Raw genomic sequence first — 141743 nt, forward strand, 5'->3', positions numbered from 1 at the left:
ATTTGACTTTTTCCCTTTCTTTTGCTTTCCCTCTCCTTACCCAGGGCAGGATTTCTCTCTGCCCCTTCCCAGCTGTCGCTGCAGATGTTGAAACCCCACTCTGTCGCAATCTGCTCTCCTCTGTGTCTCTATAGCACTGCCCATTCATAAGAATTGACCTTTCAGTCGAATATATGCCTCAAAATCTCCCTCCTCTGCTGCTCCAGAAGAATTTCAGGATGAAGTTCAGCAGCAGAATAACGAGGATGCTTCTCACTGCATTTGCACAGCCCACGAGATTCCTCTTTCTTCAGGACAGGAAGGAAAGTCCCGTGGTTGAGGGACAGGAAAGGGAACCATGAGTTCAGCCTCTGTTTTTGTCCTTGGCTTTCTTCTTCTGAACTCAGCCTGCCTCAACATCTGTGCCACGGTTGCCGGCGGCTCTCGGTGCAGCTCCTGCAGGCATTACGAGGCGAGGCAGGGATTCAGAAAGCAGCCCCGACATATGTAGAAGCAAGGTGGCTAATTGCCCCCGGCACACTCCGGCCACCCCGTTTAAATCCCAGCTCTGCAAACAATTTCTGCAGGATTCAGAACATTTGCGCCTCGGATTCAGGCTGGCTCGCTCTAAGGTGCCAGCAGAGCTCAGATGTGAAATCCCAGCCCTAACCCAGCTGGTCTTTCCTAACCCCACATGCAGAAAAGGATCAGCCTCAGCCCCACAGAGTTGAGTCCCGTTTCCAGTGCGGGATGCTGAGCTGCTCCTTTGCAAACCCGGCTTAGCTCTTGGACCTAGAGCAGAGCTGGGGTAACCAGCAGAGCCTGGGCAGACACGGGCTTGCTAACGCGGCCTCTTCCAGGCTGGAAGCCCCGATTTATTAATCTGTGGACACTTATAATCTCAGACACATGACATTTTACAGTCTCTTTGCACGCGATAAGTGCAGCTATCGTTTGCTGCAAACTGCTTTTATTTGTTCCAAGAAACAGTCCTTCCGCCGCGTCCTCTGGAGGCTCTAACGGCGCTGAACTGGCTGTAATGACAACAGTATAATTTCTTTTTATTAAAGCACTTCGTGTAGCCCATTCAGGTTTTAGTCTCTGGGACTTCCTTGGTGCTCAGTTTTCAATCGGAATTACTCTTTTCGTTTCCACGGGATGCACTCAGGGTCTGTGTGTCCAAATATTTGAAGGTCAAAGGCTTGCAGTGACCTAAAAGCTGAAAGAGCTGCAGGAAAGCTCTTGGTCAGAGAGTGGCAGCAGCAGGCAGGAGACGGCTCCGAGCTGCGAGCCACGGGGCTAGCGCACCAGGAGGAACATTCTCCTTCCAGCGAGTTCACAGGCTTTTTCTCCTGCATCCCTTTCCCGCGTGATGCAATCCCAGTTCATATCGCTAATTCTCGTATAGCCAGGGAATGACTAGCTCGTGGAATTCCTGCAGCCCAAGGGGATGGTGGCTGTTGTACGCCCCTTGCCCAGGAGAGCGGCATGCACCCGCTGTCCCGCGGCATCCCTTAGCTTAGAGCCAAGTCCCCCTCCAGCTCTCATGCTTTGCAGAAAGCTCTTTGCATCCTGCAAGGGAAGAGACGGGCGAGCAGCCTTTGGGGCTGCAGGAGGAGCCCGGCTGACCATGGCGATGCAACCGGTGCCACGGACCAGCGAGACGAGGGTGTTTTGCTGCGAGGAGGCAACGCTCCTGTGCCCTTTGAGGGTGCCCTGGCAGACATCCAGGCCCTGGGATGGAGCAGCAGCCGCCTGTGCGCCTGCAAAACTGGCGCCAGCTCACAGCAGCTAGAGATGAGGTGCTGAGGAAGAGGAGTCAATAGATGGTGCTCTTCTTTCGTGCGATATCGCAGCGTGATATCGCTGCTGAAAGTGGTGTCCACCTTTCCCTGCCCCTCTCTAGGCATGGGGGGTGAGGGTCCCCTCGTCCAGCCCATTTTGGGTGTCTGCCTCTTGCTCCTTTGCAGCTGGAGGGTCTCCTCTTCCCACCGGGTTATTCCCTCCTGTCAAGGAGCTCTGACATCCCACCCCCAAATGAACCGTGTTTGGTGGGTCCTGGGGGGCTGCCTGCGCACGCTGCCCGGCCGCCCTGGAAAGAAAGGAGTTATGCAGCTGTAAAATATTAGTAATACTTTTTTTTTAGGTCTAATAATGCCTCCCTGAGATATCGCAGAGCCTACGAGAGCTGATAAAGTTTGTTTTCTCTGCAGTGCATTATCTGCCTGATGCAGCCCTGCTTGGGAGGACAGCTCAGGGTCGTTTGGGTGAAGAGGATTTTTGAGCGCACTGATTTGGCTGTCTCCTACTTAGCAAAATGTATCTCTGCTGTAGAGCTAATAAAGTGGTTGTTTAGTTATTATTTAATGAGATAATCTTCCCTTGGGAACCATCAAGTCCCTCTGCCCAGCGTGCCCCGTTTCCCGTGGCTGGTCTGTCCCGTCCGTCAGACCCCAACAAGAAACGCCAGAAGGAAAAGGTGGCTGTGCCTTTCTCGGCTGCTGCTGCACCCCAACCCTGAGCTGGAAAATAGCCCATTCGGAGTCTCCATCTGGGAGCTTCTTGTGGCTTTTGGGATGAAAAGAGAAAGGGGAACCCACCAAAGGTCTCTCGGTCTCCCCTGGTACGTTTTATTCTCCTTGGATGCGGCTTTGCAGCTGCCTGCGTCTCCAGGCTGCAGCGTCATGCCATCCGAGCGTGAATTTGCCCTGGCGAACGTCACCTGGGCTTGTGCACCCGTCTGCACCCAGCATTTTGACCAAGTGACAGCACCAGGTGAAGGGATGAATTCACCTTCCACAGCTTTCGAAATCCAGGCATTTGAAGAGGTTCAAAACAACCTGTTTGGATTTTTTTTTATATATAAAAAGATGCGCACAAATGGCTTTTATGGAGACTTTAAGGTGAACCTGCAAAATCGTTGGCAGGATTAGGGTGCGTGAGCTACTGAGAGAGCAGCAGGTCATGGAGTCTCGTGGCATTTGGTCCTGAAAATGTTACCTCCAGAGGCTGTGGGTTATCCAGGGGAGCAGTAAAACACCTTCAGCATTAATCGTCCAGACCTTGTATCTCACGCCAGCCTTGCTGTGCCCTCTTTGTCCCATCGAAAGCTCAAGGGAGGCAACGATGGCTGCAGCAGTCCTGGAGCACTACCAAACCTGGGCTCCCCTGCACCGAGGGCACGGCTGAGCCTCGGAGGATCCATAACTGGGCTTGTTTTAACAAAACTTTCCCCTCCTTGACCTTTTTGCAAGCTCCCAGGTCCCTGAGCAGCCCCTGGGCTTCCCACCACGATGCCACAGTGGCAGGAGGAGGGTTGGACGGGGCCTGTCTTCCCAATTCCATCTAAAGGCTTTATAAATCGGGCTCCATGTCTGAGCTGGTCCGCCTGCAGACGGCTGCAGAGACGTTCCCGGATTTTCTGAGCAAGGAAATTCATAAGCAGCATTACAGAGAGCCAGGTTTCCCAGTAAACCTAGGGAATGCTGATTTTTGAAGCTGCAAAAGGCCAGAGGGGCTGGAGGTCGGGGCGATGGACATCCATGGACCTGTTTTGAGACAGGCAGTTTATGCCGCTCTCTGGAGCACCTGCAACATCTCCAGCAGTGGCTGGTGATGTTTCCATCACCTCCTTCTGCAGAGGTGACCAAGAAGGGCCCCCAGGGTGGGCCAAGCTCCTAAAGTGGCTAAGATGTGCGTCCTCCCTTGGGGTGCTGGGACTTATTTCCAAGCCTACGGGTTAAACAGAGCCAGCTCCCGGTGGGGACCACAGCCTCACGCTACAACCCCCCGCCTCGACCCAGAGGTTGTGGGTGTCTCCTCGCTGGCGATGCTCGGCGGCAGGTCCCGACTGCGCGCCCCCCGCCGTGCTCCTGCTCACGCAAAAGGGACCACCGAGTTTTTCTTTGCCGATGCATTTGCAGAACAAATTGGTAGCTCTGTCGGCTTCCCCCATCCCCCCCCGTCTCTGTTCATGGAGTCTGAGCGCAGGCAGCAGCTCGCCTCCCTCGGAGGTGCCCGGGGCCGGCTCCATGCGGGCACCCACGGGTCACCGTCCCCAGCTAAGCCGGCAGCAGATGGAGCAAACCCAGCAACCAGGGGCGAGGAGGAGGAGGAGCACCCAGCGAAGGCTGGTGGGGCTGGGATGGAGCCGTGCCAGCAGCCAGGCAGAGCACCCACCTGGCTTCAGGCAAGGAGAGAAGAACCCTGATGCCTGACGCAGCCGTCCCGTGCCTGCACCCCAAACACAGCAAGGCACCAGAAGAACCCCAAAGGGAGAAATCCCAGCTTCCCTTTCACAGATTTAACTGGGTTTGCCTGTTGTGTAACTCCTCCATGTCTTATCTGGAAATGCCTTAGCAATAAGTGCAAAAAAGCAACGGCGAGAGTTACTGAAAAATAAATAACCCCGGGGTTATATAAACAAGCACTCCCAGTCACAAATCCCAGGCTAACGCCACAGCTTTGAAAGTTAAAGAAATAAATGCAGATAAAGTGACTGGAATAAGAAAATGAACGGAAGGGAAAAGCCCGGGAGGGATGGGACCCTGGCGCGGAGGGGCGAGGGGACGGGAGCTGGGAGACGGCGCAAAAGCAAAGACGGGTTCGGACTGGGACAGCGTGAGCGGTTTGCAAAGCCCTGTATCAGCAAACCACACGGGCAGCTCTGTCATTTTTGGGCTGCAACTTCAGAAGGGGGAAAAAAAAATAAATACAAAAAGAGAGTAGTCCTATTGAGAGATTGCAAAAGTTTTGGTTAAAATGTACTCTGGCTTTTGAAATTACAGCCTAAGCCCCACCTCCACACACCCATCCCCACCTCCAGGCTGGGAAGTAAAAGTAGTGGATGGCCCCAGCAGTCGCTGGCAGAGGAAAACTTTTGCTCCCGGCGCAGCGGGACTGGGATCAGGAGAGTCCTGGAACTGTGAGTATGGCAGCACGTGCCCGCTGCGAGGAGATGCTGCGGGTGGCTTCGGGGCTGAGCCCGCTCGGGCTCCGCCGGCGAGCTGCAGGGGCGGGTTTGGGGTTCGCTAGATGGGAAGTTTCTCACGCCGCTTTTCCCCGCGTTGTTTTGCAAGACTCCTTGGAGCCGTTTGGCTCAGGAGCTGGATTTTTCCCAGCAGCTTAAAAACTAAAGCGGGAGGGGAGAAAAAAAAATGAGCAATTACAAATGTTCTGCACGCCTGTTCCGTGGCGGCTTTCTGCACATGTGTTTTGTCGCTTCCTCTCTGTTTGCACTTATTTATTTGTCATTTTTTTTTATCCAAGAAGGCAGCTCCCCTCATGTCTCCCTTTGCAGGGAGTTTTCCCAACCCCTGAGGCTGCAATGGTTGGTTTCTCTTGTAGTTTTTCTTCTTCTTTTATGCCAACGCCTCTTCTCACCCTAGGTCTTGGCAGGCAAGACCTCCCCATGGGGAGGAGGGGAGTGTGGAGCTGCCCTGTGCCTGGGTGGGCGCAGTGTCGGTGCCACGTGGGGACCCTGGGCAGACCCAAGCTTCTCCGGGAGTGCGTTGCTTGGGAGAGGAACCGGTTCAAGGGCAGGATCGTCGTGTTGGTTAGAAAAAGGTGATGTGACCTCTGAGAAAATTGGTGGCAGGGAGCAGGAAAGGGTTAACACCGGGGGGGACACACGACTTCTCTGCAGCTCTGCAGGCTGTGGGTGAAGACGCAAACAGCCCAGCTACGGGATGCATCCCTCTTGTTACGTGCATTTGCTGCTCCGGAGAGGTGCCGGCTTAGCCTGGGGATGAGCCCTGCGGCGGGGGCTGAGCTGCTGCTCCCGCCAGCCTCCTGCTGAGTTTTCCTTAGCGGGACCTGTCTCGGGTGAAGCAGGCTTCTTGATTTCTTGTGGAGCTGGTGTGTCCCTTAAACCGGCCAGTGCTTAAAGCCTTGGAGGTGGGCATAGCCTCCTGGGAGTCAGCTGTGGGACCAGCCTGTCCTCCCTGAAACCCCCGATTACGACACTCAGAGGCGAGGTTAGAGGCTGGAAGAAGGCGCTGTGCTTCGCACAGCCCGGCTGATCGCTCCTGGGCCACGCTTGCCACTCTTGTTGGGTTCCAGCTGTAGTTTCCATGGTGGGTGTAGGGACAAGAAGGGCTGGCTGTGCGGGGATGGGGACGGGGGGAGACGTCCCACCCTGCGTGGGGGCTGTTGCACCCCTCTGCTTCCAGCCCCTGCAGATCTGGTTAGCCAGGGCCAAGGCTGCCCCATCCCAGGCAGTACATCCAGGGTGTAGGGAGAGGGAGCAGAGATTTACCTGGGGAGACCTCAGAGTTGCTCAGGGGTGCTTTCTGCTCATCATTACGTTCATCATGTTAGGGTCTGGAGAGCAAGTTTGCTGGGGGGCGGCTGGGGGAGCTGGGGGGGTTTAGCCTGGAGAAGGGGAGGCTGAGGGGAGCCCTTCTCGCTCTCTGCAGCTGCCTGAGAGGGGCTGGAGTGAGGGGGGGGCTGGTCTCTGCTCCCAAGTCACCAGTGACAGGGCGAGAGGGAACGGCCTCAAGCTGCGTCAGGGGAGGTTTAGGTTGGATGTGAGGGAAAATGCCTTCCCTGCCAGAGCGGTCAGGCCCTGGCACAGGCTGCCCAGAGAGGTGGGGGAGTCACCGTCCCTGGGGGGGGTTCAACCACCGTGTAGCCGTGGGACTTGGGGCCATGGTTTAGGAGGCCTGGGGGTGTTGGGTTGGGGGCTGGACTTGATGATCCGAGAGGTCTTTTCCAACCTTCATGATTCTGTGAGTCTATGATCTACAGAGGCTGTAAGACCTGCTACTGCTCCAATTACTGAGCAGGTTTCTCTTCGCTTAAAAGGCACGTTATGCCCAAGGCTCTCTGCAAGGTGCGTGTACAGCCGCACCCCACATCTCTTATACCTCTGGTGGTTTTGGGTAGTTGCTGTGTCAGAAGGGCACATCCACCCCTCACTCCTGTCTCACCTGGGTACGTGTCCGAGGCACCTTTTCGCAGCATGCGCGGGTTTGCAGCCTTGGCACGGGCTTTCTCCACCTGCAACCGCTGCGGTGCGCTGGGAAAAGGGTGGGATCTCTGGAGCACGATGCTGTCAGGTCCTGCTGCCCCGTGTCCAACCCGAGCAGGTCTGAGCTCTTCACTGCTGCTTTCAGTGCTCCAGGACCGTGGCAAAAAAGAAAATGCTGGTCAAGACATTGGAGTAAAAGAAAAAGGGCAAATGAGGCAAAAAAGAGAGACACCTAGGTCTGGTTATGAGCAGAACCAAGCACACCCAGCCATACAAAGAGGCCAGAGCTGAGCTGCTTCAGGAGCTCATAAGAATTCACGTCTATATTTCACCCTACCAGCTGTATATGATAACCCTGTATAGCCGCCGCTATACACCAGGCAGTGCAGTGCAGCTCGCCCCCGGTTGCTGGTACCACTCCAGCGGGCAATGGAGCATCCTTCATCCAAGCTCCCATCAGGATCTGATTTCTCACCAGTGGTCCAAGCCATATCGATCTGTTCCAAAGGGCCTTTTATCAGTTATTTGCAGAAAATTTCATGAGTGCTTTTTATTTCTCCCCCCACTCCCTGCCCTGCACCCGTCTCGTGCCTTGTGCTCGGGCAGACGGTGCCCGAAAGGTGAAAAGCATTAGCAAGGAGCATCGCCTCCCTGCTGTGGCATCCATCGTGGCGTCCATCTGCTTTGCCATCCACTAAGAATCAGCAGCCGTCGAAAAGCTGTGCAGCCCGAGCGAGGGTTTGCCCCCTCCTTGTTTGCACGGGCACGTACACAGCTGTGCTCTGCTGTGGGCAGTTTGCTCATAACGCTTCTGAAGGGCTGGTGGGGGAACGACTGACGTCAAGCCGGCTGTGAGAGCCCTCCTGACTCCCAGTCCTCCTGGTTGTTATTTATTATTTTGTTGTTTTGCACCTTGCTCTTCATTTCTCTTCGTTTTCCCTCCTACACTTCCAGCTTTCTTGCGGCTGCTGCTGGGTGTGGGTGGCGTTTCCAGGCTCTTCAATGCTTCGCCCTGGCTCACCTGAGCGCTCCTAACCCGGCCGTTCAGCCTTGCCGGGCTGCTCGGTCTGCTGCCTCCCCTGCAGCCGCTCGGGGGTCTCCAGGGATCCTGCTCTGGTCAAAAATAGATCCCAACCCCACTTTCTCGGGGGTTCCTGGCTCCCAGTTTGGTCCCGGTGCCTCCCTGGGGGTGCTGGTCTGCACAGCGCTGCACTCGCTGGCAACAGAGCCCGGATTTATCCTGAACCTGCTGCACGTGCTCTGCCTTGATCCGTCCCGTGGATTAAATGCTTGGTGTCTTGAGCCGTTACCTTGCTAATTGTGGACTTGAGGGATGGCTTGGGAGCCTCATTACTGGGACCTGTCGTTAGCCTCCAGGCTTTGAAAATGTTAATTTTCAAAAGAAATGGAGACAACAGGGTTAAGATGCTGCAGAGGGGAATTTCTGCTTTGGAACGTGATTCAAACACTGCAGGGCTCTGAAATATCCTCCGGGAGAGATCGGCAGTGGGTGGTGGGCTGGAGAAACCCCGGCACAAGATTGCCCCAGGGATGCAGGAGAGGGCTTGCCCCCGAGCCGGGGGGCCGGGCTGCAGACAGGCAGCTCAGCCGGGGCCAGATGTGGCTCCAGCTGCCGGTCTGGGGACTTCTAGAAAATAATCTGCTTTTTCACTGGGCTTCCTTGAGCCGTCTGAGTGTGCCAGCCTGTACCTGCTCTTGGGGTGAGCAGGAGATGCTTCTTCCAAAGGGTATAAAAAAACCTGGCAGCAAAAGGAAAAGCAGCAACATCCCTGCATAAGAAAGATGACTTTCTGCAGTCCATTAATATTAAATAATGGAAGAATGACATTTAATTGTGGCATGAATTCACAACGTTTCCCTAATAATTCCCTCTGCTGCCCAAAATATCAGTGCTTCTTCCCTTTCCCGTGCCAGCTCCAGCCTCCGGCGGCTGCACTAGGCTGAGACTTGTGCCAGCTCTTGCTCCTTGTCCCAGGGTTGCCCTGTAATGTCACCAACGCCCTTCTACCCTCAGTGTTTCCTCCTGGGTGTTTATAACCAGCTCCCCTCCGCCTCTCTTTTGCTGGCTAAGGAAGTTTTTCACTTCTCCTAAGCTCTACTCTCAGTTCCCTGTTCATCGTAGCAGCATTTCTCTGCACCAGACCGGCATCGTTCACAGCTCCTGGTGAAGCAAAGCTTACTGGTGTCTCCCCAAAAATTTGGGGATGCTTTTAATGCTAGTCTATGGATTAGTCTGTAGGGAGGAAGGAGCTACCCTTGAATGTCTGGTGGAAATAAATGGGTCAGAAGCAAGGGAATTGGTGTGTAGGTGCTCCTCACGCAGTACTCGGCATCACCTTGGGGGGTCAGGTCCAGGGTCCTGGGCAGAGCATGGGTGCAGATGGAAAATCCTGGGGTTTGGTGTTTTTTTTTCAGAAGATATAGATAATATATAGCAAACAACATCTGGATTGCTCCAGGAACGCTCCACTGCAGGGAGCTATTGGGACTTTCATTCAGGCTGTGTGTACAAGGCACGAGGCTTTTCCAGCGTCTCCTTTTCGTTTTGCAATATCTTCCCCTTCGAAAAGCTAGTTTTTTCTCATCGGAGCGTGTTTGCGTCCGTCAGGCGCTGGAGCTGCGCTGGCTGCTGCCTTGTTCTGGCTTCCATACGTTTCCTCCAGCTGCACCTTGCAAACGGCACTGCAAAGCCTTACGGCTCTAGAAATGCTCAGCAAAAAAGCCTGTCTTTTTTCTCAGCCTTCGGTCCTGCCAAAGCACCAGTAAACTACAGAGGAAAAAAATTATCAGGGAGATATTTATGGCGTATAAACCCCCCAGATTAGAAAAGCTCTGATTTGGGATCACCTTCCTTCAGCCTTCTGTTGGCAGATGTTTCTCCATGGGCTCGAGCACCGTGTCTGCAGCCTACGGAAAGACAGGTCCCCGCTGGGGAAAGGGCTTTTCATACTTAAGTCATCATTTTAACTCCCATCTGAGGTTTCTAGCTGCTTGAAGCAGGGAGTATTTCCCTGCCAAACACACAGGAGTTGGTGCTAGAATAGAAAATCCCCACCGAGGATGTGAGACATCACTTTTCTGTAGTACAAACCGCATCTGTTCGCCCCCCCCCGTACGAGAGTGCGCTCAGCACCTGGCATGGTCCAAGGGAGAGGGCTAACCTTTTATTCAACACACCGCCTGGCATCGTACGGAGAAGGAGTAAAACTTGGGGAGCCGTGAGCCTCGTCTCCGGCAGACGCCTTGCGCGCCCTTGAGCTGAGCCGCATTCCCCCGCAGCACAGCCGCCCGCGCAGAAACACCCGTGGCTGACGCGGGGAGAAGCGGGGGCAGGAGCTGCGCCGAGGTTTAGCACCGGGCGGGATGCGACCCGCCAGAGCTTGGGAAGCCGCGGGAGCGAGCGGGGGGTCGGGTGGCGGAGCCGGACCCCGAGCGCCCTGGGCAGCCTTTGGAAATGAAACCGGGCGAATGATTCCTGCCATTACGCAATTGCCAGCCTTGCTGCTAACGTAACTGGCCGAGATTGGGGATCTCAGCCGCAGCACCTCCCTCGCCCACCACCTCTGGCGATTCCTTCCCTCTGCGCCTCCAGCCGCTTGCGCTCCCGCGCGCTTCCCCCCCTCGCAGCCGAGGCCACCTCAACCCTTGCGACGGGCGCTCTCTTCTTCCCGAGGACGCGTGATGTGCGAGCCCTCATCACAAAAATGGGGAGGAGGGCTTCATCCTTCCCCAGCCAGAGCGGGTCAGGGCTGGCAGGGACCTCCGGAGGGCACCCGGTCCTGCCCGGCGCCGGAGCAGGGCTGCTGCCTCTCCCTCGTTGCCCGTGATAGCGTTTCATGGGGTTTCAACACCCATGTTACTCTTTCTTCTGATCTTTTAACTTCTCAGTAACAGTTTTCCTTTTGTTTAGCGTCTTGTGGGTTTTCTGGGATGTGCCATCCCTGACACATTTCTCGTTATAAAAAGTCACCGAGCTGGGCCGATCTCAGTTTCACTTTGTTTTTGCCACTTGGTGCAAGATGGGAGCAGCTTCTGGGCACATCTACGCATCTATTTTATCCCTCAGTCTTTTTCCGGGGTGGGGGGGGGGGGGGGGGGGGTGGAAATGATGTGGGTACATTGGATTATACAGCATCTTTGCACTCGCGTTTTCCGAGCCAGCTTCCCGTTTAACACAGGCACGCTCGCAAATACGCACACTGACGCAATTCCAGTTTTACCACCGGTGAATGTAAATTTTCCAGAAATTCAGCAGAAGGAAGACAGATTGCGGGATATTTGCTGGCATTTCATCTCCCCTGCTGGGATTTAATTTGCTGTGTTACATTCGCCGTTATTTACTCAAGCTCTGCTGAGCCCAGCGCGTGCTTGTTCAGCTAACAGGCGCTGTGCTGCTATTAATAAAGGTGTTGGGATAGATTTGTGTCCTCGGGAATGGAGCAGGACTCTGGTGACACCGAGCCCGGTCCCCTGCTATCGTAGTCAGGACCGTTGTGCAAATCCCAGAGAAACTGGGAGGTTTTGGGGCTACTTCTGCTGCCCTGGTGTCAAAGAAAGGGCAGCTTGGGGACAAGTGGAGCATCTTCGTCTGTGCTGCGAAGTTTTAGGGGATTATCTGGCCAAGCTCTCTACATATGGGGGTCATATGCTTTACAGGTCACTAGCTCCTGGGAGTGGTGATGTCAGGCAAGCAAGGCTGTAATTAACGGCAATATTTTATCGTAGCCTGATGGCATCGGGTGGCATGGGAGTGGCCTGCTGGCAAAGTCCAAGCTCGGCTCTTTGTACCTAGGGCTTGTCATGCCAGGCACTGCCTTCCCGAGGGATGCTGTGACGCAGGCCAAAAATGTGGGGAAAACAGGCTTCTGAGGACAAATCCTTCATCTGTAGCCGAAGGAATAATATCAGCTGATGGCTCTGCAGCATCAGGCAACTTTGCTCTCTGAACAACCATCCATCCATCACCTTCCTTAGAGTATATGAGTGAATCCTGTGGGTGCTTGGAGCTGCTGGCTGGGGTCCTGCTGCGTGAGCCACTCCGCTGAGCCCCTGCACCGAGAGCGTCGTCTCCCAGAGGTCACCCTCGGTGACACCTGGCCAACCGTGCACCTAGCTCTACTCCCAAACACCGCTGCTGAGCGCAGAAAAAATCCCTCTGAGTTTTATGGCAGAAGCAATTTTGCCCGAGAGTTTACTTGCAGGCGTATAAAGAAGCAATTTTCTGCTTCATCAGGGTGCAGCGCTGGCTTCAAAGGGCTTTGTGCCAAGGGTCAGCGACACCGCCTGCAGTCACGGGTCCTGCCACCCTACGTCCCACCCAACACCAGCCTCCCGGTGGCCGTGGCTCCCTAGCAAATGAATTTCAAGCTCCTGTGACGTGCAGGGAGAAAAAGTGAAATGCACCATTGAGAGCTCCAACAGAGCAGCGTTTGGCATCATAATTACGTCGCTGGGCTGAGATAACACCTCTGCCCTCTGATGACGCGTGTAAATGAACGCGGCTGTGTCGGAGCTGATGGGGACAGCTGTACTCGGGAGAGCAGCGCAGAAATGCCAGGGCTGGCTGCAGCAGCTGCTGCACCGTGGGGCTTCACTCCTCGTGGCCGAGGAGGGGAAAGGAGGACAAATAGCGAAGTGTTTGGGTGAAGATGCTCGGAGAGGTTTCTCAGCAGAACTGCAGCTGCCCTGTGAGCTGGTGAGGTGCAAAGAGGTGATGGGGAGCAGACGCTGGCCGTGTCATCTCTGCTTGCTCTCCATGGGGAAGACCATCCCAAGAGGAGGAGATCCCTGCCGCTAAGGCACCTCTGTCGGGAGGTGTTCAGGGAGAGCAGAATGGCCTTTGCCATCACTCCTTGCCCCACCACTGTATTCCTTGGACACCCCTTCCCATCCATATATGTGGCAAGCACATCCCCTTTGGTCAGCAAGAGGCCATCAGCTCACCGAGCAGGCTTCCAGCGGCCGCGTTGTCCTGATTAGTGCCTCACCACGAGCAGAGGACTGAAGTCAAGTGGTGGCATCTACTCCAGCTTCGCAAGAACATCCCATCGCCAGCACCAATGGACCAACATGCAGAAACCGTGGCTCTGGGGCTGGCTGGAGGGGGCACGGGAAGGAAAGGGGATGCTGCTGGGCTGCCCTGGGGTCTGAAAGCAGCTCAGGGCCACCTCTGCCCTCACTCCTGCAGACAGGGGTCTGCCCGTGGCCACAGCCCGGTTCTTCCACCACCCCAACCCTCTCACAGCATTCCCCAGCTGGCAACCAGCAGCCTCTGACATTCATTAAGCACGTTGTATAATCGTGGTATGTTGTGCAAACACAGCCTAATTGCTCTCGGGTAGCTAATTAAGATAGGTGGGATGGTCATTTCGGGCTTGTGTTTGTAAATGGTGCTGGGTGCTGCATTCACAGCATCTGCAAGAGCCTGGTCTCGCAGAGCCGGGGTTAGGTCCTTCCTGGCGATGCTGCAGATGCAGTATCACTGCTTGCAAAAAGGCCTTGCAAAACACTTTCCTGGGAAGGCGCTTACTCACCTCCTGGAGCTGGGAGAGGCACCGAAGCTGCCCCCATCACGGCACCCTGAAGACCAAACACAGCGTTTTGTTGCTTGGCTTAAAAGCCCCGCCGTTTTGTGGGTTAACCTTGGCCTGACACCCTCCTCGTGCGGTTTTGAGCTGGAGGAGGAGGTTTGGCATGGAGCAGATGCTCTGCTGCAGGGAGGCTGAGGAGGTCGTTAGGAAGTCCAAGCTCTTGTAGTAGCATCTCAGCTTGTGATTTATTGTTGAGGACAAAGTTCCTTTGAGGGCACAGCTGGTTGCAGCCTGCAGAAGTTGCAGGGAGGAGCAAGCAGGGCTCTTTGCAGCACCCTTTCCTCCCCGGTGCGGCCGGCGAGCGGTGCCTGCCCCCACTAAGTCAGCCCCCACTGTCGCAACCCACAGCCTTTGCCTGTCCCAGTGTATCCACCGCTCCCCAAACACTTTATAGGGGCAGCTGGTGTCTATTTCCTCGCTTGTTCCCGGGGAAACTGAGGCACGGAGATGGGGAGCAGCTTGCTCCGGAGCTGAGGCTGGGAGCTGGGGGCTGTCAGTCCTGGTCCTGCAGGGCTGGGCCGGGAGCGGGTTTGGGTCAGGCTCTCCGAAATCAAGGGGTGGCACTCCGGGACTGACTTTCTCACCTTCTCCTGTTGCGCTGGTGTGAGCTCCACGAGTGCCACGGTGAGCGCGGAGGGGTGCTTGGAGCAAGGCAGGAGTAGCAGTTCCCATCGTGCATCCTCTATCCTGGGGTGCTGGCGGGGGTTTGGGCCGTCGGGGAGCTGAGGGCTGCAGACCTGAGCCAGGAACAGTCCGCCCACACCAATCTCATTGGGTTTTGGTGGTTTTGTGGGTATATCTTCTGGTATTTGCTATCTCAACCTTCCTGCCTGCCTCCTTCCCCTGCTCTACCCAGCCTGCAGCACTAATCCCGCAGCACCAGATCTGCCTCCTTCCTGCAGAGGAGCAAATCCAGTGAGACCTCTTGACCTTACCTAGGAGAAATTGCATTCATCAAAAACAATCTTTCTTTCCATCCGGAGGTGTCCATCCACTAGGAGAAAAATGTGGCTCTTGCCAAGCAAACGCCGTCCCCAGAGGAGACACGACGCATTACGGGAGAGCTGGGCTGAGCAAAATGGCTTGATCCAGTCAAAGGAAACAAGAACCAGCTGACCTTAGCCTCCTGCTATCTTCATGCAATTTTATTTTTTATCAATTAAGTCTTATCTGCCTTCTTCTTTGGTCTGCTCGTTGTCCTTTGTGCGGGATCAAAGTGCATTTCTGTTTCATTTTCTTCTTAAAGAAGCGTTGTGGATGAACAGTGTCTAAATGTGATAGGTTATTCTCATTTTTAACTGCTGGCGATGTTTGCAGCGCTTCAGATCTCTGCTGAGTGGTTCCCCTCGGGTCTCTTGGTGGCTCACCCACCCTCCCTCTTTCATAGGCAGCACATGCTCTCAGGTAACACCGAAATGGAAGCAGGAAACCTTGCTGAGGGTGAGATGAAGGTGTGCATGGCGGGACAGAGTCAGACTTGGCTGTGCATCCTTGGCCACCAGCTGCTGACAGATGATGCGGGTTGTCCTTGACGTAAGGGACTCCCCTGGAGAAAGAAGAACTGGGCTCATCCGTGGCAGTGGGGGAAATCTGGGGTGATTGTGGTGCACGGCAAAGGGTGAGGGGCTTTTACACTTTGTTTGGGCAGGGATTAGTGAAAACATTTCTACCGGTGCTTCCTACCATTTTCTCCTACCAACAAGACTATTAGGGAAGAGGTTGGACTATTTCCAGGTGTAGCAGCTTCCTGGATGCCCCGAAGGGTTAACGGATGCACGTATTTGAAGAAGGGCCTGGAAGGAATGGGCAAGGGGACAAAATACTCCTACAGACCACAGGATTTATTGTTTGCAGGTCTGCCTGAGTGCATCTTTGTGGAGGAGGGCTAGCAAAGACATTAATATAGTTAACCAGGGAAAAAAGGGCATTAAGCCTACTGTGGTTGCCAGCTCCATGAACATGCCCATGCCTGGAAATCCGGGCTCAGACTCCTTTTGGTTTTCTTCCTTGCTACCCTGGCACCCTTTTCCCTTCCTCTGTGTTGCTCCTGAGCTTTCAAGAGGCTCCAGCAGCAAAATCGGTAGCTGTAAATAATTAATCACAGCGCTGCTCCCAGAGACAGGCGATATTGGATGCCGTGGTCCGGAGACAGGCAGGTGCTTTTGCTCCTGCACTGCTTAACCCTCCAGAGGTTCAGGGGAGCTTTTCATGGAGGCTTTAATTTACGAACGAATTTACTTTATTGATCCCATCCTGTATTTTGTCGGAGCAATATCTTGTCTCTTGAAATGGAGCTGAGGGCAGCGATTGCTTTTTGCAGAGGACACCACGGAGCTTATAACTCAGCGGTACGCAGGCCCCCCTCTTGAATTTAGCTCTCCTGTGCAGTGCACTTAAGGGTTGTATAAACGCCACGGTTAAGACAGTCTCCTCTTGCTAGGATTTACATCAACCGGTACATCTGTTAATTTGTCTGAGGCTACGGTACTTGCTCCTTTGCCTCTCATCGTGGGGGGAAATAGAGTTACACGAAATAATAATGTAAAGCCTTTCACCCCATTTGCTGTAGAGCTTGAAGATGCCGCTGAGATGGAAACATCTATTAGAGTGTGCTGAACAACAAGCTAAAGCCTAATGGGTTTAACGTGCCTCCAAACAACACAGCTTCCTGAGCAGGAAGTCTGGGCACTAAAACCGAACAAAGACATCATCCTCCCATACATCATTCACTGCATGGATGTAGGCAGTGAGCAGGGAGGAGGGAGCGCGGGTCCGAAGGGAAGGAGGTCAGCGGTGCAGGGAAGGGGACGGTGGCTTCCCCTGGATCTGCATTTCTTTGCGTGGGTTAACTTAGGTGGTGGTTGGGAGCCAGAAAGCAAAGGCGGAAGGATTCTTCCAGGGGAGATGCGAAAACATCGTGGATGGGAATGAGAGGCAGGAAAGGAGAGCTTTAGTCCATCAGAGACCCAGTGTAGGGAGGGATGGAGGAGGGCCTGCTGAACCCCACTCCTGCAGGCAGGAGCTGTCTGTGCCTCCTGCCTCCGAGCCCACAGGGGGGTCCCCCAAACCCACCCTCATTTAGGCAGAGCAATGGTTGTCTATAGCCTGCTCTTGGGAAGGCAATTTGGCCAGCTGGCGTCTCCAAAGCTGCTTGTTCTCATGCACACACTTCTGCACGCCTTGCCCTGATCCATCCATCCGCCCCGTGTGATGGGGAACTGAAACCAGTTACATCCCATGAGGGCATTTAGCAGCAAATGTGACCTCAGCTGCAGCTGGTGAGCTTGGCCTCGCCGTGCTGGGATGGTCACGTCTGGGCAGCCCCCTCACGCTCGGCCCAAGGCTGCTCCAGCACTGGCCAAGAGCTGAGCTATCGCCCAGCTGGGTTTTTCCTCTCAAGCCCTTCTCCCGTCTCTTCAATGCTGTGGGTAATTTTCCCACTCCATAGCATCGACCTTAAATTGTAGCGGCACTGTGCAACGTGTATTGCAAACGTACCTAGAAAGCTAAGAGAGCTTGATATTGTGCAATATATAGCGCAGAGGCTGGATCCTGGTCTCAGGATCTTGTATCTCTCTTGTAGAGAGATTAGATAGAAGAGAGATCTTGTATCTCTCTTGATACAAGGAGGAGCTGCTCTGGGATTTGTGGAGCTGCACTACCATGGAAGGAGAATAAGGCTCAGGAGATTCACACGGTGGAGACTAGAGCCTGCCCCAGGCACCGTATGCAGACCCTAGGATGCTCCTTGTGGCTGGGCCTCATGGTGGGATTAGGGGAGGTCTAGAGATCCAATAAGAAGCCAAGACGTCCTGTGTGGTTCAAGGATGTTGCCCAACAAATTTGATTTCCTTCTATGACAAGGTCACCCACTCAGCTGGCCAAGGGAAGCCAGTCAATGTGACCTTTTTGGATTTCAGTAAAGCTTTCGATACTGTCTCTCACAGTCTCCTCCTGGACAAAATGTCCAGCCCACAGCTGGATAAGCACGTAACGCAGCAGGTGAGCAATTGGCTGATGGGTCGGGCTCAAAGGGTCATAGTAAATGGGGGTTACATTGGGCTGGCAGCCAGTCACTAGTGGGGTTCCACAGGGATCCATCTTGGGGCCAGCACTCTTTAATCTGTTTGTAAATGACTTGGACACGGGACTGGAAGAAATATTAATTAACTTTGCGGATGGCACAAAACTGGGAGGAGCTGTTGGTGCTCCCGAGGGCAGGGAGGCCCTGCAGAGGGATCTGGGCAGGCTGGAGAGCTGGGCAACCACCAACCGTATGGAGTTTAACAAGGGCAAGCGCCGGGTTTTGCCCCTGGGGCGCGGCAGCCCTGGGGATACAGACAGACAGGGGCGCGAGGGGCTGGGGAGCAGCTCCCCAGAGGGACCTGGGGGGCTCTGGCCAACGGCAAGTTGAACACGAGCCCCCAGCGTGCCCTGGCAGCCCAGGGGGCCAGCCGTGCCCTGGGGGGCACCGAGCCCTGCATCGCAGCCGGGCGAGGGGGGGGATTGTCCCGCTCTGCCCCGCGCTGGGGCGGCCTCACCCCGAGTGCTGTGGGCAGCGCTGGGCGCCGCAGGACATTGAGGGTATAAAGCTGCTGGAGAGTGTCCCGAGGAGGCCACGGAGCTGGGGAAGGGTTTAGAGGGGAAACCATACGAGGAGCGGCTGGAGTCCCTGGGTTTGTTCAGCCGGAGCAGAGGAGGCCGAGGGCAGCCCCATGGCGCTCTGCAGCTCCCTCCCGAGGGCAGGAGGAGGGGCAGGGCTGGTCTCTTCTCTCCGGTGACCAACGCCAGGCCCCGAGGGAACGGCAGGGAGATGTGCCAGGGGAGGGTTAGGCTGGGCATTAGGAGAAGGCTCTTCCCCCCGAGGGTGGTGGAGCCCTGGCACAGGCTCCCCAGGGAGGCATCAGGGCACCAGCCTGGCGATATTCCAGAAGCACTTGGCCAAGGCCCTCAGAGACCTGGTGTGAATTTGGGGTGTCCTGTGCAGGGACAGGAGCTGGGCTCGGTGGTCCTTGTGGGTCCCTCCCAGCTCAGGGCATTCTGTGATTCTATGAACCTATGACTCGAAGGGGTCAATCAGAGCAATCAGAGTCCCATAGTTCGGGGCAGTAAAGGCTGCCCTCCTTCCTTCCAGGGGTATTGAAATGATGATTACAGGACCACAGAATGGCTGAGGTTGGAAGGGAACTCTGGAGGTCACATCAACACTCCTCCTAATGCCACCCAGTTGGCTTTCCTTGCCATGAGGGAGCATTGCTAGCTCATGTTCAACCGAAGGTCCTTCTCTGCAGAGCTGGCTGGACCTCAGGCTGTGCTGGTGACTGGGGTTGTTCCTCCCCAGCAGCAGGACTTTGCACTTCTCCTGATTGAACTTCATGATGTTCTCCAGCCCGTTGAGGTCCCTCTGGGTAGCAGTCGCTCCTCCCAGTCTTGCACCTCCTGCCAGCTAGCTGAGGGTGCACCCATCGCCCAGGTCATTGATGAGGCTGTTAAACAGTAGCAGCAGTTTAAACAATATTGGCCTTGATTACGTCGAACAGCATTGACCCCAGTCATGCTCTGGTATGGCTGGGATTTGGGAATACCAAGGTCCTGGCCTAGCGCCGCTTTGTTGCTTTGAACTGAAATGATCGATTTTTTTTTTTAACCTCCCATGTGCCCTGGTGATTAGCACGTTGGTGTTTTGCGTGCTGCTTGTTTGCTTTACAGAAGCGAAGCGCTAAAAGAAAATGAAAAACCAGGAATAATTAACAATTGCTTACGACGACCCTGCGCCTGCTGTGTGGGTGTTTGCAAAGCACGACAGGATTTTGCTGCGCTGAGCAAGGCGGATTCAGGCAGAGCAACTTAGCATTGTGCTGAATGATTTATTTTGGCAGGCGGATAAAGCAGACCTGACAGAATGACAAGTACCGCTACAAAGAGCAGCTACCCGGATCAGCCCCGGAAAACACTCTTCAGGAGCCCATTTCTCAGTATCAAGGTAAATACCTCCCGCTTTGTGTAACTTCCCCCACCTCCTCCTTGGATTACTTGCCAGTTAAAGAGGAGTTTAGCCTTCTGCAGAAGACATTGACAGGATTTCTCTTTACAAAATGTATTTGGGAAATGGTCTGGGCGCTCTCTACAGCAGAAGTGCCATTATATGTGCGGCTGGATCCATCCAAAACCAAGCCACGAGCCTGCGATGTTGCAATGCAAGTTTAACTTTCAGCTTCTGCAATGTTTAACTTCTGTCAGTGAAGCGCCCAGAGCCCAAAGCAAACCTTCAAGAGAAACAAATCCCGGTTCTTAAAGCAGCTATGAGCCTCGGTCTCCATGGAAATAATTTTTTTAATGATATCCATGATAAATGCATGCACATAACGGGGACAGCAGAGGCGGAAAGGGGGATTGGTGCTTGCTCTTGGAGCTCAGCACACGGCAGCCTGCAAAGCTTTGGGTATTAGCCCCCATTTAGGCAAGGAATGGCATCGAGTTGGCTTAAACCCTGCCCTTGCTTGAATTTATTCACTGAAAACATATGTCCTAAGCTGTGACTCAGGCCACCCACCTTGCAATGCTGCCTGACCCTGGTGTAAGTTTTGCTGTTGGGTGTATGGGGGCGTGCAGGGAGACAGCTCCTCCATGCCTCCACCCAAGAGCTCTGCCAGGGCCCGTGCAGGCAACCAGATGACTGGATTTCATTAAGCCCTTTGGAGAAGCCCCAAAAGTTGGTTGTGGTGGGGACGGCAGGGGGTGATGGTCACTTCTGCACAGCAGTTTGATGGTCAGAGGGCTCCCCAGGGAAGGCAGAGGACTGGCTTGACTCGCCAACATGGATGTGAAGGCATGTTTCCGCTGTCCTGGAGCACCCAAACTTCTGAGCTGCGGGAAATCCTGGGTGAAGGTCCCTTTTTCTCTGTCCCGCAGCACCCAAACCTCTGATCCATGGGAAACCCTGGATGTAGGTCTCTTTTTCTCCCCTTCTCAAAGCTGGGAAGAGGTGTGAGGCTGGGTGCAGTAGAACCTGGGATCTTCTGGTGGTGGGGACAGTGCTGCCTGTGTGGGATTGGCACACTGATCCTGAGCTTGCCTGCGGACGTTCATGGCCCTTCGCTTCCTACCCATGGCCGTGTCGGCACCAGAGCGGCTCCTCAGCTCATCTTTCCAACGGTGTTCGAACGCACAGTTGTTTGTGGAGGAGGGCCCGTGATGCTCAGCTCAGGGAGGTGGTGGGGAATCCTTTTCTCTTTGTGCTAATGGCATTTTTAAAAAATCCTGTGTAATGATGATGATCACACCATTGGTGCAAGTGGTGGCCTGCTGCAAGATACGATTGGAGAAGCGTAGCAACACTCGAAAGAGAAAAGGTGTGACCATTCACACCTGCAGGTGCAGGCAAGGATCTGCAAAGCAGAACTAATAATCAGCATTGACCACGGTGTTGCTGGAAAAAGCGAGTTCTCAGCTTGCTTCAGAATCAAGCTCATATTTCCATCTTCTTTATGACTCAAAGACCATTTTGGGAACCTTGTGCTCTTACACATCACAAAGAAGCAGGAAACTAAAACTCAGCCGACTGCTGGTCTAGCTGGGTGGCAGTCGCTGCTGTCAATGGAGCATGTCGTTCGGCTTGAGAACACCAACCTTCAAGACGCTCATGTTCAAACAACCGGAGATGACAGGTAGGGAGAGTTTTGCAGCAGGAATAGACAACTGCGACGTGGGAGCTTGAGACACAGAGGCCTGGGGGAGCCAAAGGTGGTATAATGAGGGAGCGGATCAAGAACTGCTGGGTGAGTAAATGGAGAGCAAGATGGAAAATGCTTTTTCTGCTATTATGTAGCCACAGGTTTGGGGATTTTCTTTGTGCACAGGCAGTATGCACGTAAGCGATTTAACACGAGCTTTTCTTAGCATGTCACTGCAAGCGTGTGCGGGAAACAATGGTTTCATTTACTTAGGAGAGTTGGTAGTGACTTGGGAAGTTGGGAGATCAGATTCCTCATTCTGTTGTCTGTTCATTTAATTTTAATGTAAGCCAGAGCCAGTCGTATAAATCTTGCTTCTTCAAAGACTCACGGCAATACAATGCTGTAAGTGTCCATCTGGACTCAGTGCAACCTCAGGTCGTCTCCAGCTGAGTGTTTGAGGAGCTCTTGGCAGAACCACGGGCTGGTTCATTCTCCTTTGGTTGAATAATTTGCACCTTTTCAATAGTGGGAGAGTTATTACCGATTTAATGATACATTCAGAGTAGCTGGAAGCCAATTACTTGACTCATTAGAGAGTCTCCCTAGGTTGTAGAGCAAAAGATGACAGCCAGTGTTAAAGGCTTAAGATTTCTCTGTCACTTTTGTGGGGAAGGTGTTGGGGTTTGGTTTTTTTTTTTTTACAAATGCGGGTAATTTAATCACCCTCATCCCTCGCAGCAGAGGGGAATTGAGCTCAGAAGAAGTCACTGAGGCAGAGAGTTCCCAGAGGCTGGAGGCACAGGAGAGGGTAGAGCTCGGTGCCGTATAGTCCTGAGGCTTCTCCCTGATCCTCTTTTCAGTCCATTCAGTGCTGATATTTTTTTTATATCCCTGCAAGGTTATCTTGAGAATAAAATCCCATTGATTTTTTCCTTGCAGAGGAATTTTAAAGGGGTTTGAAACTTCAAAGATTAAAGCCACTGAGGTGCAAAGTCAGCCTGGGGCTGTGAGCAGAATCAACACCTATTTTGCTGAGCCAAGATGTCTGTGAAGGTAGAGGAAACTCTTCATGGAGAATATTGCAGGCCAGACCTGGGCAGGGCAATGGGCAGCTCTGAAACTGCCCATGATTGCTGGAGTTTGTTGCTTGCTGAAGGGTCCCTGGAGCCTCCCCCAAGAAGGGAGGAAAGTGAGGGGCTTTGGTGGAGACCATTTCTGCTCCTGCTGGACACCCTCCTGCTGAATTTCTGCTTGGGAAACTCAGCAGAGAAACCCTGACGGATCCCTCCCGGTCCAGGCAGCATTGCAGGAGGCTGCAGGGATGACTGAATGGCAGCAGGTTGGGACCAGCCTCGCTGAAGCCATTGCCACGCGTTATCCTGGCATTGCCAGGTGTTATCCTGCCTGCAGCCCACAGCCAAGGAGACCAGATCCTCTTTTCCAATTCCATGTTTCACATTAAACTGCCGAAGGACTTGTTTTTACCCCAAAGGCAGGGATGACCTGACCATGTATGTCACCAAGCACACAATTACACTCAGCACAGGATGTTTTCCCCAGATGTCCTTTTTGTTCTTTTTTTTATTTTTTCTTCTTTCAAGAAGTTAGGTCACCCTGTCCGGTTTCTAAATGACTTCCCCAGAAAGCATAACTTCAAGTCCAGGGTTTGAATAGTTCTTGCAGGAACACAAACCCATTGCGCAATGTGGTTTGTGCGTTTGAAGTGGCTGGAGGACCAAAAATCACAGCACTGCAATTTTTTGATATATATATGTATATCTGCAGAGAGAAAGAGTGTGTCATGAAAACTAATTGCCGTGTGTCAAAAAGCAACAGAGAAACATAACTCAAACCTGTCCTTCTGGGGAATGCTCCCAGGGCTGATGGTCCCTGAGCCTTTAAGATACCTGGCGTGAATTTCAAGGTCAGGTTGGACCTGATCTAGTTAAAGATGTCCCTTTCCATGGCAGGGGGTTGGGCTAGGCGACCTCTAAATGTCTCTTCCAACACAAACCATTCTACAATTCTGTGAATTCCTGCAGTCCATCAGAGCAGATTAAATCAGCTGCTTCTTCCAGTGAAGTGCAACATCTTGTCTTGGCTTCAGGGAGTGTTTTGCATCCCATGCCGGCCACACGAGTTTGGGAAGAGCAGTTCTGCTGAAGAGCCACTTATGCAAAGACACGGAGAAGTAGTCTGGGATCCTGTGATGGAGAGTGTTACAGAAGGAGAAACTTTTGGAAAGACTATGTGTGTGTTACAGCAACGGCTCACCTGTAGATGAAGAGGAAGCAGACCGAGAGTGATGACTTGATCCACCGTAGTCAATATAAGAGGCTTTGGCTGATAAAACTGGGATACCTGGAAGACCTGAAAGGCCACTTGGACATTTGAAGGCTGTGGTTGCTAGTGCAGTGACTGCTGGGTTCTCTGACGTGCACATTTTCAGGCACTGTGCCAGCAGCAAGGTGGGTGAAACCCTTCCTGGCAGGGACACGTGTGGGAAGGTGGGTGGCCCCGGGGGGATGCCATGGTCCCACCACCACGTGTTTCTCCTCCCTGCCAGACCCTGCCTGTTGCCGTCCTGCGCCTTGAGGCCATGCACAGCGACCTTCATGCCCCAGAGGTGTCTTCCACGTTCATTTGCAGACGCAGCCATGGATCCAACACCCCTCCTCAAGGGACGGGTGCATGTGCCCACTTCCTAAAGCTATGGAGGGGCTGGCTGAGGACATTCACCCTCTGCATGAGCTTCAGCCCTTGATGTTTTCTGCTCTGTGCTTTAGTTCAAGAACAAACTAGAGCTGTCCCTGCCCCAAGGCTTTATTACAAGTGGTTCTGCACAGTGGTAGGGGCTTGTGCCCAATTACACACCACTGGCTTTGTTTCAACTGGAGCAAGCTGCTTCCTCTTAAACCTGTTTTCTCCTCTCTGTAAACACAGCCCAGTGCACGGGATTTTATCATGTGTTAAGGCACAAACCCCTTTCTTAAAATAGCAGCAAAAGTCTCCCAAACACATGGAAACAGTGAGCTAGGGACTTCCCTGTGACAACTGGGGCAAGACTGCGGTGCAGCTTTCAGAGCCCTTACATGGAGGATTTGTTTCCAAACTGCACGATCAACACTAGACACGCAACGGAAGCTTTGTAAGAAGTTTTTCCCAGACTACTGAGAGAAGAGATACTGGCGTTTAATCCCCAGTCCTGCAATTTATTGGCTGCTTAGAATTGAGCACGTTCCTCTCGTCTTTACGCGTGCAGAGTGGGAGCAGCAATACCTCGCCGACGCCATGCAAGGCTTAGTAGAGCAAAGCCTGCAAAAATATATACAAAAATATAGAGAAAAGCAGGAAAGCAGCAAGTTCCTCTGAGAGTGCACAATTGCAGGGAAGCTCCTTGTTCAACACGTGGGAGAGCGGGGATGCGCTCATCCCGGTGCTGGTTGTGGAGGGTGTAGACATTGGGTTGGGATGTCGATGCCTGTGGGTGAGGGCACCTCACCAAAGACCCGGCAGGGATGCTGCTCTTCCCTCTGGGGCACTGGGGAGATGTCTCAGGGACTCTCCATGCCTCGCTGGTGGTGGGCAGTGGCGGTGGCACATCTCCGGAGGAGGAAGGTTGCTCTGCACCCTGGCACTGCAAGGGGGTTGTTTTTGGCAGGGGTACATCAGTACCAAGCACCCTCTGTTGCTGCTCTAGTGTGGTGTTTGGTGTTATCCCAACATAAAGCCTGAGCAGGCTCTTATAGTAATGCTTCACAGATCTTTGTATATAAAAAAAGCCATTAAAAAAATCTTTCCCTTCCTTCCCCCTCAGCCTACACAAATGCTTGTTTGGATTCTCCGAGTTGTTTTAATTCTACTGACATAGAGGGGAAGGGATGTGAGCATGGCTTGGCCCATAATGGGAAAGAGGTGCCGGACAGCTAGGCTTGGGTTGCTTCTGGGAGCCCCCAGCTCTGGGGCTGCTCCTGTCTTGCCATGACTGTGACCTGCTGTTGGGGCCTGGGTCTTGGGAGAAGGCTGGCGTCTGCAGACCCAGGTCACCTTCCAATCCTCTCGTGCTGCTGGGGAGCCCATCAGACCCAGTCCAGGTGTAGAGAGACCCCAGCCTCAAATCCTTGGGAGAAGTACCTGGATATCGCACAGAAAGATGGTGCAGAGGATCTGCTTGCCCTGCGGCATGGGCTGTCTCCCAGATCTAGCTGAGAAAGGGCCAGGGTGGCATCTGCGGCTGCACGTGGTCGTCCCTGCACCAAGTATCATGGGAGGTCCCAGAGGAGCACTGTGATAGCCACACTGCTGGGGCTTGACCACCCACCATGATCATCACAGCTGCAATGGGCAAACTGCAAATCAGACACTAGTAATTACCAGCTCCCTGTTTCTCACTTATTAAAATATTCCCCAGCCTAAACATGCTCCGTGGTTAGGGTGGTTGCCCACAGTGATCCCCTGAGAAGCAAGAAGAAAACTTGGCCTTGCAGAGCTTTAATTGCAGGATCTCCCACTTCGCTGCCTTAGGAAAGTAAATAACTGTCATGGAATCACAGAATTATGAAGGTTGGAAAAGACCTCTTGGATCATCAAGTCCAACCCCCAGCCCAACACCCCCAGGCCTCCTAAACCATGCACTGAAATGCCATGCCTACATGTTTTTTGAATACCTCCAGGCAGGTGTCCTCCATGGAGAAATGGGAAACACAGAAAGTCTGGCAGATCCTGCAAAAAGCCGAGTTTTTCTGTGACATTTTCCCAAAACTAGTTGACTTCAAATCGCTGGAGGTGTTGGAGAAAATGCAACCAATGGTCTTCACATTCCTGTTCGCTTCTTGCTTCTCAACGATTTCCATCTTGATTTTGATGTTCTAAATGTTTCCCAGCTCGCTCTGGGTTTCTGACTTGTGTCTAAAAGCTTTTGTGCAGCAACTAGTGCAGTTACCCTCTGGGTACCCAGGTTTTTATAAATCTCTTGGTTTTTTCTCTTTCAAAACACAAACTGCAGAAGTGTTAGAAGTTGGTCCCTCTAATGTGTTTGGCTGTTAGCGCTTTTAAAAAAGGCACGCATTGAAGAAAAGAGATTGAAATGTTTAAAAACTGCTATCGATGGCTTGATCTGAGGAAGCTCTGCCAGGCAGCCCATGGGGAATTCCTTCCCTTCGTTGCATCCTGCTGTTTGCACTGTGGTCAGATGCCTTTGTAGCTCTTCACCACCCCCACCCCCTCGGTGGGACACAGTGCATATCTGAGGGCTCTTTCTGGGCTGTCGTTAACCACCCCAACACCTCCTGGTGTTACCCAGACCACTGTCCTCCTCCTCCAGTTTCCTTAAACTGCTGCAATCCCCTTGGGGTGCCCTGCCACCAATGATGCCCTCATACCCTTGCATTACAGAATCCCAGACTGGTGGGGGTTGGAAGGGCCCTCGGGAGCCCATCCCATCCCACCCCTGCTGGAGCAGGCACCCCCAGAGCAGGGGCACAGGGCCGCGTCCAGGCGGGGGGTGAATGTCTCCAGGGAAGGGACCCCACAGCCTCTCTGGGCAGCCTGTGCCCCTGCTCTGGCACCCGCACAGCAAAGGGGTTTCTCCTCATGTTCAGCTGGAACTTCCCGTGTTCCAGCTTGTGCCCGTGGCCCCTTGGCCTGGCGTTGGGCACCACTGAAAAGAGCCCGGCCCCATCCCCCTGACACCCACCCTTCAGGTATTTATAAGCACTGATGAGACCCCCCTCAGGCTTCTCTTCTCCAGGCTGAACAAGCCCAGGTCTCTCAGCCTTTCCTCACAAGGGAGATGCTCCAGCCCCTGATCCCCTTGGCAGCTCTGCGCTGGCCTTGCTCCAGCAGTTCCCTGCCCTTCTTGAACTGGGGGGCCCAGAACTGGACACGGTACCTCAACCAAGGGGAAATCCTCCTTTCTCCGGAGTTTCTCTCTCACCTCTGGGGGCTGGGATGCCTGAGGGCCAGCCTCAGCAGTAAAGACCAAAGCAAAGAAGGCATTCAGTAACTTGCCTTCTCTGCGTCCTGCCTCACCTCGGCCAGCAGCAGGCCCACAGTTTCCTCAGTCTTTCTTTTACTACTGAGGTAGTTGAAGAAGCCCTTCTTGTTGTCCTGGACATCCCTCACCAGATTTAATTCCAAGTGGGCCTTGGCCTTCCTCGTCACATCTCTGCATACCCTGACAACGTTCCTATATCCCTCCCAAGTGGCCAGTCCCCTTTCCCACATCCTGTAAGCCTCCTTTGTCCATTTGAGCTTCTCTGGAAGCTCTTTGCTCATCCCTGCGGGTCTCCTGGCTCCTTTGCTTGACTTCTTCCTCCCAGGGATGCACCGATCTTGAGCTTGGAGGAAGTGGTCCTTGAATACTGTCCATCTCTCTTGGACCCCCCTGCCTTCTAGAGCCCCAACCCATGGGGTTCCCCCAAGCAGGTCTTTGAGGAGGCCAAACTTGGCTCTCCTGAAGTCCAAGGTTGCAACCCGACCTGTTGCCCTGCTTCTACCATGCAGTATCCTGAGCTAGACCATCTCGTGGTCACTGCAGCCAAGGCTACCCCCAGCTCTCACATCCTCAACCAGCCCTTCCTTGTTCTGGTTGACCCAGGCTTTAGCTCTTCTCTCTGTGTGATGCTTTTCTCTTCCAGAAAAGGGAAAGATAAGCCTATAAAAACACACTGCAGATCTCAGTGAAGGGGGTCTCTGCACTCCAAGTCCGGATGCTCATCCCCTGAAGTCCTGCCCTCTAGGCTATGGCGTGGAGGGCATCCCCCAAACCCAAGCAGACTTGGGCGGGGGCGGTAGGGAGGGAATGCAGGTGGTGGTTTCTCTGTGGGCTGCAGAAAATGCAGGATTATTCTTCCAGTGTAGGGTTTTGGTCTGGACAATGGAAGCTGAAAACAGCAGCTCGCTGGGAGAAAACCAAAACCCTCTTCTGGTGAGCATCGTGGTCTGGGCTGCGTTGCTGGGCACATCCCAAAGGCAGGACCGAGCCTGCCCTGCACCCTCCCCCTAGCACAGGTTAGGGGACCGTGGCTAGGCATGTTGATGCCGGTCCCCAGATCAGCTCCTGCAGCGATGGAGGGGGCATTTTGCATACTGAGGCCCCGAGCAGACCTCAGCATTACAGCTCATCTGGCTGTACTTCTGAATTATCACCTACTCCATGTCTCGGCCCTGGGTCAGCTACTGGTTTCCCAAAAAACTGGGAAGCTGAGGACTGGGGACCATTGCCAGCAAGCTTTTTGGGTGAAACTGCCCTATTTTGAACGATCAGTGGGTTTGGTAGGATGGATGCAGGCTATTCTGTTCCCACTGGCCTTGGCATCAGGGAATGGTCCTCAGCCTGTTTCATTCACAAGTGTAGACTTAACCTTTGGGTCTCAACCAAAACTAGGCTTGCAGCCACGCATGTGAATGGAGGAGACCTGAATCATAGCTCTTGGTGTCACACCCCCCTTTGAAGCCCACGTTAGGCTTGTGATGGGGACAGGATTCACAGCCTGTGATTTGAGGGGGTGGAAAGAGATGCTCTAGGTTGGGAGGTTTGTTTCCTGGGAGCTGATAAGCAGGCATTATTTGATTTTAGTGTGTTGCCTTCATTCTTAAGAACACTGCTGTCTGCTGTTTCTCCCTCTCTTTGCTGGGAGTATGAAGAAGCAGACTCTGCTGGCATGGAAGGATTTAGATGAATGCAGGCTTTGTAGGGTTAGCCTTGCTGAGATCTCCTGGGAGAGGAGAAGCACATGTTGGCGTGCATGTCCATATGACCTCTGACAGCCTGGGGATACTGTGGGCATTTATTTCCTGTGGCTCTCAAGGAAAGCTGAGCTTATGCTCTACAGCAGGTGGTCCTCAAGGAATTGTCTCCCTCTGTTTACGAGGGTCACGCTGGTGTCATAATGGCCTCCTCTTCCACGTGCAACGAGCATCCTTCTGGACCATACAAGTTGGAGAGCCGGATGTCTTGGTTGGATATAAAAATGTAAACAAGTGGTTTCTGCTGCCAGACAGAATGCAGCATCGTGCGTGCAGCCAAGGAGGGATGTGTATCTCTCCAGCAGACCTAAAGTCCATGAGTCTGCTCCTTCTTTCCTTGGCAGCTCACCAGCCGTGCTGTGATCTGATGGCTGACAGCAAATGGCCCTGGAGCCAGAAGAACTGGGGTCCTTGCCCGGTGCTGACACCAAGCCACTGCGAGTCCTTTGCAGGGCCGTCTCTCTTTTCTGTATTTTAGTCTGCCCAGATAGGGGAGAATAAAACAGCAGGTTCCCAGCCCAATTTGATCTCCTGTGCTGAAGAGGAGGTGGGGCAGTGGTGGGTGGCTGCTGAGCTGATGTAAACCAGCATGCCATGAAGGATTTCCATACCCATTAAGCTGCGAGTTATGGATGCCTGGAAAAAATTAAACTACCCTCCACATTTCCATCTGGACATGTGTATGCAGGAAACAGTCAGCCTGTCTTGCAGGAGCGTAGCCGTTTGAGCAAAGCTGACTCTGGGAAAGCTTTCCTTTGGCTGGGTGACATTTTCCTGGTCCAAACACATTGCACCCCTCAGCGGTGACACGAGCGTGGAAGGGGGAAGGCCCTGGTTTGCATCCTGCTTTGCACGATGCCAACGCATCACTTTTGGTGGTGGTACCCATCCCCCGGTGCTCCAGCTCTCGGGGAGCTGAGGGGGTTTGACCATCCACTATTTCCCTTTTTGTGCTGTAAACAGCCCCTCTGCTTGCGGAGCAGCCCAGTTAGGCGGTGACCTCACTTCAGCCCTGGATCAGAACGAGACGTAGCAGAAATCCAGGCCAGGCTGAGCAGCTCCTCTGGGCGAGACTCCTGCCTGGCAGGAGCTGGCTGCAAAACAGGCAGAGCTGGAGCAATGCTCTGCTCTGGGCCGTCACTGGGAAAACACCTGCCAAAAGCTGCACCCTGTGGCTTCGGGCAGCATCCAAGGCTGAGGGCAGCAGATCTGCAGGGACCCAGGGATATTCAGCCGGTCCTGCAGCGGGATGAGTGGTCCGTCTCCTTAGGGCATGTGACCGCTGGGGTTGGTCAGCTTGTTTTATCTCATTTGGGGACTGGAAGGATGCTTGTGGAGAGCCACGTGGCAGCAGGGAAGGAGATGGCTTGCCAGCTTCTTTCCTTTGCCCGAGTACTTTGCAAAGCTGTGGATGAAGGGGAAGTGGTCTCCATCCATCCCAGGACAGTTTGTGTGGCACTTGCAAAATGCTTCTGTGTGAGGAGCTGGAAAATGGATGCTGCTCTCAGTACTGGCGGGGCACTTCGAGCCACGTGTTCGCCTGGGCAGCCGAGCACCTGCACGTCCCAAACTCTGGAGGAGACGAGGTCAGATGATTTTCTGGAAGTTGATGGTCTTTGGCAAGGTTTCCTTCTGGAAGTGGAGAGGAATCGTCACATTTTCCAAAAGGAGATATGCCCTTTACATCCAGAAGGAAAGGAAAACTGAAAGCCTGAACTATTGTCCCTGACCTCCTGCCTTTAGTCTCTAAAGAAGCTGTTTATGGCTGTGTTTGGAAGGGCTCGTTCCTGTCCCAGAAGAGCTCCTGCCAGCACTGGGGATGGGAGTGCCAGCACTGCCTCAGGCTGGGTGGGAGTGGGAAGGCTGCACAACTTTCCACTTCTGCTGCTGGATCTTGGGGTCAAGGCCAACACAAACAAGCAGTATCCCAAGTGAAGTGATCTCTTTGTCCAAAGCCACTTTCAGCTGAAGAAACTACGCTCTCCTTGCAAACGCTAACCCTATTGTCATTTCTGGCAGAGGACTATTTAATGGCCCTGACCTAATTTCAGAAGACCGCTGATGACAGGAATGAAAGTATATATTTCAAAGGCTCATGGTCAAAGGTTGATGTTCAATAATCACACCTATGCGTAGGAGATGCAGTTTTTTATGTTGCAGCTTGCACTAATCATGCTGGGTTCTCTTTTTTGTGTTGGCAGTTCTTCGTTTTCTGCCACGGGCTCCTGCAGCTCTCCCAGCTCCTGGTCTCCGGCTATCTGAAGAGCTCCATCTCAACCATCGAGAGACGATATGGCCTCTCCAGCCAGACGTCAGGGCTGCTCGCTTCCTTCAATGAGGTGAAAACCAGCTTGTTTCTCCTAGTCCACCTGGTGAAAGCTCTCCCCATGTTCCTCTCGTTCCCTTGTGAGACCTCTTGGTCTGTGTGTCCTGCTGCAGGTTGGAAACACCTTGCTGATCGTCTTCATAAGTTACTTCGGGAGCCGAGTGCACAGACCCCGTTTCATCGGCTGCGGTGCCATCCTCGTCTCCTTGGCCGGGTTCCTCATGTCTCTCCCCCACTTCATAACTGGACCCTACGAGTATGACCAGTCCGTTGCCAGTAGGTACTCTAGGAACTTACTTTGTGCCTTTTGGGGCAGATAAAGGAAATGACCTTCCCTTAAGGGGTCGGGAGCTTCCAGCTGTGGTTTGTCCTCAAGGAATTTTAATTTTATGAGAACAAAATAATCTCAGTCCTGAGAGGCAACAGCTGATGGTGGGAAGCAGAGCCAGGGGACAGCTGGAACCATGGGAAAAGGCATGAAAACCATCAAAATGTAGGCTGTGCCTCTGATTCCCCTTGTCTTCTGCACACCCATGCAGCAGAGAGCACCTGGTAGGAGAAAGGACTTCCCCAGCCATCGGTGCTTTCATCTTCCGCACTTTGAGCCAAGTTGTCCTCATGCACATGAACTGCTCCCTTACTTTCATACTGCAGATAAGATAAGGTCTCATGAACTCTGAAGCCCTTTATGGGAAGGAAACAAGAGGTGCGGGAAGGAGCCAAGAGGTGCGGGAAGGAGCTTGACTCAACCCAACGGGGAAGCTTTGGGGGTGAAATGCTGTTGCCTGAGATGGGGAAGCGTTAGTTTCACACCTAACTTCTGCTTTTGGGGTACCTCACCTGTCTTCCCATGCCTAGCTGAGCTGTCTTTGAGGGAATGCTCTGAGGTTTTAGACCCCGCTAGAAAATCAAGCTCCTGTGAGAGACATGCAGGTGTAAATCGCTCATGGAGGAGCAGGTCAGGGTGGATTTGGGGATTTTTCTCCCCGAAAGAAGGTGAAGGGATGAGAAGAGAAAGGAGAAAACCACTCTTTCGTTACCTTCCTAAATCCTGCCGTGAATCTGCAAATCTTTTAGAAACCTCCACCAAGCAGCTTCTCTCTGGCTCATCAGAGAGAGCGCAGCTGGTTCACACAGCTGCAGCCACCAAAGGAGGACTTAATAAGTGAATAATTCATGGCTGGGAACAGGGGTCAGGTGCTAATGACAGTTTGGAAACAATTAGCCATGCGTTTCAGGAGTGCTGGTGCAGGTGGCCGTGCGCCAAGCACTCAAAGTTGCATATGATTTGGGGCATAACCATGGAAATCCTGCTATAAACAGCACCGGCCCCTCCCCCAGTATTTTAAGGAAGATAAGGGTGCTGGAATCAGCACTTTCACTGAGGCAGCTTTGTAATCCATTTCTGCGTAAAATGAATCCTCGTCTCCTGAGTAGCTATTCATGAAATGCGCAGTTCGCTCACTTGCCTTTATTGCAAGGTCTGTCGAAGGTCCTGAAGGTGATCTCAACTCTGCTTTTTCCATGGAGGTGGCTTTTCGTGGCACGTGCATCCATCTAGCTGTGGACATCTGCACAGTCATATTTGCACTTTCTTTGCATTTTCTGTCACTGATGTTTCCCACCTGCAATCTACCGAGCACCTATCTACGTGCACGCTGCTCGGGGAAGCTCCTTCTCCAGACCGAGCCCCTTAGACCTGCTCCCCTTGTCATCGCAGGCATGTTCAGCAACACCACAGACCTGTGCCAGCCTGGGGTGCTGGGGTCCCGGGGGAACCTCAGCGATGCCGGCTGCACCCCCCACACTGCCAAGGAGAACCACGAGGTTCTCCTCGTCATGTTCATCGCCCAGGTGCTGCTGGGCATCGGTGGCGTCCCCATCCAGCCCTTTGGGATCTCCTACATCGACGACTTTGCCAGTGAGAGGAACTCCCCCCTCTACCTGGGTAAGGCTGGGGCTGCTCTGGGGGGAGGGGAAACCAGAATTAGCCCTGTATAATACAGCCAGACGTACTAATTTGCATTAATGACAGCAGAGCTTGCTATAGCCCTTCTGCTCTACCCGGTGCTAGGAAGGTTTCTGCAGAAATAGTTTATCTGCTACAAGCTTGGACAAATGGCAGACATACCTGGAGTGCTGGAAAACATGATTTAGGGGAGATGCTGGGGTTTTTGGACCGAGAAAGACAAGCCGGAGAGGGACGCAATAACCGTGTCCTCCTCCAAAAAGGCTTCAACAAGGAGAAGAGGGGTAATGTGATCTCCGTGGTCACAGGAGGCAGCTATGGGCTTAAGATGCAGCAATGAAGACTTTGTTTACATATAGGGAAAACTACAGGAAGCTAAAAAAGCAGGATGAACCACCTGGGAGGTGTGCAAGTGTCCTTCAGCCGAGGTGGTGCTGGAGAACAGCTTGGGCACACAGCTGCAAGGGATGTCCCAGGGTGGTGGGATGGACAAGATGGTCCTTGTAGGTCCTTCTAGCCCTTTTCCAGCTTTATCTGCCTTTTGAACTGAATGGGACAGCAAAGGTGGCTCAAAAAGAGGTCATTACTGTGAAGAAATTGCAAGTACCACCATCAAAGTTTGCCTGGTAGATGCTCCAAACCTCTGAACCACATTTGAAAGGATGACCTAAAAGATAGGAGTTGAATCTTACATGTGCTTAGTTTTTTAATCCATAATTCACATAGGAGAGTTTGCTGATAACTTTTGTCTCCTTAACCTTGTAAAAAAACCTTTGCGTTTCCTGGATTTCTTATGACAAGGGCCACATCTCGTTCCTGGGTGTATTTCAGTCTTTCTAGAAGGGTAAAGAAAAGTGGCAGGGAAGAGTTGAGCTTTGCAAAACCTTTCCTGCAAAGGGAGCCTGGAAAGCATGGGGTTGTTATCCTTCAAAAGGTGTGAGATAAGAAAGCTGCCAGGGAAATAGCCCGTGCTGGAGGCAGATGCAGTAGACCCTGGTCCAGTGTGGTCCTGCCTCAAGGCACCTCCTGTCCCCCCTGGTCCCTTCATGCAGGGCTGAGCCCCTCTCTGCTCTTGCCCCTCTGCAGGGATCTTGTTCTCCGTGACCGTCATCGGGCCGGGGGTGGCCTTCATGCTGGGCTCTGCCATGCTGCGTTTTTATGTCGACATTGACAAAGTCACTGGAGGTGAGTGAATGTGCCCTTGGAGAGCGGCCGGCACCCTTTGTCCATTCACTGAGCCAGCAGTGGTCCAGCCCCTCTCTGGGCATCCCGACCCCCAAGGGATGGGGGTGCAACCTGTGGGCCAGGGGCTGGCTCCCTTCGCCTGCTATCTCCTCTGTTAAACCACTTCCATCACCTGGGGATGCTCTGGGACCCGTCCCACCAGTGCTGGGGTGGATGGCCCAAATAAGTGGTCCTTCCCACCCGACTCGGTGTCACACATCTGCAGGGTTAAACCTGGCCCAGTGGCTGCTGGAATCCCATATTTCAATCAGTGCTTCCTCCTCCCTCAGACCTGGGGGTCCCTCACTCCTGGGCTGCTGCCAGGTCTGGTCAGCGGGATGCCCATCCACATTGTGCTTTTAGAGCAGCCCCGATTTTCATTCTTCTACGAATTTTCTGCCACAGACCAGCAACAGCAGCGGGAGCATTTTGCCGCCAGCCAGCACCAGGGAAGAGTGGGGATGTGGAGGATAAGCAAAACCCAGAGAGAAATGTGAAGGAGAAAGATGGAGGGGAGAAGTAAGAGAGAGGGAATGGAGAATGGATACCAGGACCCTGAGGTGTGAAGAAGCAGAGGGAAGGGTAGGATGGGAGGAAGGCGAAAACAAGTAGAAGAGAAACGCTGGGTAGAGCAAAGGAGGAGCATGAAAGGGATTTCCTTTAAAAGCTTTTCCTGAGCTGTCCTATCACAGCATTTGTGGTAATCTCCTTTTTGGCTGCTCTGGAAACGCAGCCAGGAAAACAAGAAGCGCTTTCCTGGTAATTAACAGAGCAGACCCACGTTGTACAGCTCAGCATATCCTCACGATGGACAGGCTCCTTTGGGCGGTGACCAGAGAGCATCAGGGCTGGAGCTGGACGAGCAGCGGCTGTGGACACTACAGGTGCATCAGCTCTGGATCCTTCTCAGTGCCTCCAGCTCATTCCTGCTCAGACTTCACCAGACGCGTTTTTCACCTGGACTTTGTCAGTCTCTACGTTTGCGATATTTGCAGCACAGGAACACACTCCAGTCTCAACATTTCCTCCTATCAGGCGACCGCCAAGCTCATGGCTGCAGCTGTCCGTCCTCCTCAGTGGGGGAACCTTGGCGAGGTGTCTGGAGTCTTGGTTTATCTGCCTCTGAAGGATGAAGAAAGGGGATTAGGGTCTGCGGGCTGCCTGCACACCCTGATGCTCAGTTCTTCTGCAGAAGGCCACTGAATGCGAAATGTGCCTGAGTAGCCAGAACTGGAGAACACCCGGTTTTAGAGCTGTCTTTAGCTTAAAGATGTCTCCAGCCTACTGGGGAAAGCATTGAGCCGTGGCTGCTCAATGCTAAATCTAATTTAACCTCACGTTTTTCTAGAAAAAAAACCCACCACAACTTGCTGGTGTTTGTTCAGGAAGGGATTTAAAATTCCGATTTGCTAAATGGGCCGTGCAGGGAGCAGATTATCAATTTTCTTTGACCTATCACTCATTACTTCCTGAGATGGGAGATCAGATGTGGCAGTACCCACCGTACCGAAATGCAGCAAACTGATGGCAGCTGTCATTGCACCCCCGCCAGCGAGAACAGCTCGCTGGTGTTAAACCTGACAGTTAAGGAAGGGGTTTCCAGGAGGACGCATTTCCTGGGCTTGCTCATGAATGCTGTCTTTTTACAGGTATCCCCTTTTCTGCAGAAATATTTCTCAGTTCGGACTGAATTTGCATATCCCGTTTTATTTACGCCAAGTGCCCTCCCCACAGAAAATGTTGTCTTTGGCAGAGCGCCCTGAGGACGACAGGAGAGGCCGAACTGAAGGCGGACAGACAGGGAAAAGGGATATAAAACTTATTAAAGCATTTTTAAAGATTGGCTTCTGTTGGTTGAGCTGCAAACCAGGCTCTGGCAGATGGCCCGGACTGGTGGGCAGAGCTCCAGGGTCCAAGTGTGAACTGGGGGTCCTTGTGCGTGTAGCCAGGCTGTAAAAATGTAAACCGGTGCTCTCGGATGCTGCAAGTTAATTGGAGTTAACTCCATTTTAACCTTAAGAAAGGATTTTTCCTTCTGTATGGCCACACACCATGGATAATCCCCTTGAGTGAGTATTTCCAGGCTTTTTCACAACATGGATATCCCTTCTCTGAAAAAGCTGTGATGGGGATGCTTCCCTTTGCCTTTCCAGCTCTAGCACATCCCTGTCCCCGTTGCCTGAGTGGGTCTTTAGACACCCTGGTGATAATGAAGAATGAAATGTGATTTAGCACCATGGGGCAAGTCAGGTGCTAATGCTGCTCAGACCCCAAAACCGGTGGTCCTCACCTTGGGAGCCACCACCTTGGAGCACGCTGGCATCTGGGGTGACTGGGGCCACCCACCACCATCCCTTTGGCGCACTGGGGTCCCTCCGTTCACCTTTGATTTAATTCCCATTTCTCCATTTGTGTTGCAGACAGAGTCCAGCTCACGAACAAAGACCCGCGGTGGGTCGGCGCCTGGTGGCTTGGTTTCCTGGTCGCAGCCAGTCTCGTGGCCGTGTCTGCAGTGCCTTATTTCTTCTTCCCGCGGGAAATGCCAAAAGAGGTAGGAGAGGGGCTACGGGCTGCCCTTTTGGCATTGCACACAAATACCTCATACCTTTCTAAGCCCACTCCTCCCTTGCCACCAGCGCTGGCTTCTGCATCCGTGAGAAAAACATCCATGGAAGCGGCCGTGCAGTTTCTAGCTGCATCCCACAGTCGGATGTGAGCTGTGGCTTGCTCTCACCTCCCGTGCCAGAGGCTCTCGTATGCTAAGCAGATCCGTAGTGAAACCCAGCATGGTGCAAGCGGCTTAATGGATGTTATCATTTTCTCGGTGGGGCACTGAAATAGCACCTGTGTGTTGATCCCTCTGCGTAGGCAAGCCCTGTGCGGGTGGGGGTCCTTCGCACAGGCACCCTCCTGGCTGACGTGGAGGTGGGGCTCCTTGCTTTCCCTAGGGAAGCAGTGGTCCTGCTCCTCCTGCTGAATCTCTTTTGGGAGCTGGTGGGAGATGCTGCGCCGAAGGCCCTTGTTTCCCTTCAGCACGAGCCACGAGTGCCTGATGAGGAAATCGTTGCCAGTTCATAGGAAATATGATTAATGCATCAGGAACCTTTCTTTAGAAGTAGGTTGTACCCTGGGGGTGTTTGAGATACTGAGGCTGGAGGATGGTTTGTCTTGTTTCCGCCACAAAAAAACCCCTCTTTTCACCCCTCACTGTCCGTGGGGCCCAGGGTTAGCTGCTGCTCCGGCATCCAGCTTCACCCACCCCCTCTTCTCACTGCGAACAATTTGCTGGTCAAAGGGATTTTAGACACTTTTCAGCCCCTAAACACCCTTGCTCCGTCCTCAGCGATAACTGGCAGGGAAAAGCCTTTAGCTGCCTCCACCTGTTATCGCCTGCCTGCAGTTTGCTCGGGGCACGCGTGTCCCTGGCAGTACTTTGCTCTGTGTTTACTAGCAGGGTTTTTACATCTCCGGAGCCCTCCTGAGTGCTTCGGTGCTCGCGCCAAGATGTGGAACAGCCTGCGAGCTTCCCAAGCTCTTTGCTGGCTGCGGGTCCCGGTTTTCTGGCAATCGGCGCGTCGGGAGGGATGATACAAAACAAGCTGCTCTTTCGCAGGACGCATCATGCTATGGTTTTGAATGTTACTGAAGTTGCTGGGACACCTTAGTAGGTGAAACTGCGCTCGTCTCGATGTCTTGGCCGTGCTCTAGCCTGTGTAATTGTCTTTCATGTGTATTTTACCTTGGGGCAGCGTCGAAACTGTCTTGTCTGAACAAGTCCATGCACTGGCTGGTGCGGGATAATTCTTCAGTTCTCCTGCCACTGCCTGTATTTCCGCAGGAGTGAGTGATTCTTAGGGAGATTTGGGTTTCACCTGCCTGGGAAAACGTGACCTGTTGTACCAGCTACACTTCCTGGGATAGAATGATCTACTCCTGGGTTATATATCCTGTGAGGGTTGCAAAGGTGCTGTGGTCCTGCGAGGTAATGGGGCAGAGGCCGCTCGGCCTGTTGCAGGATGAGGGCGATACTGAACGCAATGTGCCTGATTTAGCCTTGTGAGGCTTGGCTCACTTTAAAGTCATTATGGATGATCTATATTAGCAGAGCCTGCTCGGTGTGCAGGGGTGGCACGCTACGTCTTAGGAGAAAGGTTCTTTATTAGGGCTGATGGGAATATTAATTTAATGAATGGCTCTTGAGAGAAAATAATGTACTTTAAACCAAAACAACTGTATTTTTTTGCAAGTGCTGCACTCTGATCGGTCCGGTCAGATTTGAATAGTTTAAGGAAGGATTGGTTGGATATTGATTTAAGAAATAAGCAGGAAGATGTCACCTGCTTTATTGGCTGATATCTGTAGGGAACGCTTCCACGTGGCTGAGCACCCATTTATCCCTTTGCAGCTTCCTGAATTTCTCTCCATTTTACCTTTTCCCCCAGAAAGCTTTTGGAAAATGTTTACAGTAAAAAATAATAATAAGAAAATAATCCAAGGGATGGCAAAATTCTGCCCCCCCCCCCCCCGCCTTGCAGACTGGGAGATGCAAGGGCCAACTGAGCCAGCTGGTGCCCGTCCCATGGGGGTATCAGCACCACCAGCAGCAGCAAGGGGCCCTGCTTAAAAAAAAAAAGCCTCATCAGAAACTTTTCCAGATGCTGTTCTGGGTAAAACATCTGTCTGCTGCGGGAGCACTCGGAGCTGGGTAGGAAATCTGTGCTATCATGGGCGATTTTCTGTAGGTATAGCAGAAAAAAAGATATAAATCACTTTCTCTTGTTTGCCCTTGGAGTAACTCAGTGTTTGGCTAAGGGTGTAAGCATGACTGCCCTTCCATCGCCTTTCCCCTCCAGCGAGCTGGAGGCAGCGGCCTCTCCAGGGCCACCGAATTAACTGCACCTGAGCTTTAGCGACGCGGTTCCCCTCCAGAAGAGCATCAGCTGGGGATATATTGCAAAACCCTGTAGAGGGATGGGTACAGTTGGCAAGCCATGTGATGCAGGAAGGAAATGTGTGTTTCCAGGCACAAAGCTCAGTTCTGGTAAAGCACCGACACCAGTTTTCCCTTCCTCTACCCCAGCCAGAGCAGCCCTGTTTGCGGTAGGTCCCCAGAACCGCGATGGCTCATGCTGTGGCTTTAGGGTTGCTTCCAGGTTTCCTCCCATGGCACAGAGCAAAGCTGTTGTTTCTTCTTGTGCTTGGCTCTGGGTTGGGATGGAGATGCGGCAGTGCAGCGAGGAAAGGTGGGATCCCTGTGGTAGCTCCCTGTCCAGGCTCTGCAGCACGAAGCCCCGTCCCCAACGTGCCGCAGAGGGGACGGGAGGGATGGGGTGAGCATGGGGTTTTACAGACCAGCAGATCAGCGAGAACAGACATTGTGATAACCTTTGGGTCAACGCTGCCTGAATACAGCTGCGGCTTCAAAGACGATCGGCATTTCCTTGGCTGCCTTCAGTTTCAGGGTTTCTGCCTGTCCAAAGCAGGGAAAAAAAATCTCCCAGCAGAGCAACCACAAGCTGCAAATACTTGAAGCATCAAATGTGCTTTTCCACCATGCTTGTAAAGCCTCAGCACAATATCTTACCCACAGCAAATACCTCCGTAACAACACATGGGAAAAGCACAGATCTGCTCTGTCTGCAGAAGCAGCTGAGACGTTTCTGCACCATCAGCTGTGGGCTTCACTTCTGGAGGTCAAAAAGGAATTTCAGGTGCCTCAGACCAGGCTGTCCTTGCGCCATTTGCTGTCTGAAGACCCCTGGGACCACGCATGTCTCAGTAGATGGAGCGGCTGCCTGGGAATAACATGTCCACACCAAGCTCTGGGTACGTCTCCCCGCTGCAGAGTCCACCAAATGAAATCAGAGCAGCAAAGCCTGGCCCTGGCTCAGTCCTCCTTGCTGCCCAAAGCGCTATTTCTCCTCTCTGATTCTCATCCTAACTTCGTTTTCTTTTCTTTCTCCTGCCTCACTCTGTACAACTCATCTGAGCCCTTGGTGGTTTCTCCAGACCAAGGACCATCCTCCTCAACGGTCATCATCCAGCAAACCCTGAATAACAGCACAGCCTTCTGTCTGTCTGGAGATTTATTTGCCCCCTCCCATCAGCAGAGACAGATCTAGATTATTTATTCTACAACCACATTCCAGCTTTAACTTTATTTTCTAGCTTCTTTCTCTGAAGTTCCTGGAATGACTCATGCACTTCATTTTAACATAATGATGAGAGTTCACTCTTTCGGTCTTTTTTCATAAATCAATCACCCCAGACTCAGAACATTTTTATTCCTCATCTTTGAAACTTGTTGGCAAGTTTCTACCACCAAAATGTCCTGAATAATCCTATTATTTGAAGGACAATCACAGCAAAACTGTGAAGTTGTCAGGATCTCGGGCAGGGGATGAGAGGATGAGGCTGTTACTGGATGAACTGTTTCCAGTCAAGACCAGTTTTTTTCTCCCAATAATTCCAGTTTAATCCTGCCTCCGTGACCCTGAACTGTCTCTCGGGGTTGTGTCGTGGACTGTGGGGTGCTACAGCACGTGAGCATTTTCCAGTTGCTGAGTAGCCAAAGTTTAGGGCATGCTTTACCATCTGTCGCTGGCGATGCCAGGCAGTGGTACTCCGCCAGCTAAAGGCTTTCCCCGTGGTTTTGCTCGGGCACAGTGTCTGTCTGTCTCGCAGGCTTACCGTCTGTCACACTGCAGCTGGTAAAGCACCTCCCCAGTCCCTGCAACTCCGCAGGCCATGTGAAAAGGGCTGTGAAAAAGGGAAAGGTGCTCTTGGGAGCGCCTTAAACAAAAGCAGAAGCATTGCCCTTGCTCAGCATTTCTCGCGTGCAAGATCTGTCTTGTGCACCCAGTTATCTCCCGGTTCAGATTTCGTTCTGTGACGCTCTGGAGTTGTGTAGAACCAAACATCTCCCAAACGCCGACAAAGCGGGGGGAGTGATGCTTCCTTCTTGCCCCGACAAAGCCTCCCCTGTAAAGTCACCTGCAAACAGATGCCTCGTGAGAAAGCTCAGATGGATTTTATGGGAAGCAGGTCTACATGTCCTGGTCGTGTCCGAGGCCTGTCGGCTCCGGTTCTCTCTCACGCAATCCCCTCTGGATATCAGTCCATCTCATCAGTGCTTTTCTCCCAAGCCTCACCATTAGGCCATTTCAGAAGCTTATTTCCCTGGATGTTGCAAAGCTTTGTCTAACCTCCAGTCTGTAGTCTAGCCTTTTAGTTTGCTGGTCTGCCCCTCATCCTGACTAAATATTTTCTCCTAGTCGTTGCCCTGTTGGCATGGTTATAGAAAGCCTCCCTTTTGAGGGGGAGGGAGGGCAGCTAGTCCTCCGCTGCCAAAGAGCTTCTCCAACCCAACAGCTCTGGTCTTCACCCATCCCAGCCACAAGCTGGTTTTCCTGGTGCTGCACCAGTCTGGATCTGGTCTCTGGTGCTGGTGCAGCAGGTTCTGCCCTCCCCAGCTCTCCTGGAAACACCATCCTCGGTTCTCCCTCACTTAACTCCTTCCGTGGCTGCACCATATGCTTATGCATGGGTAGACCTGATGCTATTTGTCATTCTCTCATTTCCAACATTTCCAGCTGTGCAGCAGAACTTATTTTTAAACCCTAAGTTTAAAGTGCCCTTTGCACTCAGTTTGGTTCGGTTTCTGTTATTTCAGACCTCTAGTTGCCTTGTTTTTCCTATATGGTGTCCCAGCCCACTCTGTATGGACAATTCCCACCTTCCTTCTCCTCTGTGGATTAAGCAGTACACGTCTTCTTGCTGTGCCAAGGGGGTTACTGAAAAATATGTGCTGTGGCTTCTCTGCCAAACCACCAAGGAAGCCACCAGCACCTCCCAGCAGCTCCGTACCTCCCTCTGGGATGCTCCCCTCTCTTTCTCCTATTCAGACATGTTGTGTTTACTCTCCTAATTTCCATGTTCTCCACTTTAGCTAATGGTTTCCCGTTTGGTGCTGCGTATTCTGCTTTTCCCAAGCCTGTAGAGATTCGACGTACTGCATTCCCTTTCTTTATTTGACCACGAGTTAAATAAATCCATCCATATGACCCATCATCCCCTAACCCAAGGTACCCACTCATCTGGGGGACATGTGGGTGCCAAGCAGAAGACATAAGCAGGGTGATGCCTCTTTTGTGTTGGGTCCTTCATATCAAAGCTTCACGTGCGGCGCTTCAACTGGGCGAAGTGCAGAAACGGGGTGGGAAGGAACCACGCTCCTTCCTTGGCGTTGCTGACGGGGGAGGTGGAAGGGGCAAGGACATCTCCCGTGAGATGGGATGGAGAGGCTGGGAGAGGTTAGGAGATGAAATCCATTGCAGAATGGAGGAGTTGGACTTCTGGGGGCACTTCGTGGTGGGGCTGGAGGGACGTGAACTGTGGGAGTGCTCAGGGCGTGCAGGAGCGCGATGGCTCTGTGGTGGCCTAGCAAAGTGCGTCTGATGCGATTTTCTGCTGGGTTGGTGGGGGAACGTGTCCTCTGTCATCTGTGCGATATCTCCAGGCTTTGTTTTCAATTGCTCTGCTGGAGAGTTGGAGCAGACGCTTGGGGAAAGAGGGGAACACCAAGCTGGACATGCAGCTCCATCCTGGAGGAGATGTACACGGCAGAGCAGAGGGTTAAGAAGTCACCTCCCATTTCCCAGGGCAAACCCCATCTGTCTGGGCAGAACCTCAAGCTGTGGAGTGGGGAGCTGGCAAATTTAGGACCACAGCATGCAGACAGGATCAACTTGTTTTATCCCCCAAAGCACGTGGTGCACAGTGGCAGGAGGGGGCTGCAAGCAAGCAGAAACCTTGAAAGAGATGTGTTTGTGTCCTGGCCACACACATCCACCACAGGTGTTTGGACACTGCCGTTCCTGCTGGAGGTGGCATTGCTTGGCAAGGTCCAGGCAACGCCTGTCCCTCCAGTCCCGAAGCAGAAGGTGTGGAATGAGGAGAAGCTCCTGCAGTCAAAATGCAGCCGGGACCCCCTCCTGCCCTGTCCTGAGGATGCCCCGAGGATGCTGGTGCTGCTCTTGGCTACATCACGGGATTGCACAGCATGCCTGAGCCTGCAAGGAGCTTCCCGCCCTTCACTGGGATCGCTGGGGACTTCCCAACCTGCGGAGGGTGTTTGCAGGGTGCAAACAGCTCACAGCTCAGTCTGGGATTGTCCCCAGGGGTCCTAGCAGACATCCCAGGTCCGGCATGGTGGGACGGTGCTGGGGCAGCGGCTCGACCCTTCTGCGCAGAGATGTTGTGCAACGGCGCTGGGGAAGTGAAAAATAACTTCTCCAGTTTCCGTCTTGGGAGAGATTGCCTGCATTTATACAAAACCTCCCACGTTTATTCAGCAGTGGCTCGGTGTGCTTCCAGTGCACGCGAAAAGCTGAAATGAAAATAACCGATGGGGAACTCTCTTAAATGCCTGCTTCAGTTTGGGTTATCAGTTAATGGGGAAAGGTTAAAGAGTGGAGACAGGGAAATCTAAGTCTTCGCCTGGAAACCTTTGCTTGTGGGGCTGTGATGTGCCGAGGCTGCCTCATTAAAGCTCCTAAAGCACCGGCAAAGGCAGACTGGGAATACAGGGCATTATCTGAGGAGCAACTGGGGGCCAAGTGGCAGGGCGTGGTGGTGCCGCTGGCACGTTACAGGAATGGGCTGATGTCTCTGTCCAGATTTGCCCCAGGGAGCTTTAAAGACAGGCGCAAACAGTGGCTGAAAATAAGCATCCCATTTCCCGTGAGTAATTTACTTGTCAGCTGGTTATTTTAACACTTGAGGAAATAGGGTCCCTGGTGGGACCCACACTTACTGGCAGAGGCATAATGAAGTGTTTGTAGGGAGCATGGCCTTTTCAGGAGGAAAATAATTCTTGTTCAAGCTATGAGGTTTTACATTTTGTTTGTTTAATATGAAAATAGCTTCTCTGACCTTGTTTTTCACTGAGCCGGGAGTGCCAGGTTCTGCACAGCCAGAGGGAAACTCTGCAGAAACCTCAAATTAAGCAAGAAAAATCCCTCTGTCACAGAGCAGGTCATTTATCCCTTTTTCCAGTGGTGTATTTGAATAAAACGAGACTGCCAGCACCTCTGGCTGCCCTTCTCGCAGGTGCAACAGCAGGCAGGTGAAAGCAGGAGCCCAGCTCGCAGGCAAGCTGCCTGCATTTGCCTTTCCTGCAGACAAAGTCAGGTCTTAGCCCTGATTTATTCATGTCTGTGCAGGGAAACGGGGGCTTCCTCCAGGTTAAGGTCAGGTTAGGGATGTTCTTCCTAATGCAAAGCGTGCGGGAGTTTCATCCTCCTTCCTCAAAAACCTGCCTGCCTCATCCATCCCCCCATGAGGCTGGAAGTGACGGCGACAGACAAAATCCCGTTGCAAAAACATGAGGTGCAACAAGAGCCCGTCCGCTGGTGGACGTGCACCAGGAAACAAAGTCCTTTAAGGAATCATCCTGAAAAATCCAAGTGTGGGGGCATTTTGCAAGATGTTTCCGACATCTGTTTGTTTTCCCTTGGCACGATGCTGGGGCAGACGGCCCGGGGTGGTGCTGAGCAACCAGCCCGTGTTATTGCACCTACCGATGCCAGCTCGCCAAACCACCCGCTCTGAGTAATGCTGAAATCCCCTATGGCAGGAGCACAGCATCGCTGGCAGGGCTCGAGCATCTCTGACGGTCGAGCCAGTACCGTCCGCCTCCCTTCCCGCAGCAAGCGGGATTTGTGCTGGTCCCTCCGCAGCTTGATTCCCGGCATGTGAATGCGCCTGCTTCATCCCAGAGGAATGCATTTCCTGATCGTTTCAGGCAGCAAAAAAAAAAAAAAAAAAGAAAATATACTTTGGGGCCAAGGCAGCGCCGGGAGAGGAGTTTTTCTCCTCCTCCAGGGCTTTGCTCCGTGTGCAGACAGCAGCTGCTCCGTGGGTGCGTGCTAAGTCAGCAGATGTGCACAGAAACGTCCCGCTCGCAAGGGTCACGCTCATGCAGAGCCATCCCAGACTGAGGAATTTGGGTCTGTTTTGGGGTTTTTTTGGATGTGCAGACAGTCCCCAGCAGGCTGTTACCACTCCGAAGTATAAACAACTGGAAGCTGAGAAAGCCACAGTGAATAACTGCTTGAATGTATTTTCTAAAAAACGCTGCAGTTTTAGAGCAGAGGCCCTGTAACCTAATTGAAAAGTGAAAGGAAGCTGGATTTTATTTTTCCATTTGAAAAATGTGTTAATCTCAAAACTCTACTAATAAAAACCATGAAAGGAGTTTTATTGCTTTTGCCTTTTTAAAAAAGGCATTTGCAGCACGGGACATTTTGACCTCTCTTATGTTTAATAATCGGTCTTGGTTTCAAAGGAAAAAAAGATTATTTTGGCCAAAGAGCTGTCCAGTTCTTTCTGTGATTTAAGAACATCTAATTTCTGTTGAATGAACTAATCTGTCTGACTCATATTAAACTTGTGTCGAGAGTTGCAACAGCACCGTTGCTGAGCTGATATGGGGTGCCAGAGACGGGGCTACTGGCTCTCTCCTTCTGGCTAAAAATATGCTGTGGTTTTCTGTGAAAACCACACTCCGCTGAACACTTTCTGCTATTACACATGTGTAGTAGCATATCTAATCTAATTAATGCCCTCCATCTAGTAATACCCCTAAAAGCCTGCAGAGCAAGGGATCCAATGCACATCCAAGAAATCCTCCCCTCCCTGGGACTCCTGCTTGCTCGGACATGCAGTCACAGAATCACAGAATCATTAAGGTTGGAAAAGACCTCTCGGATCATCAAGGCCAACCCCCAACCCAGCACCCCCAGGCCTCCTAAACCATGGCCCCAAGTCCCACGGCTACACGGTGGTTGAACCCCCCCAGGGACGGTGACTCCCCCACCTCTCTGGGCAGCCTGTGCCAGGGCCTGACCACTCTGGCAGGGAAGGCATTTTCCCTCACACCCAACCTAAACCTGCCCTGACGCAGCTTGAGGCCGTTCCCTCTCGCCCTGGCACTGGTGACTTGGGAGCAGAGACCAGCCCCCCCCTCACTCCAGCCCCTCTCAGGCAGCTGCAGAGAGCGAGAAGGGCTCCCCTCAGCCCCCCCTTCTCCAGGCTAAACCCCCCCAGCCGCCCCCCAGCACACTTGTGCTCCAGACCCTGCCCCAGCCCCGCTGCCCTTCTCTGGACACGCTCCAGCCCCTCCAGGGCCTTCTTGTCCCGAGGGGCCCAAACCTGAGCCCAGCATTCGAGGTGGGGCCTCCCCAGGGCCGAGCACAGGGGCCCCATCCCTGCCCGGCTCCTGCTGGCCACACCAGAGCTGACACAAACCCGGGGGCTGGTGGCCTCCTTGGCCATCCTCTAATGAGTCCGGGATGGACCTTAGATGATCCAAGCCCTTTATCTCCCACCTCTCCTTTTCTGCCAGCACCTCCTTGCTTGTGAGCGGTGACAGCGTGATGCCCAGGGTGCAAATCCTGTTAGCACCTGGATTAATGCCCTCAGAGCTGTAAGCACCAGTGGAGGCTAAATTAAGCAGAGACACCTGGACCCATCTGACCTCCAGCTGCAAAGCGTTGTTCCCCTGAATAGAGAGGGGGGAGAGCTGTAAGATCATCCCTTTTAATGGACCAGGGTGGGAGAGGACATCCCTTCCATACTGCTGCTGTTCAGTGGGAAAGATATGGTTAAAAAAAATTTAAAAGCATTCAAGAGAGTAGGAGTTGCTAAAATTCAGGTGGCATTTCTGGGAGCAGAAGAGTGGAAAGGGTACGGCCCTGCGTTGGGTGGCTCTGGGTCAGCCCCTCTCGGCTTAGGAGGGGAAAAATATTTTGCCTCCGTCGCAAACCCCCTCCTTGCCTGGATCTTTTTCTCCTCCAGTTGCTGTCCGCTCTCCTTGCTGGTCGCAGGGGCGAAGGCACCTGCACAGCAGCTTGTTACACACAGAGACACATGGGAAAGGCTCGTCCTCCATCCAAAACCGGCGTCCAGACCTGGTTTTGGTGGAGGTCTGGGTGCATCGCTGCATGGGTTCCTGTGCCTGCTTCCCCCGTGCACAGGGGCAAAACAGACCCTCTCGGGAAGAACAGCCTCTCCCTAAGGGTATCCGTCTTTCCCGATGCAAAGACTTAAACCTGAATTTCCATATTAACGGCCCGGCTCGATGTTTACAAAGTGCAGTTCATTACTGTTGGGGAAAGGGGGGGGAAGTTGGCTCTTACCCCTATAACAGAGTCATCTGCACGGATGCTTTCAGCCCCATCAGAGGCCTGGCAGCGTGGGCACAGAACAGCAGCCGCGGGTGGGAGGCACTGGCCAAGCCCAGAAACATTGCAAACTTGGTCTGCAAGAAGCACGGGCTGCTGTCTGTCACGATTTGGGAAGGAGATTTTCCCTTTCTTTCAGCAGCACAGCTGTAAAAAAAGCGAGTTTGGTGGAAACTTGGGCACGGTCGGTGCGGTGACAGCCTCTCGTCTGTCCCCAGGTGGTGAGCGGGAAGGAGAGTAGCAGCAAGAAGAGCGAGGATGTGCTCAGCCAGCTCAGGTCGAGATCCGAACAGATGCAAAACCTCTCTCTAACCAAGTTCATCAAACGTAAGTGTGTGCGTCCCCCGCCTCCCGCTCGGGTGGCGTTTCTCTGCTTGCACATACATCCTGGCAATGGGTAGGTTGCAATGCTGATAAGAAAAAGAGACGTTCCTCCCTGTGCTCAGCCAAACTCCTAGGAAAGCCCTTGAGATACTGTTGGCTTTAATTACGTCTGCAGATTCTTCCTGGTGTGCTTGCAGCAGATGCTTACCATCATGTCCAGACGACCCCGCTCCACCTCGTGCTGATCAAAGCCTCTGGGCTTGGTAGCTCTCAACATTCGGTGGCTTTATGGCTCATCTGGGGAATGGGAGGCCAAAACCTCACTGGAGCCCAAAGCCAGGCATGAAAGAGGAGTGCAAGCTGTGAGCCTGGAGCAGAGCCGTGGGAAGGGAAAGACATCCCCCCCATCCCCCCAAAAAAGAGGGGTTTTGCAGCTTGGGTGCATCCAGCTGCTATTGCTCAGCACTCAGGTCACAGCAGGCACCAGACCCCCAGCAGCACTGGCAGCTTGTGATCCCCAAAAGCCTCCTGAGACCCCCTCTTTCAAGGCTGGTGAGAACATGAGAGCCAGGCTGCCTCCCGCTCAGGGTGGCCGGCGCTGCCTGGAGCCAGGGTGTGCGCAATTAAAATCAGATGCGTGTTTGCACAGGGTGATCTTAAGCCAGTGCAATTAGGTTGTTTAGAAATGAGTAGGCTCTTTGTGCTGAAGGGAATCAGCTGGGCTTCACTCTGTGGAGGTTACTGCTGGGGGTTGTGGGTTTTTTTGAAGGAAATGCGCTACACTTTGGCAATTATTTAAGAAAAGTGACCCTCTGAAGTCAATCCATATCAGCTTTCTCCATATTTCCTGAATATTATCCCTTTAATTTATTGGAAACTCTCTGTTTTATTAAGGTCAGTGCTGGGCAGGCACAGCCAGACAAGCGTGGGCAGGTTTTCATTCTGCTAGTTGCACCATTTTCTCACTAGCCTAATGCTAAATGAGAGGAGCGAGTCAGGGGTTTATTCCCCTGCTGACCTTGTTGCACTGTCATTTAGAAAACCCGTGTGATGGAAATGATTGCGTGGGAACAGATTTATAGTGCTCAGATGGGATTTTCACACTGACACTCCGCTCTTTGCCTCTGAAAAATGAATAGAAATGAGCTCCCTCCTCCTGGGTGAAGAGGGAAGGAAACATCTTACCTCCGCGCGAGCTGCAGGTTTGGCTCAGGGCTTGCATCAGGATTCCTGTTGTCGGGGCTGCAGGAGCTGTGCTAACGAATTCATTATTTCTGAGAATTTATCCCCTAAAGCCCAGTCCTGAAAAAAATTTAAGTGTCTGTGTTTTTTATCAGGAGAGCAATCTTGCTGAAATCACCAGGATTTCTGACATAAAACTCTTTTTAGAGCCAAAACCTGGATGGGAGCTAGTGTGTGATGGTTGGATGGGGACAATTTGGTTGAAGTCTAAAAGCTTCAGTGCTAGCTCATCTATAGGTCACTAGAAAGACAGTTTTACCTCCCATTTGGTGATTGTCCTGCTTATTTTGTTGCATTTTTCTGTTGCCAAGCTTCCTTTCCTCTATTTTTACTATTCTTTTCTACACAATAGTTTATGAAAATAGCGTTTGGAGGTTTTCCAGCCTGAATCACCTTGGTATTTTATACCCTTTTTGTTTAAAAGGAGAGACAGAACAAAACAGATGTGATGGAGAAATGCTGTAGGACAGTCTGGCCCCTGTTCCGCCCTCACCACGAGCCCTTTTCACACCACATCCCAGTACAAAAGGAAGACCCGGCTCCTGAAGGAGGGGGTTCTCGCTTTGCGGGTCTCAGAGGGCTGGAACTGATGGGGTTGTGCTGTGAAATCTTTGAGTCGTACCTCCTTGGTTTTTCTGATGTCAGTGTCCTGTTCCTCCCGCATCCTTCGTAAGACAGAGTCCTCCCTCTGATTGAGGGGTTTGAATGCAGCGGCACTTCAGGGCACGGTTTAGGAGACGTGGAAGTGTTATGTTGATGGTTGGACTTGATGATCTTAGAGGTCTTTTCCAACCTTAACGATTCTGTGATTCTGAGTAGGTTGAAAAATGGGCCTGGAGATTAGGGCTGTGCTTTTTTATTTGGCTCATCTGCAGATCTTCATCCCCTTTCGGTTGGAAGGTACTTTGCACCATCGGTGTGGCCCAAACAAAGCGCTTGGGGTTGGAGTCAATTGGGTCAACACTCGGCTCATCACTGGTGTTAAAGCATTTTGCAAACTGGCCTCCTACTTTCACACGGGCCACCCATGCGCGATGGCTGCAAACTCAGCCCGGGACCAGGAACGCCGGGGAGGAAGGCAACGTCTCCTGTTGGGAAGCGTCCCTTTGCCTGTCAGCTGGAGGGAACAGGGGCGGCTTTGCCTCGGCGCTGATGGCGGGGGGAAAACCCAGCTCCCGCTCCAAACCTGGCTGAAGGCTGGGGGGAAAGTCCAGGTGAGAAAGTCACTGCCTGGTTAGGCTGTGATTCAGCAGAGCGCTCAGGGATGCTCCTTGAGCAGAATAGGACTGGAGAGTGCCTTTAAGGGTTCATAATTTTCTTAAGGACTTGGCAGAGGCAAGCCTTAAATTGCTTTTTATAATTTAGAGGAATTGATGGAGGAGGAGGAATGGAATAGAGGAGGAAGATGTTCCGAAGTGGTGTTTAGTCACTTATTTCAGCTTAAATGATGCAAAGTGAAGCATGATTATGGAGAAGGAAATGCATTTTGTCATTTCTTCTGTTGCTTCAATGCACATGGAGATAACAGAGCAAAATAACGCTTGCGGGAATTTTTGCCTTTTACTTTATTGGAAAAAAAATGAGGATGGGTTGGAGCCCATCCCACGAAATGCCTCACATTCTCCATTTCTCTGGAAGCCGCTGGGCTTTAAAACCCTCTGGGGCAAGGTGTGACGAGCAGAAAGCAGTTTGCAAAGCCCTCAGAACTCTCCCTCAAGGACAGGAAGAGCTTTTCCCTCCACAATCAGCAATAACAGGATGAAGCTGTGTACAGGATAAATACTCAGGCAAAACACTGGGGACGTTTGCAAACAATGAGGTCAATTACCCAAGAAGGGAGCAGGCTCCACTCGCTGGAGTTATTCAGAAGGAGGAAAGTCAAAGCGCTGTGGGGAGTGGTCTTGGCTCTTGCACAGACGCGCTGGATGACATTGGGTTGCACCCTGCTCCTTGTACTCACAACGTGCTCCTTTTGCAGACATTGGACCTGCTCACAGTAATCAAGAAAGTAGGATTTAGCTAGCCTGAAGTCATTTTCATTGCTAATTTCTAGGCTTCTGTTGAAAACACCTGGGAGGATATTCAGCTTCTGTTGCACATACTGGGAATTAATCTATTAAAGGTGACCTTCAAAGCAATTAAAACACTGGGCTTGTGACTTGGTTGTTTCTCTATGGTGCCTAAAGATAGTTTCAAGGAGGTTTATTATTATTATTATTATTATTATTATTTTAAAGTTTCCACTTGCTTTTAGCATCTGCCCAGCTTCCTCTCTGGAGCTGCAAGGAAGATCAGCTTAGTAATGAGACGGTGACTGCAGAGGACGGCAGTCCTGCTGCCTCCCACCATGAAGTGGGAGACCTGCTCAGTGTCGTGGCTTTAGAGCTCTGATGTGGGGTGGCAGAGCGGGCACGGTTCAATTGAAAAGACCAAGGAACTCTAGGGAAAAGAAATTTTTTTGGTGGAATATTGCCACTAACTCCCACAAAAGGCTGGATGAGCTCTCGGGAGACCTGTCAGCAAGCGAGTTGAGGTTTCATATTTGCAGTGTGTCTGAGATATTGCAGTATGTAAGCTCCAAAAAGCAAGACCTCTATTGATACTTAAGAGCAAAACCACCTCCCTTCTTTGGGGTGCACCTTGGTCTAGTGCAGAGATGTCATCACAGCTCGTCCCCTCTCCAGATGACCGCTAGCCCCCCGGCTCTCCAGCACATCAGTGTTGCAGGGTCCCTGAACTTGCCTTTCATGCTTGGACCCTCTCTAGTGCCCCGAGTTTGCGGCTCCCCAACATCTTCAGCTGCTTGCCTAACCCTGAGGGTGGGGTGCTGGGCTGGAAGAGGAGATACTCCCATGAACGAGAGCCTTGCCTTTGCGTATGGGGGATGCCCTCGCATCCGTGCAGGGACCTTTGCTCTTCACAGAACTTTTTAGAGCAGATAAAGCAAATACACAGCTTGGGGCAACTCCAAGACAAGCACCAGACAGTTGTCCCTCTGCAGTCCCCCAGTGCCTCTGCGCCGGAGCAGATATAAACACTGTCCCGAATGTTTGTGAGCTGCGAAGAATTAACACCATTAATTTATGGCAGGCCCTTGCATTAATCCTCGCTGTTAATTCCTTATCTCTGCTTCAGCATATTGACTTTCTGAGCCCTCATCTGGGAAACTCATCGTCTGTTTGTGTGGAAGTTGCCCTTATGCGCGCCCTTTGCTCGCGTGCTGCGAAGCCGGACGAAGAGCCCGGGGAAAGGCGATGGTTCAGGGGGACAAAAGCATGAGCAGGGAGTGAGTTCGGGATGTGCACGAAGGAGAAATTCCTCCAGGCTGGAGAACTGCAGCCTCCCAGCTGGCGGGTGTCAGCGTCGCCATCCCAATTCCTGCGGCACCGGGAGCAGGGCAGCTGTCTTTGCTGAAGATATCTTTTTTCTCAAGCAGTAAGGGTTCAGCCTCAGGGGAATCCGCTGGAGTGTTTCTTGCCTGTAATCAAAAAATACATTTTTATAATTGAAACAAAAAGGACATTGAAATTGCAACCACAGCAAACAAATAAATTAACTTTTAATGGCATCCCAGCTACTTTCGTATTTGTTTTAGCAGAAGCCCTGCCAGAAAGCTTTAGGGAAAGGGACCGAGGCCGTGTTTACGTGGGCCGTGCGTGTTTGTAACAAGCCCTGCAATCACTCGGCGCTGCAGCCCTCAGCCCGCGGCTGGTGGGGGAAAGAGGCAGGTTTTGACCTTGCTCTCAGCCATCCCGGTGCAGTCCACCCGTTGAAGGCAGGAGGCAGAGGCAGTATTTGCTGTTCAGCTGAGTATTTAGGTTCAGCTGAGGCTGAAAAACTATCGCAGAGCCACCTGCATTCCTCCTAAGGCATGGTAAGACCCCGGCAGCTCCGAGCTCGGCAGGAGGTATCGCTGCAGGAGGCGGCACATTTGTCCTCTGCATTAGCAGATGTTCAGAATCACTTGAGCATATCGCCCAAGCGCTGGCGTGAGATATCAGTTTTCTTGGGTCAAGATGCTTTGTTTAGAGTTTACTTAGGAAGCATTTTTTTACTGAGAGGGTGATGAAACACTGAAACGTGCTTCCTAGAGAGGTGGTCAATGACCCAAGCTTGTCAGTGTTTTTAAGAGGCTTGTAGTCATCCCTGAAGTGGTCAGGCAGTTGGAGTAGATGATAGTTGTAGGTCCCTTCCAACTGAAAATATTCTATTCTATTCTATTCTATTCTATTCTATTCTATTCTATTCTATTCTATTCTATTCTATTCCGCTGATGCTGATGCCTCCAACAGTTTCCCACTGCGCTGGCACAGACCCTTCGTACGCTGCCTGCGTGCACGCCTGTTTAGAGCAGTTCTCGGTCTCAACTGCGTGGGCTTCAGCAGAAATTAAGCGTAACTGACCTTAGCAGCAAGTCACAAGGATTAACAGATATGGAGGTGAGCCCTGCAGGGATGGGACATGTCCAGAGAGGAGTCGCCCTCTTCTGACGTTCACTTTAAGACTGGTTGTGCTTTGCACTGAAAACCCTACTTTTTTTTACTTCATCTTTTGCAACAACTAACTTCTGCCGTTGCTCCACCCATCCCATGGCTGGTTCCTGAGGCAGGTGGGGTGAGGGACTGTTGGTTTCCCTCTCTCACCCTGTTTTGCAGTTTTCAGGTGTTTAATTTTTGCAATGTCCTGATGCTTCATCCTGACTTTTTAGTATCCAAATGGTCGCACAATCAAGCCCTGAAATGATAAACCCTGAAAGCAGACACTCTGCCCTTCTGTAAATGAATCGTTCAGAAGGGCTCACCTCTCCTATAGAGTTAATTCTGCACAAAAAAAAAAAAAAAAAAGGTAGGAAAAATCAAGGTTTGGCCACTTTTCATGGATTAATTTGCTGAACACCTCTTTCATACACAAGTTTCCCCTTTTCCTTTCAGATTTTCCTCTGGTCCTGTTGAGGAACCTGCGCCATCCCGTCTACCTGCTGGTGGTGTTGGCTCAGGTCAACCTCTCTGCCATGGTTGCTGGTTTAGCAACTTTCATGGCAAAGTTCCTGGAGAGACAGTTCTCCCTTACAGCGTCCTTGGCCAACATGATCATCGGTAAGTGTTGCTATTGAGGCTTGCCAGCTTTTGAGCACCTCTTAAAAATTAAGATTGCTAAGCAGCACCTTTCCCTCTGGAGCTGCCAGTCTCCTTCCATTACCTACAGGCAGACGTGGCACCAGATCCTTGCCCGTACGATTTCTCAGCTAGATCTACCTTCCTTCCTTTACATTGCAGCCTGAGCTTGCTAAATAAAACCTTTTAAGACCTGGAGAAATATTTGTTATCTAAGGCTGTTCACTGTAAGCAAGGAGGGGAGACCGACTCATCGCATCAAGGGAGCAAAGAAACATCAGATATGAATTATGCACTTTTCTGTAGCAGGTGTTACTTTACATCGATCATTGGGTTAAGGGTCTTTAAAAATGTCGATAGTAAATAAAATTAGAAACCGCAGTAATGTGTGCATGCATTTTGAAGACACTTTGCAGCAAGAGACCACTCAGCTGGTGCCATAATCGTGTCTAAACTCTTCCAAATGTTTGCTATAGTTAGACTAATTGCTTGTAACGGTTGAGCTAATTGCTTGCTGTTGGTATTGTTAAGAAGGAAAGGAATAAGTGTTAAGCAGGATATGTGCTCATGAGATTAGACTGCTTTTGCTTGTACCGTAATATCCAGAATGCCCCGTTCGGGGCTGACATCTCCCTGTGCGAGCTTCTCATGGTAATAAAAATACAAAGAATAAAGCCCTACTCTTACAATCAGTTGGAGAGTTCGGAGATCTAGACACAGAAGTATTTAAAATATATTTTTGAACAAGCAGCGTGCATCCTCAGAGAAAGAGTCTTCTGAAGCCTGCAACAAATAAATCAGAAGAAAGCGAGCAGGGCAGACTGGCAAAGCCCGGCAGCCCAGGCAGAATACAGGCAGGAAGGTTAAATGCTGAAGCTGGGTGTCCTCCACTGATGGGCCCTGCTGAGTTCTTCCCAGGCTTGATTCACCTCCTCTGTTAAAGACGCGCACCATATTTCTTGTTTAAATTCATCTAGTTTTTGTTCCCAGCTACTGAATCTTGCTTTGCCTTTTTCTCTTAGACCAAAAATTTTTCTGTAGTTGGAAATTCCTTCCTTGTGTGGGTTATTTATGGGCTGAAAGCAACCTCCCTGTTGATTCTTTGTTGAATTAAATAGATTGCACTTCGGTGTCCCATTATAAAGGAGGATTTTGCAAAATTCCCGGTCTGTCATGGAAACCTTCACAGTTTCATAATGATGACAACAGAAGCGGCCACGTTACCACATTATGCAGAAATTAAATATCCTTTCCAGGTTTCATTGATATTTTCACAGAATCCCAGAATGCCAGGCTGGAAGGGACCTCAGGGATCATCTAGTCCAACCTTTCTAGCAAGAGCCCCGTCTAGACAAGACGGCCCAGCACCCTGTCCGGACGGCTCTTGAAGGTGTCCAACGTATTTTCTCCCGTCTCCGCTGCAAAAATCACATTTACTGGTTTAAGCATAGTTTTTCACTGGTCCCTCCATCTTCCCTACACGGATACATAAGAGAGCCAGTTTGCTGTGGTGTCCCGCTCTTTTTGCAAAATTGCTCATTCTTAGCGTTATCCCACCAGTCCCCACAAGACCCGTGGTCCCTTCCAGATCACCCGTGCTGAAAAGTAGGAATCCAACAACAAATCCTCTGAGCCTTCGTTATAATGAAGGGACTCACACGGCTCAGAGGGTGCAAAACAAGGGCCTGCCTTTCCCCAGGTGCTGTGAACATCCCCGGGGCGATGGTCGGCATCGTGGTGGGTGGTGCCATCCTGAAGCGGTTCCAGATGTCCCTCAGGCGATGCAGCGCCATGTGTGTCCTCGGCATGTTCCTCTGCCTGCTCGTGGCTTTCCCCCTCCTCTTCCTCGGCTGCCCCACGCAGAAGGTTGCGGGCATTACCTACAGCAAGAGGTACCGACAGCTCCAGCTAGGCTGGGCATGGGTGGGTCGTTCCCAGGGCTGTGGGTACCCCCTGACCCAGCTGCACTCCTTGGAAGGGAGGTAGAATTTAAGCAGAATACCCAGAAATGGGTTTATTCCCTCTTGAGAAAGAGATAATGGTGATAAAATATGGCTAGAAATTAATGCTTTTGTGAATAAACGCTGGATCTGCTGCGTCCTTACTTCTAACTTCACTGACTGGTGGTGAAACCCAAAGTGAGCACGTTTTTGGCACAAACAGCACAAGATTAAAATTCTGACTTGGAAAGCACAGCGCGTTACTCACAAGCAAATAATTTGGGCAGGGGCCAGCCTTGGGATCACACCTTCAACGCTGTGGCCGCCTCCCTACGCAGCTAAATGTGGGGCAGGACCTTCTTGTCTTCCCTCAAGGCTTGATCCAAGTTGCTGTGAATTCACATGTTCGGCACCCTGTGGTCTCGGGGAAAGCTGGCCAGAGCCCTCGGCGGGAAGGTCACCACCTCCCACAGCGCAGTGTTGCGAATACCCCAGGACCCCTCATTTGGGGCCAAACATGAAGGAAGTGGGTGACTCCCTTGACCATTCGTGGTCAGGATGCTTTGCTCAGGCAGAGCAAAGGCGTGGGGGGTTAGAGTGGAATTTCTGTGGGTCCTCACTTATATATGGGGAAGGTTTTTTAAGCAATCGAGTGTTTCTTTACTGATCTCAATATACACGTGGCATGTTTTCTAGATAAGATGCATATTACTGATGCTCAATACTATGCATTACTATTTTCTTCCTGCTGTAGCCCTGAATTTTCTCACCACGCCTTGGAGTGTAGCCTCCAGTGTAGCTGCCCTGAGAATGCCTATAACCCCATCTGTGGCTCTAACGCTATTGAATACGTCTCACCCTGTTCCGCCGGCTGCAGAGTCGTAAATATCAATGAGGACAACAACTCAGTCCTGGTGAGTCATTCCCACTGCGCTAGTGTCCTGGCTTGGGATGGCTAATGAGGGATGACCAATGCAGTGCTCAAGTCTGGCAATTAGGTTTTCTGAAGTTCATTACTGCTGGATGAGCTCTACGTGACTCTGTGGGAAGCTTGAGAACTTGGTGTTTCTTAGGGCTCTCCAGTATAACACAGCCCTTGCCAGTACAGGTCTTTGGCCAAGGCAGAAACCTTTTAGGTATCCAACCTTTTAGGATGTCAAGGTGTCCTCCCCCACCCACTGCTCCCCGCCCAGGTCAGGATTTGCTCCACAAACACTAGCTTCAATATCACAGAATCACAGAATGGTTTGGGTGGGAAGGGACCTTCAGATCTCCTGTAATCCCACGCCCTGCCATGGGCAGGGACATCTCCAACTCCATCAGGTCGCTCAGAGCCCCATCCAGCCTCACCTGGGATGTGCCCAGGGATGGGGCATCGACCACCTCTCGGGGCAACCTGGGCCAGTGTCTCACCACCCGCAGCGTAAAACATTTCTCCCTTAGATCCAGTCTGAATCTCCCCTCCTTTAGTTTCAAACCATCCCCCCATGGCCTGTCACAACAGGCCTTGCTAAAGAGGTCACCCCCACCCTTCCTACAGCCCCCCTTTAAGCCCTGGGAGGCCGCAATAAGGTCTCCCCGCAGCCTTCTCTTCCCCGGGCTGAACAACCCCAGCTCTCCCAGCCCGGCCTCGCAGCAGGGGGGCTCCAGCCCCCGGAGCATTTCTGTGCCCCCTCTGGCCCCGCTCCAACAGCCCCGTGTCTGTCCCGTGCTGAGGAGCCCCGAGCTGGAGGCGGCGCTGCAGGGGGGTCTCCCAGAGCGGGGCAGGGGGGCAGCACCCCCTCCCTCGCCCTGCTGCCCGCGCTGCTGGGGATGCAGCCCAGGGTATGGGCTTCAATATCTCCCTTGCTGCCCAGCAGCTTGTGTGGGCGTTTTGCATGGAAGATGAAAGACCTTCTGCTTTCCCTTCACCCCTAAATGGTCACCGACAAGGTCACCTTTCTTAGCTGTGTTTCCTGTGGTGGGACAGGAGGATGTGCAGGGAAGGGCTAATCACAGCCCCTAGCATGACCCCAAGTCCGTGGATGCCTCTTGCACTCAAGGGCTGCTTTCTTCACGGGGTGAGTCAGCCCACCTCCAGGCTCCCGCTGTGAATTGTCCCATCTGTGTTCCTTGAATAGGGACCTGCCAAAACCAGGCTCCCAATTTAGGCATCACATGCCTGAAGTTCTCTGAAACTGGGCAGAGTCCGAGTGTTTTCATTTTTCCAGGCTTGTGAAGGCAGAATATCCATGCAGGTGGCACACATTTTCACATACATCGATGTCTTGCAGCAGGTATCACCCAGACTGCTCGCCCAATAGTATTTCCTTTACCTAAAACACTGCTCAAAAGCCTAGAATGAACTTTTTTTTTTAAAAAAATGAAGCAAAATGCAAAACTGCGCGTGGTCTGAACTGCCCTCCTGCGGAGTGGGGGGAAACACCAGCTGAAAACACTCAGCTACTCACAGTTGCAGAGGCAGCCTGGGTTTTTCCATCATAGAACTTGTTGTAGCTACGCTACATCTATAGGTGAGGAGAGAGGAGGTAAATCTTGCTTTTTGGGGACTCAGGGAGCAGCTCTGGGCAAGCCAGGCCTGGAGGGACCATTGCCCCAGTACACATAGCGCTGATGTTTAGCAGACCTTCGCTGCATGCTCTGGGAGGGCCTCCTTAGGGCAATGTTATTCCACCTTTCAGCCTGCAGATTTGCAGGTTAAAAAGTCACTAGTTGCCGTGTGCCTCCTCTCCGTAAGTACCGGCTGTCAAGCCAGGTCTCTGCGTGAGAGGATAATTTAGCGGGACAGTCCCGATGCGGGGGCTAGAGAAATGGGGTCTCCCTTTGTTTGCAGACCTGGCCGGGTTATTTTGCTGCCACATGCTTCTCTTTCCTCTGCTGCTCCCTGCCTGTCACCAAAACCCCAACAGGGGCTGAGTTTTCGCAGTGCCAATAGTCTGTTGGGTCTCCAGGCAATACAGTTCAACAAATAAATAGTAAGGAAATATTGGCCAGTACAAATACCTGCCTGAAAAATGTCAGCAATCCATACAGGGTGAGTAGTTTTCCTCTGTGTTCTTGGCACAGGGTATAATGACAGCACGGGACTGTCTAGGCACTTTTTAGCAGCATTTTGTTAATTAACAACACTTAATTTTAATAACAATTACGTTTTCTGCCAGAGCTTAGTCCCAAATGTGCTTTTCTGCATCCCTGTGCCTGCCTTTGGTACAGCAGATCCCTTCCAACTGCTTCTTCCTCCTCGGAGATGCCTCCAGCTCTTTGACATCCTGTGATCCTGGACGTGGCCCCCTCCTGCATTCATTATACGCGTTATTAAGTGTAGCCACACACTACAACAAAAGCAGGGCTCCTTTGCTGATGCCACGCAAACGCTGCTTAGTAAAGCCAGCATTAGCTCTTCCTTTAGCGCTGAGATAATTTGCTTAATCTCCTTTCCACCTCTTGATGCATCTTGACCCAATTTAAGTTGCGTGAGAGCTTTTTCCACCCCGGGACTGCATCTCAAGGTGTCGTTACAAGTGCGAAGCCACGAGCCAGCACGCGGTACCTGGAGCACACTGTGTCTCGCTGGGGTGGCGGGTTCATGGCACACAGTCCTGTGGCTACAGGTGCTGAGCTCCGCTCCTTTATCGTGCTGGACTAGAAGCTGAGCTCGGGTGTCCGCAGAGCAACCTCGGTCCCTCTCCAGTTTTGGGTATTATTGCATTTGTCGTGGCTCAGCCCCCGCTGGCAGCTCGGCACCCTGCAGCCGCTCACTCGCCGCCCCCAGCCCTGTGGGACGGGGGAGAGAATCGGATGAGAAAAAGCAAAAGGAAAAAACACTTGTGGGTTGAGATAAGAGCAGTTTAATAATTAAAATAAGATAATAATGATAATAATGATGATTATTATAGTAATAACAATAATGATAATATAATGAGAAGGAAAAGGGAAAAAGGGGAAAACCAGGAACACAAGCGACACAGCCGCTCACCACCCGCCGACCGACGCTGCCGGTCCCCGAGCCGCGATCGCTGCCTCCCAGCCCCGGCCAGCCCCTCCCAGTAACACACTGGGCATGACGTTACATGGTATGGAACATCCCTTTGGCCAGTTTGATCAGCTCTCTTGGCTGTGCCCCCTCCCCTCCCGGCTGCTCGTGCCCCCGGCAGAGCCCGGGGAGCTGGAAAAGCCCTTGGCTAGTACAAGCCCTGCCCAGCAACAGCCAAACATCGGTGTGTTATCAGCAGTTTTCATCCTCAGCCCAAAGCACAGCACTGGGCCAGCTGCAGGGAATTAAATTAACTCTATCCCAGCTAAAACCATGGCAGTATTTTATGGCATTCCCCCAGCTCCTGCTTTCCCTGCTTTATTACACTTTTCTTACCATTTTCAGCAGCTCTTTGCCAGTGCAGGGACCTGCGGCACTTGTTGCCTGCTGCTTTCATTGCCGCAAATGCCTGGGTTCCTAGAAATGCACCAGCGCGCAGGAAAACCTGCAGTTTTGTGCCCAGCTCTGCTGCAGCCCTTCCAGAGGAGGCTGGCACAATGCAAGCTTGGCTTTAACACGCTTTGAAAGCTCTTGTCCACTGAAAGCGATTTGCTCTTTGCATCGCCTGATGCCCCCGGATTTCATGGGCAACAGCAGGAGCCGGCAAACTTTGCCCAAAAGCAGGACCTTGCAGTGACGATATTTTAGAGCTTTGCTATTTGTTCAGGTCCAGCATGAGCTGTTGAAGAGAGGTGAAGGGTCCCGCTTCCCTGGGACTGTGGGAACCTTTGTGCCGTGGGGCTTCTGGGTTTCCGAGCCCCCCTCTGCTCTCGTCATGCATGGGCCATGCATGGGAGCGGGGACACCCCTCTGCTGCCAGCGGGGTCGGGTCTGAGCTGGTCAGCACACACCCGAAAATCTAGGGTACTGGAAGGTCCCAGTTGGGGAAAAAAAGGAAGAAATAAGACAGCATCAGGCAGAGTTTGAGGTGAGCAGCTTTTTCTCTTGAGAAAACAAATGTTTCTACTAGGGATGTTTGACACACAGCCCTGAAAAACCTGGGGCTGGCCACGTGCCATCCAGCTGCCCGTCCCTGCCTGGAAACCACAGTTGCGGTTTCGGGGCTGCTCTCGGTTGTTCTCCTCCCCCCCCTTCGGCGGGTGGCTTCTCCCAGCCCTGGTGCTGTGTCAGCATTGCGGCACCGCTGCCCCGACAGTGCATCTCACGGGGACGGGCCACCGGTGGCTTTGTGGCTTGTCCCTGCTGCTCGGAGGTTTTTGGGGCCGGGGTCATGCTCTCTGCTCTAAAAATACTCCAAGGTTTCAAAGGAAAGGGGCAGAGCATGGTCTTGTGCCTCCGTCGTGTGCATCTCCAGCCCTTTGTCTCCATTTGGCTTTGTGAGAGTCCCCAAAATATCCCCTAAATATCCCCTAAATATCAAATTCTCTGCAAAAAGTTGCAGTTGCACAGATCAAATGAGTTTTAATTTCTCTAATTGCATTTTTGTTAATTGCTTTGGCCCAAATTCATCTCAGCTATCATAGGCACTTATCTATGGTGGGTCCTCTGGAGACCCACCTCTCCCTCCGTGACTGCAGAAGAAGCCCAGATGATGAGTTTGGTTTAGTTCGTTTCAGATGGCTGGAGAAGATAAATCCCAGTCTTAATTTAAAATACTAAATCCTCTTTCCTAGAGGTGGGAGGGAGGGACTGTGTCCCCTTTCATCCCAAATCTTCCCCCCCCCGTGCTCTCAGTTGGGAACAGTTCCTTGTGTGTCTCTCTTATGGGCATCGGCCAGGCCTCTTCCCCCAGCAGCGATGTGGGAACGGGGATTTGGGAGACCCTGGGCTGCCTCTGCCTCCAGGAGCACCCTTCTCCAAGCTGCCACCCTGCTGTGAGTCTGCCCCCCTCCAGCAACAATAAGATCATGCTCATTTTATTTAAAGGTCTCTTCCAAAATAATGAGGTTTCTTTAAAAAAAAATTGTGACTAAAATTTGGAGAAAAATAAAAAATCCATATCCCTTGCCTCAGGGCATCCTTCCTTGGCTAATGCTGAGCCGGTTATTTGTGACCCTCTCTCAAAGGTGAGGTTTTACATTTTCCCCTAGCAAGTCTTTTCTGATTTAATACTCCCCTGAGCTTGGGCTCTGGCGTTGATTGCCAGCTCTGCTCACCACGTAGCCCTGGGTGCAGGGTCTCACAGCAGAGGACAAGCTGGGTTCAGGTGATGGAGCCCGTGCTGCTCCCCTGGAGATTTCCTCCAAAATATACAACGCAGGCCAGTAAGCTCACATCAGGCTTGAATGTTTTATCAGCTGCGGGTGAGATGTTTTTCCATGCCAAGAGTCCAGATTTGTGCAGGACGCCAAAGTGTTCAGCTGGCAAAGGATGACATTGAAATAAAGCCGTGCGTAAGCACCTTCAGTGCACAACAGGCGTGAAGCACAGGACTGGAGGCACGACCATTGCTCTCAGGGGTACAGAGGCATTTCTGGGGCTCACATGAATGAGGCAAGGATGCTGTCTGGGTTGGGGGCACATCCAGGGGCCTCTGGAAGCACAAGGAGATGAACCACGGTGCTGCTGTGGTCCCCCATCAGCTGTGCGTGCTCACCCGTGTGACATCCTGGTGGTGCCCGTGGGGCCTGTGGGACTGGGACCTCCTTTCGGAGGTGGCAGCATGTTGGAGGCTGCGAGTGGGGATGGGAAAATGGGTTTCCTCATCGGCTCGGTCTGTTATCCCCAGATATGGGTTTCTTGTTCTTTTTCTTCCCCCTGCTCCCTGAAGTGTTGAGAGCTAATTACTGCTAATTATTTACAGACAAAACCTGAACACCCTCCCTCCCTCTGACAGCTGGCAGCTCTCCCTGGTATATGCATGGCCCTGAGCAGGTGAGCAGCCTCTGGGTTTTCTCTCCTCTTTGCAGAACTACACCAACTGCAGGTGCATCTCTGAAAACGGGCTCGCGGGGTTTGCCAAGCCGGGGACCTGCGGCACCGGCTGCTCCCACCTCTTCCTGCCCTTCGTGGTCCTGTCCTGCCTGGCAGGGATCCTCGCCAGCACGTCCCACACGCCGTCCTTCATGCTCATCCTCAGGTAAGCCACGGTCTAGGCGCAGCCTCTCCTTTAAGCACGGCAGAAAAGTCATCCAGAGGTTGCTTTCGGAAAGCCAAGGGGTTCTTGAATTGCGGAGGAAGGTTTTCTCCAGCTGAGGGACTGGACGCTTAAATCTGCCCTGTATTGCACCTCGTGCCCGGTTCCTCGCGTTGCTTTTACATGGTTTTTGCGTGTGTTGGTGCAGGGAGTGGGGAACGGCGCTCCCCTGCTCCTGTCACCTGGCAGTGCATGTGGTTGTCCCTCTTCCAGGCTACGTCTGTCTCAGGAGCAGGCTGGGCTTTGCTAGCAATGACCTGGCATGTCTGGGCAGGACAGAAACATAGAGCATCTCCAGTCTCGAATGTCGAAGCAGGAGAGACCTTCAGGACTTGCTCTTGAAGACCCTGCACTAGCAGAGCTCCTGCTGCCCTAAGACTACAAAGGCTCTTCCGAGGCCTCTTTGGCTGTTGGAGATCCACTTCAGCAAGTGGAGGTTTCAGGCTGCTGGAGGCTTTATCATGGAGCCACCAGTGCTGCACGGCCAGTTGCTCTTGCAGGGAACGTGGGGTTCGCCAGCAGGCTCAGGCAAGGAGCAGCCGGTGGATGAGTGGGTGTCGTGCCATGCCAGGGCCCCCCAGCCCCTCCACCCACCGATGGAGCCGTGGGGCTCGCAGGAACCCCACGTTGCCCTCCGCACCCCCCATTCCTGGTCTCAGCACAACCTTCAGATCCAGCAGCCATCCTGCTCCTTCTCCCCACCCCCGGCTGATACCTCAGTAACGAGATGCACCATTAACTCAGCATTAATTTAGCACGACAGTACTCTGGCACTTTTTAATGCAGCTCCGTGTTAAGGAGTTTAATTACCTACCTTCCTTCTGATGGGTCTCGCTTGAACACAGCCTCCCTTCCGAGTGCAGAGAAGCAAGTGGGACTCCGGTTTCCTGCACCCCTGGAAAGGTGCCTGCGGGGCTGGCAGCGGCAGCCTGGAGCCAGCCTCGGCACGAGCCCCGGGCTGGTGGGGCTGGAGCGTGGGGCAGGCACGGGAGGCTGAGCCTGGGGCTGTGCTGGGCGAGAGGGGAAAGCCAGCGGGGAATCTCTGTGTTAGTCTATAAATGATATTTCCAAGCACATTTCTGTGGTCGAAGCACTCCAACCGGTTGCTTTTTAGGGAAAAGCTGTGGTTAGAACCTGTTTCTGCCTCCACCACCAGGCATTACTAAATCACCTTTTATGCCATGAGTGAGCTCTGCGTGCACTTGGCATTCAGAGAGCAAAGGGAATCTGAGTCGTCTGAGGTGGGGTGACCCTGGGGTCTCCTCCACCATCCAGTCCTCTTCCTTATGTGACCCCAGCAGGAAACACAGTATTTATTTCAGAAAACTGGGGTGCCACCAGAATATCCACTGGGGCATCCCACCTCAAAAAAAGCCACTTCCCCACTGGGTAAATGACTTTTCTCTTTCAGTTACTAAAAGCATCCCTTGTATTGCTTGCGTTTGGCAGAGCCAGTGGCTAGATTGGTTTCTGTTTGTGTGTTACTCATACGGATTCATTAAATTAAAAGCAAAAATACTTTGCTGAGCTCCTCCCTGTCTCCTACGGCGTTTGGTAGGTTTTTCAGGCCCAGAAAAGGCTGTGGGAATCTTCTAGCCCCAATGAATGAAACATAATTTTTTGCTGATGTAAATGCGAACTGCCTGGGGTCCTTTGTGGTTGGGTTGAAGGATGTCTTTTTGGGTCAGGTGTCATGCGATGCCAGGGAGGAAAACATCCATCTTTGTGCAAATGCCAGAGGGGACACTTTCCAGTTTGTTTTTTTTCAGGAGCATCCAGCCCGAAGACAAATCGTTTGCAGTTGGGATACAGTTCATGCTGCTGAGAGTTTTAGGTAAATTAAAACGTGTTGAAATGCTGTCCTGGAATTTAGCTTTTGGAGGTTTGTGAGGATTTCATCCCTGAGCAGCCCCAAGGCTGCAGAATTGCTGTTTATTCAGAGTTTCAGACTGACTAAAGTCTGTCCTAAGCCAGGGAAAGATTCTGCCTTGCAGGGTCAGGGGGGCTGCGCGTGGTGGGGAGGGGAAGAGGCATCTCCATGGGGCTACACCTACACAGGTAAAGAAAAGAGGGCAGGGCATAAGTTTGGGTCCAGGAGGACAACCCTTGGCTGTGTGCTGATGCTGCCATGTTTGCCTCCAGCATATCAGGGTGACTGCAAACCATGTCCTGTGATCTCACTAGTTATTTTCCTTATGGTGGAAATTAATTTTAACCTGCCGCTGCAGTCATGGGAAGGAGTGCAGTGCGTGGAGGAGGTGAGCATCATTCCTGGGATGACCGATGGCCCCTCATCAAAGAGCAATGAGAAAGAAGGACCTTCCTGCATCTTGGTGGGGTGCAAACACACAACCAGCCCTAGGTGTGCTGTGCAGGACCAGTGGCCTCATGGGTCACAGCAAAGTCAACCATGCCCAGCCACTTTCCAACCTAAGACATGGGAAAGTAACCAGGATTGGGTCTGTCCTGGGGCTGAGGTGCCTCCATAACATGACAAAGCCACCTCTGACCCTCTGCTTCCAGCATGGATGCCAGGGCCCGTTCTGTACGGCAGTGCCATCGACACGACCTGCATCCTCTGGGAGAAGAAGTGCGACAGGAAGGCAGCCTGCAGATACTACGACAATAATCTCTTCAGGCAAAGGTAGGGATGGGCGGTCGGGACAAGGTCTCGGAGTACAGAGGGAAACCCAGGGGGAACATGTCATCAGGCCACCTTCAACGTGGATTAAGTTGTTGTATATGCCATACACAAGGCAAAGAGGGACACTCGCATCCCCCAGCCGGTGCTAACTCCCAGCAGTGCACAGGAGTGGTTTGGAGGGAAGTCATTGGCACAAGCCAAAACCATGCCAAGGACCATGCTGACGTGATGCTATAGGCCTCTGAGCTCCACTTCCAGAAGCACTCCCTGCATTGTAGTGAGAACAATCGTTCACTGGAACAACCTCCCCAGGGATGTGGTGGAGATTTTCACTCCTCCCCATCACTGGAGCTTTTATAGATGCAGTTAGACAGGGTGCTAGATAATCTCATCTAGGCCCGCTTTCTCATGAAACATTGGACCAGACGGTCTTTCGATGTCCCTTCCAGCCTGGGCTATTCTATCTCTACAACTACCCGAAAGGAGGCTGTAGTGAGGTGGGGGTTGGTCTCTGCTCCCATGTAGCAAGTGATAGAATGAGAGGAAACGGCCTCAAGCTGTGTCAGGGGAGGTTTAGGTTGGATGTGAGGGAAAATGCCTTCCCTGCCAGAGCGGTCAGGCCCTGGCACAGGCTGCCCAGAGAGGTGGGGGAGTCACCGTCCCTGGGGGGGTTCAACCACCGTGTAGCCGTGGGACTTGGGGCCATGGTTTAGGAGGCCTGGGGGGCCTGGTGTTGGGGGTTGGCCTTGATGATCCGAGAGGTCTTTTCCAACATTTGTGATTCTGTGATTCTATAATTCTATGATTCTATGATGCTAAGATTACTTAATTCACCAGCATACACACAAGCAGCCTGTCCTGACGCCGTCTCCGTGCAGGTAATGCAGCTGCAGGGGAGACCCCAGCCTCAAAGCTGCCTGTGAGGTGGTGCAGGGTCCATGAAGGGTCCTTTGCACCCTGGGGTTACTCTTCCAGCAGAACAACCCAGCTTGACATGCAGAGGACACCAAATCCAGCCTGTGCACTGTGGGGAGGCTGGAAGGGAGCTGCAGATGGTCTTCCACCCCAGTTGCCCATTCGTTGTGAAGTGACTCCCTGCCCAGTGGCTGCAGCAAGCCCTAGTCACCCTCAGCCCCCAGACATGTTTTTATATGCCTCCTTTTTACCAGGAGGTATGATCTGTTGATGAAACACCAAAGAAAAGTAGCTATCTCTAGCTCTTTCTAGCTCTTCTTCCTCTTCCTACCAGCCTTCTCAGGAGCCAGGCTTGCAGCTGCTGCTTGCTCGCTGCCGAATGTGCTCAAGAAGCCCATCCCCGTGCTCGGTATCTGCTGGGTGCCTGGGGACATTGGGTGTTGGTCCTTGGCGCACACAGGAACACCCTTGCTACCCTGATTTATTGTGTTTCCGCACCACAGGTTCCTTGGTCTCCAGTTTTTCTTTGAGGTTGGCGCTTTCCTGTGCTTCGTGACTGTGTATGTGATTCTCAGACGGCAGGAGAGGGAAGCCAGCAAAGCGGCAGAGACAAAGGCAGACCCAGACAAGGAGAAACTGGCAGGAAACTCCATAAAGAGCCCAGAATCCAAAGTGTGATGCCAAAGATGTGAATTGTGATCCATGTCCGGGCAGGCGAAGCCATGTGAATCACCCCACACTTGAACTGTGAAGGATGGATGCTTGGAGCGATGGGTGATGGGGCTATTTCCTAATCTTCTGGGTGGGATGTACTACTTCTGTAGTGCTGTGGGAATCTGTCCATATGCTGTTCTACACCTGCCTCCTCCACCTCAGTGGCGCAGCTTGCTCCTTCATGTGGATTAGTCGACACACATCACCTTTGAAAACCGCAGACTTCTGGATTTATGTCCTCCAAAGCCTTTGCTCCTACTGAGAGTTTTGGTGATGCCAGCACTGAGCATTAACCACGTCGCTGAAGGGGTTTGTAGGGATTTTTAATAAATCATTTTTAGGAAATGGTTTTGTACTGAACCCATATATCTCAATGAATGATGGTCTGGCCTTGCTCCCAAAATGTCGGCTGTGTTTGTTCCTTTTGCTCTCGTTGGTGTTAGATGGCTTTTCTTCCTTGAAGGCTTCATCCAGCTCCAGCTGACATTGATGGGATTTTTGTCCCAGGCTGTGGGTCCTTGCAAGGACCAACTCATGCTTCACCCAGCTGCTGCGTAGATGCTGCTTTGGCGGCGAGGGGCACGGATGAGGGCGCTGGGGAGGGGAGGCAGGGTGGGTGGACACCAAAAGAAGCCACAGGTCCAGCTCACTAAGAAACTCCAATAGCCACAGACTTGTCGCACTTTGGCAGCACGGCCACATTTTGCAGCAATAAGAATAATAATTCTTATTTTTGCCTTATCAGTACTTGTCACGGGAGCTTACTGGAGCATGTGAATGTTAAGGCTCCATCCCGTTTTGCAGTTTGAGAAAGGCAGGACTTTTCCCAGGGATGCAGGACTGGAAAGGGAGGCTGAACCCAGGCCTCCTGCAGGCTGGGCAGAGCTCATGGCTAAGCCGTTTGACCACAGAGCCAGCCTTGCTGTGCTCCTTGAAGGGGCTACTGTCAGAGGCAGCTGTAATTATGGGGTGAAAGTCGAGTCTGGTGTTATTTTCTGCATTCTTTCCATCTCGGGGCTCCTTTCCACCCAAGCACAAATCGTGTTGCTGGTCTCATACCATCAGCGTGCAACCACAGACTGTTGGGTAACCTGTAATTTTTGGTTCCAGAATGGAATTCAGTAGAGAAACCAAAACTTCTAAGTTCAGCCCAAATATGCAGAAGAGGAAGGAAACACACAGTAGAGAAAACTCATTAACTCCTCACACCCTGGCAAGTATTCCTATGGTGAGGTCTGGGGTCTGCAGAGGTACGGTGGTGGAGGGTGGAAAGGCCAGTGGCTGGTTTAGATATTTCACCAGACTGTTTGCCCAGCCATTTTGAGAGACCCAATTAACATCCCTCAGAGTAACAGGCTAATTATTATTCTTTTTCTTCAGGGTTTTCTGCATATTTTTGTGCAGTGCCTTTTTGTTCACTGAGGAGAAGGTTAAGAGAGGCTACGGCTCTGTTCACAGGTACCTACACACAGAAGTGACCTCTGGCTTAAAAGAAGGTGTTCGAACACAGACATGAACGTGGATGCTTGTAGAGTTGTAGGTGTAGCCATTCAAGGAAGGACCAGTAGCATATGCTAACCATGAGCATCAGAAAGCCAAACCTGGGGGAGTTGTGCCCTATTCTCGGTTTTTAAGACATGACCAGGGAGCATCTGTTTCTAAAACAGGCTAGGAATAGGAATGATGTTCATTGCACAAGAGTAGGGACGAGATGGGCCGTGATGTTCGCAGTGGTGCCTCCAGCTCTTGGCAGCCCATGGATTTGTGGCATCCTCGCTGTATCCGGTGGAGAAGAAGGTTCTTTCCTGGCTAAGCACAAGCCCTCGGCTCACAGACTTGTTTCCTGCCTCGTTCAGCACAACCTCAAGTCACTCTCGGGTACTTTCCAAACCACAACAAACTAACAACAACACGATTTGTTTCGTATGGTGTGAAAAGTCAAGCGCTGCAGTGTGCTTTGCCAGGAATACCCCTGCATTGGGCTGCAGAATGACTTTATATAAAGTCGGAAAGGCTGCACCTCCCTACCACTAGGACAGCTGACTTCAGATGGTGACCAGACCATGCTTGAGCAGCGGAGTAGCACAGCCTGGCTAGTGGCCACGGCACAGGTCCAAGGAGTCTTGGGCTCTGCGTTTTGGTCTGCCAGTGCAATCCTTCTGCAAAATTGCTGCCAATCCTTTGCGTGTCCTGTGCTGTGTGGGTTTGCCATGCTAGACTGTTGAGCAGCAGTGGGGACAGGTTCAGGGGGGTAGCTGTGCTCTTGCAAAGGCCTCCTGTTATAAATCAGAGGGAGACCGTCAGATGGATGACAGTGCAGCCTTTCTGAAAGCCCCCCACATTGCAGCAACTCTTCCTTTATCAGTGATCTGGGCGAGGGGATCAGCTGCACCCTCAGTCAGTTTGCAGGTGACACCAAGTTGGGTGGGAGTGTTGATCTGCTGGAGGGCAGGAAGGCTCTGCAGAGGGACCTGGACAGGCTGGATCCATGGGCCGAGGCCAGTTGTGTGAGGTTTAACAAGGCCAAGTGCCGGGTCCTGCCCTTGGGTCACACCAACCCCAGGCATCGCCCCAGGCCTGGGGCAGAGGGGCTGGGAAGTGCCCGGCGGAGAAGGCCCTGGGGGTGCTGGCTGACAGCCGGCTGGGCATGAGCCAGCAGTGCCCAGGTGGCCAAGGAGGCCACCAGCCCCCGGGCTTGTGTCAGCACTGCTGTGGCCAGCAGGAGCCGGGCAGGGATGGGGCCCCTGTGCTCGGCCCTGGGGAGGCCCCACCTTGAATGCTGGGCTCAGGTTTGGGCCCCTCGGGACAAGAAGGGCCTGGAGGGGCTGGAGCGTGTCCAGAGAAGGGCAGCGGGGCTGGGGCAGGGTCTGGAGCACAAGTGTGCTGGGGGGCGGCTGGGGGAGCTGGGGGGGTTTAGCCTGGAGAAGGGGGGGCTGAGGGGAGCCCTTCTCGCTCTCTGCAGCTGCCTGAGAGGGGCTGGAGTGAGGGGGGGGTTGGTCTCTGCTCCCAAGTCACCAGTGACAGGGCGAGAGGGAACGGCCTCAAGCTGCGTCAGGGGAGGTTTAGGTTGGGTGTGAGGGAAAATGCCTTCCCTGCCAGAGCGGTCAGGCCCTGGCACAGGCTGCCCAGAGAGGTGGGGGAGTCACCGTCCCTGGGGGGGTTCAACCACCGTGTAGCCGTGGGACTTGGGGCCATGGTTTAGGAGGCCTGGGGGTGTTGGGTTGGGGGTTGGCCTTGATGATCCAAGAGGTCTTTTCCAACCTTAATGATTCTATGATTTCCAAAGCAGTGGTGCTGCTCATAGAAAGGGGGAGAAGAAAAGGGGACACCCCCTGCAGCAATTTGACTTGTAAATTTGTTCATAAACAACATCAGCAAAAATAAACAGAGAGTTGAACTCCCCCTCTTGGATTCACTGTGCTATCTCGGGCGGCAGGCAGGCTGCACCATCCCTCGGCTGTCCAGCTGAAATGATGGCCATCTCTGCTGGGCTCGCGGTGGGTGCAGAAGCAACCTCCAGGATGTCCTGCCCAGCTCTTTCCCAGCATGGACTGTTCCCACTGCTGGGCTTGGGACTCTGCACCCATTTTCTACTTGGAAAATGCCTATCACATTATATAGAGATTTTTCTCAAGGAATGCACAAGCTGGTACAGCCTGAATTCTTCCTTTCCTCGTTACCACTCCAGCAGAGGAGAGTTTCCTGTTGGTAAGCATCCAAGGCAATTGCAAGCAGCATGTCTTAGCTTTATGGTCAACTATAGGCCTGTTATTATGCTTTTGCTGTGGTAATTTCCATTAATTTCAGCTGGAGTTTCTATAAAGAGAAATAAAATCACTTTTCCCCTTCCTCTCCTCTGTGCTTTTTAAGAACAGTGTTGAAAGGGACTGACTTGCAAAAGAAGATTAAAAAGAGGCAGTTTGGAAAGGCTAGCTCCCGCTGTCAGCAGGGAGGGAGATAAAAACCAGGAAATATGAAAAGGTTGTCAGCACCAAGGTGGGAGGAGGAGCGTTTGATGGAGAGCAAAGGGCAGGCAGGTAGGAGGACTGCAAAAAATAAAAAAAAAAGACGCAGAGGAAGGTGTAGCGTCAGCAAAATCCACCCTGTGCTGTTACACTTTGCCAGGCTTTCTCCAGAGGAGATATTCCCCTGGAGATAGTCTAAAAGAGATTTTTCAAAGCACTTAAGGATATACCTCAGGCAACAGCCGTAAATTGCATAGGGGATGTTGAGTCAATCCAGCTGTGCCATAAGTCCACTGGTTTTCTTCAGCCTTGCTCCTTTGTGCTGCAGGAAGGCTAAAGGAGAGAACCTACATCAAGGCAGGTATAGCAAAGATTGCCAGACCAGGAGCTGAATGCACCGGATGCTTCTGGGCAGCACTTTGTAGTGCCAGGGGTCACAGAAGTGAAGGTAAAACAGTGCCTTTAGGGCTGGTGACAATTGCACAAGATGAAGAGAATGAATTAAAACAGCAGGGAAGGCTATTTTCCCCAACTACATGAAGGCTTTGCAGGGTGTCAGTAAAGTTGGGTGGGTGGCAGCGGTTCCAGCAAAGGCAGCAAGCTGGTTAGCGGAGACAGATAGCTCTGCAGGAAACTATTTCCAAGGCTGGGAGCTGATTTTGCTCAGAGTTATCACTTTCAAATCACTCTGTTCACGTCAGTCCTTTGCAAATTCATCTGGGGTCTACAGCATCTTTTCATCATATGCTGACAGTCTTCATACATATGTTTTCAATGTAGTCGTGGTGGCTGGTCTGCAGTACAATGCAGCTTCTAGTTTAAGCAGTCACTCAGTATAGCTTTGTAGGAGCCCCTCAAGAGCTCAGCCATCCTGCCTTGAGGGTTAGGAATCACGAAAAGGTTCTGAGAGATGTCTGGAGATCATCTAGTGGCAAGACCATCACCAACACTCTCAGGTTGCCCCAAGAGGTGGTCGAAGCCCCATCCCTGGACACATCGCAGGTGAGGCTGGACAGGGCTCTGAGTGACCTGATCGAGTTGGGGATGTCCCTGCCCATGGCAGGGGGTGGGACTGGGTGAGCTTGGAAGGTCTCTTCCATCCCAAACCCTTCTGTGATTCCATGATTCACAGAAGGCAGCCGCAACTTCGACCTGACCTAGAAAAACCTCCAAGGATGGAGATGCCACAGCTGTGCTGGTGACCTGTGCCAGGGCTGCCCCACATTTCTGGCGAAAAATGCTTTTCCTAGTGTCCAGCCTGAAGCTCCCAAACTCCACGTTGTGGCTGTTGCCCCTTGTCATGCTGGCTGCTGTGCCTGAGAAGAGTTTGACTCCATCTCTCTGCCCTTCAGGTAGCTCTATGATAACTGTTAGATTGCCTTTAGCATCCTTTTGGCTAGACTGAACAAACCCAGTTCCCTCAACCTCTTCACATGGACCATGTGTCCCAGGTCCTCCCCAGGTCCTCTCCAGTTTTTCCCCATTTCTCCTGAACTGGGGAGCCCAAAACTTCACATATATTCCAGGTGTGGGCTCATCAGGACTGAGTATAGGGGAAAAAACCATCCCTCAAGATCCTTCTGATGCTGGCCAGCATGTGATTTGCCTTTGTCATGATGAGAGAGGCACGTTGGCCTAAATTCAACTTGGCATGCTCCGTAATCATTTTCGGTGGGTCCCTACTCACCCAGGCAGTTCCCCGCCTGTAACCATGAGTGGGTTTATTTTGACTCAGGTGCAAAGTACCTCACACCTCTTAATGAACTTTCCAGAGGTTTCTGTTGACCCAACCATCACGTTTCTCAAGATTCCTTTGGGTTGAAGCTGTCCCATTCATCATGTCACCCCTTCTAATGTAGTAACTCCTTCAGACTTGCTGAGATGCATTCTGCCTTATCGTAAACATGGTGGATAAAGATATTGGACAATATCAGCCCCAGTATTGATTCCTGAAGATCAATAATTCCCCTTGCTACCAGCCGTTAGCTGGATGTAGATCCACCAATCACTACTGTCGGAGCCTGGCAGTCCCACCAGTTTTCAGCCTGTCTAACATCCCTTTGTCCACAAGCCCACACCTTCGCAGCCTCTTCTGGTTGCCTGGGACTCAGATCATCACAATTTTTCATAGACGATAGTGACTTAGCAAACCTGTTGGCCGGCTTCTTCATCACCCTCTGGTGAAACCCACCTGACTCTGTGGATGTAAATGTTCCAGCGTCTCTGAGCAGTCCTGCCACTCCCCTGGGCTCTCCGTTTACTTCCCCAACCATGCTGGGGCACACAAAGGTCTAGGAGATGGCTTCCTCTGTAAAGACAGAGGCTAAAAGGGTGCGTTGAGAGTCTCAGTCATTTCCATAGCATCTGATACCAGCTGTTTTCCCCATCCATCAATGAAGCCACATTTTCACTGATCTTTTCTTGACAGGTAGAATATCCATAGGACCCGTTCTTGTTACCACATTGTCCCTCATTGGCCTTGTCTCCAGCTGGATTGTGTCCCTAAGAGCCCAGGCAATGCGTTTGCACTCCTCCTCTGTTGCCTGTTCTCACTCCTGTGGTCTGTTCTCTTCTTGTGTTTTACCTCATTGATAAGCCCCTTATCAATGGCCTTCCCCTGAAATTATTGTTCTCCCCACCCAAGGTCATGGCTTGTTCTGGGTTCTAAAAAGTTTTATTTTCAAACTGCCTCACTCTCCTGGGAACCCCAGTCCTCCATGAAGGATTCTGCCTAGGAAGTGTCCAAACAAGCAAAAATCTGCTTTCCTGAAGCCCTGAACGGCTGTTCCCTTTCCTTGAACCAACCAAGGGAAGCCAGAGATTTGGATGAGCCTTAGCAATTGTTCTGTAACATCATGGATCTGGGCTCCAGACAAGCAGCAAACCTCCCTAAACAACAGGTCTGGCCAGCAGGTAGGTGCTTCTGTCCTGCAGAGGAGCCTTCAACCACCAGCACTGCTGCTGCAGTGACCTGAGGTCTCTAACAGCCTGAGGTTTCCAGCCAGGAACCTTCCCCTGATGGACCCAGTTCCTCCTCCTCTATAACCAGCCCTGAGTCCATCTTTTTTTGGCAGATCTAACCCAGACCCATGCATTTTTCATCCAGCCCCAACAAGCTTTCTGTGCCAACAGTTGCACAGCATCCTTCAGTAGCAGGATAGCACGATGCTGGTAGAGCGACGGTACCCAGGGCAGTGAGACCCCATCCCAAAGTACCTCAGCAAGTTATTGTCTGGCACCTGCAAACCAGATGGAGTTGAGACACTAAAACAAAGCTGGACCAACCCTCTCAGAGCTGGCCTTCCCCTTTTGCCCACCCTGCCCGGCCCAGTGGTTGGAGCAGCCAGCTCAAATCTTCTCCTTTGCAAAATAAACACACTTCCTCTTGTCTTTCCTTGGGAGACACAGGGGAAAACCTGATCGTTATCCTTTTGACAGCAACCTGCTATTTTTTTTTTACTTTTTCATTACCCTTTGGCCTTCCCTTTTCTGGAGTAAACAAACACAACAGATTCAACCTCTCCCTCGTAGATCGTGATCTCTAAACCCATAATAAATCCATTGCTATCTCCTCTGGTCTCTGGTTCCTTCTTACATCTCTGAAAGTGCAGAGCTCAGTTAGGCATTGCCGGGTCTTCCTTAGGGCTGGCCAGAGCAGGAAAGTGATGGTGCTCGGTGCTAACACCCGTGGAGGGCAGTTTCCCTCCTCAAACCCCCGTCAACTGGGAGAATGCCCAGGTCTGGAGCGTGGCTGTGTCCAGGACAAGGTCTGTGTGTCCAAGGCACTGCTCAGCTGTATAGGAGCTGGGGAAATGGCAGAAATGGGATGAGAGAGGGGGTGGGGATCAACACAGCACTTGGCAGAGATGCATACTTGGAAAAAAAAAAGGATAGGGAGGAATTTGAAAAGTTTCCCAGGATCGTCTGATTTCCTCAAAGCATGGCCAAGGCCACCTCCTCCAGCCTTGATGAGCGATAACCCAGCCCTTCCCAGCCCTCTTGCCAGAGGCCAGCGATTACTCGGGTAGAAGATGTGACACCAGCGTTCCAGCCAGGAACGATGCCTACCTCGTTACTGAGGAGTGACAAATGGCAGTGCAAATGGTGAGAGCAGCAAATTCAGTAATTGCTCTTGCCAACTGTATTAAATTGAGACAGCTAAATGCAGCAGTTCTTTGAGTGTCCCTAGGCAACACCCAGACTCCATCCATCCATCAGCGGAGGGGGAGCTGGGTGCCTCGCAGTCCCACCAAGCGTAAATGAAAGCTCAAAAAGGGGCACGGCCGCGTTTTTCAGCACTTGACACAACAGGGACCTGCTCATGGCTGGGACAACCTTCCCTACAGTGTCTTACACAAGGCAAGGATGGAGACCAGCACCTCCAACTGGAGAAGTCAAGGTGCAGTACTGGGAGCTGCTTGAACCCAGGAGAGATAAACACCAGGGAAGTGGGGGGGAGATCCCTGCCTAGAAAGCCACTGCACCTCTCTTTTTTCATCCAGTTGCCCTGTGATTAGAACCCTTGCTTGGGGCAGAGGAACCCAGATTCCAAACCTGCTGCTCCATGAGGGTTTTCAGCACATCGCGTCTTGAAGACAACTGTGCTGGTGCCGGTCCTGGCATTTTAACACCAACCCCCCGCAGTGAACGGCATATCTGCTGGGCCGTAGTCTTCAGCCCGTGAATATTCACTGCTGGTGCAAATCTCTGCAGGCTGGGGAACAAAAACATCAGCAGAGTTTGCCAAAGATTCAGCGAACCTGGTTTGTTGCTGTCTGTCTGAGTGGGGAAGGATCCAAGGCATTTATGGAGCTGAGAGCTACTTTATAGCTAAGCACAAAGCTCATTCTTCTGGAAAAGAGCAAAGCTAAAGCTTGTAAATAACCTAGCATCCCCTTGGTCTATTTATCTCAGCTAGATCTCTCCCTGGTGTGCTCTTGGCCACCTCTCTGCTGCAATTAAAGCCCAAAGGGTTTCTCTTGGTCATCATCTGTTATTAAAGGAGCAGGTTTTTTAGCAGGGGGGATAGGGATGGTCTCATGCGGATTTGGCGACTGTTTGCAGGATGCCAACAAAAGATGTGTGTCAAAACCCACTGAATGTTTCTATTAAAATTCACTCAAACTGCCTCCAGCAATCTGAAATCTGTTCCCAGAAAATGCTTATTGAAGAGACCCGGTTTGTAGCAAAACCACAGAGAATCTGTGTTCCTGGCTGTAGCCTAGGACTGAGGCAGAGCTGCGAGAGAAAAACTCAGCCTCCCAGCTGGGGAAGAGGAAGTCAAATAATTCATATATGTATATATGAAAGGTAGAAATACTCAGTTTAGGGAAGTCTGGGAAGTTCCCACTAGGCTACTGAAAAGACCAGCCAAGGAATCACTGAACTGCTGTCGATTAACCCCATAATTCACAGAGGTTGGGGGTTTCTGGAGGATCTTAGAAAGGGAAAATGGAGAAATCAGGCAATCCAGACCCAGCTCAGCCCTGAGCACCAGAAAGATGCTGAAGCAGTTGCTAATCCATGTACAATCTCTGGGTAATAATGTCATGGGTTGTCACAGACCGTATCAAACATTTAATTTCTCCTTTGGGCAGGTAACTGGCCCATCTGGGGAGGCTGTGCTACCTCTTGGCTTAAGTAAGTGTTTTGACCCTATCCCACCATATTCTCATAAACTAGTTATCATCAGCCATATGAAATTATTGTGCAGAGAGGAGAAGAAAGAAGGGGAAAGAGCATGCTTAATTGGAAGCTTCACTTCCAGGGGTTATGGGTAGTTTACTGCCTACCCAAAAGAATTTATCTAGCAGAATCTCACCAGGGTCTGTCCTGTCTCTGGCACTAATCAATATTTTAATTAATGACTCGGATGATGTGAGAAAGAGGAGCTAATAAAATTTCTGCCTGCGGTTGCGAGTGCTGCGGATGGCAGGATTAGAATTCAAATCGTTCATGGAAGACTGGAGAAATGGCTTGAAATCGATAATGCTGGAATTCAATGCCGAGAGCAAAATGGACGTGCCAAGGGAGGAGGGCTCAGGTGCACAATCTGGCCTGTGAGAACGGGGATGTGGTAGCCACCTCTTATACAGAATAGCTGTAAGGAGGTGGGAAAAATAGGTTGTTTCTGGGAGAAAAATGTGTCATTTAGGTAAAAGATGTAGGTGGAGGAGCAGGGAAAAAATCTTCAGCTGCAGTGAGGTGCCCAAGCAGACTATAAAGCCCTGGGCCCACCAGCAGAAGGGTTTAGGAATGGGAAATGCAAATATCCATCTGTCTAATCCAAAGCACAAGGAGACTGCAATAAAGGCAAAGGCTTTTCTTAGATATGAAGCTCTTGAGCCTCTTCCAAGCTGCCCTTTCCAGTCCCTACTGAAGTGACGAGGAGCAGCAAAACGGGGGGGATGTCTTGGGACCCCGCGGGGAAGCTGTGCAAGCTGGCACTGCTCAGGAGCTGGCAGCACTGCCAGGATCACCGCCATGCCGGTGCTGCCAGCTGCGTGATGGTGAGTGAAGCTGGCAGGCAACACGTTCAGTACGAAATATTATCCCGAAGAACAACTTTTTTCACCCACGCATCTCGCTGGCGGGCGGAAGAGCTAAAGCCAAGGCTTTATTTGGGTGTTAAAAGGATGTAAAATTCATATAGATCTTGATAATGCCCAGAATTACATCAGGCATGGCTGCAAATGCAAAAGGGAAGAAAGTCTTATGCTTCAAAGCAGATGGAGATCAGGAGAACTTGCTTTTGGGGTTTCTGCTGTGGTCCAGTGTCTGAGACAGGTTATAGAGCAATGCAAAGCACTGCTGTGATTTGATCTGGCAGTACCCATGTCCAACAACACGTGTCTTGGTCTTGCGCCTTGTTCCCCAGCTGCTGACATGAAAGAAAGCAGACCCTGACATGGAAATGAGTAAGAAAAATTCACGCTTCTTGTTGGAGATCACTGGACTGTGCAGGCAAGCATGAAATTAGCCTCTGGCACAGCCACCAGTTGATTCACTGCCTTGCTATGTGGGTTTTGACCACACATCTGGGTCTGGGGATAGGAACAGAGCCACCAGTCTTGGGGGCTCTGCAAGCCCGCGGACCACAGGGTTTCAGCCAAGCTTCCCACCCCAGCACAGGGAGCGGGAGCAGATTCTGAGACCTGCCACCCAAGCAGCACAGGCCCTGCAGAGTCATAGAATCATTTAGGTTGGAAAAGACTTTTAAGGTCACTGAGTCCAACCGTTAAATTGACAGAGACTACCCATGAACAAGGCAATATGAGGCTCACAGACCCTGTAATGCTGTAGCAGACAGAGAATCACTGAATCACACCAACGTGGCATCATCTGATGCTGCTTTCCAGATGGTCTCACACTGAAGCAGCTGCACCCCAACAGAATTATTGCAAAGAAAGGGCCACCTGCCTCTTCCATCATGCCAAATGAAAGGAAGAACAGGAGTGCCAAGGGATTCATGGCTTCAGGAGGAATCTGAATTGCTTCTCTGTGCTGCGGCCATATCTTGTTGCACCCACTTAAAGAAGAGGCACAGATGCTTCTCCACTGCAGAACAGTTATCACCCAGAAATTTTACTTTCTACAGAGTCTCTAAATTTAGAGTTTCAGCCTTCCAAGCAAACTGCAGATTTACCAACAGCTGGAGCCACACACTGACTCTGGGAGAGCTCACAAGTAGGGCCAGGGGCTGCACCGCTATTTGGACAGGAGATTGTCAGGAAAAGACTATGCCCTGCAGGAAACATTGCTCTCATTTAAGGGTTGGCTTTGCTCTTGGGTTTGATCATCGACCCACCACCATTTGGGGTCTGCCTGATGCATGGCAGGGAGAGGTAGGAGACAGCTCTGCTTTCCAAAATAGTGGTTTTTTTCAGACCACAGGAGGCAAGAAAGAAATATCTCACGTCCCGTGAAATGCTACTGCTTGCTTGGGTGGGCCTTACTTGTAGCAGTAATTGTACCTTCAGACCAAAACCAAGAAGATCATCCCTGTTAGGTATTTATCCAATGACTCCCTGTGATTCTGTGATTCTTCGCTTCCTGCTCTGAAGTGCTGCGTGGCATTTGACTGTCCTTTTCAAGAGGTTCATAGATTGCAGTCCTAGTTACTTGGGCCAAAATTTCCTTACAGATCTGTGACACTGAGGGTCACAGAGGACCTGCCATTTACAAACCTTTCTTCATTCAGCTGGATCTCAAAATACATTCAGAAGAAAAATGAATTAATGAGTTGTGTATCGAAGAACAACCATCCCATCCATGGGATGCAGCCTGCTCTGGGGTGGACTGTGGTGACCATGTGGGGAACCGGGGTGACCACAGGCCCCGATGGGATGCACCCGTGAGTGCTGAGGGAGCTGGCGGATGTTCTTGCTGAGCCACTCTCCATCACCTTTGAAAGGTCATGAAGGACAGGAGAGGTGCCCGAGGACTGGAGTAAACCATATGTCACTCCAATCTTCAAAAAGGGCAAGAAGGAGGAGGTGGGGAACTCTAGGCCAGTCAGCCTCACCTCCATCCCTGGAAAGGTGATGGAGCAGTTCATCCTGGAGGTCATCTCCAGTCATGTGGAGGCAAAGAAGGTTATCAGAAACAGTCAACATGGATTCACCAAGGGAAGATCATGCTTGACCAACCTGACAGCCTTCTACGATGGTGTGACAGGCTGGGTCGATGAAGGGAGAGCAGTGGATGTTGTCTGTCTTGGCTTCAGTAAGGCATTCGACACTGTCTCCCATAGCATCCTCACAGGCAAGCTAAGGCAGTGTGGGTGGGATGAGAGGACAGTGAGGTGGACACAGAACTGGCTCAACAACAGAACTCGGAGGGTCACGATCAACAGGGCAGAGCCTGGCTGGAGGCCTGTCACTGGTGGTGCTCCCCAGGGGTCTGTGCTGGGTCCTGTCCTGTTCAACACATTCATCAGTGACCTGGATGATGGGACAGAGCGTAACCTCAGCAAGTTCGCTGATGACACCAAGCTGGGAGGAGCGGCTGATGCACCCGAAGGCTGTGCTGGCATCCAGCGAGTCCTGGCCAGGCTGGAGAGCTGGGCCCAGGGGAACCTCGGGGAATTCAGCAAGAGCCAGCGCAGGGTCCTGCCCCTGGGGAGGAACAACCCCCCGCACCAGCACAGGCTGGGGGGGACCTGCTGGAGAGCGGCTCTGCTGAGAGGCCCTGGGGGTGCTGGGGGGCAGCGAGGTGACCCTGAGCCAGCACCGGGCCCTTGGGGCCAAGGGGGCCAGCGGTGCCCTGGGGGGCATGGAAAGGCGTGTGGCCAGCAGGGCGAGGGAGGTTCTCCTCCCCCTCTGCTCTGCCCCAGTGAGGCCACACCTGCAGGGCTGCGGCCAGTTCTGGGCCCCCCAGTCCAAGAAGGGCAGGGAACTGCTGGAGCAAGACCAGCGCAGAGCTGCCAAGGGGATCAGGGGCTGGAGCATCTCCCTGGTGAGGAAAGGCTGAGAGACCTGGGCTTGTTCAGCCTGGAGAAGAGAAGCCTGAGGGGGGTCTCATCAGTGCTTATCAATACCTGAAGGGTGGGTGTCAGGAGGATGGGGCCGGGCTCTTTCCAGCGGTGCCCAACACCAGGCCAAGGGGCCACGGGCACAAGCTGGAACACGGGAAGTTCCACCTGAACATGAGGAGAAACCCCTTTGCTGTGCGGGTGCCAGAGCAGGGGCACAGGCTGCCCAGAGAGGCTGTGGGGTCCCTTCCCTGGAGACATTCACCCCCCGCCTGGACGCGGCCCTGTGCCCCTGCTCTGGGGGTGCCTGCTCCAGCAGGGGATGGGACGGGGTGAGCTCCAGAGGGCCCTTCCAACCCCCACCAGCCTGGAAGTCTGGGATTCTGTGACCTCTCTGTCCCTTGGCCAAGGGCATGGCAGGATGTGGGGGACATGGCAACTGCCTGGTTGCACAAGAATAAATATAAAGGCAGAATTTTCTGGGATTTGGCCAAGACTCTGGGCCTTCATTATAAGAGATTTAAACTCATAACATCCCTTTAAATTAAATTGGCATTCACCAGCATTCACTTGCTGTCCTTTGTGGAGAAGGTACGATCCCTTGCACTTTGAGACATAAAATTATCTCCCCATGTTGCTAAAATGAACGCATTTTCCCACTGATTTCCAAGTCCCCTCCCCCCTGCTCTTCCAGTTGTGCTTACTTGAAGGTCCAAGACAAACAGAGCAGAATAAATCAGGAAGTCTCTTCTGTGTTTAGAGAGGTGGTTGAGTAATGATTACTCATGAAATATGAAATTCATCTTGGGGCTTAATGTACTTATAATGAAGTTGTGTGGGAGCTCATTGTAGAAGGCTCTGAAATTATTGTAGTGAGGGAACAACATCCTTTATCCTCTGGATCTGATAAGAGCCGACACTGCATCATTGAGCATATTCCCAGCTTCATCCTAATCTGTTGCTTTCAGGGCACTGAAGGACAGAAGTGCTTTCAGACGGTGCTGATAAAGACTGCCATAACATTATAATCCCTCTCACCTCGCTTTTCTAGTTAAAAAGTCATTTGCTAAAGAGACCAGAACCTGAGATGGTTCCAAGCTATGCACACCATTTCAAATTTCTGAGCAAACTTCTGTGAAAAAACACATTCCGCAGCTAAGCTTGCTATTGCAACCTTCTTGCTGTTGTATGTGCTATTAAAGACAGGTTTCCCTTTCCACCCTCCTTGCCTCCTGCTTCTCCCAGTGCCGTGATCTCACTATACTTTGGTGACTGGATGTAGCCAAATTGCACTCATGTAGTTTTGGGGACTTTGCACCCATCTTTTCCAACCTTAATGATTCTGTGATTCTAGGATCTCTAGTGATGGGCTGATAGAAGCCTGTTTCCCCCCCCAGCTTCTGGTTTCTTACACCTGCAGGATTGCTCTGGAGCAGAGCACGAATACAGAGATATTCAGAAATCTTTGCAAGCAGGAGGACAGGCAACCACACAGGGAGGACATGGCTGTCCAGGCTGAGACACGGTGGATTTGCACATCACCTGCTCCTTTAGTCTCAGCTCTGTTTGTAGGTAGCTCTCAAGGGAGACCTTCAAGGTGGGATGTGAGGGAGGAAAGAGACATGCAGGTAGATATCTGAAAATATTTCCAGATAGATTTTTCCATCAGGTAACCCTGGAGAAAACACAGAGACATGGGTAAAGTAGTGACCTGGGGGCTGAGAGGCTGGCATGGTGGACAAGAACGCAACATGAAAGACCTTGATAGCATAGAGATGGTATCTACACCTCCAGGGGTGGAGTAGACAGAGGCATAGAGAGAAAGATAAGCATGTCAGAGCATATGGAAACCCCACAGAGATGGAGGGGAGAAGAAGTGATGGAGAGGAATGGGTTATGAGAGCCAAGGACAACCCTTCTTATCAGCTGTTGTGTCTATTTGCTTTCTGAAAGTCTCTAGAGAAGCAAGGCATGGGGAAAGATCTTCTCTCTTCATCCCCTAAGAGTTTCCAGTGTGGGAACAGGAGACAGAAGCTGGCTTCATGCCCTCAGGTGCATCCCACCGTGGGCCTCCCAGGGGTCTGTGGCAGAGGTGCTGAGGTTGGTCTGGGTGGAGGCAGATGGGAAACGCCTGTGTGTGAACGCACCTGTAGCAACACTAAAGCCAGGTGGGTATGGATGAGACACTGACAAATGGGGACACCACTGACAGCAAACAAACTGGGAACACTGGGGAAAGCCCTATTCCCACCCTGCCTGATGGACACACTCCTGCACACTCCTACACAACCACCCTTTGGTGCAGACCAAAGCTGGCAAAGGAGGTGACAGCTGATGCCCCATGGGCTGCCCTCATCCTGCTGTCCCATGGGGACACAGGCTGGAACCATGCCTAGCCCCTGAGCAAGGAGATGCAGCAGCTTTGCTTAAGATTCACAGATGCCAAAATAAGCAAGATTTTGAGGCAAAAGATACTCCTTACAGATGCCTTTCCAAAAAATGTTTGTCATCGTCAATGAAGAGGAATCCAAGAAAGACAGGGAGGACCAGACATTTTGAAGCCTTGATCTTCCTCATTGCATGTAGATGGTCCTGAGCAGACTGAGGCACGCACGCCTTGGCGCTGGCAGACATGTCGGTAGCAGAGGGTGAGAGAGTGAAATCTAGGAGCAAGCGACTGAAACCCATCTGGATTAAAACAAGTATTGCTGTCCCTTCCAGAAGGTCTCACATGGATTCTTGTTGGATTTCCTACATCCAGAGCGGAAAGGGGCACAGCTCTTGTGACTGTCCCCTCTAGCAGAGATGTGACACAGCCAGGTGTCCCAGGTTCATCCCGGACTGAAGATGTTTAGGCACACAGGGCAAAGCATTGCTCTTGGACCTTGGTGATAATGACAGGCGAGCCCAGAGGAAATTACAGCTTTACTGTGTCCAGAAAACTGGAGAAAAGCTGTGATTAACAGCCTGGTGTGCCAATGTCATTCCTTGAAATCCCAGCTGCAAAGTCTCCTGGATTCCTCATACCTCAAGGGAGCAACTGCAGATATTCTGGGTATGGAATAATCGCTGGAGGTGACTTAGAAATTAAACTTGTTTTTAGGAAAGGTACAGCATTGAAGAAGCTGTCAGGGTGGGGTGCAGCTGACATGTGAGGAATCCATTCCATGGAAATTCCCTTGTAACCACAGATGTCGGCAACGCCAGGAGACCTTGGCGCACTGACTCTAAGAGGAGTTGTCCGGAGGGTGGAGCGGTGCGGAGGCATCACGGCCAGGCTCTGGGATAAATGGGAACTCGTGGTACCATGGAGCTGGTGCGCTGCATATTTGCCACCCTGGGCCAGCAGCCCGTCATACTTTTGACAAAAGGCTGTCCTTTTGGTGAACTTTGCTCATTATATTATAATACCAAAGCACACCTCCATCCCAAAAGTTACCTGCCTCTAAGGTGCGACCACCCCTCACTGGGCACGAGCTTTGAATTTCTTCCAGTCTATGCTTTTAAAAGTAAAGCGAGGAAATTTTACACCAATCGTAATAAAGGTATGTGTGACTAGAGTCACTCAAGCTCCACCTGAAAGGTAAAAAATAGTATAAAATGTGTGAAGAGAAAGAGGGTGTTGGCGAAGACACCATCGCGTACCACTCTGACTTCTGGGACCAGTTGATGGGCTGAGCCTCCTTCCCCCGCACCGAGACGCCTTTGGGTAAGATCAAAACTTCTGGGTATTCCACAGTTTCCCTGGGAAGGCTTAGGAACCTCTCTATAGCTTCACTTTAAATCTCCAGTGCTTCATATTTGCTTAATGTATTTGTAGCCTAGCAGTGTTACTCATCGTCTTAGTATTTGTGTGCGTCTTGTAACCAGCAATCCTATCACCGGTAATCCAAAGAGCCTGTGTGTCTGTTGCTTTAATAAATTGCACTATTCATTAATCTAGCCGTGATCGTTCTCATTGAACGCAACCGGCCGGGACATCTGGCAAATTGGTTAATAACAACAAATACTCTGATGAGTGGTCACTTCTACAACCCTTAGAAAATAAACCGTTGACCAAGTCTGAGACTAAGACTGGACTTAGCCGCACCTAGACTCCTCTTTGAGAAGGTGTTCAGAAAGCAAGGGGGTCCTGTCTGAACCTCATGACTCAACGGTAGGGTCTCTCCCCAGCCACTCCTCAGACTCCTACCATTAACGCAACACTGGGAACAGTGGATGCAGGAGTGAGGGGTATCTAAAAAAAGCCAGGAATCTATAGAATCATAAAGTCATTAGGGTTGGAAGAGACGTCTAGGATCATCAAGTCCAACCATCAACCCAACAATACCATGTCTCCTAAACCATGCCCTGAAAATGGCAGCTCAGGCAAGGTATTGGCTGCAGGGAGCATCCTCCAAAGCAATAACATCTCCCAGCAGTGCAATGCCTGATCTCCTGTGTGGTCTCCATCACCCCACTCCCACCCTCTGGGCCTGTCCCGAGGGTACTGCTCTCACACACCCGGTTTTCTGGGGCTGGGAGACATTGAAAGTGCAAGATCTGCACAGGGCAGAGAAATGAGCCAGTGAGTGATGAGGCCTATGAAGATTTTCAAGCCACAAGCACCTTTCCTCACCCCCCTGTACAGATGCTGGGATGCAACTCATCTTGCACATTAAACCCCCTAAATGCAGCCATCCACATGCCTCCCTGTGCACTGAGTATTTCAGCTCCCATTACAGCCTAGGTTCGGCGACACAAACACAGCTGTGTAGTGTTATTTAAGACACTGGAGTCCTCAAGGTTTAAAATATGTTCCTGCATACCCCATTGAGCAAGAGCATCCCACAGGCTGGCACATCATGGTGGACACACAGGACCTGGCACTGCTGCAGGGCCACCAAGGAGAGGCTCCAGAGAGGTTGTGATGGACCAGGTCTGGTAGCACTACGATGGTTTCTGTATATGAAGCCTCTCTGGGAGAGGACAATGGGAAGAGGATGCACAAGGGTTAATGTGGGGCTTGCCCTGCCTCCTTCCACTGAGAAATTTTGTATTTATTTTTCTCCAGAAATGTAAAATAATAAATATTTTCTGGGTTCCTGGAGGGAATCAGCTCCTTCTGCTTGTTTCTGGACTGGGAAGTAAGAAGGCTGTGCAGGTGCTGGGAAACGCATGGGAAGGGGACGTTCCTCAGCATGTCGCTGTGGGACCAGGAGCACATCCCGCTGCGGGATCCCCAGCCCACCCCCCCATTCCACACAGCCCCCTCCCGCACTCCCTTTTCCACTGAGTCAGGCAGGATGTAAACTACTCAGAGGAGCAAAATATCCCTGCAGGCTGCAGGATTAAAACCTTCCAAAGACAACAGCCCAGCTGTAAATGTTAAGGTTTAGTTTGACACATACCAACCAAATGGCCAAGACTTAAAGGATATGGTTCTGTAAAACATGGCAGATCCTGAACACCCTCAGACCCCATTGTGTTGGGGATGCTGGAAAGCACAACACGGGGGGGGGGCCTGGAAGGAGACAGAGGCTTTCAAACATATCTCTAATTTCTTCTGGGCCACATAGAGCTGTGGCTTTAATTTAAAAGCATCTTTTGAGCTGGAGGACCCTGCTTGTAGTCTGGCTATAGTTAAATAATAGAAAACAAGGGAGAAAATTAGGCAGCAAATGTATATATTAATAATAAATAGGGAAGGAGAAAGAATTGAACAAAAGCAAAGGCAAGAGTGAAACAAACAGATGAAACGTGAAGTGGAAAGGAACCCAAGACACCACAGACAGCTGTGGAGGAGAAGGCTCGAGGCCCTCCTTTGCTTCATCTACTGGGGCTCCGTCAGGAACTGGAGAGTTGCAGGTGCGATTTGATGTCAGGTGCAGCAAGCACCATGCATGTTATACCATGGGGACTCCTTGCACTAGACAGAATAGGAGCTGGGAAAACCTCATCTGGCTTTTAAATCCCATGTCCCTCCACAGCTGCAGGATGAGTGCCACGTTTTCCACTTTGTACAAGTGGTTTTTACTCCCTCTGTTAATCACCTCCACATGCTGTTGGCCTGCAAAGTGGGCTCATCCCTGCAAGGCAGAGCTCTCTGTCTTACACAGCAGGGCAGAAGTTTAAGTTATCAGAGTCCCAGCATGCCTGCGTCACCTGGGCTACAGCATCACCAGCCCTGGGATGACCTCAGCATCCTCAGCATCACTTCCATCAGCACCAAAGCACCAGGAACAGCCAAGAACGGCTGAAACATGCATTGCAAACGCAGGGCAAAGCAGCCCTCCTGGTTCCACATGCTTGGTGGTTTCTGCATGAAAAAAAAAACCCAAACCCAACCGTTTAGTGGGGTAGCAGAGTGATAATCCCTACCACAGGACGATCCATGGGTATAAATGAGCCTGGGCCCCAGGGCGTCGGTGCTGTATTTAGCGAAGGGGGTCACAGTAGCAGGGATTTGTCTTGGAAGGGTCGGAGAGTAAAAGACTGGGAAGAGACCCTGTTGTGCTGACGGTGCCTCTGTGCGCCGGCACGCTCCGCTCCCTCGGGTGGCGGTTCGGGACCCTGACAAAGCCACCGACCGTGTACCCAGAGCACAACTGCAGCACAGCATTGAAGTCACGGCAGGAAGCAAAGCACATGCGAATACTCAAAGCTTCATTTGGGGCAGGAGGAGATCCTCTGTCACTTTCTATCATTCAAGGGAGAAAAGGAAAAAAAGGAAACCACGTGACTTTTTTTCTGGGCTGAGGAAGGAAAGGCTGCTCAACCTCCCCCTTCTTGGTGGGGTTGTTCAGCCTGGAGAAGAGAAGGCTCTGGGGAGACCTTATTGCAGCCTTTCAGTACATAAAGGGGGCTTCTAAAAAAGTTGGGGATAATCTTTTTAATAGGACCTGTAGCAACAGGCCAAGGGGGGATGGTTTTAAACTAAAAGAGGGGAGATTCAGACTAGATACAAAGAAGAAATGTTTTACGCTGAGGGTGGTGAGACACTGGCCCAGGTTGTCCCGAGAGGTGGTCGATGCCCCATCCCTGGACACATTCCAGGTGAGGCTGGATGGGCTCTGAGCGACCTGATCGAGTTGGGGGTGTCCCTGCTCATGGCAGGGGTTGGACTAGGTGAGATTTAAAGGACCAGTTCTGGGCCCCCCAGGTCAAGAAGGGCAGGGAACTGCTGGAGCAAGGCCAGCGCAGAGCTGCCAAGGGGATCAGGGGCTGGAGCATCTCCCTTGGGAGGAAAGGCTGAGAGACCTGGCCTTGTTCAGCCTGGAGAAGAGAAGGCTGAGGGGGGTCTCATCAGTACCTATAAATACCTGAAGGACGGGTGTCAGGGTGATGGGGCCGGGCTCTTTTCAGTGGTGCCCAACGCCAGGCCAAGGGGCCACGGGCACAAGCTGGGACACGGGAAGTTCCACCTGAACGTGAGGACAAACCCCTTTGCTGTGCGGGTGCCAGAGCAGGGGCACAGGCTGCCCAGAGAGGCTGTGGGGTCCCTTCCCTGGAGACATTCACCCCCCGCCTGGACGCGGCCCTGTGCCCCTGCTCTGGGTGTGCCTGCTCCAGCAGGGGGTGGGACGGGGTGAGCTCCCGAGGGCCCTTCCAACCCCCACCAGTCTGGGATTCTGTGATTCTGTGACCCTTCCAACCCAAACCCTTCTATATTTCTATGATTCTACACCGATTCTAGAAGCGTGGCCTTCTGGAGTGGATGGAGAATTCCACAATCAGAGAATCACAGAAGGGTTTGGGTCGGAAGACACCTTTAAAGCTCACCTAGTCCAGCCCCCTGCCATGGGCAGGGACATCTTCAGCTCCATCAGGTCTCTCACAGCCCCATCCAGCCTCACCTGGGATGTGTCCAGGGATGGGGCATCGACCACCTCTCGGGGCAACCTGGGCCAGTGTCTCACCACCCTCAGCATAAAACATTTCATCTTTGTATCTAGTCTGAACCTCTCCTCTTTTAGTTTAAAACACCCCCCATTGGCCTGTCCCCGCAGGCCCTATTAAAAAGTCCGTCGCCACTTTTTTTCCTTAGCTGCAGGAATGACAACCCCTCACCAGGGCACTTGCAGTGCTTATGATCCCAGGCTGTTTCGTGATGCTCCCGATCAATGCAGAGCATAACTGCAGCTCTCCCCCTTTGCTTTTCATCCAAGCACGCTCCAGCGAAGACTGGCGAGGTCAGCGGGGAGAGAAATGAGTGCACGGTGCATGTCGCGTGGCTGTCATAACAAGGATAGATGGTGCAAGCGCCGTTTATCTAATGCAGCTGTATAAATCAAGCCAAGGAGAAATGGCAACCTTCAGGGAAATCCCAGGCAAAGAGTAAGAGGGATTGGGAAGGAGCACAACATGGGACCAATGTATGGTGGAGTGCTTTGTTCAGTGGAGATGGATAGGAGGGATAGGCACGGGTGCTGGGGGTAAAAGAGAGCAAGCGGCTGGTTTGCACAAGACCTCAGAGGAGCACAATGTTGTGAATTTGTGTGTAAGTGCCTGCACATGCTGAAGACACCGTCCTTCCCCGCCCCAGACCCTAGTTACTAGTCTTCAGAATCGATCCAGCTTTGGAGAAAGGCACTGTACGAGCCTGAGAAGGACATTAAGACAAGGAGGGATGCTACTGTGCCTCCTCCGTGCTCTTCAGCCAAGCTTTTGGGGACTTTGTCACACAGTCCTCAGCAAATGACCTCCTGAGCTGCCTGATCGCTGTATGGCCTCTAAACCCACACCCTGCAGCAGAGAAAATGATTTAGGGTCCCTTGGACATGTGCAGAGAAGGCACAGTGGGAATCCTGGGGCTACGCTGTAAGAGAAGCAGCACGGAAAAGGTGGCTTTGAGCCAAGTGATGGGCTGAGCACTGCAACGGCTCGCCAGGATGACCTTGCCCTCTGGACCAAGGGAAATAGCTATATGGGTCAGCAGAGGGCCATAGCAGGGTCTTCAAGACAATCCAACACTCTAAGCAACATGGTCCACCTTACAGAGAATCCTGGCCCCATAAGCCAGAGGACCTTGGGGGGGAAGGGTTTTTCCTTTCAAGCTAATCAGCATCACCTTCAGCAAATCCAGAGAACCCAGGATCTTTCAGAGAAGGGATGGAACATGCCTGGAGCTTCTGAGAGATGCTGGGAATCCAATAAGTAGCCACCTCTCCCAGTAAGATTCGGTAGCCAAAAGCTGAGGTCCTTGGCCTGACACTGTAAAAAACAAAGTCTTTGAAAACAAAAGCAAGTCTGAATTTCCTGTGCTGTGCAAGGCTTCAGTTATATTAAATACTCAGTGAAGGACTTGAGGCTCAATCTTGGAGCTTCCCAGAAAAAAGTCACTCATCGTGGCTGAGGGCCCTGGGAGCTCTCGTTTGCAGAGGGCAGGCTGGGATGCTCGGCACTTTGCTTGCAGATTTGCTATGAAGAGCGATTGCCAGAAACCAGCATGCCCTGGGCAGCCTGAATCCACCTGCATTTGACATTAATGTGGTCACAGTCAGAGGCTTTGAGGCCAGGGCAAAAAAATATCTCTTTACTTTCTACTAGATTAAGCAGGCAGAAATGCAGTTTGATCAGCTAAGGCCACAGCTAAACTGCTGGACGGATGACAGAAGGAGCAAGCCAAGTGAAACCCAGACAGGTCTACAAAGATTTCTCTTTCTATCCATTACCAGCACCTCTCAGGGATAAGGAATGATGGGTTTAATGTTGTGACTATGGGAAAAGTTGGTTAAAAATTAATCCCTGCCATGATTTTGTGTAAAATCCCTGATGGGGGTGGCTTCATGGCCAGGAGCAGAGGCTGATGTTTCTCCGCTGACCACTCTGGTGTCTCTTTGCTCCCAAGACCATCTGGGCTGCTGCCTTTGGGGTCTATTCATCTTACAGCATGGATGGTGGGGTGGGTCTGCTGCAGCGTCGTGAGAGGCATGGGTCTTCTCAGCCTCCACCAGACCCTGGTCCATCCTCTCTCATCACCCCTACCACCAAACAAGGATCACTGCTTGCTCTTCTCAATTGCTTCAGACCTCAAGAGTGAGGACATTCAGAGACATGCAAAAAAGCAACACTCAAGCAATAAGAAGTCTTGCTGGCCTCATCACTTCTTCCTTATATCACCCAGAGGAGAGCCAGACAAGCAGTCTCTCATGCCTATAGATCGTGCCAGTAAAATTAACCCTTTTCCAGTTCTTCTATGCTAATGCATATATGACGTTTTATAGTAGGAGAGGAAACGCGAGTGGAAGGATGTTGTGCTTGGGCGGATGCCTCAGCCAAGACTGCCTCAAGTGATGTACCTGGCTGTGTGTTCAGTATCTGATAAGCTAGAGCCAAGGCTTCCCCTGTAGTCCGCAGAGAGGGATAAGCAGAGGATTGTCTACACAAATGATGCTGAGGCAGGAAGAAGTGGCCTCCAGGTCTCTCTGCGCCTCCCCATGCCCAGGAGAAGGAGGCAGATGAGTCAAGGTGTCAGCACTGAGGCGACCCAAATCTCACTGGATGTTCATAGGGCAACATCTCCATGGGCTAGATTTTGCTTGGACTGCTTTGAGTGACCCAAAGTGTGAAATATCCAGAAATTCCCATAGGAAACAATACCAGAGCTGTATTTACAGTTTCCCTGCTCCCTTCCAACATTCAGCTGCAAGGGGACTCGGGGCTCCATCTAGGAGTGAATATTGCCAACTGCTTCCCAGTCTCTCAGTCATGTACATGTCATCATTAAGCCTCAGCATCCATCAAGTGAATGGTCTATAATAAACTGAGGTGGCTGTGAGAGGAGAGCACACAAGGAGATTGTGGGAGAAAAGCTCAGCAGAGAAGACAAGAAAGGAGTTGCGGTACTATTAATTGTATTCCGATTTCTTTACAGATAGCAATAAGAAATTAAATTCTCTGGAGAGTGTTGATAATGGCTTTGCAATCACGGCTTACAGCACTGCATAGAGCAAGGGCCAAGGCTCTGTGGGGCTCGAGGGAGTCATGTGTAAGGGGTGGACTGGGACTCTGTCCCTATCTGCATCGCTGTCACCTTGTCGTTGGATAAGTCCCTTCATCCCTGATGGCTCCAGAGCCTCCTGTGTAAATATGGAGATAACAGTTCTTCCCAGTCATGCAGCACATTCTGGGTGAGCCAGACAATCCAGGCTTTTTGAAAACTAGACCATCCTCACGAAAATATATCCTCGGGTCTGGGTACCCCAAGCCCACCTGCCTGGCTGTTTTCCACCATGTCCTGGTCTGTGGGAAGGTGGGTGCCTGCTAGAAGGTTTCCCCATCTCCCAGGGGTTGCACACATGCTGCCTTGCAGGCAACAAACTCCATGGGAGCCTTCAGGGACCAAAATACCTTGCTGCAACTTTAATGAGACTGAGCTTAACTAGCGAGGAATTGGACCCCCTTGCTCTCGACTAACCTCTTCTATCACTCCAGCTGTGGTGCTGGGCACCTGCAAACTCACCATCAAGAGAGAAGATCTGGAGCCCTGCTCTATCAGGAACTGTGCAAGCCCCCAAGGCTTATCTTCTAGGAAGGAAGCCCAGATCCCAGTCTCCCTGCTCTGCAGACCCCCTTGCTGTCCTGGTGCAGTAGGTATGAGTAGACAGGGCTGCAGACATCCATCCTCAACCTCGGCTGGGGGAAGCTCGGGCCCAAAGAGCTGTCATTCTGCTACGAGACTATTTTCTCTCCTTCGCTGGCATTTCTTAATGACTGTTTTATTCTTTCTTGTCCAGAGGAACAAAATGCAAATAAAAGTGCCAGTGTGCTGGGTCCAGCCCCTGAGAAAGGGCAGATTTATAAGGGATAGTATAGATGTGTGCGTGTTTCCTATGAAGCGGGAAAGAACCTTTTTGATCACATAACACAGCCAGCAGTCCAGTGGCCTTTCTTTTTTCCCCTTCCCCAAAATTCAGCCGTGGCCAGCCCTCACCCTGAGTGCAGGGAATCACTGAAGCACTGTGGCTGCACAGACATCGTTGGTGCTGTGGTTTACGGATGTGTGTGCATGAGAAGCCTTACATGAACATGAGTGTGCATGAAAAGCTTTATGTAAGCACAGAGCAGCTTGGATCAAGAGTGAATCCACTTGAATGGAGTGAGCAGCCATGATACAGGACCTACAAGAAGCCTCTGCCCTCGGCGGCTGGCAGCTGGGGTCCTGCCTGGATGCTCAAGGGCATATCAAACTGCACTGGACACCTCTGGTAGTCAACTAGACCAGTATCATTTTTGCAGGGGAGTCTGAGGCCCCGAGGGATGAAAGCACATGCTTGGTAGTTACAGCCCAAAAGGCAGCATCGGAGACTTCTCCGCAGCCCTCCGCCTCTCAGCCCACAGATTTACAATATCTTTCTGCAGCTTGGTTTCACTGCAACCCACTTTGCTGCTCAGGAGCGGTTGAACTGAACTAAATCGTACAGCAAGCTGTTTATTCTGCGGTAAACCCCTGTGCAACTGCGCTTACTCTCTGCTGAAGGCTGTATCTCTGTTAGTGAATTAGGGGAGGGTGAGAAGCACAGCCTCCGCATGTCTGTAGAGATGAACTTGCACCCTTCCCTGGCTGATGGGCTGCATCCAAACTGCTTGTTTGGATCAGACCTCTGGCCTGAGTTGTCCTCCAAACCACACTCAGGCACGGTTTGGGAAAAAACACGACAGCTTTCCAGGAATGAGCAAACAACGAAGCAATCTAGAAGATAATGATCAAAGCCTGGAGCTTGTGGCTCGGCCCTGGCTAGTTGATAGTGCAGAGAGAGCTAGAGTTTTAATTTTCAGACAATATATTTCACTTCCATGTTTGCTTTCCATGAAGGGAAGAAGCTAGATCAAGGATACCTGATTTCTGAAGAAAAAAATAAAAGGGCGATGCTTCTGTTGTGCCCTGAAACTGCTGTGTGTCTCTTCTAGAATGCAGCATTGGTTCCTCTGGGCATCACCTCCTTCCCAGAAGTAAGCTAGTCTCCCTCCAAATCAAGCAAAATGAGTTCTTTTGGTTAAAACAAAATCACCAGCTGCAGGTGGGCTTGGACAGCATGGCCACAGCATTGCAGGGAGGTTCATCTGACCAAATACATCATGGACACATCTCTGATGGCCACTGTCTGTGGGGCAGCCTGCAGTCAGAGAGGACATGGGCATTTCTAGGTTGGGATCAGCATCCTCCCAGAGCAGGAGTCTCAAATGGTGGCTCAGACCCCAGACAGCCCTCATCCCTCTTGGCCACTAGGACCCATCTGAGAGGTTGACCTGTTGCCCTAAAGGAGTTTCCCAGCAGGTAGGGCGTGTGCGTGGCCACCTCTCCCTCTGGGCAACATTCCCACATCCCCATCCATCAGCCATCCAAGAATTCAGAGAAGACAGCGTTTCCTGGCACATCTATTCATGCCCTGTTGTTGCAGCCCGGAGAGGAGGAGGAGGGTTGAAGCACACACAGAGGGAACAGGCGATGCCGAAGACAGTCTGACTCTGCCAAGACAGCTTTGGCATGGCTGCCTGAGCTGGTTTCCAAGCCAGTACGAAACAACCTCTTCTCTTCATGACTTCCATAATCATCTTTTTTTTTCTCTGTACTAAAATGAGGATGTGAAAACCACCAGGGAAGGTTCATCCTCTTTTTTGCTTAGTCTCCTCATGTACCGCAGGGAGGGCAGGGAAGACTTCCCAGCAAGCTGTTAAGCATCTGGTGCCTGTTGGCTTGCAAAAGCATCGGGATAAAACTCTCAGCTGGTGAATCCCCAGAGATAACAATCTGGGGCTGCTGGAGACAGGTGATGCTACTCCTTGGGGTGATTTCTCTCTGCGATCCAATCCTCTGTGCCTAATTCCCCATAGACTTGTTCAGCCTCAGAAATAATAAGTGAATTCAAAATCCTGAAGCCAGGAATAAATTGTGACATGGGCGACACTTGTAATTGAGAGTTTCTTATTTGCTGTGTTTGATTAAAGAGAGCTGCTAGTTCTGTGCATAAAAGATAGGGACTCCAGAAACCCGAGGAAGCAAGAAAAGAGGATAAGACGATGATGAGAACAGAAAAACATGAGATCAAGGGGAGGAAAGACAAAGGAGAAATCTTATTCAAGAACCAGAGATAAGGAGGACAGAAAAAGAATGAGTGGCTTCATTTGTGACTACATCCATGTTGATTTCTGCCCTTTTGGGGCAGGAATACAGGGATTTGCTCTCCCCTGGAGTGAAACGTGGCAGCTATTTAACACCATAAAGTAGCAAAGAGGAAGGCAGCATATCAAGAACTAAAACCGGAAAACTGCTTTTTTTGTTGTTGAAATAAAAACCCAGGGAAACAGAAAACCTTTCATTAGAACTTACATGGCTGCACTGCCAAGAGGTTCATGCTCCAAAAAGTCACGAGCCTGCAGCCCAGGGCCCCCTCGGTGAGGTCCATGTGTGTCTCCTGGCCCTGCAGGTCCAGCCTGAAGGACTCCATCCAAGGCCAAGGAGACATCCATGTTCCATCGCAGGTGGTGCCAGGTGTGAACGGGGCCTCGCTGGGACAGGACCTGGTTCTCCTGCCCTACGATGTCTTCCAGGGTCAATCCTAACATCTGAGAGGGGTTCATGGGGAAATCCAAACCAGCAGGCCCCAGGGCAGTGATGAACGTAGAAAAGAAAAAAGAACAAGAGGAATGGGGAAAGATTCCCTTTTTGGAGGGTAGAGAAGAACTCTCTGTCCTTCCTTCAGGTGATGTTGTTCACTCACATTAAAGCATGATGTTCTTTGCCAGCACGAGATTGCTTGGTGATTTCTGGGCGCAGAGTCAAGCAAGGAGCTACGGCAAGCAGAGTTGTTGAAGAGCCCTTCTCACGACCCAAGAGATGAAGGGAAGCCATTTCCCACCAACCCTTGGTGCAGATTTCGGGCTAGGCAATCTCCAGGGTCCCCTCAGCTCTGTATGCATGTGGTGCTACAGTCACAGGGATGTCCTTCCCACTGCATTTGGCTAACTGGGGGAAGGCACGACTCTTTTTCCTGCTGGTTTGGAACGGTCTTTGTCTCAGCTGCTGTGATATGGGCAATTTTTTGTGTCCAGCTTTAAGAAGAAGGAGGTTGTCACAGGATATATGCACTCTCCTGAGACTTTATCACCTTTTTAATGATTTTCTTTGTTTCCAAGTGAATCACACAGAGTAGAGCCTAGCTGTGGTGCTCATGGTTGGATGGGTGTGAATAGGAATGGCGATGATCCTAGAGGCTGTAAGGCCAAAGCTGGTCTAGCTAAATCCTCAATCCTGTACAGATTTTTCCAGCCCAGGTGACCTTTTTGTCTTTGTATTAAATCCTTAAGACCGACCTCATTGCTTCCAGGTGGGAGTCAGAGGCTTTGTGACACTGCAAGAATGAAAATACTCCCTCTGCTTCCTCAGCCAGCATTTCCTCCTGCTTTCATTATCTTCCTGGCTTCTCTCTGCCATGTCTCCAGCCAGCTCTGAGCAGGTCTGAATGCAAATAATATCTCTGTTATAGATTAGTGGAAAGAAAGAAGAAGAAATATTGGTGCGGAAGAGGTTTGTAGGGAGTTTTGCATCTGGGCACTGGCCCATGTTGGGGCCAACGTGTCAGCAGTTTTACTGGGGATTTCCAGAAATAAATGCACAATTTCAGCTGGAGCCAAAATCTTCCAAGAGCCCGCTGAGATGGCTGCTTTGCACTGAGTGATATGGGGCTTTTACCACACTCTGAATGCACCACAAAAAGCTTAGCTTGAATGTAAATATTGTCCCTTAGAAATCTTTTATCTTGAGCAAAAGCAGACTAAGACTATAAAATTTGGTGCAATTTGTAAATAGCTTTTTTTTTCCTTTAGAAATCTTCAAATATATGGTATAGTTATCATGACAAATAGTATGCCCTCCCCAATAATCAACCTGCTCCAACAGCCCAGGCAGTTGCTCATAAAACTTCCAGATTCATTAGTTCCTTCCATCACCACCAAAAAACTTGGGTTCAGTGATTTCTAATGGTTTCCTTTGTGAACAGAGAATTGAATCTGACCTGTTTCATTTGTACAACTGTCAATTGCTTCTCAGCGGTGGTTTTCTCCCCCAGGTCAGTTATGTCTGATTCTCTTTAAGCTTTGACAAATGTGAGGGCTCCTGGCACAGATGAATGGAGCATCACACTTTCGGATAGCTCGGGAGCATCTTAATTGCCTTCCTCTTGTCATACATCCTCAGTCTTCCTTTCTGTGACAGCAATGTCCTCAGTAATTTCAGAACTGTCACCATGGCTCCCCAAGTGAAACTGGTTCTGGAGAACCACAAGCCATTTATCTGCATGATCTTGCAGCATTAAGCCTTGCTGGGAAACCTGCACGGTGCAATTCCAAGAAGCAGCGTCCTCTTGGCCTTTCATTAGTTAAAGAGGGTTATAAGAAAGATGGGGACAGACTTTTTATCAGGGCCTGTTGTGACAGGCCAAGGGCTGATGGTTTTAAACTAAAAGAGGGGAGATTCAGACTAGGTACAAAGATGAAATGTTTTACGCTGAGGGTGGTGAGACACTGGCCCAGGCTGCCCCGAGAGGTGGTCGATGCCCCATCCCTGGACACATCCCAGGTGAGGCTGGACGGGGCTCTGAGCGACCTGATCGAGTTGGGGATGTCCCTGCCCATGGCAGGGGGTTGGACTGGATGAGCTCTGAAGGTCCCTTCCCACCCAAACCCTTGTGAGATTCTATTATTCTATGATTCTTGCAAGCCGGCGCCTGGAGTGCAGGATCAATAGCACCCTGTGGTATTGATTTATTTATCAGGCTTTATTTACCTTTTCAGGCATGCACAGACCTCTGGGGGATCTCTCCGGGGCTGACACAGAGAGGAGGTGACAGCAGAAGTGGCACTTTGCCTCTTCTCCACTTACAGACCACAGTTGGACCACTGGGTCCAGTTTCAATGTCTCGCTTCAAGGACAACCCAAAGAGCGTTCGTGTGACAGCAATAAGAACAATCAGAGGCCGGGAAAACATGAGCTATTGGGAAGCAATTGGTGTCATTTAATCTGGAGGAAGGACAGCGGTGAGGAGACACGATAGCAGTCCTCAATTATGTAAAAGGTCATTGCAAAGATGGGGGAGAATAAACAGCTCTTCCAGGGACAGAGCAAGAAGTCATGGACTAAAATTACAGCAAGGGAGAACCAAGCTGAGACAGTCTTTGCGGCTAGAAGGAGAACACAGCCTTGGGCTGAGTGTTTGTAGAGGGAGGTAGGTTTTTAGCCAGGTGTCAGCCAAGAGGGGTTTCATTGCATCGACCCTCTTTTGAGGACAGCGAGTGTCTAGCTGAGCTCTCCCAGTCCCTCCCAGTCTTATTTTCTACTACTCTGGTCTCACGCATCCCAGACACCCATAACGGTTTGCACTATGTTTGCTACAAACAGCCCATGAGCTGAGCACCATATATATTTTGGGGTGACGCAGCTCTGCGGTGTGCTAAGAGGAGAAAGTTCTGCAGGAGCCGGGAGGTGCTGTTAGCTGCAGCTGCACTCTTAAGAAAGTAATTTTGAAATGATGGATGTGTTCCTGTGTCCAGGCTCTAAAAGAGCACAGAAATAAATGGGAGATGCTGCGGGGAAGAGTTATACAGATGATTCAGGAGCTAGAAGAGCATGCACTACTGCAAGAGACGAAAGAAGTCCTGGCTATGGTGATTATTACAGCAAAGGTTAAAAGGCTGTTAAAATGCTCTCTGTGCTTGCCAACAGAGAATGCCTGATATGAAGGGAGGCTTACCTCTAGCCAGCTAACGGTTAGCAGATAGAGAGGGCCAAAGACTGCATGTTGAAATTGCAAAGAAGCCTCATGTTTTTAACATTGAGGGTAATCAGCCACTTCAACAGATTCATGAAGGATATGGAGGTTTTCCGTTGCTTTGAAGAATTATGCATTGCTTTCAAAATGCCACAGTCGCCCTTCTTGGTCTTAACAGTTCCTCGAGGTCTTATAAAAAGTCACTGAGCCCATGAGCACCTCGAGGCGGGAGGAGGGAGTCTCCCTCGCTGCCGCTCCCATGCGAAACCCACTGAGATGCTCTCCAGCCCCAAGGGCAGGCAGCATGGCACGGTGGTGCCCGCGCTGCTGAATCCTCTCCTCTCCAAAACCTGGAGGGTTTGTCCGCTTCGGTGACCAGGAGCAATCCCTGGTCTGTGGCACCCTGCTCTGACTCTGGGCATTGTTTGGAGAAGACCTGGCTGGCACGGACAGGAGAGCTAGCAATTAATCAGGATTAATGGATAATCGTGGGTTGCATTCCTGAGAAGTCTGTAAGCACTCACTAACCCTGAAGGAATTGGATATTTTAGCATCCTTTCAGTTACAGACCTACGCGTGTCCTCCCTGCTGCCCTGAGGATCCTTCTCAAGCATGTGTTTGGTAAGTACAGATGTTGGAAGCTGCAAGTGATGGAAATCCCCATGGAGGAGGAGGAGGAGGAGGTGGGTTTTGCATCTTCAGGGAAAGCCAGAGGAGAACCAAGAGGCAAAGGGGCAGGGGATGGGACAGATACAGCGTGCCTGTTTTGGGGCAGTACAGCTTGCCCTCTTCTTCCCTTGGCATCTCTTTAAACATGGGACATGGGGCTGGGGGAGACCTTTGGTCTCAACCATGCAGTTGTGCCTATGGGGTAGGGTGGGAGAGGCTGTCCTGGTGGAGATGGGGGTGCCCTGGGATGAAGAAGGAGCTTGAACAGAGGACCAGGACTGCAGGGCAGAGCAGTGGGAAATGAAGGACTGGAGTGTCACTGGGGGTTTTGAGCTCTGGGGCAGGACAGGTAAGAGTTGTGGGCTGCAGCCTCCATGGGGATTCAGGTAGGAGAGGTGCAAATTATTAGCAGATGGCTTCCTACCCAGCAGAGATCATCAGATGGTGATGGACATGGACAAGGCTCCTACTTTCCCCTCTCCCCACTGCCCACACCAGCTCCCCTCTTCTTTCTGTTGGAAATACAGTAGCCTTGCTCCAATATGGTGGATTTAAGAACCACATGGCAAAGTCCTGCTATGAGTTAGATAGAGGGGGGCCATGTGTGCACCTGGGCACTTTTGCCAGCGGTAATTGCACTGCCTACTTACCCTTTTTACAACTCACATCTCAGTTTTGAATCATTCTAGCCACTCTTTTTCTCTGCATCCAAAGCCAAACTGGATGGCCCTGCTGCAAAAGGAGGAGCACTTCGCTTACAACCTCGCAACCAGGTTTTGACTGTGTCCGTCATCAATTAAAATGAAGATGAATCCTGCCAAAAAAAGTCATTAGCAGTTGGTCAGAAAACAGGTCGTTGACTTGCTTTATCGTGGCTCTGAAATTCTCCTAAGAATAGAGCGCTTTAGATTAATTGGGGGGAAAAAATGGATTGAAAAGTTGCAATTAAGTTGATATAATTTTGAAAAAATCAGGTGCTCTGCTACAGCTGCAGTTCTCCTGTCCCTGACTTTAATTGGTCTGGTCCCAGTTGGCTGTATTGATAAAAAATGCCCATAAGAAAAGTATAATTAGCATTGGTTAAAGAGGTACAAACTTTTTAAAGAAAAAAAAATGATTAAGAACTAGACTAACTGCAACACTTTTTTTCTTACCTTCTAGAAGCTTTGGGTAATTATAGCAGCTCTATGCAGGAGTGAGGTCAGACAAACAGGGGAGAAGAGCATGATGCTTAATTGCATGACACTGGAATAGTTTGGCAGTGACCTCTCAGCATCATCGGCTGACACTAATGAACTCATTAGCTGGGTTATCATTTAACTGTGATCTGACTGGTGCATAAACACTTTGCAGCCCTCTGAGGTACAGAGGTGAACTGGGCTAGAAGGAAGGCAGGGAAACCAGTATCGCTGGAAACAAGTACTTCTGCAAGACAGGAAACCAGAATTTCTCACAGCAAATAAGAAACACAGCCCATCCATAGCTCCTCTGAGTGAATCTTGCTATTAACATCCCTGCGTGAGAGGCTTTTTCCAGCCTGGACAACTTATAGCTTTCCAGCACCGCATTTACCTTGCTCTGCAGAGACAGCATCTGACCAACTCATACAGATTGATGTTTCTGATCAAGCCAGCCTGTGACAGCAAAACTCAGTGCTCCAGAGAAAAGCAGATATTGCTCTCTGTGCCTCTGCCTTGAACAGCATTTGCAATATGTGCTGGCGTCAGGACAAGTCCGTAAGGTCCTGAGCAGGTCCCTGCTTCCCGATGCTTGGAAGGTGCAGCAGTGCTGAGCACTGAGCAACTCGAGGCATTGGGGAGCCCGTGATGGGGAAAAGGGAGGAGAAACCGAGTTTCTGGGCTTCTAACAATGTCACTTTGCTCCCTCTGCATTAGAGACAATAATCCTTCATCACATTTAAGTTAAAGGAGTGAATCTGGAAGTGGGCTGTGTGGACCCTGGTAACTGCAGGCTTGCAAAGAAAGATTCCCTTTGCTTGCCGTGAGCTTTCCCCAGGGGCTTTTGCTGAAATGCGCCGTCTCAGCAATGCCACCGCTTATTTTTGGATGTTTTTACCCTTCAAACCATTCTTCACAGGCATCAGATTCTCCTTTGCCATCATTCACTTGGGCTTTACATATTTAACTCTTTTAATCTTCTGCCAATAAATTGCTCCCTTCTAACCCTTAATCATTTTCAACACTGTCCTCAAAAACCCCTTCAGCGTGATGACACCCGTCAGGTACCAAGTTAATTAATAGATCTCTTCCAGCACCGAGCTGCGCTTCTGGAAAACAATCTGAAAAGTGCAAAGGAAAGAGAAGATCAGGTTTAACGGTTGGACGGGGCAGCTGCGTCTGCCTCGAGAGGAAAAGCTGCGGAGCAAATGGAAGAGAAGGAGCCTGCGTTTGTCTCGGAAGTGGCATGACCAAAGCGGCCGTAGGCTCATGCTGGCCTGCAGGTGGGTGTGGACTCTCTGGACCTGGGGCAGCCCCATAAATTGCAGGTCAGACCTGTGGTGCAGAGGCAGTGGGGAGGTCTTTTGGGGACAGACACCGTAACACCACTTTTTTTTTCTGGCACAGAGCACTCTGGGGGATCTCATTTTGGTGGAAAACATGATACAGTTTGAGTCCAGTGTGTAGACACATGAATGGAGGTATCTAAGAAGTGCCTGCATGTGTGCTCAGTGTCTGACCTCCTGTTATACTCAGTGCAGATATAGTCTGCCCAGAGGAGGCCACAAAAATGATCAGAGGGCTGGAACACCTCTCCTTGAGGAAAGGCTGAGAGAGTTGTTCAGCCTGGAGAAGAGAAGGCTCCAGGGAGACCTTATTGCGGCCTTTCAGTGCTTAAAGGGGCTTCTAAAAAAGATGGGGACAGACTTTTTAGCAGGTCCTGTAGCAACAGGCCAAGGGGGGATGGTTTTAAACTAAAGGAGGGGAGATTCAGACTGGATATAAGGAAGAAATATTTTACGCTGAGGGTGGTGAGACACTGGCCCAGGCTGCCCCGAGAGGTGGTCGATGCCCCATCCCTGGACACATTCCAGGTGAGGCTGGACGGGCTCTGAGTGACCTGATGGAGGTGAAGATGTACCTGCCCATGGCAGGGGGTTGGACTCGATGAGCTTGGAAGGTCCCTTCCCACCCAAACCATTCTACGATACTATATAGTCATTGCTCTTGGTGGAGTCTGGAGAGCAATTCTGCTCACCCTAAAGTTAACACCCAGTTACCAAGAACCCTGTCCTCCACTGGACCCAGTTCAGCTGCCCATAGCATCCTGCTTTAAATCCAGACCCAGATGCACACTGGGGCATCTCCAACAGAGCTCTAGACACCCACGTATGTCATTAAACCCCTTGGCTCAGTCCAGCTGCCTGTACAGGAGCATCTGAATCCACGTGAGACCCCTGGGGTACCTCAGCCATCCATCCGCAGGGGGCTGACAGAGAGGACCTACGGGGACACGTGCCATGCTAGGCTGGCTGGAGGCCAGGTGGGATGCAGGAGAACATCTCCTGTTTCGGCGTCTGCAGCTGGGAGCTGACTGCTGGCCCCGGGTGGGACGCGGCTGCCTAAGCCCAGGTACCCAGCATCGCTCCTGGCCCTGCGGAGTGTCCCATCTCCCCTCTTTCCCTGCTGCTGTCTCAGATGCCCTGGCAGGTTCATTCTGGGACGCTCTGGGGCACTGCCCTCACATCCCCGGAGCTGAGCTGCTGTACCTCCACATGGTGCAATGAACAGCGGAGTGGGGCTGCGCTGAGCACAGGGAGCAGGGGGTCAGAACTGGGAGCCTGATCAGATTTCCCCTGCAATGACCTGTCCTTGGAGTGATTCCCCTTCTCCCAAGATAAACCCACCTCTCCTTCCTTCAGAAGGAGAAGAGGGGTCTCAAAGCATGGCTTTGCAATGCGGCTGAGGACTAAGTGCAAGGCCAGGAATGGGGTAAGGACGCTGGAATGGATACTGCTAAGAGGAAGATTTATCAACCTCTTGTTTCCTTTTTTTTTTAGCACTCTCAAAGTCACCTACGCGCTTCTGTATCACTTCCAAAAAAAAAAACTTGCAGGTGCTGATAACATCTGACATCTCTCTGATTTACTGACAAACTGCTGCGGAAAGAAAGCGGAGATAAAGGAAGCCAATTCATCCCTCCATCCCATGCGGATAGGTCCTCTGGAGACTACAGAGCTTCATACCCTTCGGTGTAAACCATCCGAGCAGCCTCACCTGCGTCAGGACCTTCAGGGCACAGCTCTGTTGTAAGCACCTTGGCTGGAAGGAAAGTCCCTGCTTGAGCTTCTGGGCGGCATCACCATGGCCTGACTGAGCCTTGCCTTCCCTCTTGCAAGGTGCAGCTGGGCAAAGAGGGATTTCTGCTATGCAGTGGGGGTCGCAGCATGGGGAGGAGGCTGCGGACACGCTTGCTCCACTCATTTGCACCACCAGGCTGTCCACAGTGATTTAAATGCTGAGGATCTGGCCTCGAACTGCTCGATGCCTGGTATCTGGCAGGATGGGGAGGTGGAAGGAGATAAACAGGGCAGTTTTGTGCACTGGGGGTGTTGCAGCTGCACTAAATGCTTTTACCCCTTGGAGTCCGGGATGCTTGTTGAGATGCTCATGGTGGCCACTGCGAGCTCCAGGATACAGATGGAAGTCCGTAGCCTTCCCCTGATCTCTCCCCAGCATCGGCTGCTCATGTTTTGCCTAAGTCCAGGCTCCTTCCAGTTTGGTGTCCACCCCATTTCCCTGCCCATGTGGGCAAAGGAGCAGCAGGCAGGTCCTGGGTCAGCATCCAGTCCCAGGGAGGCCCCTGGGAGGGCAGGTAAGATTCGGGGCAGGGCAGGGCTGGCAGATGCTCCAGCCAGCTTCTGGGATGTGCTAGAGCTGTGCGTGGCTTGACAAGACGGTGACAGAGAGACAACACCAGAAACAGAGCATTCCCATCTTCTAGTAGGTTCATTAAGGAAAATTGTCCATACTTTGGTGGAGACAGACAGTCTGGTGGCTGGTTTAAAGCTAACTAGCTGACAAGCAATTGCAGAAACATCTGACAACATCTCCACATGTCCCTGTAAGATCCCTATCATTGTTCCAAACCTCTTAGACTTTGACAAGTATGGGAGGAGGAACATGTTCATGCAGATGTCTGGTCCCCACTGTACAAAAAGGATGTGGCCAGGCTGGAAGGGGCCCAGACAAGGGCCACCAGGATGATCAGAGGACTGGGAAGCTGCCATATGAGGATAGGCTGGGAGAGCTGGGTTTGCTCAGCCTTGAGAAAAGGAGGCTCAGAGGGGATCTCATCCCCATGTACCAGGACTTAAGGGGCAGCTACAGAGAAGATGGAGACTCCCTTTTTACACGGGGTCCCATGGAGAGGACAAGGGGGGATGGACACAAGTTGCCCTTGGGGAGATTCCGATTGGACACGAGAGGGAAATTTTTCACACTGAGGACAGTCACCACTGGAATAATCTCCCCAGGGAAGGGGTTGCCTCGGCCACGTTGGACACCTTCAAGAGCCGTCTGGGCAGGGTGCTGGGCTGTCTTGTCTAGGCTGGGCTCTTCCTAGAAAGGTTGGGCTAGATGATCCCTGAGGTCCCTTCCAGCCTGGCATTCTGGGATTCTGTGAGATGTTATCCATATGAATAAGACTGTTGACCTTGCACTTGACAGCTATGCAGGTGTTAAGTCCACATACTTTGTGGGCTCCAGCTAGTACAGATGATGATCTTCAGAAACAGTGTGTGAAGTGGTTATGCTTCTTTCTGGTAAAAGGAAGGAAAAAAAAGCCCTCAAATAATAGCAGCAAGGAGAAAAGCTCCACGGAGAGGTCAAGGACAGGAGATTTTTCCAGGGACTGAAAGCAGCCGCAGAGGCTGAGCAGGTGTGAGCAAGGCTGCAAGGTACTTTAGAGCTAAGGACAGCCGAAAACCACTTACAGCACACTCTGGAGAGAGCTGTGGGAGAGCTCTGGGGATTTGTAACTTGCTAGTGCTGAATACCGTGCAAGGACTTTGTCTTCAATATTTAAGATGAAAGCAAAGGATATTTAGGAGGTCCTCTTCTGTGTGGCTCTTCTTGGTCACCCCTTCTTTGCAGCTCATCTCTCATGGCAGAAAGATGGACCAGCAAAACAGAATGATCCAAGTTAACCATAGAATCACGGAATGGTTTGGGTTGGAAGGGACCTTCAGAGCTCATCTAGTCCAACCCCTGCCATGGGCAGGGACATCTTCACCTCCATCAGGTCACTCAGAGCCCCGTCCAGCCTCACCTGGAATGTGTCCAGGGATGGGGCATCGACCACCTCTCGGGGCAACCTGGGCCAGTGTCTCACCACCTGCATTATAAAACATTTCTTCCTTATATGTATTCTGAATTTTCCCTCTTTTAGTGTAAAACCATCCCCCCATGGCCTGTCACAACAGGCCTTGCTAAAGAGGTCGCCCCCACCCTTCCCACAGCCCCCCTTTAAGCCCTGGGGGGCCGCAATAAGGTCTCCCCGCAGCCTTCTCTTCCCTGGGCTGAACAACCCCAGCTCTCCCAGCCCGGCCTCGCAGCAGAGGGGCTCCAGCCCCCGGAGCATTTCTGTGCCCCCTCTGGCCCCGCTCCAACAGCCCCGTGTCTGTCCCGTGCTGAGGAGCCCCGAGCTGGAGGCGGCGCTGCAGGGGGGTCTCCCAGAGCGGGGCAGGGGGGCAGCACCCCCTCCCTTGCCCTGCTGCCCGCGCTGCTGGGGATTGGATTCACCAAGGGAAGATCATGCTTGACCAACCTGACAGCCTTCTACGATGGTGTGACAGGCTGGGTCGATGAAGGGAGAGCAGTGGATGTTGTCTAGCTTGGCTTCAGTAAGGCATTCGACACTGTCTCCCATAGCATCCTCACAGGCAAGCTAAGGCAGTGTGGGTGGGATGAGAGGACAGTGAGGTGGACACAGAACTGGCTCAACAACAGAACTCGGAGGGTCACGATCAACAGGGCAGAGCCTGGCTGGAGGCCTGTCACTGGTGGTGCTCCCCAGGGGTCTGTGCTGGGTCCTGTCCTGTTCAACACATTCATCAGTGACCTGGATGATGGGACAGAGCGTAACCTCAGCAAGTTCGCTGATGACACCAAGCTGGGAGGAGCGGCTGATGCACCCGAAGGCTGTGCTGGCATCCAGCGAGCCCTGGCCAGGCTGGAGAGCTGGGCCCAGGGGAACCTCAGGGAATTCAGCAAGAGCCAGCGCAGGGTCCTGCCCCTGGGGGGGAACAACCCCCCGCACCAGCACAGGCTGGGGGGGACCTGCTGGAGAGCGGCTCTGCTGAGAGGCCCTGGGGGTGCTGGGGGGCAGCGAGGTGACCCTGAGCCAGCACCGGGCCCTTGGGGCCAAGGGGGCCAGCGGTGTCCTGGGGTGCATGGAAAGGTGTGTGGCCAGCAGGGCGAGGGAGGTTCTCCTCCCCCTCTGCTCTGCCCCAGTGAGGCTGCATCTGGGGGGCTGCGGCCAGTTCTGGGCCCCCCAGGTCAAGAAGGGCAGGGAACTGCTGGAGCAAGGCCAGCGCAGAGCTGCCAAGGGGATCAGGGGCTGGAGCATCTCCCTGGTGAGGAAAGGCTGAGAGACCTGGGCTTGTTCAGCCTGGAGAAGAGAAGGCTGAGGGGGATCTCATCAGTGCTTATCAATATCTGAAGGGTGCGTGTCAGGGTGATGGGGCCGGGCTCTTTTCAGTGGTGCCCAACGCCAGGCCAAGGGGCCACGGGCACAAGCTGGGACACGGGAAGTTCCACCTGAACATGAGGAGAAACCCCTTTGCTGTGCGGGTGCCAGAGCAGGGGCACAGGCTGCCCAGAGAGGCTGTGGGGTCCCTTCCCTGGAGACATTCACCCCCCGCCTGGACGCGGCCCTGTGCCCCTGCTCTGGGTGTGCCTGCTCCAGCAGGGGGTGGGACGGGATGAGCTCCAGAGGGCCCTGCAAACCCCCACCAGTCTGGGATTCTGTCACAAACCTTATCTTCTCTTACAGTAGGAGGGACTTTGCTCCCCCAGTACCTGTCCTGCAGTTCCTCCACTTGAGAGGTGTGGGAAGAGAGGCTGCCAGTGAAGACTGAGGGTTAGAAGTTGTTGAGTACCTCAGCCTTCTCCTTGTTCATGGTTACCAGTTTGCCAGTCTTGCTCATCAAGGGGGTATTATTTCTTTGACCTTCCTTTTCTGGATGACATACCTGTAGAAGCCTTTGTTATTATTCTGTGCATCCCTTGCCAAGTTCAGCTCCATCCATGCCTTGACCCTCCTGACACCATCCTACACAACCGGGCAGCGTCCCTATACTCCTCCCGGCACACCTGTCCCTGCTCCCACTGCCTGTGCATTTCCTTCTGCCCTTTAGTTTGACCAGCAGGCCTCGGCTCAGCCATACCAGTCTCTTGCCTTCTTTGTCTTATTTCTTACACCTGGGATCAAGAGGTCTTGTGCTCTAATGAAAGCATCCTTAAAGATCTGCCAGCTCTGTTCTGCTCTTTTGTCCCTCATGGCATCTTCCCAGAGGTCCTGTTGGCTAACCCCTCTAAGAGCTGGAATTATGCTTTCCTAGAATCCTAGGTCCTGACTTCATTCTTTGCCTGACTCATATCCCTCAGGACTGCGAACTCCAGCAGCACATGATCACTGCAGCTCAGTTGCGTTGGCGGCCAACAGGTCCTGTATCTCACCCCCTCAGGTAGGGCTGTCTATTACCTGGCTTAAGAAGTTATCCTCAATGTATTCCAGGAATCTCCTGGACTGCCTACAGCTTGCCGTGCTACTTTTCCAGAAGATGCTGGGGTGATTGAAGTCCCACAGCAGGACGACAGCCTGCCAGAGTGATGCCTCCCGTAGCTGGAGGAGGAAGGCTTCATCAGCACACTCCCCTTGATCAGGGGCCTGTAGAAGATACCATCCACAAGGTTTCCTCAATCTCTGGTTCTTACCCACAAGCTTTCAACCTGCTCGTGGCTGTTCTTCAGAGACAGCCCTTCACACTCTGTCCATTTCTTGATGTAGAGGGCAACGCCTTCACCCTTCCTTCCTCGCCTGTCCCTTCTGAACAGCCTGTAGCCATAGATAGCTGCGCTCCAGTCATGGGATTTGTCCCACCAAGTTAAGTAATGGCAACTAGGTCGTAGCTTTCTAGCAGCACGGTGGCTTCCAGCTCCTCCTGTTTGTTGCCCATACTGTGTGTGCTGGTGTAGATGCACTTCAGCTGGGCTTTGGCCGTGCCACCTTGTTAGGGGAACAGCCCTTAATTCCTTTGAGGTGTCTCACTGGTGTTTCCCTGTTGGCTGCCATTACCTAAGAAGCCCCTGGCTCATCTCCGTAAGACTTCAGGTGTGCTGCAGAGTAGCCAGCACACCTCAGAGCAGCAGGCCGAGGACCTCCGCTAGCACCCTGTCCCTCTAACCTTGGCGTGTCATCCTATAGCTTTTCATGGGCAAGCCTGGTACTACCCCTCTCCCCCTTCAAGCCTAATTTAAAGGAGAAATAAATCCAACCTCAGCAATCTGATTTGCAGCAGGAAAATAACTCTATGGGAGTAACGACACCCTCAACTGGGCCAGCGGTGGGCTGGGGAGATAAGGGTGTGGGGGTGGGGGGGGTCTGCTTTAATCAGTCCCTGAACAAACTCAGTGTGTGCTCACACCTGTGTGGAGGGAGAAGATGGGCTTTGCAGGCAAACAAGGTTACGTCAGCGGCACTCCTGGTTCTCCCATCAATCTTCCCTCCTCTCAGAAAATAAACACCGAAGCAAATATTGTCTCACTGGTCAAATGGAGAATGGGGCTGTCTGATCGTATCACTCCTGTTTGTGCTGTATTTTTTAAAGAGTTGTGTCATGACGCCATCAGAGAAAGCCAGAAATAGAGCAGGAGCATTTCAGGGAGGCCTGGGTTGGTGCATGAGAGGTCTTGAGAGGGGATAAGCAGGACCTCAGTTGGTGGGAAGCAGGGTAGACGCACGCTCAAGGAAGGAATAATTATCATCTGTCCTGCAGAAGTTAGGTGCTGTGGCGTGGACATGGCTCGAGGCTGCCATTCCCAGAGATTCCCACTTCCACTTGCGTTCCAGAGCCATGAGCCTGCTGTGGGACCTGGCTGCTTATTGGGAATATCTGCTCTGAGGGCAATGAGGAGGCAGGAGCTGTGTCCTCTCCTAGGCCACCACTGCCCTGAAAGGTGATGTCAAGCCTGGTTATATCTCATTTAGCTGTCACTTCTCCACTCTTACCTTCCGTTTCTCTCCACTGTAAGACCCTCATGGCAAGAGGTGGCTGCTTCTTTTACTCCAGCTAGAGTACTGGGGCAAAACCCAAAGGAAAACCCTGATAACAGCTTTTGGGGTGGAAGCTGCCAAGGTGATGGAAGAGACTGCACGACGCCATGCAGGAATGGGTGGACACCCGTTCCTGCCAGCGCATGCCATTTTGAGGATGCACAGCACCTACATCCCAGATGGGATGTGCGCTTGCTGCTTTAACGCCACGATCTGAACACTTAGCTCCCAAGAACCCTCCTGACCTCTTGATTTCACAAGTGATCACTATTTTCTGCAAAAATGCTATTGCTTTTGCTAGTATTCCCTGGCTCTGGCCCTAATTTCTCCTTTCTCTGGAGCCCTCCAGTCCCTTACCTGGGTGGAGAGCTTTCTTGGTAGTATCTGCTATGGAAATGCTCCTGCCTTTGCACACGGGGGTCTTAAAGTGTCTGGGGGAAACTCTTGAGGATTGTCCCCTTGAGCCCCTTTTTGGACACCACATACCTTAAAAGTCTGTCCAAGCCAGACATGCGGACACCTTCCTCCTCTCCCGACAGTGTTTAACCAGGACAAACCCTCCCTGGCTTGTGTCACTAAAGAGAGCAGCAGGTCCACATGCACTCTGCTGTTTGTATTCGACTCTGACCAATATTTGGGAACGGCTGCATGACATCCCATCTCTTTAACCCGTGAGCTGTTGCAACCAGTGCTGGGTCTCATGATGGTTTAGAGGCAGGCTTGGCCCCTGTCCGAAGCAGAGCCGTGGCTTTACAGAGAGACTAGGCTGTTCTCCCCATGGAAAAGATGAAAGACAAGATAAAGACAGATTAGTTTTGTACCGGCCTCTCAGGTTATGATATCTGAGTAAATCCCTTCCCTCCTATCTGCAAGGTTTGATAAGAAAGCAGGCAACTAAACATCGCCTCTGTTCATCATGCAGGGCTGGCAGGTGGGGTATGTAACCCAAGAGAAGCCTCTCTGCTCCGAGGGTGTCTGCTGGGGGGTGGGCTGGGTGCTACAGGGCATCTCAACCAGCATCAGGTACTGGTATTTAGACAAGGAAGACCCAGGATGAGGTCTGCCAGCCCTCAGCCCACCTCCACACATCGCATACCCTATAAAACAACCCCATCAGCTCTGTTAAACCTTTTGCACTTGGGTGCCCACCCTTGGTTTGCATTCACCTCTCCTCCCATCTTCTGGGAGGCACCAGAGGACGATGCTGCAGCCTTGGAGCGCTGCAGTGCAAACCCTGCCCTGGGAAAGCAACACCCTCTCCTTCCAGTTTATTAAACACAGGGCTGCTTCGGTTCTGTGCTTTGCAGAAGGTGGCTTAATCCTTATCAACAGAGGAGAATTTCATCAAACAAGCAGCAGTGGTGAAATGGAAATGCAAAGATACATAATTCATGACGGAGCAGACACAATTTAATAGGTGTGCTCAGCGGCAGCCAGGCTCGCCACCTTGTTCTCCACGATGAGGAGGATCTCAGGCCATATGGGATTAGCCAGACGGAAGTTTTTTGAAAGCCTTTTGTTCTCCTAAACTCCCTCTGCACATTCAGAGTCCTCAGCTCACAGCCCCGGTACAGGATGAACTCTGTACCCAGAGTTACTTGCAGAACCTGCTCAGTGTCAGAAAGAAAAGGGCTTATTTACACATAAATGAGAAAGGCAAATCTCTACAATAGATGCCAGCGGTGGCAAGGAGCAAGGTGTTACTGGCAATTTCCTTCCCTGCTTTGCAAAGGCAGAGATAACCCTCAGCTTCTCCTACCCTCACCCCACCAGGGCAAGGATATGGCCCGGGAAATGGCATGAACCTACACGACCTCTGCGATCTCACTGCATGGGACAGCTTTATTCTGGGACGGGGATATGCACAAAGAGCACCGCCGAGCCTTGGTGCTGCCTGCGCCGTGGGTTCAGGGGCCTGGCAGGCATTCCTGAGCATTGCACGGGGCACAGCGTGCACAGAAAAGCGTCTGGTTCCTGTCTGGGCTTCCCAGTTCCCACTTCTGGGTTCCTAAATAGCCATTGCCACTCAAAAAAAGCAAATGTCTCCTCATCCTCATTGCACAGGTGGGACCCAAAGCATAGTGAAGATGCAGGATCCATGGATGGCCCCATGGAAATGTGAATCCCAGGAGAGCTAGCCCTCCCAAGCCCTGTATGGGAAACCCACTGCTGCTTCTTTTGGGCATCTTTCCTGCATTAGGGGAGGCAAACTCTGGTTTTTGTTTGGTTTTTGTTGTGGTTTTTTTTTCCAGTGGGGACTGTGGGAAGGATGAAAAACCCAGTCTGGTATCCCCCACCTCGACTCCCACTGGAAATACCAAAATAACCTTCCAGGTTCTTCCCGACCCATCCCAAGGGAGGAGGGTTTGTCCTTCACCTGCTCAGATTTGAGCCAAAAGCAGATTGATGACAAGTCCCTGCAGGGAGGGACGGTGGTGTGGGAAGGGGAGGACCCAGCACGACCGATCCCACAGGAGCTTCTCAGCACTTCATCACTCATCACTCATCATTCAGCACTGCTCCCCAGAGAGAGGTTCCCTGCACAGGAAAAGAGAGCTTTTCCTTTTTTCTTTCCCCCCCCCCTTTTTATCTCCAAAAGATGCGTGATTCCTCGGGTATTTATTGAGAAAAGCTTCAGCAAAGCAGCCAGAAGTGGAGGCAGCAGGGAAACCTGGCTGTCCTTAATCACACCATACATTTTGGCAGCGACAGGGACAGCATTTCATCAGGGAACGAGCTTCCTCCACAAAAGTAAATTCCTATTAGCACCATCACCACCTCTGGCAGCTGATTCATTGCAGCCTGCCCAAATGAGTTTCACTGAGTGGCCAAGCACACATTGAGCGTCCTCCCAGCTGGGTGTCTGTTCTTGCTGAGGGCCTGAGAGCCCTCTGCTGCCCAGCCCCTGGACTTGTAGCATATGGTATTGGGCGCTTGCTGCTCCTCACCAGCTCTGGCCACCTCTCCAGAGCCTAAGACTGGAGGTCTGAGGCGGACACGGTTGGTGGAGGTCAGCGTGCTAGGAGTGATTCATCTGGTCCCCAGCAGTGCTGATTTAAAAATGGGTTCATGTGGCCTCAGAACATCTGAGGATTTGCCAAAGGTAGGGAAGGAGACTGATGGGGTTTTCTGGTGTCCAACACAAAACCCCCCAGAGCCGCTGAGGTCCAGGTGCTGCTTCCTCCTGCACAAGCATCATGTTCCCTTGTACCCAGCCAGTCTCCATCACTAATCATCTGCAACAGCTACACTCCAGCCATGCAGGATTCTCTACAATAAAAGAGCTGATGAGCCTCTCTGGGCCATCAAGGTCATCCTGGGCTTGGCAGACACTGTAATGCATTCTCCTATGGACGTGGAGAAAGTTCCCTCTGGAAGAGGCCAGTATGCTTCTGTGGACCTCACCCTGCTCCAGTCACCAAGGGTCTCATGGCTGGGAGTCTGCCCCCAGTGTCAAGACTCAACTGGAGTACACTCCATTTTGCCTTATGCTAGATAATCTTAGAAATTATATATGAATACTGAATACAATGTATATCTACAGCATAATAAATATGTATAAAATGCTCACATTTCATGTAGAGGTGCTATGAAAGTTGGATAATCTATACAATTACCAGCATAAAGGTTGTAATCTCATTCTAGTTATTATATATAAATTTTAGCTCATTTATAAACACACAGAAACCCTATGAGAGTATTACTGCTGTGGATGTACTAGTGTTACTACAAGTCTTCAGCAACGGAGGTCACGGCTAGCTGGAATGCAGGGCAGGTTTAGCTGGATTCAATAATTCATATCAATATAAAACTGGCCTAAATAGTGAGAGATGGGATTAAACACAAAGTCGTCCCCAGAGCCAAAATTACTTGCTCATGTTGGCTGCGTTACCTTAGACAGCAATGAGATTTTTACTGTTTGTTTTATTAGTAGTCCATAAAAGCCTCGTTATACAATTCAGCTGGTAATACATTATTTATACGTGACACCTCCTTATTTGGAGTAATTGGCTCCCTTTTTGCCTGGGGTTTCGGTCCCTCTGGAGCTGCGGCTGCTCCTTGGGTTGAGGGGTTGCGATGTGCCCAGAGAAACCTGCGACAGGACGGAGATGCTCCAGCCCCACGGTCAGGACACTTCCAGAGCCCCCATCTCCCCAGCATCGGCAGGAGGACGGCAGGAAGGACACAGGGACAAGCCCTGCGAGATCCCCTGGCATCTCCTTTCCCCCGTGCTTTCCCTGGGCAGCGAGTGGATCCTCGTAGAGATGCTTTAGGAAAAGGAAATACCCAAATTCCCATGTGAATAGCAGGGCTTGCTGTCGTTTCCATCTAGGCATGGAGTAGCCCTTCATTTTTATTAGGGCATTTTTTCGTTTAAGTAGCAACAAACTGGACCCGATGGCTGGGGTGGCTCAGCCTGTAGGTAGGGTGCTTCCAGAGCCAAAATCCTCCCACACCTTTGCTCATCTCTCAAATCCCAGTCTTGGGAAGTCGCCTGTTTCTCCGTCTCAGCGTCACTCCGTTGGGCTGGTGATGGGAGCAGGAAGGGGGTTTCCTACCACAGAGGCAGTGATGGGTCTGAGCTCTGGGGATCTGCCTGGACCACCCCATGAGCCGGCGGGGTTGTATCCCTGCTGGAAATTGGGGAGGGAGTATGGAGCTATATGGAGGGGAAGGAGAAGCTGGGGCCTCCTGTACAGGCACTGGCCACTTGTGCCTCTGGGATCCAGTGCCTGCTTTTTGAGGGGAATCACATTTCAGTACGTATTGATGATCCCAGCAGTATTGAGACCTTGCAAAGCCGGGACCTGAGTCTGGGCTCAGGTTGGAGCAGGCATCTCCCCTCCAGCAACCGCTCTGAACGTCCAAGAATCCCTGAACTTCACACTTCCTTAAAAATCCAGCTCTGCTTGCAGTTTTCCTGGACAAGCACAGCTTTTCCTAACAGTTCAAGGACACCCTCTGCCCACTCAAATTGGGCCATGTGCTGGGCCACTCTTTCTGAGCCTCTGGAGTCAGCCAAACTAGGCTGAACAGGGGGAATTCTGTCTCTCCCACCTCTTGCACAGATAACATCCTGAGTGCCAGTCAGAGATGTCCCACTGATTCCAATTACAGCCACTTCTCCAGCCTTGCACCAAATCCAAGCTCATGCCTTCACTTGCAGGTGCTGCCTGGTCCACGGCATGCAATTTGCCCTCTCGAATGCTCCTGGAGGTCAGTTCCACCCTCCTTCCTCCTCCTCCTTCTTCCCCTACCCCTGCTCTCCATCATCCACCACCTTGGGGGACCATCCGCCTCGTACGGTGACTCACGGCCGCGTTTGCACCCCAACCAGCACAAGGTTTTGTGCCTTTCCCTTTGCCCACCCCCAAGGATGCATTTAACACCGTCAATAAGAGCTGGAGTTAGAGGAGTGTAAATGAATGGGACGTTTCCCCTCACCTGGGAGGTCTGGAGTACCTTTTCTCAAGGAAAAATGAAGCATATTGCAAAACAGACACTGTGTTTGGGCTCTGCCCTGGTTCAGATGCCCCACACCAGATGCCACCAGGCAAGAAGCAGGTCTCCGATGCTGGAGCCAGGCTGTGGCTTTGCTCCGGCTGCAGAGGGGAGAGGAGGGAGAGGAAAAGAGGTGAGTAACCATGTTTTGCCTCCTCTGAATCTTGCTGATTAGCGTTCAAAATCTAATGAAACTGGACCGAGGACTTGCTCTTGTTTGTATGCTGTAATGGATCATGATGCCGAGGTGACTGGACTCTGGATGTGGAAATGGAGGGTTGTGGTAATGTGACAAGAATTAATGAAACATAACCAGGCTTTCATATAATTAAAACCAGTAATTGCTGGAAAGATGGCTCATGCAAAACGATGGGCTGGGGGTGGGCAGGGTTGATTAAAACTGGTGACTGGCTACAAATGATTAGATTAAAATCAATTAACTGTAGAATTGCTGTCTGGCATATGGAAGGATAATTCAGTTACGTAACTGGAAGCGGGATTTGCACTTTGCAAATGTTGTTTCGGTGCATCAGACCAAGCTTAGGCAACCTGGTCATTTAACAGGACACACTTCTGATTTCTGATGGTGGGGGTGGGATTTGCTAACACAGTGCAAGGAAGAACCTGCTGCCCAGGGCGGTTGTCTCAGCAGCAGTGACGGAGGGTAAAGAAAGTCCAAAGATGGCTACAAAACCCTACGACGCCCTGGTTATTTGCAAACAGGAGCTCTTTTCATTACGCTTTTAAAGACTGGTTGGATTAAGGAAGCATTAGTGGAATTCAGCGTGGGTCGGCTCTGCATCGTCCCTCCTCCCGAGAGCCTGCTGGTGGTGGTGCCCATTAGTGCTAATGCAAGCGCATTAGCACACTGAAAGGATTCCTGTGTTACAGCATCCCTGATGACTTCATTTCTTCTTCCTTCTTTAAACACCACCAAAAGTAGGGGGATGAAAGCCTGCAGAGGGAAAGCAAACAGCTGCTGGATGCAAAGCAGCAGTGAGTCTCAGTCACCAGTCCTGATCTCCTGCCAGGAGCACTGCAGGTGACCCTGTAACACCCTCCTGCTTCGGGGTTTAGGGATTGATGGTTCAAATAAACCCTACGTCATCTGTGCCTGAGGAAGGTGGCCTCAGATCCTGTCCCACCTCTAAGGCTCCTCATGGTGTTGTGGATGAGCATCCAGGACTGGAAATAAACCCCTGGAGGCACCTGCCCGAGAGGCAGCGCTTGCAGACAAGAAGCATTACATTTTTATAGGTTTTAAAGTTCCTGCTGAGGTCACGGATTTGCTCATCTTGGATGCAGCAGCACTGAAGCTGGAGACCCACCTTCTTCACCCGTATCTTGCTTTTAAGCAGGCTTTGCACCAGGTGCTGCTCTGAGCTTCTCTGTGACCAGAGCAAAAGCACTCCTACATCATGACATATCTGTCACCAACACTGCTATGGAGGTGCACATGCAGCGCTAAACGTAGCTTCAGTTCAGCTGTTTCTGGTGAGCTAGACTCCAAGCTCCTTTTGTTCCCACAGCCTTGAGCTGCACCCTAGAAATGGCTACCAAAACATCAAGGTGGTGCAGAAATATATTCAAGCAGTGCAATAAATTTGGCCCAATTGCACTCATGTCCTCAAGAGGGAAAAGCTGTTGGCCCTACTAACTGCAGAGCACCCTGCATGGTCTCTGGGATGGGTCGGTGTCCTGCCAGGGGATGGCAGTGGGCTTTGCCCCCTCCTTTGCCAGAAGATCTGTCCTGGAAGAGCTCTGGAAATCTCCCGCACCAGCAAAAATACATGTGCTTTCTGTAGAAGAGGCAAAAGTAGATTTAGGTCAAAATTTACTATGTATAGAGCAGAGAAACATCTCCTGAACCATCTGCCATGCACCAAAGCCAAACTCTGCTTAGAGCCTGCTGAGGCTTTAAAAAAAAAAATTATTGACTGGCTTTCATTCAGAGCTTTCAAACCACTTCTGCTCTTTATAAGGCTGTTTAAACATGACTCCACTAAGCTGCTGTCCATCATAAATAAGCTCTTGGTTCTTGCTGTCAAGAAAATTAACCCTACATCTTCCTCTCTGCTCCAGGAAGGCTCTATTGAGCAGGGGAAGAGCTCCTTGGTTCAGGTCCTCATGTGTAACCTCAGCTTTACTAGCCTGAGTGAGCACACCTTCCGTTTTCTGCCGCACTCCCCAAAGGTCCTGGGGGGAGCTTTGCAAAGGGCACAAACCCATTTTATTTCATGAGATTAATCTCCAAACAGATCCTGCTTCTCCACCCTTTGCCTGTTCTTGTGTTTGATTATTATGCATTGGTGCAAAATCCCTCTTTTCCCATCTCTGGGGCCAGCACGCTCTCCACTTTCTCTCTCCATGCCTCATCCATATCCCATCTGTTTCTAGCTCTCAGATGAGCTCTTGCTTCTTGCTTCTTTTTCTCCTTCCCATGACCAGCACCAATGCAAAATCATCTGGATGCCTTTTTGGGGACACGGAAGCGCCACGCAGCTGCACCGCGACACACGGCTGCGTTACTGCCGTATAAATCCCTCCCCGCCGTGTGGAAGATCTGCAAATCACCAACATGGCAGGCTTCAGAATAAAATCTCTTTCATTACAGAGAGAAGGATAATCATTTCCCTTCCGAATGAGATGCGGCAGATTTATTGTCCTGACTCAGCCAGTAAGTTTATGTGAGGGAGGTAAGGTCATAACAGAGTTTATAAACTCTGTCGATATTCCTGCTCTGGGAGATTTTCTTCTCTCCGACAAAGTAGTTCAGCAATGCTGGTTCCTTGTTTGATGCCTTTAATAAAGCCAGAAGGACACAGATGTCTTGAGATAATTCACTCCTGCACGGAATCAAGTAGCCATCCATGCCGTGGAAAGGTCCGTGCGGTCTTGCAGCTGATGCTGGAGAGTCACTCCGTTCTCCCCAGCCCGTGGGTCAAACCCAGCCCCAGATCTGGACAAAAACTGTTTCCTTTTATCTTCTGAAATTCTATATATCTGTAGTCTTCCCTGTTCAGAATAATTTCTAAAAATTTGTCAGGAAGACAAATGATCTTGTGCTGGTTTTGGTTTAGGGAGGACAATACTCTGCTCTGGTTTGGGACATGGTTTTTTTTTTTCATTATTATAACATGCTTAAATTAAAACCCCCAAAAGCATTTCCAAAAAGAAAAACGAGCCTGTTCCATTTCGACTTTACAAGAACACTCTGCTCTGGGGATTTTTCAATGATTTGTTGAAATTAAACATATCTGTATAATGTTGTTCATTGAATCAGCCCAAATTCCCCTACAGGCACAAGATCATTACAAACATATCTCATTAGCTCTTTCACATAGCCATATTTAGATGTAGCTGGCATTATCATGGAAATAGGCCCTGGAACATCTCCTCCCAGAGATGGCAAAGCTCCAGTGGGTCACCTTGTCTCCACCCCCATCTTTTGGTACCTCGTCCTCCCCGACAGAGGAAATCCATGGTCATTTGGATTCTGCAGTCTCTTGGTCACCTCCATGTGGGCAGACTTATGCTACATCTTTTTCCGAAGTCCAAGGTGGCTTGTAGAGGATATCTTCACTCTGGCCAGGACGTTTGCAGGGCAAAGATCTCTTCTAAAGACTTGGTTAAATCAATGGGCTTCAACCCAGGTGGAGGGCCAGGAAGAAGGTTCCTCTGTGTCCATGATACTCAAGGCAGACTCTGTGCATGGGCTCTGAAGGTGGCTATTTCCAAGACCACCTGATACCCCAAAGGAGGAGTCCCATCTGCCCTCTGTTCTGCCCCTCTCCTCTCCTTGAGGCTGCCCAGGGACCAGCACCACAGAACTGCACCTGAAAATACCCTCTGGGAAAAATACAGTCTTTGGCCAAACTGGGTCACGCGACCAGAAAACCCCCTGCACCAAACCAGGGGCCGGGCGGGAGGCACAGCCGGGGCATGCCAGGATAGGAGCATTTCCAACCACTGCTCGCCATGCACTGCTGCCATCAGCTCAATCTGACTGTGAAACCTCACCTGTAGAAGTCAAGGGCTTGTTGCAAAGCTCACCACAACCAGCGAAAGGACTTCTCTCTAACAACTGGCTTTGGACCAGGCTCTCAGCTTGAGCCCCGGTTTAGTCAGGGAGCCACCACCACGGACATCTAGCATGCTTTTTGCTTTTGGCTCACTGAACCATGGATATTTAGCATCCCTTTGCTCTCAGGTCACCCAACCCTGAACATCTAACATGCTTTTTCTCTCAGGTCACTTTGGAGCACACTTTCTATTTATAGACATCCCAGAACAGCTTGTGGAGAAATAAACACCTGATGCCTTCCAGTTTCTGATGTTTGCTAATGATATTCCAGCATCTCCTTGCTGAACAGCTCAGCCAAGGAGAAGCACACCTCTCTCCAGATGGCGAGAGCTGCTGTCAGCTCAAATAGGGAAATCGCAGCTGAAATGAAGATACAAACTGGCATGTGGCAAGGTAGACATCGCAATTGTTTGTGATGGGTGAGGTCTGTCACTACCTGTGAGCAACAGCCCAGTGATTACCTGTCATACACCAGCCCCTGCTGAACTTAATTGCAAACCTGATCTAACGTGTTTTGAACAAGCCTGTTCGCAGGGAAAAGGAAACAGGCGGTTGCACAGAAGTGCCAGCAAGCTCTCCGGGCTTGGGGGACACCAGCTTTCCAAGGGCTGCAGGAGGTCCCATGGAGGGTGTCAGGTTCTGGGTAAACTCAAGGCTGAGCCAGTGCTGGAGGCTTTGAGTTGGCAGTGCAGGGCGGGTGGTGCAAGCTCAGCAGAAGGCCAGGCTCAGCAGAAGGTCAGGCTCAGCAGAAACTCAGGCTCAGCAGAAACTCAGGCTCAGCAGAAGCTTAGGCTCAGCAGAAGCTTAAGCTCAGCAGAAGATCAAGCTCAGCAGAAGATCAAGCTCAGCAGAAGCTCAGGCTCAACAGAAGCTCAAGCTCAGCAGAAGCTCAAGCTTAGCAGAAGCTCAAGTTCTTGGGGGATCTCCTCTTGTCTTTCTTCTGTCTAGGGTGACTGAGAAGCAGAAATTAAGCAAAGCCTGGGTCTACTTTTGTCCTGGCAATACCTGTAGCTTGTGCTTGGCATGCATCTGGGATGTTGGGTGAAGCACAGGGCTACGATTTCTCACTGTCATCCAAGGGATCACCTATGATGTTCAAGAAAACACTCTACCCTTCTGACCACCTGATGTGCTGTGCTACCATTTCTGATTTCTTCTGCAGATGTTTGACTCCACACCAAGTCTGAGCTTTTGGCTCTGCTTCCAAAGCAAAGACACAGGTGATCATGATACCGTAACCATGATACTATCGTTAGGGCAGGTCTCATCCGAAAGAAGTAGCCGCATCTGCACAAGTCACCTTGTCGTCAGGCAAGTGTTTGCAGAGAGGAGCACACGCATGAGGAAGAGCAGAGCTACAGCCAAAGAGGTCGGCACACATCTGAGGTGTCCTACCATGTCAGCCTGGCTGCACAACTCCTCACTTAAATAACCATGACGAAAAAGGCCAAGTCTTTTTCTTGCTACTGTCTTCATCTTCCTGCAGAAGGCAAACTTCCCCAGGTTTCTCACCCAAGCTTGCCTGCATCCCTGGAGGTGGGTCCTACCAGAGCTAGCCGCTGCCCGTGGCACAGCCAAGATGCATAGTGCTTTCCTTGGCCCTGTACTCAAAAACATTTCACATATGGCTTGAAACCCCAATCCATCTCTGTCTGGCTTGATGGCTCGGATCAGCAAACAGCCATCCAGGAGGAGATGGGGCATCCCAGGGAGGCTCTGTTTATAGACATGCGCTCATCTCCCCTTGGCAGATAGGTTCGGCAGTGTTTGGAGAACACTGAGACTGGCAAGCCTGCAGGTTTGGGGGCCAAACCATTCACCAGCCATGATGACAAGCCTGTTTCCTCATCTGGCGCGTGATGAGGCACTCATTCAAGCCATCTGCGGCGCTTGCAGAAGGGAAGGCGCTGGTAGGAAAGGGCTCACAGTAAGCTCCAACTCTCCTCTCTTAAGAGACAATAGGTACTTTATTGGACGGAAAGCAACTCCCCGATACAGTGACTCACCAACCCTTATGTTATGCTTCTTATTTACACTCCCCAGTGCTAATGTTATGATGCTTAATGGCTTACAAGGTACTATGTCATCTTCTAAATATACACCCCCATTGTACTGCCTGAACTCCCTTCATTATATCATGAACTGACTGCAGGCATCAATCATGGCTGCGATAAACAGAAACTGCCCTAATATCATTTCACAGGCTGTGAAGAGTCTGATCTCAGCTGTGCTGGAGCCAGATGGAAGAGGGAGTGTGGAATAGAGACTTGCGCTCTGTTAAATATATGTGACATTTAATTATGATTGCAATAGCTTCTCTCTCATCCAGGGTAACAGGAGACTGAATTCTGCAAATAAGAGGCAAAACGTAGATAATACAAGCTCTGCTGCTTCCAGACCCAGCCTGGGCATTCACTGGTGCGTTCTGCAGCACAACCCTGTTCCCGGGGGATTTATTGTCTCAAATGCTGCATCATGTAAACACAAGAAGCTGCTCAGGTTGAGAAATAACTTATCTAAGTCCCTGATGAGTGTGCCGAGCTTTGCAGCCCTTCAGGATGTTGGGCCATAGATCTCCAGGTGGCCTGGCCACAGAGGGCTCCAGAGCTGTGCAGAACCACTGGGAGCTTCTGCATCACCTCTCCAGGCTGGGGCTCATCCAGGGAGGGACTTAGAAGAGACCAGTGATGTAGCTGCACTGAAGTTTATGCAGAAAAGTGAGGGAAAACATGGAAGAAAGCACGGAAGAAACTCCAGAAACCGAACCACGGCCACCATCTCCCAGGCCAAGTTGAGCCAGGCTTTCCATGCTTGAGAAGCAAGGATATGCAGAGCAGGGGTAGAAAACAAAGGGGCTTAAACCAAGGAGGAGCAGGTCCTGGTGCTTTGGCGAGGCAGAGCAGGCAAACCAGAGCTTTGGGAAATGGTGCAGCAGCATTATGGGTTGGCTCAGGCATGGTGCACCCTAACTGCTGTTATGAAGCAGTGCAAGAGGATTAGACCTTAAGACATCTCCAAATGGTGGGGAAAAATGTGGCAGAGAATGAGTGTGTGAGAACAAGGCACTTCTGGAGGTAAGAACCCAACTCTTCTGTGGTCTGGGGCCACGAACCCCAGAGTAAAAGGTGATACTTTCTCTGAATAATATCTTCAATTATTAATATACTTCTTGACCACTTTGTTTTAGGGCAAAAGTGGGACCAGTGACTTCTTGTCTCCCAGCTTCTCTCAGCTTACCCCATCGCAGTCGCTTGCGGTAACGTACGTTTAACAAGAGGTTGGGTGCTGGGTAATCAAAAGGAGCATGCAGCTCGTTGAGAATTTATACTTTGTACTGATATCCTTTGTTAAATCAAGGCCTTTTGGTTTTTCCAGGTGGAAAGCATGAATATCAGTAAACAGAAGCCCATTTAATACCAGACTTTTAGCAATGGATAAGTCTCTATCCAGCTCTTAAATTCTGATAACGATCTCCTCCCCAAAGCCCTGCTTTCCAAAATCATAAAGCCCTTTTCTCCAACAGTGCGGAGCTTTTAGGCAGAAAATGATTGCTTTATGGACAGAGGGTACATAAATAGGACCAATTTGTTTCATGCCTGGAGGTATATTTCTTTTCTGGCGAACAAATGTCACAAAGGCAGTGTGTGAAAATACAGTTTTCCCGCATGTGGGCTGCTTTTCCTTCCCAGCAACCCCTCCCTGCCCTTGCACCACATAAACTCTAACAGCCAGTCTGCTTTTGGAGCATGTGTGACCAGGACTTGAGCCCAGTAGAGACTTTGCAGTGGAGCTGCTAAAAATCAGAGTGATGGGGAGAAATAGCCCCATGCACTCGCATCGGGCATTGCCTGTGCTGATTCCCCAGCTTGATGAAGAAAAGCTTCCCGATTACCATCTGACTAGTGCGTACTGGTAGATCAGAACAATACCCAAAGTCAGAAATAAAAGGGTTGAATAATTTAGTGGGCTCTGGAACATGGGAATGGCAGAGCCAGAAATAGGAAATCACGGCTAATAAAGGCAAGCGACAGTGGAAAATTGATTAAACATTTTTCAGACAAGAACACTTTGCCACTCGCAGAAAAAAAATTAAACCAGAAATGAAGGAAATTGTGCTCTACAGATGGGTTTTTTTGATAGGAACTATATAAAAAACTGAAGAAACGTTTGATTAAAGATTGGGAGAAAAAAGCCATAAAAAACCCAGAAAGAACAGTCTACAACCTTCATTTCCACTTTCTGTGGCCCAAATCCATTCCTTTAGGTCCTGCCTGTGTAAACAAGCCTAGGACTGGTGGCTTTTGGGGTGCAATGAATCCCTAACCCTGAAGGTAGCTCACCCCTTGCGGAGTCACCCTGCTTGGGTGACCCGCCTGGGGTTGGTTGGAAGTTGGACACTCTGCACGAGTCCTGGAGCCATCACGTCCCTCTGGTGTGCTCGCTGTGATTTATCAGTTGTCATCTCCCTCCATCCCGCTGCCCTTCCCCTCGTTGCCTCTTTGCTCTCTCTGCGAGGGAGGTTTTGCAGGTTTTCTACCACTGCTGCACCCTTAGAGACGTGGGTTAGACGCAACCCGCACTGAGCAGGGTCACGCTCGCTCCCACGTCTTGCACAAAATGCAACAGAGAGAGGGCAAAGGAGTTGTCCCCCTGCTCTTTAGCTCCCCACTACATCTCACATCCTTACCTGGGCCTGACCTTGCAGCCAAAGTCCCATTTTGCACAATTGTAACACCTATTACCTGCACATCCCCAAGCGCTCTGCTGCATCATTTATTAACCGCAAGCCACTCATGGTGATACAGCATTTTGGGCTGATAAATCAAATGTCAGGAAGCTCTAGGAGAGCCCGTTGCGCTCCCTCTACCATGCAGCACTGCTGGGACCCAGGGCAGCCGTATTTCATAGTGTGGTTTAATGGGGACTGAATGGGAAAACCTATATTTTTAGAGGTAATGAGGCTTCTTGGTGGTAATTTAACCCAGAGGCTGCTGGTGCTGGTGGTTATCGACTAAGGCCAACACTGGAGGTATATGCAATGGACACATGTTCCTCCTCCATGGTGAGAAAGTCCTTCATAAAATCACCCAAGGTCTCCCTCATCCAGCAGCCCCCACAGCCCAAAGCCATCTCGTAAGGTGAATTGTGCTGGTAACAACCCCATGTCCATAACTGTCTGCCCCCCAGGACTGGTTCCCTCTCCTACCAGGACCATCTGCACCATTTTCTACTCTTCAGCTGCCTTGGAGATCTCCAGGTTTCTCATTTTCCTGTGCTGGGCATAGTAAGTCCATGAAACCTAAGCGAACTCAAGCCACAGCAGCAATTCCCTTTGAGACCTTCGACAGGGGATGTAGTTTCAAAGGGGAAAAAATGGATTTAAAAGCAAGCAGTGTGCCCACCTGTGGCCCACAGCTCATGCTGCGCCCTTCGATTCCCCCACCACCACAGATGGGTGGCAGTGACTCTCCTGGCCCACCCAGCTTCCCTCCTGCACCCCTCCTTCCGTACAGGCAAAGCTCCTTCCCCCATTTCCTAGGCAAGCCAGGTTCTTCTCGTTTCCCATATTCCTGGGCTGATTCCTGTCCCCGTGGTTGTTTCCTAACGACTCCCTTGCCAGATTTCTTTCTTTCCCTTGTTGTTGCTGGAGGCCCTTTCCTATCCTCACCCTCTGCAAGCCAAACATCAGAAGGGTCTGAAGTCACCTGCAGTCATCTCACAAGGGGACAGCTTGTACTGCACGTCCACAAACGCCCAGGAGGACGTGGGGAGGTGGGTGGTTGGTGCCACGAAAGAGGGGAACACACCTCACCCCAAAGAGAGAAGCAGCGATATGTTTTATTGAGGTAGAATAAAAATTTTGACAAAGCCCAATGAATTTGATGGAACTTAACCAAATTTTACAGTGGTTTACCAAGGTTCAGTAAGTTTTGGCAAGGTTCACCTTATTAATTACTGCACGGCAGAAACGTACAAAGGAAAATTGGGTTACACCCGAGTTGGAATGATTCATAGACCAGGGACGCAAAGGGGTAAGGAGGACTTTCCCATTGAGTCACGAGGTTCAGAGTGAACCCCCCTGCTTTCTAAACTCCTGATGGAGCTTAGGTGTGGCTAAATCCAACCTTAACCTCAGACTTGGGCAACGGTTTATGTCTAAGGGATTATATAAGCAAATTTTATGTAATGTTTCCTTAGCATCTGTTACCAAGGCAAAACCAAAGCTGCCATACTACAAGGTTATGTGTGATACTGGTCGCGTACCAAAGATCTGCCCTTGGTAAAAAGTCTCTCTGCCTCGAGCAGCCACCTTGAGAGGTGTCCCGGCTCAAGGGGAGATCACTGCCATGCAGCCCCGCTGCCTCGCAGGGAGAGCTCAGAGAAGGCTCACTTAGGCTGTCATATTTATGGAATAAAGTGGTTGGCTTGTAGTCAAACTACAGGCCATGGGAAAGGTGTGCACGGGGCTCCTTGTACCCACCACTTTCTTTGTTCCTTGATGAATGAGTCTTGGAAAAGGCACCCGCTATTGATGTGCCAATCACAGGAGCGGTGTTCCGAGCTCGTAGGCATTGATGCTCACGGTGCCACTTGGCTCCTTTGTGGGTTCCCAGAGAACAGACCAGAACCAGACGAGTTCTTGGCATGGCCACAGCTCAGGCCTTTGCCTCCTTTGGAGCTTGTACCAAACTACCGCGAGTTTGGTTAAGGGGTCGAGGGCATCCATCGCAGCTGGGCAGAGTGAGGGTACCCATCTGGCGTTACTGTTTACTTGGAAATAAAGGACAGGTTTGAAATCCTTCAAACATGAGACTACCGGCCACTGTGACAGAGCTGACAGCCAAACGTTGCCTCAAACCTGCTCATCTGTGTCCCTGATGTTAATAAAGCATATGGTCCCCATCCATCTTTCTGACAGCCCAGGTCCAAGCTGGCTGCCTTGCCGCATCCTGTTAGCTCCTGAGCAGCCTCCGTGAGCTCCCATTTGCAAGCTGAAGGAGCAGTGCCTGAGTCAGGTTCATCCTCTTCCTCCCACGCTTGCTACAGGGCTGTGTCTGCCCTGGGATGGCCACACGCCGCTGTTTTCCCGCTGGGATGACACAGCCCCAGCAACGATAACAGTTCCCTGTTGGGATGCATCTCATTTCCTGATTCTCTGCAAGAAGAAAGTATGGCTTTTCTCCTCCAGATGCTGACCCTGAGACAAGATATCAACCCAGGATGAGCCCCAGCTGCTGCTTTGGTCCTGAGAGGGGTCTCTTAGGTTTACCCGCAGAGGCTATGCACATGCAGAGGTGGCAGGATTTGGATAAAGAGATGTCATCAAGCCATCAGTTTCCAATGCAGGGCATTGAGTGTCTCAGGGGCTCATCAACAGCACCTTACAGCCCCGTTTTCATGTATTCTTTCTCCATTTGCTTGTGCTTGTTCTTTTTTAATCAGTAACTCTCCCCATAACCTCCGTCCCACTTGCTGGCACCTCTAGCACCAGCGAGCCCAAAGCGATGGTGGGACCCTCACCACCTATGCACTATGCATCTATATTTGCCATCAGCCTGTATGCAGCCACGTTCCAGCTCAGTCGCTTGATGCTTTCGGGGCATTTTGACAGAGGTCTCACCTTGCCATTGTCCAGGGACAGAGCACTGGTGTCCCCGAGTGCAAACTTGCGGAGAACTTGTTAACAGGAAAATCCCTCGTTAAGTGCAAAGATCATAAGGATCCTTCTTGAAGCACCAGGGGCTTTACTGGCAGGCCTAGCGATTATCTGCACTGTTGTAGGAAAGTTTCTCCGTGTGTCTATCAGATAATACCACCATTTCTCCTCAATCTTGCCCTCTCCTCACCCACAACCTGTTCTCTGGACCTGCAAGTCTCTAAATTTGCTTTCAGTTCCTGGCTTTAACATCAGGATTGGCCATTTGCACCACCTTTTCCCTCTCTGCGTTTGCAAGCTCTGCTGATGCTGACATTTAAAAAATAAACAAACCAGGCTAAAAGCTTCTGGTCCTTGCAAGAATAATGATTTCAAGGGCCTGCCTGTGACCAAATTATGTTTGCAAGCAAAATAAGTGTGAATAATCCAGAGCGCTTGCTGGCAGCCTTGTAAAGGCAAAGCAGGGGAGCTGTGGGCTAGAAATGAGAGGTGGTACAATTAGACCAGGTGAATGCCTGGAATGAAATCACCAAAGGACAGGAAAATGGGTCCCCTAGGAGCAACAACTTCTGCCTGGGCAGTGAGAGGAATGGAGGAACTTCATCTCAGCTGGGACCACGAACTTCCAAGAGGTCATGGTTTGTGGAATAGGGATGAGTGGGAGGTTTAATTGGTTCCAGATTTATTATTTCGGCCGGCCTGAGGGAAAATGAGGTTTTCCATCCCTCGGGAAATTCCAACACCCACCTTCATCCCTAATGGAAATGTCAAAATAGAGAAACTCCCCATGGAGCAGAAGGACAAAGGCAAAACATTAAGCAATATCAGAAAGTCTAGTTTTTGCTTATTTGGTCCTGAATAAAACCAGTTGGTCTGCTCCAGCAAGCCATAGGAGCGGAAACTCAGGTGCTTTGCAATTTTTTTCTGGTCTTTTCTCTATTTTTCAGAGCACCCCACATTGTCACATGGGTCTCACTGCAGACCAGCCAGGTCTGCCTCTTGGTCTGCAAGAGGGGGGAAAGAGGATCGCGAAGCTCCTCATCTCCTCTGACGTCCTCACAGCAAATATTGCTGATAAATGTCAAACCGACCCAAAAAAAAAAAAAAAAAAAAAGGACTGTGATTCAGCAGGCAGAAGTGACTCAGTTTGGGTCACCTCATCCTGCAGTGAAAAACTTCATTCCCTTTCCATGCCAAAAGTGGAAGCATTTCAGCACAACACAAAACTCCGCAGGAACAGTTGGGAAGTTTCCCATCAGAAATGTCTCTGGTGCCACCGTGGCCGAGGGGCTCTGCGGGCTGAGCTGCCTCTAGCACGAGAGGAAATGGCTTCAGGCTGTGCCAGGGGAAGTTTAGGTTGGATATTAGAAAAAAATTCTTCCCCAAAAGGGTTGTCAAGCATTGGAACAGGCTGCCCAGGGAGGTGGTTGAGTCTCCATCCCTGGAGGTATTTAAAAGAAGGGTAGACGTGGTGCTTGAGGATATGGTTTAGTGGTGGACTTGGCAGTGATGGGTTAGTGATTGGACTCGGTCTTAAGGGTCTTTTCCAACCTTAATGATACTATGTGTCTCCAAGGCTGTTGATGGGCACAGGTCATGACTGATGGTTAGACTTGATGATCCTAGAGGTCTTTTCCAACCTTAATGATCCTATGATTCTCCAATTTCTAAAAGCACCTCTTTGGCTTCCTCCTGAAGGGTGGCCATGAGACCTTTCCGCCTGGAGGACGGTTCACCCAGGGTAGCCCCATGGCGGGTCATTGGCAGATGGATTTTTCCCCATGAGGCAGTGGAGAGAAACGAGCTCTGGTGCATCCATCCACATTTCTATTGTGCTCCCAGCATTCGTCCACGCGAACGTGGTGAGTCCCTGGGCTCGTTGCATTTCCACCGAAGAGAGATTAAATAGGTCACATCCCCTGCTGAGCTTCATTAATATGCACAAGGAGCACAGACCAAAAACAGCCCTCTCCCGCCCCCCCTGATGAGGACCTGCCCCTCTTGCGCAGCAGTGGCCGGTGAGCGACAGCAGAGCCGTGGGGACCTTCGTTAGTTAATGAGGTTGAAAGTTGAACCCTCCTTTGCCAAGCTTTTAAGAGAATATTCAGAGCCTGGAGCTGTTTCGGGATGAAAACCATCCTGGGATTTTTGTTTTGTAAAACCAAAGTTGAGGAGGCTTTACAAGGTCGATTGTACTCTCTGCTCAGCTCTTTAAAAGAGAGGGGGAATGAGGAGAGTGATTTCCCCAGAAAACTGACCCAAAATGGTGCAGATGGGCTAAAGCCAAAGCAGGTGCCCAACCCATCCCCCTGCTGTGTCCCCAGATTTGGAGAGACCCCTTCTGCTCCTTGAGAGGCTGCAGGAGCGGGAGCAGGGTGTCCCAGGGACCCCCTTTCTACCCCACCTACTGATGGAGCAAATAGCGGATCTTATGTTTTTGTACTTTTTTCAAGGAAAAGCGGTCTCATGGTTAAAAAGACATGGGGAATGAGGGATGTCGGGTTTTGCTCTCAGCTCTGCCGCTGGCTCCCCTGTCCCCCTCAGCAGTAGGGCTCTCTGCTGAAAGCTCCACTTCCAACCAGCAGGTCTACAGGTGATAATGACTCAAATTTAACCAAAACCAACTATGACACTTCTTTTTTTTCTTTTTTAATGAAAAGGCAGCTGCATCTCCCAGATGTTCCCAGGAAAACACATTCTAAGGACAGGACAGAGGAGGATGGTCTGGGGGAGCTGGAGCAGCCAAAGTCCAAACAGTCCAAGCCTGTGGACTCTCCATCCCTGGAGATATTAAAATCTGCACAGGACAAGGTCCTGAGCAACCTGAACCAGCTGCTCCTGCCTTGTCCTCCATTATTTGATGATGCTGTGATATTTCCACCAGTGTCCCAGGAGATGGTGGTGCCCAGTGACCTGGTCTGGAGATGGCACCTGAGTGTTTGCAGCACGCTGCAGCCCCAGCCATCGAATGGGACCACGGTTGGTGTCCCTTGGAGAAGGCGTTCAGAGGGAGGCACAAACCAAGTTCATATGAGCTGGGTGGAAAGTGCCTTCTGGTTTCTATCATCTCCTGACAAGTTTATGAGATCTTTTCTCTCCCTGGTGCTGGATGGGTGTGTAGATCACCTGAGGCTCTTCGGGGGGTTATTTTGCAGGCAACAAAGCAACTTTGTTTTTAGGCAATACTGAGCTCTTCATCATGTGCAGCCACCAGGAGTGGGGTGAAGCGACATGTGCCCTGTAGCATCCCCAGCTGCACCAGTCTGCCTTCACCTCACGTGGCCCTGGAAGCTGCCTCTGACAAAGTGCATTCCTATATTACAGGGGCCAGGCAACAACAGTGGTGTTTTCCACCTTCATAAGACTATTTGAATCGAGGAGCAGAGTCATCCCTCCCTTCAGGTGAGCTCTGGTCAAGCACTCAGCACTCCTGCCCTGACATATGAAGTCACTTAAAGGTCCTGGTTCAAAGAGAAAAAGTTGACCTCTTCTTGTCTTTCCTCCTCCCCACCTGAGCAAAGACAAAACCTTCTGATACTGCAGCAAGCCTTGACCTGGAAACCAGCAAGCAAATGCATTTTGCATGCAGCAGGTGCCTTGAAGGATTAGTTACAGGCATCGGAAAGAAAAGGAGGGGGAGGAAGCGAACAGTTAATGTCCCTCTCTGAGCCAGTTCCCTTTGCAAATAGGTATTTGCACACTGATGGAGGTGGAAATGAGAGCTCTTCATCAGCAGCCAGCACAGTTCAGCTGGGCTAAACCCCTTCCTCCCATCAACTCAATTCAAAGCCTTCACCTGCCATAGGCAGTTCAAGTGCAGGCTTCAGATTTCCTGCAGGGTGAAAGGGACTATTTTGACAGGAGGCAGATTTTCATCCCAGGCGAAACCCCTCTGAAAAGCTCACCCTGGAGCCAGGGCTACACGCACCCTGCTGGGCCCAGGCATGTTTGCCACCAAGTCCAAAATACAGGAGCAGAATCAGGGACAGAGGAGGATGGAAAGAGAAGCTCATGCAACTGCCTGAATGCTGCACTCCAAGCTGCTCCGTGCAGTTTAGCCATGCCTTTGCTAACCCCAGTGACGGCAGTTTTCCCGAAGGGACAAGTATTGGATTTGTGCTGCTCCTTGGCCCCCATGGGCGATCCCCCTGGGACGGCTGTTTGCAAGGCGATGGGTCTCTAGCTCCAGATGGGCAATGTCTTCCACCGGCGTTTTACAGAAGGAGAGAGGCCCTGCCCCACACAAACTCCAGTCTCCCTCTTGTCCACCTTGTCTTTCCCTGATCCAATCAATGATGTGCCATTTTCTCCTCTCCTGGTAATTGCAAACAAGTTCCTTATCCAGGCTAGTGGTCTGCAGCAGAGCAAGGGAAAGGGAAAGCAGCAAGGGCTTGCTGAAGCTGGGAAGGGAAAGCTCAGGCAAGCATCGGCTGGGCAGCCAGGTCCAGGCAAACGCATTTCATGGAGTGCTCTGTGTCACACAACATATCTGGGCTCAGGGACAAGATAGGGACAGACCTAAGGGGAGGAGAGGTGTGATCTGTGTGTGTCTGTGGCTCATGCTTTGGAAGATGTGGGGGACCAGACCAAAGGGACATCAATCCCCAGCTCTCCGTGTGCCTCCTGGACCAACCCGAACTATCTCTGTGCAGGAGTGTGAGACGACACCTGCACTGCCACAAGCTGCATTACAAAGGCTTGGCTTAAAGCAGCGCTCTGGGAGTCAGGGGATTACGTGAGAACGGCAGTCACCATGCCAAAACTATTATTCTCCCTAGTCCTCCTGCTTTCAGAAGAAAGTCTGAGAACACGAGACATAAAAGTCACAATTTAGAAACCAGCAAGAATTGTTCCTTCAGTTTTCAGGCCAGGCTGGTGGTGGCAGGATATGCTGCCAACTCTGGTCTGTGCCTTCGGGGCAATGTTTGCCTCCGAAATTTATTGTCCAATGTTCCCAGGAGTGCCCAAGGTCACATAAAGACTCCAAGAGCCCCAGGAGCCCAGCAGCTTTGTTGCCATCCCTCTCTGAAGGCAGGTCATAAATTAAACCTCAAAATGAAATGAGAAACAAAACCAGGAACAGTTCTACAGTGAGTGTTGGGTCTGCTTTTGCTTTATTTTTCCATCACTTCTCACCCAACTCCAACCCGGTTACTCTCTGGTTGGCTCTGGATGTTTTGGGAATTGGCACCTCGCACCAGGGAAGGGGGATGATTCCCAGCTCTGGCTCCTCACTGCAGCTCCCAAGAGACAAAGGGCAGCGCTCGACCCTGGCCCCAACACGCCGGGGCAGATGGACCAACACCACGGTCGCCCTGCTTAGTGTTGTCCTTGATTTATCACCTGAGGAATATTTCTTCCTTCAACTTCTGTCTGGAAAGCTCTTTCTGCCCCCTCTGCAACTGACACTTGAACTTCATCCCCCAGGTCTCGTACTGAACCTTGCTGTTCATCTCCCAGCCACTTCCTACCTCTCCAGCCACCAAAAGTCAGACAAAGCCTGAGGGCACAAAGCTGGCAAAGCCCAAGTGAGGTGCACCAAGAAATTATTCCCTTAAGTGTTGCCAGCTCCCTTCTTGACAAGAAGGAGCTCTTCCATCAGTCTCTTGTCATGTTTCTTAGTTCCCAGCTAAATACAGCAGCAAGAGGCATCACATGCATCCACAACACATCAAGGTCAAGCTCGATGCTGAGGAGCATCCTCGGAGCAGCACGGCGTTGCAGTGCAGAGAGCCCCAGGCTCTCCCCAGTGCTGCTGGTGACACGAGTGCAAAGCCTGACTGGGATGAATAGACCCGGCTCACTTGGGAAAGGAAGACTGCAGACACCTCCATCACAAATGGGTCACCATGCCGGTGAGAAAAGACCTCTGATGTTTCCACCATCACCAAGATTTCCCTCGACAGCCTGAATCCTCATGCATCAGACCCCAAGAGTAAGGAGGGGTGGCAGCACCAAATACACCGGCTTTGGATTAGGGGAGAAAAGTGGCCAGGGACCTCTTTAAGCTCCCTCGGTATGAGCACATGTCACTTCCAAAATGATCTTTGAGGAGTCCCATGGACAGAATGGAGAGCAGAGTTTAGCCCCTGCATGTCCAGCTGAAATATATATTTTGCTCTTTGACTTTGCTGGAGAAGCTTTTTTTATTTTCTTGACTAACCACCTAGCAGGTAGGGAAGAAGCATGGCTCAAAACAGAGACTAGAATTTTCCACAGCAGGTACATTTGAATGTAATCTTCCTGGCCATAAATCAAAGTTTAATCCGACACGAGAGTACAACTCAAGTGCTCATCAATTCGCCTTCCTTGGTTACACGTGAACGTGAATATAAAGGGCTCCTTGATTTATCCAGCCCAGAGAAGCTGTACGGTGTTTCTTTTAATAGCTGATGCTTTATCTATCAATTTCCCATCCCCCCATGTCTATTCCTGAGCAGCTGATTAGAATTTATCGAGATCTATACTCCACCACGAAGCAGACCCAATTCCCATTACAGTTCTAATGCACTGGCTTTTATCAAGGGAAATTTGAATATTTATCAGTCCCCGGATATATAGACATCAGAAAAATAAGACATTACATTTTAAAGCTTCTTTTCATTGCTTTTCTATGCCACCTTTCTGATAAACCAAAAGCAACAGCCTTCTCACACACCTGTGCTGCTTCTGCAAAGCAGAAGGAAGGGCCGATCGTACCCGGAGCTGAGCCTAATTCCCTGGGGTCTCATCAAGAGGGAGGGGTCTTGGGGGAAAGTCCCCACTGGAAGGGATTTTAACTTCAAGGGACCCCTTTACAAGATACAAGGCCAATTAATCAGTTAGCTGGGCCGATCTGCTAGCAGAGAGTTGCCATTTGAGGCTGACATCGTGACCAAGGTGCAAAAGGTGTTGTGGGGGCTGTAGCTCCGGTTGCCCCGTGAGCTGTACCAACAGCTCCTCCAAAGCCCAGCGTCTCCCTCGCTAAACTTCATTGACTTTGGATTAATACAGGAGCGAAGTATCATCAAAGTATATCAAGTATTAATTGCCCTCTGGGGGACAATGCCATTTCTGTGGCCATCCATCACTTCCCCACAGAACCTCAACGTGTCCTTTGATGCCTCCAGCTTGCATTTCCAGTCCCAGGCCACCTGCCTTATCTTTCTCTTTGCCCATCTTCCTCCCTCCCCATCTTTTTCATCAGCAGCACGTCGCAGACACGCTTAATTCCTCCAGCCAACTGCTTGTCGCGCCCCGTTGAGCAGTAAAGTGCCTTTGGATGGGGGATCCCAGGGACATTTCTCTCCCAGAAGTGTCACCATAGTGCAGCTCTTTAGGGGCAGAGCACAGCACCTCATCCCCATTTCTGGGACAGTTTCCATCAGGGCACCGGCCAGCAAGAGCTAAGATCATTGGGCACTTCATGACGAGTCCCCTGCGTCCCATCCGTGCATCGAGATCCACAGTGTTCAGCTGTTATTTCTATTACCCAGCATTTAAGTTCCTCATTAAGACGTGTTAACTCCCATTTAATTCCCTCTCAGGATGGCAAGCGCTCGTGTTTAATGAACTCTCTGCAGAGCTGTCTGGGGAGATTTAAAACAAGCCCTCCAGCAGCTGGTCAGGGTGTGATTAATGATGGCTGTGGACTTGAGAAGAGCAGAACCAAGGGGACAAGAGCTGCAAGACTCCCACAGAGAGGTGTGAGCTCTGCCTTGGTGAAGTTAGCTTGTTCCTTCCAAAAACCAGGACAGCTCAGAATCAGAGTCACAGAATCCCAGAAAGGTGGGGGTTGGAAGGGACCTCTGGAGCTCATCCCATCCCACCCCCTGCTGGAGCAGGCACACCCAGAGCAGGGGCACAGGGCCGCGTCCAGGCGGGGGGTGAATGTCTCCAGGGAAGGGACCCCACAGCCTCTCTGGGCAGCCTGTGCCCCTGCTCTGGCACCCGCACAGCAAAGGGGTTTCTCCTCCTGTTCAGGTGGAACTTCCCGTGTTCCAGCTTGTGCCCGTGGCCCCTTGGCCTGGCGTTGGGCACCACTGAAAAGAGCCCGGCCCCATCCTCCTGACACCCACCCTTCAGGTATTGATAAGCACTGATGAGACCCCCCTCAGGCTTCTCTTCTCCAGGCTGAACAAGCCCAGGTCTCTCAGCCTTTCCTCACCAGGGAGATGCTCCAGCCCCTGATCCCCTTGGCAGCTCTGCGCTGGCCTTGCTCCAGCAGTTCCCTGTCCTTGACCTGGGGGGCCCAGAACTGGCCGCAGCCCTGCAGGTGTGGCCTCACTGGGGCAGAGCAGAGGGGGAGGAGAACCTCCCTCGCCCTGCTGGCCACACGCCTTTCCATGCACCCCAGGGCACCGCTGGCCCCCTTGGCCCCAAGGGCCCGGTGCTGGCTCAGGGTAAGGGACGCAGTCAGCAGCGCCTTGCACCATCTCTGGCTGCTTGCACTGAAGGGAGAGGAGCTCCAAGCAGAAATGGTAACGTAGGAGGGGAGGATGAAGCCCTGCAACAACTTGTTTGGGGACTGGACGCACAAGCATTTTCAAGCAATTGAAACAGGCAGACTGGCTTCTGTGGTCCCCTGAAATGGTGAAAGTCTTCTGTGGCCACCCTCAGAGAGGAGGATGCTCTGGGGTATATACCTGAGCCACAGCCGTGGGATGTCCCTGGGAGGGAATCCCCACCTGGATACTCTCATTTCTACCGCTTAAACTCCTGAAGGCATAAAGAAAACCCAAAGGTGCCTTCAAACCTTTTCTCACTTTGTCCTGCTCTTTAGTTAAATCTTTGCATCCTCCACAATATCCCTAAACAGTCCCTGATACATCTGTCTCAGGAAGAAACCTGTACTGAAGAAAATCTCGGCACTCTTCACCCGGGTCCATAATCAGTGATCCCCTCTGCTATGCGACTGTCCCTGCCGCGGCCGCCTCCTGTCAATTAGCCAGGGAAGAACCAGGGTTCACTGAAAACATCTTCCAGCTTCGCACTTGCCATCGTTTGCGAAGAAAGCTCTGACAGCTCAGGAGCCATCAACAGAGCAAGAAATAATTTGGCAATAATCCTATGTCATGAGCAAAGACAATGAAGCCGCAGTCAGCTCCTGACAGATAATGTAGGGAAACTCATTTAACAACTCATGGCTGCTTACAAATATCTTTCCGGGCACCTGGGGCACGCTCTGTATCTCTCTACATGCACACTAGGCATTTATTAATTTTATTCCTTTTTTTTTCCCCATGTTAAACATTCTTCCCACCTGTTTCTTGCTGCACTACATCGTCTGTACAGCAACAGACCATGACCACGCTCTTGCTGTTCACCAGCCACAGTCTTCAGGGGATTTGCTGTGTACAGCTGGTAGCACGGGTGCATTGGCTGGGACATGGGACACAGGAGATTTGATTTTCAATATGCAGTGGTCTGAATTTGGCCCGTTGCTGCGTGGATGAAGCTCTTAAAATCCTCCTCCAAGTGAAAACTGCCCCTCAATTTCTAGAGAGGTCATTAGACTTTACCAGCAATCGCATTCACCCAGCACTTTGCCAGGGGAATACTGAAGGTCCAGAATGTCACACCATTATGTGAAGGTTGTAAAAATACGGCTTTCCCCCAGATAAATCATATTTCTATGTCAGAAGCCAGCAAGCGAAGGAAGTTGTTTAACTCCGCAGTGCCTGGCAGCTGGATCACCTTCCCTCAACGCCAGCTGCAAAGCCAACTGCAATCATCCCTGCCTTTCCCCTCAGGACCCCAAAGACTTTCCCCCCCATTCTTATATAGGAGCTGTAAATCCTTTCGATCCACTTATCTGCTGCTTCTTCCCCTTTGCTATCACTCCTTTGCATAAACCAGGTGCCCCTCGCATCCCAGCCACCCATCACTTCTAGCTCTCCTCCCCTGCTGCCCATCAGCCTCTCCCTCAGCACACAAATGCTCTCCTTACGGTCATCATCTGTTCTCAGAGTCCGACAGACCTCTCTTAAAAAGCAGCACCCACTGGAAAAATGGCCATCAGGGACGGGATGGACGGGAATAATTCAGAAAAAATGCGAAGAGATGGAACACCACCGTGAAATGCACAGGGCTGTACATTTATACGGGAACCTTAGTATGAAGGTGACGCTGATCACCTGAACACAGCTCTGTCCTCCCTGTGCTCCTCCTTCTCATGCTATAAGGGAACACGATGAATGAGGTCTTGTTATGATACAGACCCCAAAGGGTTTCCAGTCTACATAAGACAGTCAAGAAATAAGAGAGCAGAATTATCCCCGTTTTACAGTCTGGGAAGTGAGCCCGCAAGGATTGCACAGCCCTGATCCCGCCGCAGCCCGCTGACAGAGCTGGAAACGGAATCCTACCTCCCGAGTCTCCAGGCGGTGCTTTACCTGCAATTACGCTTCTTTAAAGTCTCTGAATATTTGTTTCAAGTCCTACCTCTAGAGGTCAGTGACTGAACTCGTGGGTCACAGAGACTTGCCGATGGTTTTCCTCCAAGGTAATGGAGGAGTCGGGACTAAAGCTACAGTTGCTTTATGCCTGCTCATGTGTGAATCCAAAGGCAATTCTGCATTAAAGCAGTGTTTTTGCCAAGGCAGGACTCTAACCTGCAGAGTGAAATCCTCAGTCATGGCATAAACCTCTTTGCTTTGAAGCTGTTGGCTGCTGCAAGGGGTCTCATGGACCTCTTGGATGAAACCAAAAGGGATTGCTTGTCTAATCCCAGCTACGAGATGGCCTCATCGCTCCTGCTCTTGCCTTCCCAGCCGCTCTCCGCTCCATGGGCTGTGCCCTCGGTCTCTCCTGGACCGGAGCCGAAACGTGCTTACTTGGCTGCTCTGCTCCCAAGAAACAACCAAATACAGCTGGGTAGCACTTCACAGATGATGTGTGATGGACAGGAGTGAAAATTGAGAGGCAGGGAAGCTGGAGAACACTGGGAACAAAGGAGCCTTCTGCTTCCCACTGGAGTGCCGGCCAGGGTGATAGAAACCAGCCCAACTGGATCATCTTTATTATTTTGCAACTGTCTGCTGTTAAAATCTCCTTATCCGTAGATCTCAGGGGCCAGCCAGGACTGGATAAACAGTGCGCCATGTAAACAAAAACACGTAATCTGTGCCTTGGAGGTTTTCTGCATCTCAGGCTGGATGTGACAGTGTGCAATGAAATACGAAGGGGAAATATAAAGATGTGGTCATCAGCCACGGGGACACGGGGCTGTACAGAACACCTGTGTCTACAGGAGGAAACCAGATGGGCCGGCTTCTGCGTCTCTTAGAAGGTAGGATATGATGTGATTGAATGAGTCATGTTAGGAAAAATACTGGGCAGAGCTGAGTGTTTGAGAAGAAAATCCTGTACAGCCAAGCATCTCCTGGGAGCCCTCCATCCCTGATGTCTCCGCCAGGCGTGGCTGGGCTTTTAGCAGAAGTCCATGGGAACAAGGGAATGGAGCTCTATGTCAACCAGGAAATCCATACGGGGGTAAACCGGCCAACACACCACCATTGACCCTGCGCTGGGAGATCCTTTCTGCAGAGAGGTCTGTTCACACCAGCATGCCCAAGGAGGTGTTTTGCACGTGGCAGTTTGCACCCAGCCACCCCCAACAACTTAGGAGAGGGGGTTGTGCCTGGGAGAGCACCGGGAAGACATCGTCTGGGATGGTGGCATCTCTCCCAGCATACATACAGGTCAGTCCCTCTGGCTGTTGATGGAGCCATCAGACTGATGCAGCACTTTCATTCCCTATGGTGAATTGCTCCCTTCTTCCTCATCCTTCTTTATAATAGGGAGGCCTTTTCTATTTTTTTCCCCTGGCTTGCTTATTCATACCTTAATGGCACTTGATTTTCAATGGGCTCTAAGAGCCCTTTCCCGTGCATCCTCTGCAATGCTATTAAGCTTTTCAGTGCTCCTTTGTTCTTTAAACAACCTTTGCCTGCTTTTCCTGCAGAGACATCTCACCGTGCTGGGGTTACAAAACTCCTGTTGGTATTACCATCCGGCTGAATGCGGCCGCTCTCAACACGAAAGGAGAATAGCAGCAAAGCCTTTGGAATATATAAACACACTGAGGTGAGCCCTTCTTGGTTGCTGCTCAAAAGCTTTTATGTCAGTGGTGCACTCCACGGCGGAGTCAGTCTTCAGTGGTCGCGGCTGAGCAGTAGAGCAGCCATCGCTTTGGTCAGCCTGAAATTACTTTCCCCTTCCAGGGACTTCACGGTGAAGCTCAGTGCTCTTTAATTTCACAATTAAAGAGTCGCGGTGCTCAACAGGGAGGTGTGAGTGCAAGCAGAGACAATAAGGGCCGGTTAATAATAGACCTTGATGGGAAAGATCCCCACAACCTCCTCAACAGAGGGTTTGTGAGCTGGGTCTTACGAGATTGGGCTGGCAAAGTCCTTTGTGCCTGGGCCCTTCCATGCAGCCAGTCTGGATGCAAACAAGGCATCTCTATTCCCCTTTGCATGTCTGCTCTGTGCGATGTCCCGTTCATCTTCCTTCTCTTGGAAGTGTTTTCTGAAGGGATCTTGTTTGTTAAGCCTCTACATTTCCCTTCTTCTTTATATCAGATGTTCTGCCTGACTTCCTTTCCTGGATGACAAGGAAGAAGTGATAGAGAGCTCTCTAGTGAATATTGATTAAGGTATTTGTTATTCCTTCTAACAGGCAATCTTTCCTTGAGACATTTGCTTTCCAAGGCACTTCGCTGTTGCTGTAAGGCCTGGTCCACCTCCAGCTTTCACATCCATCTGCTAAAAAAAGCAATAGTGGTTTAGTCCCTTTCATCATTACTTTGTTGGGTTTTTTTCTGGTCAGATCTTTCCCGCAATGGCAAAGGCACCTGCAGCAGCCTCGCAGGTGGGTGACAGTCTCTCCTTCACCACCTCCCTGTTAGTTTGCACTGTGGCTCCTGGGGTCTCCTTCCACATGTTGCCCATGAGCCTGGTGGCAACCAGCCCCAAAACATCTGCACCAGCCCCAAAACAACTGCACCAGGATCAGGAAGGGCCATGTCTGGGGTACCTGCAGGGCTGCAGCCTGTTCTGCCCTGCCATGCCCTCTCCATCCAGACTGCATGAACAGAACCTTCAGTCCTGGCTGAGCCAGTTCCATGACCACCCCCGTCAGCTCCTGGAGCTCCGGAGCTCCTCAGCTCCAGCTGAGACAACCACTAAGCATAGGTCTGCAAGATACAGGGGGGTTAGTGGGTGAGTTCAGACCTCACGTTGAGCTTGGACCTTTGTTTGCCTGCCAGTAGGCATACACAAGCTGAGCTTGAATTTAGAAGCTTCCCATGGGAGCAAGAATTGAGCCCTAGGTCTGCCTTTGCATGTGCCCATGGATGGTGTTCATCTCCAGGGGGGCCGACAGGAGGGGTGGGCGAAGAGGCAGACCCTACGGGGAGAGCCAAAAGGCCCATCTAGACTAATGTGATCTTAAAGCTTATTCATTGAGGTTGTTTTTCAGCGCCCAAAGCACAGATATTTTAACTTGTTCCTTAATTTGTTCCTTAAAGCAGTTAGCAAAATTCCTATTATCAATCAGCCCGTGGCAGCCTATCCAAAAGGCATGGCCAGGAACTGCGCATTAATTGTGAGTGCTTTGCTGAATTTACTGCATGGCAGGACCGAATTTTTCACTCTGAGATGAAGCATGAATATGTTGTTTGGCAAAATCAATACTTTTCTAGATTGCTAGGAAATTGTCAGGGCCGCAGAACCAATGTGTGGGGTGTTGCCACCTCTCTCGGGCAACATGCAGAAATATATCCGCTCTTTTACTGCGGTAGAGCATCCGTAGCTCAGCAAGGGAAATAGTCTGGGGATGAAACGGGACCACGCTGTGCCTGCAACAACACCTCTGCATTTGCCACGCCAGCCCCAGCGAGACCGTTGTCCCTCCCAGAGATGTGCCACAAGCTGTGCTGCAGTCAAATTATTTTTTCTTTAGTTTAACTGGAAATGAAGTAACTGGGCAACATTGTAAGTGAGAGGCAGAAAGTCAGAGAACCAGCCTGGGCACAGAGTAGGGATAATTTTTACCTTGCTTAGATGCAGATGGGATGTACAGTGATACCTGGTTGCCCTATAAGGACTAAGGTGGTTATAATCGAGACTAGGAGGAAGGAGGATTTAGCCTTCCTGCAGCTCTGAACCCGAGTTCAAGCAGAGGCTCCCACCTGTGGATGCCCAGATTTTACCTCCTGCTAGGCTAACTCCTCAGGCCTCTTTGCAATAATATTTTCTATTAATATGAAGCATCTTTTCCTTCTTCTTACATTTGCTCATTGCTTTCCTGCGGTTTCCATAAAGGATCGAATGCAAATGTTTCATACCACCGTATTCCATGGATTTGTTGGGTTGATGGTGGGACTTGATGATCCAAGAGGTCTTTTCCAACCTTAATGATTCTGTGATTCTATGAGTCTATGATTTTCTGTAGTCTTGATTTGCTTGTGGTACAGAAAACTCACTGTTTTAGACAAAGGGACCATCTTGAACTCCATCGATTTGCAGGTCAGGCCTAGGGGTCAACACAAGGGACAGAAGAAATAATACATGGGAGAGGCAGGAAAGAGGGAAACTT

At 51.3% G+C, this 141743-nt stretch overlaps 1 protein-coding gene across 3 annotated transcripts; it reads left to right on the forward strand.

Moving 5' to 3' along the window:
• Positions 1–4563: 4563 nt before the first annotated feature.
• SLCO2B1 (solute carrier organic anion transporter family member 2B1) lies at positions 4564–68174 on the forward strand. 3 transcript variants are annotated; one of them, XM_075105066.1, is made up of 15 exons: positions 4564–4903; positions 19440–19543; positions 31187–31324; positions 31425–31587; positions 33032–33259; positions 34367–34465; positions 36925–37055; positions 47967–48075; positions 54246–54410; positions 56128–56320; positions 57123–57282; positions 63272–63441; positions 65268–65332; positions 66022–66142; positions 67561–68174. In XM_075105066.1, exons 2-15 carry the CDS (start codon positions 19463–19465, stop codon positions 67733–67735), a joined length of 1998 nt encoding a protein of 665 aa, XP_074961167.1. In that variant the 5' UTR covers positions 4564–4903; positions 19440–19462; the 3' UTR covers positions 67736–68174. The 3 variants fall into 3 exon arrangements, with proteins under 3 accessions (XP_074961167.1, XP_074961341.1, XP_074961254.1); XM_075105153.1 differs by lacking the exon at positions 4564–4903 and adding an exon at positions 5473–5544; XM_075105240.1 differs by lacking the exon at positions 19440–19543 and having other exon boundaries at positions 4704–4903.
• The last annotated feature ends 73569 nt before the right edge of the window (positions 68175–141743 follow it).

This window comes from Phalacrocorax aristotelis, chromosome 1, assembly GCF_949628215.1.
Source record: "Phalacrocorax aristotelis chromosome 1, bGulAri2.1, whole genome shotgun sequence".
NCBI lineage: Eukaryota > Metazoa > Chordata > Aves > Suliformes > Phalacrocoracidae > Phalacrocorax > Phalacrocorax aristotelis.

Coding starts and splice junctions, on each gene's coding strand:
- SLCO2B1 (XM_075105066.1), top strand. CDS start 19,463: ATGACAAGTACCGCTACAAAGAGCAGCTACCCGGATCAGCCCCGGAAA. Junction 19,544..31,186: donor GCCCATTTCTCAGTATCAAG/GTAAATACCTCC, acceptor TTGTGTTGGCAG/TTCTTCGTTTTCTGCCACGG. Junction 33,260..34,366: donor GAACTCCCCCCTCTACCTGG/GTAAGGCTGGGG, acceptor GCCCCTCTGCAG/GGATCTTGTTCTCCGTGACC.